At 50.1% G+C, this 142,789-nt stretch overlaps 3 protein-coding genes and 1 non-coding gene across 7 annotated transcripts in view; 1 reads left to right on the top strand and 3 right to left on the bottom strand.

The window, feature by feature from the left end:
- Positions 1-15,229, top strand: part of LOC137347403 (paired mesoderm homeobox protein 2-like) — a 22,522-nt gene extending 7,293 nt beyond the window's left edge. Inside the window, exons 2-4 of the mRNA XM_068011839.1 lie at positions 12,303-12,487; positions 13,483-13,661; positions 14,208-15,229. Coding sequence (XP_067867940.1) covers positions 12,303-12,487; positions 13,483-13,661; positions 14,208-14,343 — 500 coding nt within the window. The 3' untranslated portion in view covers positions 14,344-15,229. The remainder of the gene's footprint in view (positions 1-12,302; positions 12,488-13,482; positions 13,662-14,207) is intronic.
- Positions 15,230-24,183: 8,954 nt separating this feature from the next.
- card9 (caspase recruitment domain family, member 9) lies at positions 24,184-63,965 on the bottom strand. Of its 3 annotated transcripts, XM_068012071.1 has the most exons (13): positions 60,477-60,532; positions 58,592-58,810; positions 55,835-55,972; positions 48,827-49,152; positions 44,901-45,080; positions 40,573-40,680; positions 37,341-37,466; positions 29,726-29,917; positions 29,561-29,602; positions 29,087-29,132; positions 26,496-26,581; positions 25,038-25,120; positions 24,184-24,721 (listed from the first exon to the last, which is right to left on the bottom strand). In XM_068012071.1, the coding sequence occupies exons 2-13, from the start codon at positions 58,779-58,781 to the stop codon at positions 24,592-24,594; spliced, it is 1,647 nt and encodes a 548-aa protein (XP_067868172.1). In that variant the 5' UTR covers positions 58,782-58,810; positions 60,477-60,532; the 3' UTR covers positions 24,184-24,591. The 3 variants fall into 3 exon arrangements, with proteins under 3 accessions (XP_067868172.1, XP_067868169.1, XP_067868170.1); XM_068012068.1 differs by lacking the exon at positions 55,835-55,972 and having other exon boundaries at positions 60,477-63,965; XM_068012069.1 differs by lacking the exons at positions 24,184-24,721; positions 25,038-25,120; positions 26,496-26,581; positions 29,087-29,132 and adding an exon at positions 29,304-29,450 and having other exon boundaries at positions 60,477-63,965.
- A 105-nt stretch (positions 63,966-64,070) lies between these two features.
- Positions 64,071-139,130, bottom strand: snapc4 (small nuclear RNA activating complex, polypeptide 4). 2 transcript variants are annotated; one of them, XM_068012066.1, is made up of 22 exons: positions 138,896-139,130; positions 131,445-131,488; positions 130,451-130,624; positions 127,531-127,656; positions 126,779-126,857; positions 118,673-118,754; positions 115,148-115,252; positions 112,866-112,938; positions 112,099-112,263; positions 106,358-106,505; positions 100,523-100,629; positions 99,575-99,669; positions 98,877-98,971; positions 97,603-97,688; positions 93,494-93,931; positions 87,217-87,430; positions 85,772-85,842; positions 83,909-83,956; positions 82,897-82,924; positions 69,875-71,691; positions 67,277-67,398; positions 64,071-64,469 (listed from the first exon to the last, which is right to left on the bottom strand). In XM_068012066.1, the coding sequence occupies exons 1-21, from the start codon at positions 139,017-139,019 to the stop codon at positions 67,297-67,299; spliced, it is 4,221 nt and encodes a 1,406-aa protein (XP_067868167.1). In that variant the 5' UTR covers positions 139,020-139,130; the 3' UTR covers positions 64,071-64,469; positions 67,277-67,296. The 2 variants fall into 2 exon arrangements, with proteins under 2 accessions (XP_067868167.1, XP_067868168.1); XM_068012067.1 differs by lacking the exons at positions 118,673-118,754; positions 126,779-126,857; positions 127,531-127,656; ... (1 more) ...; positions 131,445-131,488; positions 138,896-139,130 and having other exon boundaries at positions 115,109-115,197.
- Positions 131,875-131,970, bottom strand: LOC137347863 (Z30 small nucleolar RNA). Its single transcript, XR_010969036.1, has one exon. It is a non-coding gene; the product is annotated as a Z30 small nucleolar RNA (small nucleolar RNA).
- Positions 139,131-142,789: the final 3,659 nt, after the last annotated feature.

Here is a 142,789-nt window from a genome sequence, read left to right as displayed (position 1 = left end):
GATATTGGGGGTCAATTAGAAATTTCAAAACTGAGATTGACTCAGTCTGGGCCTGTACGTGACTCTAGTCTAACACCAATGCGGCTGACTCTTAACTGCCCTCAGAAGTGTCTGAGCAACTCACTCAGTTCAGGCAATTAAGGATGGGCAATAAATGCCTTTGGAACAGGAGGAGGCCATTCAGCCCCTCAAGCCTGCTCCACCAGTAAATTAGAACAATTTGTATCTTAACTCTATCAACCCCTCTTGGTTGCATAACCCTTAATACCCCTACTCCCAAAATCCCAGTGCAGCACTGAGGCAGCGCCGCACTGTCCGAGGGTCAGGGCCAAGGCAGCGCCGCACTGTCCGAGGGTCAGGGCCGAGGCAGCGCCGCACTGTCCGAGTGTCAGGGCCGCACTGTCCGAGGGTCAGGGCCGAGGCAGCGCCGCGCTGTCCGAGTGTCAGGGCCGCGCTGTCCGAGGGTCAGCGCCGCACTGTCCGAGGGTCAGGGCCGAGGCAGCGCCGCACTGTCCGAGGGTCAGGGCCGAGGCAGCGCCGCACTGTCCGAGGGTCAGGGCCGCACTGTCCGAGGGTCAGGGCCGAGGCAGCGCCGCGCTGTCCGAGTGTCAGGGCCGCGCTGTCCGAGGGTCAGGGCCGAGGCAGCGCCGCGCTGTCCGAGGGTCAGGGCCGAGGCAGCGCCGCACTGTCCGAGGGTCAGGGCCGAGGCAGCGCCGCACTGTCAGAGGGTCAGCGCCGCACTGTCCAAGGGTCAGGGCCGCACTGTCCGAGGGTCAGGGCCGAGGCAGCGCCGCACTGTCCGAGTGTCAGGGCCGCACTGTCCGAGGGTCAGGGCCGAGGCAGCGCCGCACTGTCCGAGTGTCAGCGCCGCACTGTCCGAGGGTCAGGACCGCAGGTCAGCGCCGAGGCAGCGCCGCACTGTCCAAGGGTCAGGGCCGCACTGTCCGAGGGTCAGGGCCGAGGCAGCGCCGCACTGTCCGAGGGTCAGCGCCGCGGCAGCGCCGCACTGTCCGAGTGTCAGGGCCGCACTGTCCGAGGGTCAGCGCCGAGGCAGCGCCGCGCTGTCCGAGTGTCAGGGCCGCACTGTCCGAGTGTCAGGGCCGAGGCAGCGCCGCACTGTCCGAGTGTCAGGGCCGCACTGTCCGAGTGTCAGGGCCGAGGCAGCGCCGCACTGTCCGAGTGTCAGGGCCGCACTGTCCGAGGGTCAGCGCCGAGGCAGCGCCGCGCTGTCCGAGTGTCAGGGCCGCACTGTCCGAGTGTCAGGGCCGAGGCAGCGCCGCACTGTCCGAGTGTCAGGGCCGCACTGTCCGAGTGTCAGGGCCGAGGCAGCGCCGCACTGTCCGAGTGTCAGGGCCGCACTGTCCGAGTGTCAGGGCCGCACTGTCCGAGTGTCAGCGCCGAGGCAGCGCCGCACTGTCCGAGGGTCAGCGCCGAGGCAGCGCCGCACTGTCCGAGTGTCAGGGCTGCACTGTCCGAGGGTCAGGGCCGCACTCTCCGAGGGTCAGGGCCGCACTGTTGGAGCTGCTGTCTTTCAGACTGGACATGAAACTAAGGTCCCGTCTTCCTTCTCAAGTGGATAATGTAGATCCCACAGCGACCAGACAAAGAGCAGGGGAGTTCTCCCCAGTGTCCTGGACAGTATTTATCCTTCAATCATATTAAAGCAGATGATCTGGTCATTATCTCAATGCAGTTTGTGGGATCTTGCTGTGCACAAATTGGCTGCTGTGATACCTACATTACAACAGTGACTAAACTTCAAAAAGTACTTCAGTGACTAAAATGTTTTAGGACTCCCTGAGAATGTGAAAGGCGCTACAGAAATGCAGTCTTTTAATCTGTAATGACACTATTATTATTACTATGGTTGAAAAACTGGAGGAAAGTTGCAGGACAGGAAATCACTCCATAGCCTCCCTCCTCCCTATTTCTGTAACATCCTGAAGCCCCTCAGAGATATCTGCACTCCTCCAATTCTGGCCCCTTACGAATCCCTAATATCCGTCTCCCCACCATTGACGACCTTGGCCCTAAGCTCTGGAATTCCCTCCCTCAGTGTCTCTGCCTGGTCTCCTTCTCACCTCCTTTATGAAGCTCCTTGAAATCTGCTTCATTGACCACACCTTTGGTCAAATATTTCCGTATGCGGCTCAGTGACGAAGTGGCAGAGAGAAAGAGAATGACACAATCTCCAGGGATGTCCTGAAGGCAATTGGCAGGCGTGTAATCCGTACCCCAGGGAGAGGAGGGGACCCGTACCCCAGCGAGAGTCGGCGCCTTCGGGGAGAGGAGGAGAATCCGTACCCCAGCGAGAGTCGGCGCCTTCGGGAGAGGAGGAGAATCCGTACCCCAGCGAGAGTGGGCGCCTTCGGGAGAGGAGGAGAATCCGTACCCCAGCGAGAGTCGGCGCCTTCGGGGAGAGGAGGGGAATCGTACCCCAGCGAGAGTCGGCGCCTTCGGGGAGAGGAGGGGAATCGTACCCCAGCGAGAGTCGGCGCCTTCGGGGAGAGGAGGGGACCCGTACCCCAGCGAGAGTCGGCGCCTTCGGGGAGAGGAGGGGACCCGTACCCCAGCGAGAGTCGGCACTGTCGGGGAGAGTGAATAATTTATAATGCTCATCAATTGGCGGAATTGAAGAAAATGTTTCGACCTCAAAACAAAAATCTGCAAATCACCTTGTTGGTCACATAAATGACCGATTATGTTTTTTTAAACAAATTGTGCAGAATGGCAGAGATTCCCGTCCAACCTTCCAGAGGAGGTCTCTGTTTGTATGAGTTGGTTTGGAGGCTCCTGGCTGTTTGAGAAACTTTGGGAGGAGGTGTCACAGCAGCCAGAAAGCTGCGGCTTAGGCAGACGCCAGCCCTGAGACTCAACCATATGCTTGAGAGGCCTCACACGTTCCTGCTGACTCGATTCACACGCAGACTATGGCAGCACATGTTCGCTTGGCTCCTGGCTTCATCCCTGTCTCAGCCGGGCTGTGTGGGAGGAGGTTGAATTTATTTTTATTGTTAACCCTCGCACACCTCAGCAGACTGGTGTGTGTGTGTGTTTTCCCCTATCCCCCGCTCCTCCCACCACCCCCATCCCCCGCTCCTCCCACCAGACCCCATCCGGAGTAACTGTGTTCAGTTCAGAGTCTGTGCAACCTGTCCTCGGAATTCAACCCTTTTAGCCCTGGTATCGTTCTGGTGAATCTCTCCAAAGCCAATAACTCCTTCCTGAGGGGTCTGTCCGGAACGGAACACAGTTACTCCCGATGGGGTCTGACCGGAACTGAACACAGTTACTCCCGATGGGGTCTGACCGGAACTGAACACAGTTACTCCGGATGGGGTCTGACCAGAACGGAACACAGTTACTCCCGATGGGGTCTGACCGGAACGGAACACAGTTACTCCCGATGGGGTCTGAACGGAACGGAACACAGTTACTCCAGATGGGGTCTGAACGGAACACAGTTACTCCCGATGGGGTCTGACCAGAACGGAACACAGTTACTCCCAATGGGGTCTGACCAGAACTGAACACAGTTACTCCGGATGGGGTCAGACCAGAACTGAACGCAGTTACTCCGGATGGTGTCTGACCGGAACTGAACACAGTTACTCCGGATGGGGTCAGACCGGAACTGAACACAGTTACTCCCGATGGGGTCTGACCGGAACTGAACACAGTTACTCCGGATGGGGTCTGACCGGAACTGAACACAGTTACTCCCGATGGGGTCTGACCGGAACTGAACACAGTTACTCCGGATGGGGTCTGACCGGAACTGAACACAGTTACTCCGGATGGGGTCTGACCGGAACGGAACACAGTTACTCCGGATGGGGTCTGACCGGAACGGAACACATTTACTCCGGATGGGGTCTGACCGGAACGGAACACATTTACTCCGGATGGGGTCTGACCGGAACGGAACACATTTACTCCGGATGGGGTCTGACCGGAACGGAACACAGTTACTCCCGATGGGGTCTGACCGGAACGGAACACATTTACTCCCGATGGGGTCTGACCGGAACGGAACACAGTTACTCCGGATGGGGTCTGACCGGAGCGGAACACAGTTACTCCGGATGGGGTCTGACCGGAGCGGAACACAGTTACTCCGGATGGGGTCTGACCGGAGCGGAACACAGTTACTCCGGATGAGTCTGACCGGAACGGAACACAGTTACTCCCGATGGGGTCTGACCGGAACGGAACACAGTTACTCCGGATGGGGTCTGACCGGAACGGAACACAGTTACTCCGGATGGGGTCTGACCGGAACGGAACACAGTTACTCCGGATGGGGTCTGACCGGAACGGAACACAGTTACTCCGGATGGGGTCTGACCGGAACTGAACACAGTTACTCCGGATGGGGTCTGACCGGAACGGAACGCAGTTACTCCGGATGGGGTCTGACCGGAACGGAACGCAGTTACTCCCGATGGGGTCTGACCGGAACGGAACGCAGTTACTCCCGATGGGGTCTGACCGGAACTGAACGCAGTTACTCCCGATGGGGTCTGACCGGAACGGAACGCAGTTACTCCGGATGGGGTCTGACCGGAACGGAACGCAGTTACTCCCGATGGGGTCTGACCGGAACGGAACGCAGTTACTCCCGATGGGGTCTGACCGGAACTGAACGCAGTTACTCCCGATGGGGTCTGACCGGAACAGAACGCAGTTACTCCCGATGGGGTCTGACCGGAACAGAACATAGTTACTCCCGATGGGGTCTGACCGGAACTGAACACAGTTACTCCCGATGGGGTCTGACCGGAACGGAACACAGTTACTCCCGATGGGGTCTGACAGGAACTGAACACAGTTACTCCCGAAGGGGTCTGACAGGAACTGAACACAGTTACTCCCGAAGGGGTCTGACCGGAACTGAACACAGTTACTCCGGACGGGGTCTGACCGGAACTGAACACAGTTACTCCGGACGGGGTCTGACCGGAACTGAACACAGTTACTCCCGAAGGGGTCTGACCGGAACGGAACACAGTTACTCCCGATGGGGTCTGACCGGAACGGAACACAGTTACTCCCGATGGGGTCTGACCAGAACGGAACACAGTTACTCCCGATGGGGTCTGACCAGAACGGAACACAGTTACTCCCGATGGGGTCTGACCAGAACGGAACACAGTTACTCCCGATGGGGTCTGTCCAGAACGGAACACAGTTACTCCCGATGGGGTCTGTCCAGAACGGAACACAGTTACTCCCGATGGGGTTTGACCAGAACGGAACACAGTTACTCCCAATGGGCTCTGACCAGAACTGAACGCAGTTACTCCGGATGGTGTCTGACCAGAACGGAACACAGTTACTCCCGATGGGGTCTGACCAGAACGGAACACAGTTACTCCCGATGGGGTCTGACCAGAACGGAACACAGTTACTCCAGACGGGGTCTGACCAGAACTGAACACAGTTACTCCGGATGGAGTCTGACCGGAACGGAACACAGTTACTCCAGACGGGGTCTGACCGGAACTGAACACAGTTACTCCAGACGGGGTCTGACCGGAACGGAACACAGTTACTCCCGATGGGGTCTGAGCAAAGCTTTAAATAAACTATAACATAACTTCCACCCCATTATATTTCAGCCCTCTTGAGATAAAAAGGCCAACATTCTAAAACTCTTTTTAATTACTTTTTTTTCTACCAGTTCAATCATTTTTAGTGATTTTTGAACATGAGCTCCTAAATCTCTGTTCCTCCAGCTCCTAGCTTCCCCGCATTGAGAAACTAGTCTGATCGATCTTTCTTGGGTCTGAAGTGGATGGTCTACGTCGAACTCCAGCTGCAACAGTTTTTGCCCACTCAGTTATCCATCCATTATTTACTGTGCCACATAGCTTGGTGTCATCAGCAAACTTGGAGATATGGCTCTATCTATCATTTCATCTGAATCATTGTTAAGTATAATGAAAAGCTGAGGTCCCGGAATCGAGCCCTGGAGGACAGCACTGGTCACATCCTGCCAATTGGAGCACAACTCATTATCCCTACTCTCTGTCTCCTCGCTATTGACCAGTTGCTAATCCAAGTCCAATAAGTTGCTTCCAATTATATGCTCCCTCATTTTTGTTAAAAGTCTCTTGTGTGGAACCTTGTCGAATGCCTTCTGGAAGTCCATATAAAAACATCCATAGACATTCCCTTATCTACCACAGTAGTGACCTCCTCAAAAAATTCAACTAGGTTTGTTAGACATGACCTACCCTTTACAAATCCATGCTGGTTCTCTCTGATGTTTCGTCTCCTTATTTAAGGAAGGATGTAAATGCATTTGAGATGGTTCAGAGAAGGTTTTGATATCTGGATTGAGAGGGTTGTCTTATGAGGAAAGATTGGACAGACTGGGCTTGTTTTCACTGGAGTTTAGAAGAGTGAGGGGAGACTTGATTTGAAGTTTATAAGATCCTGAACAGTCTTGACAAGGTGGGTGTGGAAAGGATGTTTCCTCTTGTGGGTGAGTCCAGTACTAGGGGGCATTGATTTAAAATTAGGGGGCACCTTTTTAGGATAGAGATGAGGAGAAATTTTTTCTGAGGGTTGTACGACTTTGGAACTCCCTGCCTCAGAAGGTGGTGGAGGCGGGGTCATTGAATATTTTTAAGGTGGGGGTAGATAGATTCTTGTTAGGCAAGGGAATCAAAGATTATCAGGGGGTAGGTAGATGGGAGTGGAATTCGAGTCAGAAACAGATCAGCCATGATCTTATTGCATGGCAGAGCAGGCTCGAGGGGCAGAATGGCCTACATCTGCTCCTAATTCATATATTCGTATGTTTGTCCAAGCACTCAAGTCACTTTGTTTCTAATAACCTGTTCCAGTAACTTCCCCACCACTGATGTTAGAATAATAGGCTTGGAACTTCCTAGTTTACCTGCCCTACCCTTAAATGGTGGAATGGAAATCACGGTTCCCTTTAAAACGTAATTATCTGTGCCACCAGCTTGTTTCGGTGCACAAGCCCCTTAATTTTTTTTTTGCATATCTGTGCATGCGCGGAGGTGGCCTGTGTGGTATCGTCAGGCAGCTATGCAATCACACACCCAGACAGCTTAGCAGGAACATTGACATTGAGGCAGTAGTGTAGTGGTAATGTCAATAGACTAGTAATCCAGAGCACTGACTAATGCTCTGGGGACATGGGTTCGAATCCCACCACACCAGGTGGTGAAATTTGAATTCAATCAATAAATCTGGAATTAAAAGCTGGTCTAATGGTGACCATGAAACCATTGTCGATTGTTGTAAAAACCAATCTGGTTTACCGATGTCCTTTAGGGAAGGAAATCTGCTGTCCTTACCTGGTCTGGCCTACATGTGACTCCAGACCCAAAGCAATATGGTTGACTCTTAAATGCCCTCTGAAATGGCCTAGCAAGCCACTCAGTTCCAGGCCAATTTGGGATGGGCAATAAATGCTGGCCTGGCCAGTGATGCCCACATCCCACGAATGAATTTTAAAAAAGTTGCAATACAGTTGCCAACTCTCCAGGAATTAAAGATTAATTTCCTGGACATTGCTTCCAGCAACCCTGGAGAAAAATTACTCTGGGATGTTAACAAAAAAATCTTTGATTCCTTTTATTTATTAGTTATTAAAATATTGGAGATTGAAGGTGGGGGGGGGGGTAAAAGGCTGTTTAACTGACAGTCAAGAATCATCCAATCGGTTAACAGTCTGTTTGCTTTCTGATTGGCTGGGGAACTCGGGGCACCTTGATGGACATGTCAGGCGACCAATGGCAGGATGGTGGGCGTGCGGGGTAGTTGGCAGCAGGAGGTCATGTGACAATACCTTGATGGATATGTTGGCAAAACCATCACATCTGAATAATCAACTGGACATCATCAAAAGGATGGGAATATCCATTAAGTTCAACTTCTCCCATCCTGGTAGTGATGTGATATGGCAATACCCGTGTCAGCCATGACTCAGCGGGTAGCACCTCTGCCTCCGAGTCAGAAGGTTGTGGGTTCATGACCCATTCCAGGACAAATTAAGGAGTAGAACTTCAAAGATAATAATCTCTGGATTATTACCTGAGTTACATGCAAATTGGCATGGGGCAAATAAGGTTAGAGAAATTAATGCTTGGCTCAAAGACTGGTGTGGTAAGAAGTGGGTTCCGGTTCGTGGGGCACTGGCACCAGTACTGGGGAAAGTGGTGGCTGTACCGTTGGGATGGTTTACACCTGAACCGTGCTGGGGCCAGTGTTCGAGCGAACCGCATAACTAGGGAAGTAGAGAGGGTTTTAAACTGAATAATGGGGGAAAGGGATCAAATTTGGGAAGATATGGTAAATCAAGGAGTAGAGACAAGGCAAAAAAGAAAGGTATTAATATGGGAAATGATAAAAAGACTGTGACAGGAAGGGACAGAGCGTACAAATCTAAGAGTAAATCAACAGATAAGGCTAGAGGTTACAAAAATGATAAAAGGACAAAACTAAAGACTCTGTATCTGAATGCACGTAGCATTCAAAACAAAACAGATGAACTGAGAGTGAAAATAGAAATAAATAAGTATGATCTGATGGCCATTAAAGAGACATTGTTGCAGGACGACATAGATTGGGACCTGAATATTGAAGGGTGCATGACATTTAAGAAGGACAGGAAGCTAGGAAAAGGTAGAGGAGTAGCTCTGTTAATTAATGATGGTATTAGCACAATAGAGAGAGGTTCAGGAGACCAGGATGTAGAAGCAGTTTGGAAAGAGATAAGAAATTATAAAGGCAAGAAGTCACTTGTGGGAGTGGTGTACAGGCCACCTAACATTAACCACACTGTAGGACAGGTTATAAAGGAAGAAATAATGGCAGCTTGTCAGAAAGGTGCAGTGATAATTATGGAGGATTTTAACCTACATATAGACTGGAAAAATCAGATGGGCAGAGATAGCCTAGATGAACAGTACATACCAGACCTGCTGAGTATTTCCAGCATTTCTTGTTTTTATTTGAGGAGTACATGGAATGTTTTCAGGATAATTTCTTGGAACAATACATTCTGGAGCCAACCAGACAGAAGGCTATACGAGATCTGGTATTGTGCAATGAGATAGGATTAATTAATGACCTCATAGTTAAGGCACCCCGAGGTAGCAGCGATCATAATATGATTGAATTTTACATTCAGTTTGAGGGAGAGAAGAGTGGGTCCAAGACTAGTATTTTAAACGTCATCAGGACAATTATGAGGGCATTAAAGCAGAGCTAGTTAAAATGAACTGGCAAATCAAGTGAAGGGATAGGCCAATAGAGATGCAGTGTCAGACATTTAAGGGGATATTTCAGAATACACAGAATAGATACATTTCAACGAGAAAGAAAAATCCCAAGGGTGGGACCCGCCATCTGTGGTTAACGAAAACAGTTAAAGATAGCATCAAACTTAAAGAAAAAGCCTATAATTGCACAACGATGGGAGACCGGTTAGAAGATTGGACAGAATATAAAAACCAGCAAAGATTGACTAAAAGATTGATAAGGAAGGTAAAATAAGAGTATGAGAGAAAGCTAGCTAGAAATATAAAGACAGATAGTAAGAGTTTCGATAGATATTTAAAAAAGAAAAGTTAACAAAGTGAGTGTTGGTCCTATAGAAAGTGAGTCTGGGGAATTAATACTAGATAATAAGGAGATGGCAGATGAATTGAACAGGTATTTTGCATTGGTCTTCACTGTTGAGGATACAAGTAATATCCCAGAATTAGCTGTAAGTCAGGAAATGGAAGGGAGGGAGGAATACAAGAAAATTACAATCACCAGGGAAGTGGTGAACAAATTGTTGGAGCTGTGGGCTGACAAGTCCCTGGGTCCTGATGGACTTCATCCTAGGGTGTTAAAAGAAGTGGCTAATGAAATAGTTGATGCGCTAGTTTTAATTTTCCAAAATTCCCAAGATTTGGGGAAGGTTCCGTTAGATTGGAAAATAGCGACTGTACCTCCTTTATTCACAAAGCGAGGGAGACAGAAAGCAGGAAACTACAGGCCAGTTAGTTTAACATCTGTCTTATGGAAAATGTTAGCAGCTATTATTAAAGATGTTATAGCCGGGCACTTCGAAAAATTCAAGGTAATCAGGCAGAGTCAACATGGTTTTGTGAATGGTTAAACATTATTTCCCAATTTATTGGAGTTCTTTGAGGGAGTTACATGTGCTGTGCATAAAGGGGAACCGGTGAATGTATTGCACTTAGATTTCCAGAAGGCATTTGATAAGGTGCCACATCAAAGGTTATTGCAGAAAATAAAAGCTCATGGTGTTGTGGGTAACATATCGGCATGGATAGAAGATTGGTTAGTTAACAGGAAACAGAGAGTAGGTATAAATGGGTCATTTTCTGCATGGCAAGATGTAACGAGTGGTGTGTCACAGGGATCAGTGCTGGGGCCTCAACTTTTTACAATTTATATAAATGACTTAGATGAAGGGACTGAATGTATTGTTGCTAAATTTGCTGATGACACAAAGATAGGTAGGAAAGTAACTTGTGAAGAGGACATAAGGGGGCTACAAAGGGATACAGATAGGTTAAGTGAGTGGGCAAAGATCTGACAAATGGAGTATAATGTGGGAAAGTGAGAAATTGTCCATTTTGGTAGGAAGAATAAAAAATCATATTATCTAAATGGTGAGAGATTGCAGAGCTCAGATGCAGAGGGATCTGGGTGCCCTAGTGTATGAATCACAAAAGATTAGTATGCAGGTACAGCACGTAATTAGGAAAGCTAATAGAATGTTATTGTTTATCGCAAGGGAATTGAATACAAAAGTAGGGAGGTTATGCTTCAGCTATACAGGGCATTGGTGAGACCACATCTGGAGTACTGTGTACAGTACTGGTCTCCTTATTTAAGGAAGGATGTAAACTCGGAGGCAGTACAGAGAAGATTTACTAGACTAATACCTGGAATGGGCGGGCTGTCTTACGAGGAAGGATTGGACAGGCTAGGCTTGTATCCACTGGAATTTAGAAGAGTAAGAGGCGACTTGATTGAAACATATATGATTCTGAGGGGTCTTGACAGGGTGGATGTGGAAAGGATGTTTACCCATGTGGGAGAATCTAGAACTAGGGGGTCACTGTTTAAAAATAAGGGGTCGCCCATTTAAGACAGAGATGAGGAGAATTTTTTTCTCTGAGGGTTGTGAGTCTTTGGAATTCTCTTCCTCAAAAGGCAGTGGAAGCAGAGTCTTTGAACATTTTTAAGGCAGAGGTAGATAGATTCTTGATAAGCAAGGGGGTGAAAGGTTATCAGGAAGAGGTGGAAATGTGGAGTAATCAGTTCAGCCATGAACTTATGGAATGGCGGAGCAGGCTCGAAGGGCCGAGTGGCCTACTCCTGCTCTTAATTCATATGTTCATAAAATCAAATCTGACACTCCAGTGCAGTACTGAGGGAGCGCTGCACTGTCAGAGGGTCAGTACTGAGGGAGTGCTGCACTGTCGGAGGGTCAGTACTGAGGGAGCGCTGCACTGTCGGAGGGTCAGTACTGAGGGAGCGCTGCACTGTCAGAGGGTCAGTACTGAGGGAGTGCTGCACTGTCAGAGGGTCAGTACTGAGGGAGCGCCGCACTGTCGGAGGGTCAGTACTGAGGGAGCGCCGCACTGTCGGAGGGTCAGTACTGAGGGAGTGCTGCACTGTCGGAGGGTCAGTACTGGATTTTGTTCTCACGTCTCTTTGGCAAAGGGAATCGTGAACAAATTAGTCGGGCTGAAATGAAAACTGCACTGTCTGATTGGATAATCCAGGCCCTATTCCAGTGAGCTCCTGTTGGAAAGTGTATCCCAGCTAATAGAACAAGGCAGCCAAAGATATTTTAATTAGAAAACAAGGCAGAAAGTGCGGTGAGTTAATTGGTTGGCAGATCACTCAATATTTAATTGAAAACATTTTGGCTTATGAAATATTTCACTTAAATTAAAAACTGACAAGGAAGGAACCCTCCAGGAAAGAGAGAGAGAGAGAGACAGGGGAGTGGGGGAGAGAGAGAGAAAGAGATGGGGGTATGGGTCCCACACACACCGACTCTCACTGGGGTACGGGTCCCGCACACACCGACTCTCACTGGGGTACGGGGTCCCGCACACACCGACTCTCACTGGGGTACGGGTCCCGCACACACCGACTCTCACTGGGGTACGGGTCCCACACACACCGACTCTCACTGGGGTACGGGTCCCGCATCATTACTGTTTTTCTGTCATTGCACATTAGAGTTTTGAGATCTGTCTAACTCCCCTCCCTCTCCCCTTCTGCAGCTGTGAGACACAGTCTCAATGCAAACCTTCAGAAACAGAGGAAGAAGCAGAGGAGAAATCGGACCACGTTTAACAGTTTGCAGCTGCAGGCCCTGGAGAGGGTTTTTGAGAGGACGCATTATCCAGACGCATTTGTCCGGGAAGAGGTGGCCAGGAGGGTCAATCTGAGTGAGGCCAGAGTACAGGTCAGGACAAATCACTGCGATACGGGGAATGAACGGCATGCAAACACACAGAGTATTTGATGGGATACCACCGATGTTGACACTCCACAAGCCTCCTCCCACTCTCATTACCACTCCCACCCTCTGTATCCCAATCTTCCCTTTTCCCCTGTGTACATATCAAGCACCCCCTTAAATACATCAATGCACATCGACACTATGCGACCTCAGATTCTGCTCTGCATGAAGAAATTCCTTATTTGATCTGTAAATCGCACCAAGTGGTTTGTGCTTCTCAAACTCAAACCCATTCCCTTCGCCTTCCCCAGTGTCGGCAGGTCACTGATCAGATGTTAGCTGGGCAGAGAGAGAGAGAGAGACGGGAATACTGTCTGCCCAATCCACAGGATATCAAAGGAGCTCATGGATCAATCCGAGGAGTGCTGGTAGAGAAACTGGGAGGTTTCATCAGAGGCAAATCATATTGATGCATTAAAGGAGAGGCTAGATAAACACTAGTGGGAGAAAGGAATAGATGGACCTCCACAATATCTGCACTTCTCTAATTCTGGCCTCCTGCAATTCCCTGATTCCCATCGCTCCACCACTGGCAGCCGTGCCTTCAGCTGCTGAGGCCCTGAGCTCCAGAATTCCTTCCTAAACCTCTCCACCTCTCTCTCTTCCTTTAAGATGTTCTTTAAAACCTCCCTCTTTGACCATGCTTTTGGTCACTTGCCCTAATTTGTGTGACTCGGTGTCAAATTTTGTGCCATAGCGCTCCTGTGAAGCACCTTAAGATGTTTTACCATATTAAAGGCACTATATAAATGCAAGTTGTTGTTTGATATGTTGACAGGGTGAGTTGAAGAGAGATGGGAGGACACACGTGGAGCATAAAACCCAGCACAGAGCAGATGGGCAGAATGGCCTGTTTGTGCTGTAAATACTGTGTAATTCTAAGCACTGTTATTGGGTAACAGAAGGCAAATACATCTCTCTCTCTCTCTCTCTCTCAGGTCTGGTTTCAGAATCGGAGGGCTAAGTTTCGCAGGAATGAACGAGCCATTTTCACTGGAAGAACAGTGTCGCTGCTCAAATCCTACAGCTCGGAAACAGCCGTTGAACAGCCTGTAGCTGCCAGACACACCCCGCTGAATGCAGAATACCACCCATGGTCCACAAACTCCTCCTACAGGTACAGTCAGCCCATAAGGGGAAATCCTTAATGCAAAAGGACAAAGACAAAATTTAAATATCCCCACCCATTGCATTCAATTTCTCTCTAAAATAATTTTAATAAAATCTGATTTGACAACTTGAATCATCATCCCGGTAAACCAGAGTTGACCGACAGAGGCACAAAAGAAAGTGGCTAATTCGCTCACCTCCGAGGCTGAAGGCTGCATTATCAGAGGTTCCATCTTTCGGATGAAATGTTAAACTGAGGCACCATCTTTACTCTGTATCTAACCCCATGCTGTACCTGTCCTGGGAGAGTTTGATGGGACAGTGTAGAGGGAGCTTTACTCTGTATCTAACTTGTACCCCATTGAGAATTTGGGGTACTGTAGTTCAGTACAGACTAGGGATGGATCTGGGACCTTCTGGCCTCCCAGTATCACACATCGGGGGTGGGTGGTGGGGTGTTGTGGGGGAGCCTGGCATTTACTGCAAAGCACTTTTCTTAAATGACTGCCATTATATTTATATAAAGGATCTTCTGTGATTTGTGTTTTGACAGCCCAGTTCCTTCCTACAGCTCGACTGGATCGAGCCCGAGCAGCTCTGGGATGACAATGGCGAACAGCATCGCCAGTCTACGACTCAAGGCCAAGGAATTCAGCCTCCAGCGGAGCCACGCGCCTCCCATAGACTGACCCAGGATTGGCCTGGGACAAAGCCGAGTACTCGGGACAATCTGACCCAGGACAAGGTACATAGGGATCACTGAAACAGTCCAAATCCTGGAACCAGCTTGACTTACTAATGACTCTGGTCACTCCTTTCAGGACTCGTGCATCTCGCTATATCTCCTTGGATACTGTGGCGGTTGTCACGACGACCACCTCAGTGGGTGCAGTGAGCTGTGATGTGATTCTGATCCTTGATGGTGACGGAATGATTGCAAATGTCACTTTCAATGTTCACCAGAGCACACGTCTTTAGTAAAGACTGTGTTGATTCATCGCTGGACCCTTGTTCAGCAGCCTCCCAGCCCCTCCCCCAACTCCACCCCTCTTTCCCCAACCCTCCCCCCCGGACCATAATCTGGTCCCGCCCCACATTAATTTTGAACCTGGAGAGGCAGAGGAGAGGGACATTCACCCACAAGTGTGACCCCTAATGCACTAAGCAAAAAAAGGATGTTGACGCTGGGGTACGGGTCCCACACGCACCGACTCTCACTGGGCTACGGGTCCCACACGCACCGACTCTCACTGGGCTACGGGTCCCACACGCACCGACTCTCACTGGGCTACGGGTCCCACACGCACCGACTCTCACTGGGCTACGGGTCCCACACGCACCGACTCTCACTGGGCTACGGGTCCCACACGCACCGACTCTCACTGGGCTACGGGTCCCACACGCACCGACTCTCACTGGGCTACGGGTCCCACACGCACCGACTCTCACTGGGCTACGGGTCCCACACGCACCGACTCTCACTGGGCTACGGGTCCCACACGCACCGACTCTCACTGGGCTACGGGTCCCACACGCACCGACTCTCACTGGGCTACGGGTCCCACACGCACCGACTCTCACTGGGCTACGGGTCCCACACGCACCGACTCTCACTGGGCTACGGGTCCCACACGCACCGACTCTCACTGGGCTACGGGTCCCACACGCACCGACTCTCACTGGGCTACGGGTCCCACACGCACCGACTCTCACTGGGCTACGGGTCCCACACGCACCGACTCTCACTGGGCTACGGGTCCCACACGCACCGACTCTCACTGGGCTACGGGTCCCACACGCACCGACTCTCACTGGGCTACGGGTCCCACACGCACCGACTCTCACTGGGCTACGGGTCCCACACGCACCGACTCTCACTGGGCTACGGGTCCCACACGCACCGACTCTCACTGGGCTACGGGTCCCACACGCACCGACTCTCACTGGGCTACGGGTCCCACACGCACCGACTCTCACTGGGGTACGGGTCCCACACGCACCGACTCTCACTGGGGTACGGGTCCCACACGCACCGACTCTCACTGGGGTACGGGTCCCACACGCACCGACTCTCACTGGGGTACGGGTCCCACACGCACCGACTCTCACAGACCTCAGAATAGAGACATTCACCCCATCTGCCCAGCCTAGATTTAAACCATGATCCCACTGGTTGTGTCAGGGCCCAAACTATTCCTGAATAAAAATACTCTGTTAGGTTCTGAAAGGAATTGGAACGGAGGTTGCAGGAAAGCTGACACTAATACAAAGCATTATGTCACAATGAGTTTCTGCACGCGAGTTTTAATTGTACAAGAAAAATATTAAATAAATAGAATCAAAATAATGTATTGTAAACCAGTGACAGGGCTCCGACAATCACCTCCTCCTATCACTGACTGCTAACTGTCTATCTGTAATTTTATCCTGTTCTTTATCTGCCAAGACCAACTAGAACAACAACCTGCATTTAGATAGCGCCTTTCAACATCATAAAACACCCAAGGTGCTTCACTGGAACGTTATCAAACAAAGTTTGACACCGAGCCACATAAGAAGATATTAGGACAGGTAACCAAACACATAGTCAAAGAGCAAGGTTCTGAGGAGCATCTTAAAGGAGGAAAGAGAGATAGAGAGGACTCATGGGATTGGGGTAATATATTAGCCTGGGTAGAGGATTGGTTAACAGACAGAAAACAGAGAGTCAGGAGAAAAGGGTCATTTTCAGGTTGGCACCAGGTAACTAATGGGGTACCAGAAGGATCAGAGCTGTTGTCTCCTCTATTTACAATCTATATTAACGACTTAGACGAAGGGACTGAGTGTAATGTGTCCAAGTTTGCTAGCGATACAAAGCTAGGTAAGACAGTAAACTGTGGAGAGACAAAGAGGCTGCAACAGGTTAAGTGAGTGGGCAAGAAGGTGAAAGATGGAGTATAATGTGGGGAAGTGTGAAATTATTCACTTGGGTAGAAAGAATGGAAAAGCAGAAATTTTTATAAGGTGAGAGGGATTTGGGTTTCCTTGTACATGAATCACAGAAAGTTTACATGCAGGGACAGCGAGCAATTAGTAAGGCAAATGGGATGTTTAGTACAAGGGGACTGGAGTACAAGAGTAAGGAAGTCTTACCGCAATTTTGCAGGGCTTTGGTGAGATTCACCTGGAGTAGTGTGTACAGTTTTAGTCTCCCTACCTAAGAAAAGATATACTTGCCCCAGAGAGGGGGCAGTAAAGGTTCACAAGATTGATTTCCTGAAATGAGAGTGTTGTCCTGTGAAGAGAGATTGAGTAGAATGGGCCTGTACTCATTGGAGTTTAGAAAAATGAGAGATGATCTCCTTGAAACATATAAGATTCTGAGAGGGTTTGACAGGGTAGATGCTGAGAGGCTGTTCCCACCCACCCTCCAGGCTGAACAGTGTAGAACTATAGGGCAGTGTCTCAGGATAAGGGGTTGGTTATTTAGGACTGAGACAAGGAAAAATTTCTTCATCAAAGGGTTGTGAATCTTTGGAATTCTATTCTCCAGATCGCTGTGGATACTCAGTCATTGAGTATATTCAAGACTGAGATAGATAGATTTTTGGTGTCTCAGGGAATTGAGGGATACGGAGAGTGGGCAGGAAAGTGGAGTTGAGGCAGAAGATCAGCCATGATCATATTGAATGGCACAGGATCGAGGGGCCGAATGGCCTTCTCCAGCTCCTATTTCTTATGTTCCTAAGAGAGGTTTAGGGAGGGAATTCCAGAGCTGAAGGCACAGGCGACAATGGTGCAGCGATTAAAATCGGGGATGCTCAGGAGGTCAGAATTGGAGGAGTGCAGAGATCTCGGAGAGTTGAAAGGGTTACAGAGGTAAGGAAGGGATGGAAGGATTTGAAATCAAGGATGAGAATCTTTTAGCTGAGAAAATGGATCTCCCCTGAAATCATAAACTCACTGAATCATTCGCTTTTGCCCGCTCTTCCTCAGCCTTCAATGTGGGCCCCTCTTGCTCTCTCTTTGTTTTACTTGGCCACTCTTCCCTTCAAGCAAGATTTTAATAACTTTTGGCCTTTGGTAAAGATTCCCAAGAATCATTATTGAGGGAATAAAATCCAGTACAGAGCCAACTATTAAAATAAAAGACCAATTCCCAGAGGACAAACCGGAGCCAGAAAGAAACCAGACAAATAGGAGCTGGTCTGGACATTTACCCCATTTCCCCCCCGCCACTGCCCCCACTGCATCCTCTGCTCCTTGTGTGTTCCAACTTTCATGGGGACTTTCCCCAAGAAACAATTAAAATCCCAGCATTAACCATCCCATTGGATTAAGTTAGGGATTAATTCTCCTCTTCCTCTCCTCAACCCTCCTCTCTCCATCTCCCCCTTCCCACCCCCACCGTCCTCTCCTTCCTCCTTTTCTACCCCCCTCCTCCTCCTCCAGATAACACTGCTGCTTTTTGAAGGAGCGATGAATTTGCCTCAGTTGCTGTTCCTGGCATCTCTACTCCATGGTAATAAAAGTTTTTTTTCTAATCTCCAGTCTCACAGGGGATTTGATGTTAGTTTGCTTTGTTTTAACGTGCTCACAATCCAACTTAAACAGTCATGTGCCAGCTCCATTTTAAAGAGCTGGATCGTGTTACTAATGGAAACAAGGCACTGGTTCAGATGCTGGAGCAGGAACCCAGGGGCCTGGACGAATAATCTCAAGACCGTGGGTTCAAATGCCATTGTGGGCAGATCGAGAAGTTAAATTTCAGTTTTTAAAAAGCTGGGATCAGTAAAAGTGACCATGAAACTGTCAGATTGTCTTAAAAACCCAACTGGGTCACGACTGTCCTTTAGGGAAGGAAACCTGACGTCCTTACCCGGTCTGGGACTATGTGACTCCAGTCTCACAGCCACATGACTGACTCTTAACTGCCCCCAGCAGTGGTCACTCCGTTTGCATCAAACCAGCAGTTCACAAAGGCAGCTCAACACCACTGGCAACTAGGGGTTGGTGGCAAACGCTGGCCTTGTCAGCGAGCCTCGCATTCCCAAACTTAATTCAAATTAAAAATTTCAACAAAATAAAGCCTGTTCACAACTGTGAACCGGGATGTGTCGGATGATTTTTATCGTCTGATCCTTACGTCCCTGCAGCTGAAAACACTTCATTCTTCATCAGGAAAAAATAAAGCAACTTTGGCACAGTTATAAAGGTCATACCTTACCAGAGGATTGGCAGCTGAAACCAGTTATTTTACCTCCAAATGGGACCAGAATTCTTCACACAAACTCGTTGATGCTCCACAGCAGTGCCTAGTCCCGCAACACCTTGATTTCAAAATTCTCATCCTGAGTTTCTGGAGTGGGACTTGAAACCATTGACCTTCTGAGAGAGGTCAGAGGGCAATCAGTGGGTCACACTGGGGCTCTTTAGCTTCTGTTGGAGCCCCACTGTGATCAGACTCTCAGTCTGACCTTCCCGACTGGCGCACGAGAGGGAGCGCAGCCACGGTGTAGAGCAGGGTGAACCTGTTAACTTTTGCAAGAGTATTTTATGTGACTGAATTTACAGTTGTGTAACGGAGAAATCTCACCCAGAATCAACTGAAAAAACAAAGGGTAAACAAGTCTGTGCGGGGTCCAGATTGACACAGGCACAAGTCTGTGCGGGGTCCAGATTGACACAGGCATGACGGGAGACTACAACTGCGGTGAGGGAGTAAATAGTTCAATAATGGGGAGAGAGATGGACGGAGGGGGAAGAAAGAGAGAGAGAGAGAGAGAGAGAGAGATGGGGGGGGGCGAAGAGAGAGAGACGGGGGGGGAAGAGAGAGAGACGGGGGGGGTGGGAAGAGAGAGAGACGGGGGGGGGAAGAGAGAGAGACGGGGGGGGGGAAGAGAGAGAGACGGGGGGGGGGAAGAGAGAGAGACGGGGGGGGGGAAGAGAGAGAGACGGGGGGGGGGAAGAGAGAGAGACGGGGGGGGGAAGAGAGAGAGACGGGGGGGGGAAGAGAGAGAGACGGGGGGGGGTGGAAGAGAGAGAGACGGGGGGGGGTGGAAGAGAGAGAGACGGGGGGGGGGGGAAGAGAGAGAGACGGGGGGGGGGGGAAGAGAGAGAGACGGGGGGGGGGAAGAGAGAGAGACGGGGGGGGGGAAGAGAGAGAGACGGGGGGGGGGGGAAGAGAGAGAGACGGGGGGGGGGAAGAGAGAGAGACGGGGGGGGGGAAGAGAGAGAGACGGGGGGGGGGGAAGAGAGAGAGACGGGGGGGGGGAAGAGAGAGAGACGGGGGGGGGAAGAGAGAGAGACGGTGGGGGGGGGGAAAGAGAGAGAGACGGGGGGGGGGGGGGAAGAGAGAGAGACGGGGGGGGAAGAGAGAGAGACGGGGGGGGGGAAGAGAGAGAGACGGGGGGGGGGGGAAGAGAGAGAGACGGGGGGGGGGGGAAGAGAGAGAGACGGGGGGGGGGGGGAAAGAGAGAGAGACGGGGGGGGGCGGAGAGAGAGAGACGGGGGGGGCGGAGAGAGAGAGACGGGGGGGGCGGAGAGAGAGAGACGGGGGGGGCGGAGAGAGAGAGACGGGGGGGGCGGAGAGAGAGAGACGGGGGGGGCGGAGAGAGAGAGACGGGGGGGGCGGAGAGAGAGAGACGGGGGGGGCGGAGAGAGAGAGACGGGGGGGGCGGAGAGAGAGAGACGGGGGGGGCGGAGAGAGAGAGACGGGGGGGGCGGAGAGAGAGAGACGGGGGGGGCGGAGAGAGAGAGACGGGGGGGGGGGGGGGGGAGAGAGAGAGAGACGGGGGGGGGGAGAGAGAGAGAGACGGGGGGGGGGAGAGAGAGAGAGACGGGGGGGGGGGAGAGAGAGAGAGACGGGGGGGGGGGGAGAGAGAGAGACGGGGGAGGGGGAAGAGAGAGCGGGGGAGGGGGAAGAGAGAGAGACGGGGGAGGGGGAAGAGAGAGAGACGGGGGAGGGGGAAGAGAGAGAGACGGGGGAGGGGGAAGAGAGAGAGACGGGGGAGGGGGAAGAGAGAGAGACGGGGGGGGAGAGAGAGAGACGGGGGGGGGGAGAGAGAGAGACGGGGGGGGGGAGAGAGAGAGACGGGGGGGGGGGGGAGAGAGAGAGACGGGGGGGGGGGGGGAGAGAGAGAGACGGGGGGGGGGGGGGGAGAGAGAGACGGGGGGGGGGGAGAGAGAGAGACGGGGGGGGGGGGGAGAGAGAGAGACGGGGGGGGGGGGGAGAGAGAGACACGGGGGGGGGGAAGAGAGAGAGACGGGGGGGGGGAAGAGAGAGAGACGGGGGGGAAGAGAGTGAGAGAGACGGGGGGGAAGAGAGTGAGAGAGACGGTGGGGGGGAAGAGAGAGAGACCTTGGGGGGGGAAGAGAGAGAGACCGGGGGGGGGAGAAAAGAGAGAGAGAGACGGGGGGGGGAGAAAAGAGAGAGAGAGACGGGGGGGGGGGGAGAAGAGAGAGAGAGACGGGGGGGGGGGAGAAGAGAGAGAGAAAGAGAGAGACGGGGGGGGAAGAGAGAGAGACGGGGGGGGGGAAGAGAGAGAGACGGGGGGGGGAAGAGAGAGAGACGGGGGGGGGAAGAGAGAGAGACGGGGGGGGAAGAGAGAGAGACGGGGGGGGGAAGAGAGAGAGACGGGGGGGGGGGAAGAGAGAGAGACGGGGGGGGGGAAGAGAGAGAGACGGGGGGGGGGGGAGAGAGAGAGACGGGGGGGGGAAGAGAGAGAGACGGGGGGGGGGGGGGGAAGAGAGAGAGACGGGGGGGGGGGGAAGAGAGAGAGACGGGGGGGGGGAAGAGAGAGAGACGGGGGGGGAAGAGAGAGAGACGGGGGGGGGAAGAGAGAGAGAGACGGGGGGGGAAGAGAGAGAGAGACGGGGGGGGGAAGAGAGAGAGAGACGGGGGGGGGGAAGAGAGAGAGAGACGGGGGGGGGGAAGAGAGAGAGAGACGGGGGGGGGAAGAGAGAGAGAGACGGGGGGGGGAAGAGAGAGAGAGACGGGGGGGGGGAAGAGAGAGAGAGACGGGGGGGGGGAAGAGAGAGAGAGACGGGGGGGGGAAGAGAGAGAGAGACGGGGGGGGGAAGAGAGAGAGAGACGGGGGGGAGAAAAGAGAGAGAGAGACGGGGGGGGGGAGAAGAGAGAGAGAAAGAGAGAGACGGGGGGAAGAGAGAGAGTGAGAGAGAGACGGGGGGGGAAGAGAGAGAGAGAGACGGGGGGGGGGGGAAAGAGAGAGAGACGGGGAGGGGGGGAAAGAGAGAGAGACGGGGAGGGGGGGAAAGAGAGAGAGACGGGGAGGGGGGGAAAGAGAGAGAGACGGGGAGGGGGGGAAAGAGAGAGGGACGGGGAGGGGGGGAAAGAGAGAGGGACGTGGAGGGGGGGGAAAGAGAGAGAGACGGGGAGGGGGGGGAAAGAGAGAGAGACGGGGAGGGGGGGAAAGAGAGAGAGACGGGGAGGGGGGGGAAAGAGAGAGAGACGGGGAGGGGGGGAAAGAGAGAGAGACGGGGAGGGGGGGGAAAGAGAGAGAGACGGGGAGGGGGGGAAAGAGAGAGAGACGGGGAGGGGGGGGAAGAGAGAGAGACGGGGAGGAGGGAAAAACGGAGGGGACAGAGTGAGAAATGGGGGAAGAGAGAGAGGGGAAAAACGGAGGGGGAGAGTGTGCTGGAGAGGGTGACGGGGTTGGGAAGAGAGAGACGGAGGGAGAGGGGAGAGAGAGAGAAAAACAGGGAGAAGTAGAGTGAAAAAAAGACAAAGATTTGCACATAAAACAGATTTCACAACCTCAGGACGTCTCAATGAAGTAGCTTTGAAGTGTAATCACTGATATGGGAAATCCCGCAGAGCCAATTTGTGCACAGGAAGCTCAGCATTTTGCAGGCAGCTGCTGCCAGTTACTGAGTTAATCAGCCTCCTGCTGCTGCTCATTGACAATACTGCCACCTGCTGCTCAGCACCAGCCCTGCAGCTTTTACACACGGGCTTTTGTCCATTGGGAAATATTCCCAATGTCAGCAATGGCTGAGTGAGGGACAACTGTGCCCAAAATAAACCCGACTGCGAAAAAAGGATAAAAAGAGGGAGAGAATGAGGAGGGAGAGAGAGAGAGATGTAGAAAGCGAAACAGAGGAAGACAGAGCAAAGTACAGAACAAACGTGTGAGAGAGACAGACACAATGAAAGAAAGAGGGATAATGAGAGATAGATAGATTGAGAGGAAAGAGATCGAGGTCCTGATATTTAGCAGCAAGAGCACAAATACTCAAATAAAATTCTTTCCTGGCCATTGTGACAGAAATGTTAACCTGTTAATTAATTAAAGTATTTATTGCCAAACTGTAAACACACCCATAGATGGACACTGACCTTTTGTGCATCACAAGATCCCACAAACAGCAATGAGGTAATGACGAGATAATGTGTTTTTAGTGACATTAGTTGAGAGATAAATATTGATCTGGACACCAGGGAGAACTCCCCTGCTCTACTTCAAAACAGGGTCATGCGATCTTTTACATCCAGCTCAGAGGCCAGACAAGGCCTCAATTTAATGTCTCATCTGAAAGACTGGACCTCTGACACTGCAGCACACCCTCAGTACTGAGCCTGCGATAGTGCGGCGCGCCCTCAGTACTGACCCTCCGACAGTGCGGCGCTCCCTCAGTACTGACCCTCCGACAGTGCGGCGCTCCCTCAGTACTGACCCTGCGACAGTGCGGCGCTCCCTCAGTACTGACCCTGCGACAGGGCGGCGCTCCCTCAGTACTGACCCTGCGACAGTGCGGCGCTCCCTCAGTACTGACCCTCCGACAGTGCGGCGCTCCCTCAGTACTGACCCTCCGACAGTGCGGCGCTCCCTCAGTACTGACCCTCCGACAGTGCGGCGCTCCCTCAGTACTGACCCTCCGACAGTGCGGCGCTCCCTCAGTACTGACCCTCCGACAGTGCGGCGCTCCCTCAGTACTGACCCTCCGACAGTGCGGCGCTCCCTCAGTACTGACCCTCCGACAGTGCGGCGCTCCCTCAGTACTGACCCTCCGACAGTGCGGCGCTCCCTCAGTACTGACCCTCCGACAGTGCGGCGCTCCCTCAGTACTGACCCTCCGACAGTGCGGCGCTCCCTCAGTACTGACCCTCCGACAGTGCGGCGCTCCCTCAGTACTGACCCTCCGACAGTGCGGCGCTCCCTCAGTACTGACCCTCCGACAGTGCGGCGCTCCCTCAGTACTGACCCTCCGACAGTGCGGCGCTCCCTCAGTACTGACCCTCCGACAGTGCGGCGCTCCCTCAGTACTGACCCTCCGACAGTGCGGCGCTCCCTCAGTACTGACCCTCCGACAGTGCGGCGCTCCCTCAGTACTGACCCTCCGACAGTGCGGCGCTCCCTCAGTACTGACCCTCCGACAGTGCGGCGCTCCCTCAGTACTGACCCTCCGACAGTGCGGCGCTCCCTCAGTACTGACCCTCCGACAGTGCGGCGCTCCCTCAGTACTGACCCTCCGACAGTGCGGCGCTCCCTCAGTACTGACCCTCCGACAGTGCGGCGCTCCCTCAGTACTGACCCTCCGACAGTGCGGCGCTCCCTCAGTACTGACCCTCCGACAGTGCGGCGCTCCCTCAGTACTGACCCTCCGACAGTGCGGCACTCCCTCATTACTGACCCTCCGACAGTGCAGCACTTCCTCAGTACTGACCCTCCGACAGTGCAGCACTTCCTCAGTACTGACCCTCCGACAGTGCGGCACTCCCTCAGTACTGCCCTGGGAGTGTCAGCCTGGTTTTTGTGCTGATGTCTTTGGAGTGGGATTGAACCCATGACGTTCTGACTCCGAGGTGAGAGAGCTACCCACTGAGCCCCAGCTGATGTCAGGAGGGTGAGTAACACAATGTCCTGTGTCTTTCTTGATGTGATGGTGTGGGGTGTGGAGCAGAGGGTGGCTTCTGGCATCACAGAACAAACAGATCATCTCGTGATCGCACTCTTCCCTTCTGCCTCCGAGAGGTCAGAGTCGGAGTTCTCACTCCCCGTTGTGTTTTCCCAGTTATCCTGCTCCCGATCTCTCTCCTGTTTGTTCAGGCGGATTGCTCGCTTCCTATTCAAACAGTTTTTTAAAGGAGACAAAAAGACATTTTTAGATTCAGCATTTGATGGGGAGCATTTTCATTATTGGTTTTAAAACCCCTCGCGCCCGAATGGACAATCATATAGACAGACAGATAGAGATGGACAGCCGGAGTGACCGCCGGCCGGAGAGACAGACAGGCAGAGACAATGACGGACAGAGGGAGATGGACATAGAAACAGAGATTAAGACAGAGACTGAGAGCTGAACAGGTGGATATGATTCTACAAAATTTCCACATTTTTATTTTCACAGCAGAATATTGAACTGAGGATTTATTAAAAACCTTCTGTAATCTTCAAAGCTTTCCTTCATTCTCCACCTGTTGCCCTTCACCTCCAAGTGCTCCTCGGCTGTGACTGATCGCAACTGTGAAAGAGAGGAACGGGGGACACACACAGGTCAGACACCACAATCCCATGCTGCAGTTTTAGACCCTTCCTGTTCACACTGCACCGTTTCCCCCCACCCCCGCCTCACCCCACACCCCCCACAAAGGCAAAAAGAAATATTGATTGGCATTGGAAGAAATACAAAGCCGATTCACCAGAATGTTACCAGGGCTCCAAGGCTTGCAGTCTCTGGAATATAGAAGGTGATTTGATTGAGGCTTTTAGGATTTTGAAAGTAATTGATAAGGTGGATAAAGAGAAACTTTTGCTGGTGGAGGTGGGGAATCTAGGACAAGGGGACAACCTTAAAATGAGAGCCAGGCCATTCAGGAGAGAAGTTAGGAGACACTTTTTCATACAATGAGTGGTCATACTGTGGAACTCTCGCCCACAAAAAGCACAGGATCCGAGCTCAATTAATAAATTTGAAATCTGAGATTTAGATTTTGCTGGACAAGGATATAAAGGATATTGAAGCAAGATGGGTCAATGGAGTTAGGATACAGATCAGCCATGATCTCACTGAATGGCCAACTCCTGTTTCTATATCCAACTTTCCAGTCACCACTCACTTTCCACACTGGTGAAGACTATTCTGGGCAGTGTGCATCATCAGCAGTGTATACCTTCATTAGCAGTGTATACCATCTACAAGATGCACTGCAGCAACGCATCATGCCTCCTTCGACAGCACCTTCCAAACCCGCGGCTTCTACCAACTAGAGGGACAAAGGCAGCTGCATGGGAACACCACCATCTGCAAGTTCCCCTCCAAGTCACACACCATCCTGACTTGGAACTATATCGCCGTTCCTTCACTGTCGCTGGGTCAATATCCTGGAACTCCCTTCCTAACAGCACTGTGGGTGTACCTACCCCAAATGGACTGCAGCGGTTCAAGAAAGCAACTCACCACCACCTTCTCAAGGGCAATTAGGGATGGGCAATAAATGCTGGCCTGGCCAGCAATGCCCACATCAGAGAACTTTTTCTGGTGGAGGTGGGGAATCTATGATAAGGGGACAACCTTAAAATGAGAAGGGGAGAAGTTATAAATTTATTTAAAAAAAGAAACACAGAAATCTGAATGAAGACAGGGCCATCCAAACTGCGCAGGAGGCCATTCAGCCCCTCGAGCCTGTTACACAGGAACAGGAGGAGGCCACTCAGCCCCTCGAACCTGTTCCATCACTCCATAAGATCACGGCAATCTGTGTCTTAATACCACCTACACAGCTTGTTCCGTATCCCTTTATACCCTTACCCAGCAGGTAATGAATGGATGGGGAGATGTGAAGAGGTAGCATAAGGATATTCTGATGAACAGGATCAGTAAATGCAGGATAACTCACTGTCTTCGTGTCAGCGTGACTGGAACAGGCTGGGAGCTGATCTGTGCTCCTGTTCTTCAAAATCTCTGTGTTCACAGTCCAACATTCTGAAAGGAACAGACTCGTGTTTAGACAATAAGATCGCAATACGATAAGCAGCTCCAGCCCCTAACACCCCACCCCCAAAACCCTTGTACCCTACAGAACCAGAATCTCGCCAGGGGTAGGGGCACCCAAATATACTGTGCTAATGTACCCACAGCGTGTGTGTGCATGCATACTTTAGCCCTTAAGGAGACAGTCCAGAGGATATTCAACTATGTGGGGGACACAACACAGCCAAAGCTGGTTCTACCCTCTCTCCTGTTGGAGTTGCTGGAGAGTGGGCAGGAGCTCCCTATCCCAGGGCAGTGGTGGGTTGGGGGGGTGGGAGGGAAGGGGTGGTGGGGGGGTGGGAGGGAAGGTGGCTAAAGGCACAGAAGCCAATTGTACACTTTCCCCATGGCAGCTCAGCTAACTCGAATCTCCTGATTGAACTGTTCTTTGCTGTGATGCCCCCACAGTGGAACAGCTCCCTGACAATGCTGAGGTTCACACAGGACCGTTGGCAGCAGTGGAACGGAACCCCAGCGAGAGGCAACAGACAAGGGGAGAATCTCACTAACAAATTCATTGTAAGAAGAGACAGACTTGCATTTCTATAGCATCAGCCACATCCTCAGGACATCCGAAAGCATTTTACAGCCAATGAAGTACTTTTGCAATGTAGTCACTGTTTGTTGTAATGTAGGAAAACATAACACAGCAAGATCCCATAAACAACAATGTGATAATGTCCAGATCATCTGTTTTTTAATCATGTTAGTTTAGGGGTAATTATTGGCCCCAGGACATCAGGGAGAACTCCCCACTCTTCCTTGAAATCCTGCGTGGGATCTTTTCCAACCACATAAGAGTGCAGATAGGGCCTCGGTTTAACTCCTCATCCGAAAGACAGCGCCTCCGACAGTGCGGCGCTCCCTCAGTACTGCCCCCGACAGTGCGGCGCTCCCTCAGTACTGCCCCTCCGACAGTGCAGCGCTCCCTCAGTACTGCCCCTCCGACAGTGCAGCGCTCCCTCAGTACTGCCCCTCCGACAGTGCAGCGCTCCCTCAGTGCTGCCCCTCCGACAGTGCAGCGCTCCCTCAGTGCTGCCCCTCCGACAGTGCAGCGCTCCCTCAGTGCTGCCCCTCCGACAGTGCAGCGCTCCCTCAGTGCTGCCCCTCCGACAGTGCAGCGCTCCCTCAGTGCTGCCCCTCCGACAGTGCAGCGCTCCCTCAGTACTGCCCCTCCGACAGTGCAGCGCTCCCTCAGTACTGCCCCTCCGACAGTGCAGCGCTCCCTCAGTACTGCCCCTCCGACAGTGCAGCGCTCCCTCAGTACTGCCCCTCCGACAGTGCAGCGCTCCCTCAGTACTGCCCCCGACAGTGCAGCGCTCCCTCAGTACTGCCCCTCCGACAGTGCAGCGCTCCCTCAGTACTGCCCCCGACAGTGCAGCGCTCCCTCAGTACTGCCCCTCCGACAGTGCAGCGCTCCCTCAGTACTGCCCCCGACAGTGCAGCGCTCCCTCAGTACTGCCCCTCCGACAGTGCAGCGCTCCCTCAGTACTGACCCCGACAGTGCAGCGCTCCCTCAGTACTGCCCCTCCGACAGTGCAGCGCTCCCTCAGTACTGCCCCTCCGACAGTGCAGCGCTCCCTCAGTACTGCCCCTCCGACAGTGCAGCGCTCCCTCAGTACTGCCCCTCCGACAGTGCAGCGCTCCCTCAGTACTGCCCCTCCGACAGTGCAGCGCTCCCTCAGTACTGCCCCTCCGACAGTGCAGCGCTCCCTCAGTACTGCCCCTCCGACAGTGCAGCGCTCCCTCAGTACTGCCCCTCCGACAGTGCAGCGCTCCCTCAGTACTGCCCCTCCGACAGTGCAGCGCTCCCTCAGTACTGCCCCTCCGACAGTGCAGCGCTCCCTCAGTACTGCCCCTCCGACAGTGCAGCGCTCCCTCAGTACTGCCCCTCCGACAGTGCAGCGCTCCCTCAGTACTGCCCCTCCGACAGTGCAGCGCTCCCTCAGTACTGCCCCCGACAGTGCAGCGCTCCCTCAGTACTGCCCCTCCGACAGTGCAGCGCTCCCTCAGTACTGCCCCCGACAGTGCAGCGCTCCCTCAGTACTGCCCCTCCGACAGTGCAGCGCTCCCTCAGTACTGACCCCGACAGTGCAGCACTCCCTCAGTACTGCCCCTCCGACAGTGCAGCGCTCCCTCAGTACTGCCCCCGACAGTGCAGCGCTCCCTCAGTACTGACCCCGACAGTGCAGCGCTCCCTCAGTACTGCCCCTCCGACAGTGCAGCGCTCCCTCAGTACTGCCCCTCCGACAGTGCAGCGCTCCCTCAGTACTGCCCCTCCGACAGTGCAGCGCTCCCTCAGTACTGCACTGGGAGTGTCAGCCTGGGTTCTGTGATCAAGTCTCTGGAGTGGGACTTGAACCCACGACCTCCCGGGAGGTGAGAATGTGACCGACCATCACGCTGACACTGTCCGCATTAAATTGGATTTTAAAATGAAGGATTAATGATACTCACGATCGGCAGATCCCTGATCATCGTCCTGGATTCCTGTAACAGTGATCTGATGAAAGAAAGAGTGTTTCAGTGTTAATTTAGTGCCATCAGCACAATGTCACTCCTGTATAATATCAGACTGGATCCTTACTGTCGGAACAGATATTAGCACTACTGTGAAATGCACAGCCCTGTGTGGTACTGAGGCACACAGAACAGGAAGATCCCAGCCCATTGCTTGCTCTGTGCTCAGAGAGTTAGTCACACATTGCGTGATGGAGATGGTCTCAGTCGTCGGGTTATAGATCAGGGGAAATGGGCCAGGGGACCTGCTCCTGTTCAATAACGGTGACCATCAGTACCTTCGGCTGTCAGCAGGGGAAATCTGGGTGACACAAAGAGAAAAAGACCTCATCATAAGAGAACTCAGCATTGTACTGTCTGTGAATGACGTCTCTGTACATGTCAGTGAAGTAAAATCAGGGAGAGACTCACATCCTGAGAAACTCGGGGGGATATTTCATCCAGATCTGAAGTCTAAAATAAACAAGAAAGGTGGAATGAATTATAAATCGTCAAATCTGCTTTCAAATAGTTCAACCCAAACATAAAGTGAACGCCAACCTCCCAGACTGAATATGCAAGTTAACTGGATGTTACCGAGCTGTGTGCTGCTGGTCTGATCCTCTTGAGTTTAGTTTGAAGACACAGGAATTGTTCTTCTTGCCGGAAGAGTTCAAGCTGCAGCTCGTCGCATCTCTCCCCCTGCTCACGGATCAGCTTCCGATACGCATCGTTCTGCTGCAGCGTCTGTGAGTGCAGCTTGTGGAAATCCTCCCTCGACTTCAGAGCCTGCAGGGACAGGTACAGCACAGGTTTAGATACAGAGTAAAGCTCCCTCTACACTGTCCCCATCAAACACTCCCAGGACAAGTACAGCACTGGGGTTAGATACAGAGTAAAGCTCCCTCTACACTGTCCCCATCAAACACTCTTCAGGACAGGTACAGCATAGGGTTAGATACAGAGTAAAGCTCCCTCTACACTGTCCCCATCAAACACTCCCAGGACAGGTACAGTACGGGGTTAAATTCCTGTGGAATCAGGACGTGGAATGCTGGAGGGAGTTGACTGATCAAAAAAAAAAACGGGGTTACATACAGAGTAAAGCTCCCTCTGCACTGTCCCCATCAAACACTCCCAGGACAGGTACAGCACTGGGATTGGCTGATCAATTTGGAGCACTTCCTGCCAGCAATCAGGGGGAGCAGCTGCACCTGTGTTGCAGCAATTGCAGAGTGGAGACTGGAGACTGCAGCAACTGGAGAGAGAGACTGGAGACTGGAAACTGCAGCAACTGGAGAAAGGTGAATACAGAGTGGAGAGTGGAGACTGCAGCAACTGGGGAGAGAGAGACTGGAAACTGCAGCAACTGGAGAAAGGTGAATACAGAGTGGAGAGTGGAGACTGCAGCAACTGGGGAGAGGAGAGTGGAATAACTGCAAAGAGGTGACTATAGAGTGGAGACAGCTGCATTTGCTGAGGAACTGTTGCACTTTTTCAACGATTAAGAAGACCTGCAAGTCATTTTGGAGAGGTGGGTGTTGGAGCACCAGAGAACTGTTGGTTGTTTGGACTGTTGGGGGAGGGAGAAGGCACCGGAAGATCCAGGGGTGGGGCTGCCAAATTCTATAGGGAGCCCCTGTACTAGCTCTTGTGTTTATCTGCCATCCTGCACAAAAGGGGCTCCCTCCCCACCCCCAACTGTGTGGCTCGGGACGGCTGGAGCTGCCCGGCTGAAGAAAATCCTTACACAACAACAGAAAAGGGAGAGAACCGGGCGGCTCTAACCGACCCGGGCGAAGAACCCTCCCCTAACTGGAAGAGTGGACTGTCGGCTCTGCAGGAAGGTGCTCCAACCACCAATTGAAGTGTGACATCCTTGCAGCTGTTCTCTCTCTTCCATCACTCGGCCACCTATCCTCTCCTCTCCTTGTCCTTTTCAGCCCTATCCTCCTCTATTCCCATCCCCCCCTCCCCCATCATATTGTTTGTGTTTAAGAAAACTGTCGTGTGCTTTGTTTCTTGGGGGTGGGCGTAGCTCTGCGACCCCATGGCAAGCCCCTCTTCGCCGGTGGCGGGGCCTTCCCATTCATATGCTGCTGCGGCTGCTGCAGCTGCACCTGTTGCCCCGTCACCGTTTGCTTTATTAACATCGAAGCATGGGGTCAAGAGCTACGTCCACCCGAACATGACTATCGAGGCATGCGTGAAAGCAATGGCCGAGGTTGTCGGCCCTTCGGCCATTGTTGCAGCCTCTAAAATGTACGGGAAGGCAGTGTTTTTCCTGAAGACCGAGCGGGCGGTGTCCCTGGCTCTGAGCAAGGGGCTCACCGTGGGCGGGACCTTTCTGCCAGTGGACCCCCTGGAGGCCACTGCGCAAAGGCTCATTCTATCCAATGTCCCGCCCTTCATTCCTGGTGAGCTCCTCCTTCCCCACCTGCACCATCTGGGGTAGGTAAAGACGGGGCTCACCCCAGTCCCGCTCGGTCTTCGGGAGAACAGCCTCCGACACGTTTACTCCTTCCGCCGCCAGTTATTCATGCAGCTGGCGCGGGAGGAGGTTACAGAGGGCCACTTTTATGTAGAATTCCAGGGGACGGCCTACCGCGTCTTCTGGACCTTGGACGGGGTGCGGTGCCATGTCTGTAAGGGGGTGGGGCATGTTCGTAAGAACTGCCCCAACCTCCTGGCTGCCAACTCCAACTCGGCGGCCCAGGGTGGCGACGCTGCACCTCCTCCCATCCCCCCTACACCACCACCAGATACCATTCAGTCGGTACCAGAGGCTGTGGTTTTCACGGCCTCCGGCAGGGAGGGGGGTGACCGTCCAAGTGGAAGGAAGGCGCGGAGGAGAAATAAACATCGAGAGGCGCGTCCCCTGGACACCATGACACTACCTGAGCCTGAGCTCAGCCCAAGGCCGGGCTCAGGCCCAGGGTGAATAAAAAAAAGGAGAGTGTGGAGGTGGAGGCCTCTGATGATATGGAGGTCTCTGAGCCTCCGCACACAACTGGGAAAAAGAGGAGAAGACACCCCTCCACACAGAGGTAACAAGGGGCCCTGAGGCGCAGGGCCCATCTGTTGGAGGGGAGCTGTCTCCTGTTTCGGGTCCCCAGGTTTCCCCTACCGCCACCACCAAGGCTGCAAAGTCCAGGCAGGAGGACTCTATTCCTCAGGATGGAGGGGAGGGGAAGGCCCCGGTACTTGAGGCCCCTCCTGAAGGAGTAAGTGGGGCCCTGCTTGTGGTGGGGGAGCCTGGGGACGCCGCCCATTCTGCCACTGCTACTGGGTCGGGTGCCCTGAATGAAGGGGAGGGCGAGGCCCCAGAGGGTCGGGCCTCCCAGCCGGAGTCCACCACCAACCAGGAGACACCCGACCCAGTTATAACTGAGAATGCTGCCCCATCTGCTGGGCCTGTGGGTGCTGGCGGAGCGGGAGATAGCCTCCTCCCTCCGCCTCCAGTCTCGGCTCCGGCTGGTTTCCCGGAGTCCGGAACTTCTGTCTCCCCTGGACCACTCATTGGCCTGGGGACGGAGGTGGAGGGGGGTCCTGAACCGCTGGTGCCTACAGGCTCCAGTTTCACAATAGAACCCAGAGAGGACTCCTCCGCCATCGATCCTGGGGGTGGGATCGTGACGGAAGCGGGACCAGCTGGCGCGGCCGGGACGTCCGCCCCACAGTGTGTGGTGGATGTGTCGGCCGCTGGCGGTGACGACCCGGAGGAGGATGGGGATTCGGTGCGGGGCACGGAGGATGATCTTGATTCCATCACCAGTAAGGTGGTGGAGTCCCTCGTGCCTCCCATCGAATCTCCTCTCATCCCCACGGCGGAACTCCGGGATTTCCTCGTGGCTTGCAGGGGTTGCCCCAATAAAGTTCAGCTGGCCCTCGACCGTTGGTCGAATCTGGCGCTGATCAAACAGTCCGTCCGTGCCGCCCTTAAGATAGCGGGCAAGCGCGCGGACGTGAAACTGGTTGAGAGGCGCCGTTTTAATGTGTTCCTCAATGGGTTGCTGGGGGAGTGGAGGGCCAGGTGCACTTCCACTCCCTCCTCACAGTGAGCTGTTGGTAACGGGTTTTAAGTACCTTTGACATGAAGATAACCATAGCCAGCCTCAACATCAACGGCAGCAGAGGGGCTCACCGCAGATTTCACAATCTCTCAGTCCTTAGGGAAGGGAGATACGCGGTGAGCTTTCTGCAGGAAACCCACACCGTTCCGGGAGACGAAGCCACCTGGCTCCTGGAGTGGCAGGGTGGGGTCTACATGAGTCACCTCACCCCTATTTCTAGTGGGGTGGCTATCTTGTTGGCCCCGACTTTTCAGCCGGAGATCTTGGGGGTCAAGGAGCTAGTGCCGGGCCGCTTGCTCCACCTCGCCGTTCGCCTGGGTAGCGTGCCGCTCCACTTTGTGAACGTGTACGCGCCCAGGCCCGGCGCGTTGCAAGCGCGCTTCTTTGAAGAAGTGTCCGCTCTCTTGAGCTCCATCGATAGCGGTGAGTGCATCATCCTCGGGGGGGATTTTAACTGCACCCTCGAGGTGGGGGATCGCTCCGGTCCCCAGCGCGGCCAAGCGTCGGTGGAGAAGTTGAGGGACTGATCAGCTCCCTTAACTTGGTGGACATCTGGCAGAATCTCCATCCCGACACCAGCGCCTTCACGTGGAGGTCTGGAGGAGGGGGGTCGCGAATCGACCGCCTCTACATTTCGCAGACGTACGTCTCCCGCATCTCGGCGGCCTCCATGCGGCTGGTGCCGTGCTCGGACCACCACCTGGTGTGGGCGGAGCTCACTCCGCTCCGCACGCGGGCGGGGTCCGCATACTGGCACTTTAACAACCGGCTGCTGGAGGACGAGCGATTTCGGGACTCGTTCTGTCGATTCTGGGCCGACTGGAGAAGGAAGCAGGGGGGCTTCCCCTCCTTGAGGCTATGGTGGGATGTGGGCAAGACTCACATCCGCGTCTTCTGTCAGGAGTACGCGAAGGGGTCGACCAAGAGGCGGGAAGCCGAGATCGGGCGCCTTGAGAGGGAGGTGCTCGACTTGGAGTCCCGCCTCGGTCATGCCGTCGTGGACCCGGCCATGTGGCAGGCGTACAAAGAGAAGAAGGGCGCGCTGAGGGACCTGCAGCTCATAGGGTCCCGAGGCGCGTAACTGAGGTCACGGATCCAGATCCTGGAAGATTTGGACCGTGCCTCACCCTTCTTCTACTCGCTGGAAAAATGGCGGGGGGTCCGTAAGCAGCTCGTCGAGCTGCTGGCCGACGACGGATCCTCCATCACGGATCCGGAGGGAATGGGCCTCCTGGTCCGGACTTATTACAGTGCGTTGTTCTCTCCGGATCCGTCCAGCGAGGATGCGCGCAGAGTTTTGTGGGAGGACCAGCCGCAGGTCAGCCCGGAGGGCGCCAAAGGATTGGAGGCTCCGCTCACGTTGGCGGAGCTGACTGGCGCCCTCCACCAGCTCTCGAGGGGCAAATCCCCAGGGCTGGATGGGTTGACCGTGGAGTTCCTCAGGGGGTCCTGGGGGAAAGCCTGGCGACCGGGGAGATGCCCCTCTCGTGGCGCAGGGCGGTCATCGTCCTGCTGCCGAAGAGGGGCGATCTCCGCCTGCTTAAAAACTGGCGTCCGGTCTCCCTCCTCAGCACGGATTATAAGATCTTTGCCCGGGCTATGTCTACCCGCCTGGGCCCCGTGCTGGCCCACATGATCCACCCCGACCAGTCCTACACGGTCCCGGGCCGGTCCATCCAGGACAACATCCACCTGGTCCGGGACCTGATCCATCTTTCCCAGAGGACTGGTCAGTCGGTCGCCTTTCTCTCCCTCGATCAGGAGAAGGCGTTCGACAGGGTGGATCACGATTACCTTTTCGGGACTCTGCGCGCTTTCGGACTCGGGCCGCATTTCGTGGCCCGGGTCCGACTTTTATACACCGCCGCAGAGTGTCTAGTCAAAGTTAACGGGTCCTTGACGGCGCCCCTTCGCTTTGGGAGAGGAGTGCGTCAGGGGTGCCCCATGTCCGACCAATTGTATACCATCTGCGTGGAGCCCTTCCTGTGCCTGCTTCGCAGGAGGTTGACGGGATTGGCTCTGCGCGAGCCGGCCATGCGGGTTGTCCTCTCGGCTTACGCCGACGACGTGCTCCTCGCAATCACAGATCCCGTTGACTTGCGGAGGATGCGCGACTGCCAGCAGACCTTTTCTGCCGCATCCTCCGCGAGGATCAATTGGGAGAAATGTTCCGGACTCCTGGTTGGTCAGTGGCGGGTGGACTCCCTGCCGGAGGAGATGACACCTTTTGCGTGGAGCACCACGCACCTCCTCTATCTGGGAGTCCATCTTAGCCCCGCTGAGGAAGCCTGGCCGGCAAACTGGCAGGAGTTGGAGGCGAAAGTCACCGCTCGGCTGGGGCGCTGGACAGGACTGCTCCGAGTGCTTTCCTACAGGGGCCGAACGTTGGTCATAAACCAACTGGTGGCCTCCATGCTGTGGTACCGGTTGGTCACTTTGGCCCCGCCCCCTGTATTTGCCACCAAGATCCAGAAGAAACTCGTCTATTTCTTCTGGGGCAAGAGGAAACACTGGGTCTCTGCCGCGGTCCTGAGTCTCCCGATCGAGGAGGGCGGTCAGTCGCTGGTGTGCGTCGCACCCAGGCTGCGACTCTCCGCCTTCGGACCCTGCAGAGATACCTGTACGTCGAGCGTCCTCCCAGATGGTGTGCGCTGGCGACGTATTTTTTCCGCCAGTGTCACTGCCTTCAAGATGACACGCAGCTCCCGGTGGAGTCCGTTAGCCGCGCCTCTCTGAGGGAGTTGCCTGTCTTTTACCGGGATCTTTTCCGAGTCTGGAACATGGTCGCCTCCAGTCAGGGCGCTCCCCCGCCGGCGGAGGAGAGCGCCTCGGCTGTCTGGGCGGCCGACTCCGGGGACGGTCCGGCGGGCGGAGGACTAGCCGAAACCCCCGGGACGCCCCTCACTGCGGGTGGCGAGGGGGCTCGGGAGTGCGGAGTGATCCCGGCCGAGCTGACTCCCGCTCGGCCGGAACTGCTCATCGGACCCAGGCCCCGAAACCCTCCTCAGGAGCCGGTCCCGCACAACCTGAGCCGCCTCTCGGAAATGCCCTCCGTGCCATTCCAATCGGCGTGGAGGGGTTTCCTGTACGGGCTGCTCCTGCACACTCTCCACTTCCTCGCCCTCATCAGCCGGCCGGACACGCCCTGGCGGTCCGCGTTGCCATCTGGCGGCGAGGGGAAACCCCGATGGAGGTCTCTCTACGCGGGAGTCTTCCCCCTTTACATCGGGGACCTGGGGTGGAGGAAGCTGCACAGAGCAGTCCCGTGCAATAGGCTTTTAAGTAGGTTCACGGACTCCCAGGCCACCTGTACTTTCTGCGGCCTGGACGAGTCCGTGTTCCACATTTATACGGAGTGTGCGAGGTTGCAGCCCCTATTTGAGTATCTGAAGGGGCTGCTCCTCAAATTCTGGCTGCACTTCAGTCCCACGCTCCTGATCTTTGGGCACCCAGTGCGGAGGGGCTTGGGCCGGGAGGAGGATCTCCTCGTCGGTCTGCTCCTGGGCCTGGTCAAGGTGGCAATTCACAGGTCCAGGTTGCGGGCCATCGGGGGGTCCGTCCTCCCCGATTGCCTGCCCCTCTTCCGCGGTTACGTTCGCGCCCGGGTGTCCCTAGAAAAGGAGCATGCGGTGTCTGCCGGTACGCTTGAGGCCTTCCGCGACCGGTGGGCACCGCAGGGACTGGAGTGCATTGTCGACGCCGAGAATGGCATTTTAATTTGAGTTTTTTGTTTGTTTATCTGGTTTTAATAAAGTTATTTTAAAAATATAAGTGTGTATATAAAGGGGGCCTGAGGAATAAAGGCCCCCTCGACATAAAAAATATATAAAAGGGGCCTGGGGTATAAAGGCCACCTTAAAAAAAAAAACGGGGGTTAGATACAGAGTAAAGCTCCCTCTACACTGTCCCATCAAGCACTCCCAGGACAGATACAGCCTATTCTGATATTGCTGCGTCTGTGAGCAGGAGGGAATGAAGACAGAATCCCACATTTCTCTGCATCAATGTGTCACTGTGCTTGTGACACTGCTGAGCAATTGACAGGAGCACAGCCTGTTGTATCCTCCAGTTACCCTGCTGTCAGTCTCTTGAATGAGATTACAATAGTGAGTTACAGTTCAAAGCTCTCTTCCGGTTACCTGATCTCTTTCTGTCGCCACCTCCTGCATCTGCAGCAGGGTTGCCTCAATACGATCCTTGTACATCTGGGAATCCTTGCGCAGGGTCATACACTGAAGCTCAAACACCTCCTTCTCCTCCAGGTGCTTCACAAGACAAGAGAGAGCAAGACGAGGGTCAGTATTAGGAAGGAGCAGTGACTCTGTGGATTCCCTGGACTGAGCTGGGTCAGTACAACTAGACGTCTGGAATGTGGAGAGTCCCCTCAGCCATAGCTCCGGGATCTGTCCTGTGAGACCCAGGACAGTGAGTCAGGAGGCTGTTCAACCACATGGGGCATCACCTTCCCCTAATGCCACTCCAAAACGCAGGAGGAAAGATGATGGCTGATTATCCCTCTCCCAATCTATTCATGGGAAGCAAACCCCTTTTCTTCCCAACCCAACAACAGTGCAGTCAATGTAGCCATCCCATAACAAATTGCATTTCTGTAACGCTTTCTACATAGAAGCAATTTCCCAAAGCATTCCACAGAGACGGAATCAGACACTGGTAAATGAGATGGACTTTCATGGGGTTTCAAAAGAGGAAAGGAAGGTGGAGAGGTTTAGGGAGGGAATTTCAGAGCTTAGGGCCCAGGCAGCTGAAGGCACGGCCGCCAATGGTAGAGCGATGCGAATCAGAGGAAGCACAAGAAGCGGGGGTTGGAGGAGCCCAGAGATCTTGGAAGGTTGTAGGCCTGGAGGAGATTACAGAGATAGGGAGAGTTGTAGGCCTGGAGGAGATTACAGAGATAGGGAGAGTTGTAGGCCTGGAGGAGATTACTGCGATAGGGAGAGTTGTGGGCCTGGAGGAGATTACTGCGATAGGGAGAGTTGTGGGCCTGGAGGAGATTACTGCGATAGGGAGAGTTGTGGGCCTGGAGGAGATTACTGCGATAGGGAGAGTTGTCGGCCTGTTGGAGATTACAGAGATAGGGATAGTTGTAGGCCTGGAGGAGATTACAGAGATAGGGAGAGTTGTAGGCCTGGAGGAGATTACAGAGATAGGGAGAGTTGTAGGCCTGTTGGAGATTACAGAGATCGGGATAGTTGTAGGCCTGGAGGAGATTACAGAGATAGGGAGAGTTGTAGGCCTGGAGGAGATTACAGAGATAGGGATACTTGTAGGCCTGTTGGAGATTACAGAGATCGGGATAGTTGTAGGCCTGGAGGAGATTACAGAGATAGGGAGAGTTGTAGGCCTGGAGGAGATTACAGAGATAGGGATACTTGTAGACCTGGAGGAGATTACAGAGATAGGGAGAGTTGTAGGCCTGGAGGAGATTACAGAGATAGGGAGAGTTGTCGGCCTGTTGGAGATTACAGAGATAGGGATAGTTGTAGGCCTGGAGGAGATTACAGAGATAGGGAGAGTTGTAGGCCTGGAGGAGATTACAGAGATAGGGAAAGTTGTAGGCCTGGAGGAGATTACTGCGATAGGGAGAGTTGTGGGCCTGGAGGAGATTACTGCGATAGGGAGAGTTGTCGGCCTGTTGGAGATTACAGAGATAGGGATAGTTGTAGGCCTGGAGGAGATTACAGAGATAGGGAGAGTTGTAGGCCTGGAGGAGATTACAGAGATAGGGAGAGTTGTAGGCCTGGAGGAGATTACAGAGATAGGGAGAGTTGTAGGCCTGGAGGAGATTACAGAGATAGGGAGAGTTGTCAGCCTGTTGGAGATTACAGATAGGGATAGTTGTAGGCCTGGAGGAGATTACAGAGATAGGGAGAGTTGTAGGCCTGGAGGCGATTACAGAGATAGGGAGAGTTGTAGGCCTGGAGGAGATTACAGAGATAGGGAGAGTTGTAGGCCTGGAGGCGATTACAGAGATAGGGAGAGTTGTAGGCCTGGAGGCGATTACAGAGATAGGGAGAGTTGTAGGCCTGGAGGAGATTACAGAGATAGGGAGAGTTGTAGGCCTGGAGGCGATTACAGAGATAGGGAGAGTTGTAGGCCTGGAGGAGATTACAGAGATAGGGAGAGTTGTAGGCCTGGAGGAGATTACAGAGATAGGGAGAGTTGTAGGCCTGGGAGGAGATTAAAGAGATAGGGATAGTTGTAGGCCTGGAGGAGATTAAAGAGATAGGGAGGCCAAAGAGGGATTTAAATACAAGGATAAAAATGTTCATTTTGAGATGTTGCTGGATAAGGAGACAGTTTAAGTCAGTGAGCACAAGGGTGATGGGTAGACAGGACTTGAACTAACGTCACTGACAGTGTTTTGGATGAATCTAGTTTCCAGAGGGTGGAAGATGGGAGGTTGGCCAGGAGTGCCTTGGAATAGTCAAGTCTGGAGGGAACAAAGGCACTGATGAGGGTTAAGGTGGAAATAGTGATGGAGAGGATGTGGATTTGGAAGCTCAGATCAGGGTCAAAGGTTGTGAGCAGTGTGCTTGGGCACCAGACAGTGGCCAGGGAGAGAGATTCAGTCAGTGGCTTGGGTACGAATATTGCAGAATAGTCCGAAGACAATGCTTCAAACTTCCCAAGGTTTAACTGGTGGAAATTGTAGCCCAGCAAAGAATGTGTGTGGGACAATCAATCTGTGAACACGGAGGGAGCAGAGGGGACGGATGAGACAGTGGAGATGTGGAGCTGGGTGTCGTCAGTGTAAATGTGGAACCTGACCACTAAGTCCATGGATGTATGGTTCATGCAGCATCTGGCTAGTTTGGCCCAGGCCCGAGATTTAAGCAAAAACCCAGCTGCTCCCACAATGACTATCCATTAGGCTATTGCACTGAGTATGTTCTATTACAGAAATACGTTTTTTATCAAACTGAAGTGTTCAGTGGGGTCTCTGCGTTGGGTGAATGGTCTTCTCAATGGAGAATTAATTTCCAAATACTGGAACCTTCAGTGCTTTAAACTCTGCCCAAAGATTGCATTAACCTGAATGCATGATACAAGTATAGCCCTGCCTCAGGGGGTCAAGAGGTCCAGGGATTTGAGCCTGTAATCTAGGCTGTCATTCCCAGAGCAGTCCTGAGGGAAGGAAACCTGCCATCCTTACCCAGTCTGGGATTATATGTGACTCCAGTCCCACACCAACATGGTTGACTGTTAACTGACAACAGTTGTATCAAATCCACTAATAGCAGTTCAAGATGGCAGCTCACCCTCAGGGCAACTAGAGGTGGGCGGTAAATGCCAGCCTTGCCAGTGATGCTCGCATCCTGAGAATGAATAATGTAAAAGATAATTGTCTACCTTATCCCTTAGCTCTTCGGCGTTCCGAAGTTCTTTGCGTAGATTGTAAATGCTGTTGACAAGTTCTTGGTGCTCCTCAAGGGCTGTTCTCCGATCATCTTCCAGAATCTGAATGTACATTTTATTTTTATCAACTTTGTCAACCTTTAGTTTGTGCGACAATCAAATAAGCGCAGATTAGATCTATGAGTAGCACAGTTTGTTCCTGCCTCTTAGTTACAATGTACAGGTTAAGTGGGTCTATATGGTGTGAATTATATAGCAACTGATTATATGGAGGTACAGTGGAACCTGTATAAATGGACAATCCCAAAAGATGGAGACTTATTGAGAAACTCAAATAACCGACATGGTAAAATATACAACTGGCGCTCTCAAACCACGATGCAACAAATAATTTTTGCAACTTTAAATTCATTAAATTGACAGGTTTCATTCAGTCTGTTGCAATGCTGCTGTCTGGAACTTTCACCAAGTCAGAGTCACTGGCCCTTCCTCTTGCAGCTTGCTTCCTTTATGCCCCCAAATTCCCGTGAGGTCAGTGTTTGTCGGTCAGCCTGAGGCAGCAGTGGGTTTGGTGTGAGTAACAGCCTCTGTGGAATGGAGTGCTCTTTACCCAGTGTGCACAGCGGCAGAGAAATCACTATCTCTAGGGTTGAATTCTCACAAGCTCTTGCCCCATTGTACTGAAATGTTTTATGGTACATACAATGACCATTTTGAAAATTAGGACGACTAAATAGAAAAAGAACAGCTCATGCCAGTCCTCAGGGTATCTGTAATCTGCATCAGAAAACAGGTTGCTGTTTCCTCCAGTAATTTCTCCCAGAGTGAGAGGCTCTCCATCACATATCATTAACTCCAATAATGTCACTGCCACTCTATACTTAAAATAGATTTCAGAGGTTCAGCAGGTAATGATCCCACTCGGTGTGTCTCTGAGAAATAGGAGACCAGGAACGCTCCATTCCTGGTCAGTTTTGAGCTTAACTGGGACAGGAATTGAGATCCCACTAATTACAGGGAGCAGAAATCAACTAGATTCTTCTCCAGTGGCTCCTGCTGTGGACTGAAAACAGCAACATGAAGGTAAATCAGTGCCAGATCAGTGGGAGGCATTCAAGGAAGAGATCATGAGTGTTCAGAGCAAGTAGGTTTCCTTAAAGAAAAAGGGTGGGACTAACAAATCCAGAGCCCCCTGGATGTCAAGGGGCTTAAAGGAGAGGATAAAGGAAAAAAAGGGAAGCTTATGACAGATACCGAGGGATAAATGCAGCAGAAAACCTAGAGGAGTATAAAAAGTCTAGGGGTGAAACTAAAAAGGAAATTAGGAAAGCAAAGAGAGGGCATGAAAAAATATTGGCAAGTAAAACCCAGGGAAACTCAAAGATTTTTTATAAATACATAAAGAGCAAGAGGATAACTGAAGAAAGGGTAGGGCCTATTAGGGACCATAAGGGTAACCAGTGTGTGAAGGCAGAGGACGTGGGTATAGTCCTTAATGAATACTCTGCCTTTTTCACAAAAGAGAGGGACGAGACAGACATTCCAACAGGGAGGAGGAGTGTGAAACATTAAATGAAATTAACATGGAGAGAGAGGAAGTATTAAGGGGTTTAACATCTATGAAAGTGGATAAATCCCCAGGTCCGGATAAAATGTATCCTAGGCTGTTAAGGGAAGCAAGAGAAGAAATAGTGGAGGCTCTGACCATCGTTTTCCAATCCTCTCTGACTACTGACATGGTGTCAGAGGACTGGAGGACAGCTAACATTGTACCATTGTTTAAAAGGGGAGGAAGGGATAGACTGAGTAATTACAGGCCAGTCAGCCTAACCTCGATGGTGGGAAAATTATTGGAAAAGATTCTGAGTACAGGATAAATCTTCATTTAGAAAGACACAGATTAATCAAAGACAGCACGGATTTGTTAAGGGAAGGTCGTGTCTGACTAAAGGTGATTGACATTTTTGAGGGAGTAATAAGGAATGTCAATGAGGGCAGTACATTTGATGTAGTCTATATGGATTTTAGTAAGGTTTTTAAATAAGATCCCACATGGCAGACTGGTGACAAAAGTAAAAGCCCATGGGATCCAAGGCAAAGTGAAAAGTTGGATCCAAAATTAGCTCAGACACAGGAAGCAAAGAGTAATGGTCGATGGGTGCTTTTGTGACTGGAAGACTGTTTTCAGTGGGGGTTCCACAGGGCTCAGTACTCGGTCCCTTGCTTTTTGTGGTATCTTTTAAAGATTTGGATTTTAATGTAGGGAGTAGATTAAGAAGTTTGCAGATGATACAAAAATTGGCCGTGTGGTTGATAATGAAGAAGAAAGCTGTAGACTGCAGAAAAGATATCAATGGACCAGTCAGGTGGGCGGAACAGTGGCAAATGGAGTACAATCCGGAGAAGTGTGAGGTAATGCAATTGGGGAAGCCTAACAAGGCAAAGGAATACACAAGAAATGGTAGGATACTGAGAGAGGGGCGGCACAGTGGCGCATTGGTTAGCACCGCAGCCTCACAGCTCCAGTGACCCGGGTTCAATTCTGGGTACTGCCTGTGTGGAATTTGCAAGTTCTCCCTGTGTCTGCGTGGGTTTCCTCCGGGTGCTCCGGTTTCCTCCCACAAGCCAAAGACTTGCAGGTTGATAGGTAAATTGGCCATTATAAATTGACCCTAGTATAGGTAGGTGGTAGGGGAATATAGGAACATGTGAGGATGTGGTAGGAATATGGGATTAGTGTCGGATTAGTATAAATGGGTGGTTAATGGTCGGCACAGACTCGGTGGGCCGAAGGGCCTGTTTCAGTGCTGTATCTCTAAATCTAAAAAAAATCTAAAGTGTAGAGGAACAGAGGGACCTTGGAGCGCATCAGATCCCTGAACGTGACTGGACAGGTAGCTAAGGTGGTCAAGGCGGCAAATGGGATACCTGCCTTTATTAGCCGAGGCCTAGAATATAAGAGCTGGGAGATTATGCTGGAACTGTATAAAACACTAGTTAGGCCACAGCTGGAGTACTGCGTAGAGTTCTGGTCACCACACTATAGAAAAGATGTGATTGCACTAGAGAGGGTACAGAGGAAATTTATGAGGATGTTGCCTGTACTGGAGAATATTAGTTATGAGGACAGATTGGATAGGCTGGGGTTTTTTTCTCTGGAACAGAGGAGACTGAGGGGAGATTTAATTGAAGTGTATAAAATTATGAAGGGTCTAGACAGAGTGGATAGGAAAGCCCTATTCCCCTTGGTTGAGGGGTCCTTAACGGGGGGGCATAAATTTAGGGTAAGATGGAGGAGGGTTAGAGGAGATTTAAGGGGAAATCTTTTTACTCAGAGGTTGGCGGGGGTAGAGACAGAAACCCTCATAACATTTAAAAAGTACTTGGATATGCATTTGAAATGCCGTAACGTACAAGGCTACGGACTGAGAGCTGGAAAGTGGGATTAGGCTGGATGGTTCCTTGTGGCTGGTGCAGACACGATGGGCCGAATGGCCTCCATCCATTTCTGTAAATTTCTGTGATTCTATAAGTGGATCTTGGGCAAGAGCAGGACTGGGTTTAACTGCAATGGCCTCTGCATTTCACAGTCACTTTCTAGACTCACACAACAACTATTTGCATTTATGTAGCCCCTTAGAAAAAGCAAAAGGTTCCAAGGTGCAGAAACAGGGGTGTAATCACACAACATTCAACACCATGCCACATAAGGAGATAATAAGGCAGGCGGCCAAAAGGTTGGTCAAGGAGGTCAGTTTTAAGGAGCGTCTTAGAGGAGAAGAGAGAATTGGAGAGGTTTTGGGAGGGAATTCCAGAGCTTAGGGCCCAGACAGCTGAAGGCATAGCCACCAATGAAGAAGTGATTAAAACTGGGGATGCACAGGAGGCCGGAATTGGAGGAGCGCAGAGATCCTGGAGGGTTGTGGGGTTTGAGGAGATTACAGAGATAGGGAGGGGTCGAGGCCATGGAAGGATTTGAAAACAGGGATGAGAATGTTAAAATCAAGATGTTGCTGGACTGGGAGTCAGTGTCAGTCAGCGAGCACAGGGGGTGGTGGGTGAACGAGACTTGGTGCGAGTTAGGACATGGGCAGCAGAGTTTCGGATGATCTCAAGTTTATGGAGGTAGAAGGTGGGGGGAGGGGAGGCATCAGCCAGGGGTCTGGAGGTAACAAAGGGATAAATGGAGGTAATGAGAAGGCTGTGTTAGGAAAGGTTACTAAGTGTTGCTCCTGCACATGGAAGTATATGTCACAGATCAGCACAGAGTCAGGGGAACAGTAATGCAAGATAAATCCTTTCTCACCCCAGGTGACAATTACCTTCATTGGAGAGATCAGCTCCTGAATTTTTGCCTTGAGCAAATCATTTTCCCGCTGGATCTCCCAGATCAGCTCCTGCTTTGGTCTTTGCTCCATGGCATGTTTGAGTTTCATGGTGTGTGTACGTTCCACCTTACAGCCCTCCTCCGCAAGCATTAGACTGTGCTTCAACTTCTCAATCTGTAGCAATGTTTACAATTCTCAGTTCATAGTTCACACAATGGTCAGGTCCATTGGGATTGTGTACAGTGGGAGCGAATGGGAAGGGTCTGATCCATTGGGATTGTGTACAATGGGAGCGAATAGTAAAGGTTTGATCCATTGGGATTGTGTACAGTGGGAGTGAATGGGAAGGGTCTGATCCATTGGGATTGTGTACAGTGGGAGCGAATAGGAAGGGTCTGATCCATTGGGATTGTGTACAGTGGGAGCGAATGGGATGGGTATGATCCATTGGGATTGTGTACAATGGGAGCGAATAGTAAAGGTTTGATCCATTGGGATTGTGTACAGTGGGAGTGAATGGGAAGGGTCTGATCCATTGGGATTGTGTACAGTGGGAGCGAATAGGAAGGGTCTGATCCATTGGGATTGTGTACAGTGGGAGCGAATGGGAAGGGTCTGATCCATTGGGATTGTGTAGTGGGAGCGAATGGGAAGGGTCTGATCCATTGGGATTGTGTACAGTGGGAGCGAATGGGAAGGGTCTGATCCATTGGGATTGTGTATAATGGGAGCGAATGGTAAAGGTTTGATCCATTGGGATTGTGTACAATGGGAGTGAATGGGAAGGGTCTGATCCATTGGGATTGTGTACAGTGGGAGCGAATGGGAAGGGTCTGATCCATTGGGATTGTGTACAATGGGAGCGAATGGTAAAGGTTTGATCCATTGGGATTGTGTACAATGGGAGTGAATGGGAAGGGTCTGATCCATTGGGATTGTGTACAGTGGGAGCGAATGGGAAGGGTCTGATCCATTGGGATTGTGTACAGTGGGAGCGAATGGGAAGGGTCTGATCCATTGGGATTGTGTACAGTGGGAGCGAATGGGAAGGGTCTGATCCATTGGGATTGTGTACAGTGGGAGCGAATGGGAAGGGTCTGATCCATTGGGATTGTGTACAGTGGGAGCGAATAGGAAGGGTCTGATCCATTGGGATTGTGTACAGTGGGAGCGAATAGGAAGGGTCTGATCCATTGGGATTGTGTACAGTGGGAGCGAATGGGAAGGGTCTGATCCATTGGGATTGTGTACAGTGGGAGCGAATGGGAAGGGTCTGATCCATTGGGATTGTGTAGTGGGAGCGAATGGGAAGGGTCTGATCCATTGGGATTGTGTACAGTGGGAGCGAATGGGAAGGGTCTGATCCATTGGGATTGTGTACAGTGGGAGCGAATGGGAAGGGTCTGATCCATTGGGATTGTGTACAGTGGGAGTGAATGGGAAGGGTCTGATCCATTGGGATTGTGTACAGTGGGAGTGAATGGGAAGGGTCTGATCCATTGGGATTGTGTACAGTGGGAGCGAATGGTAAAGGTCTGATCCATTGGGATTGTGCACAGTGGGAGCGAATGGGAAGGGTCTGATCCATTGGGATTGTGTACAGTGGGAGCGAATGGTAAAGGTTTGATCCATTGGGATTGTGTACAGTGGGAGTGAATGGGAAGGGTCTGATCCATTGGGATTGTGTACAATGGGAGTGAATGGGAAGGGTCTGATCCATTGGGATTGTGTACAGTGGGAGCGAATGGGAAGGGTCTGATCCATTGGGATTGTGTACAATGGGAGTGAATGGGAAGGGTCTGATCCATTGGGATTGTGTACAGTGGGAGTGAATGGGAAGGGTCTGATCCATTGGGATTGTGTACAGTGGGAGCGAATGGTAAAGGTTTGATCCATTGGGATTGTGTACAGTGGGAGTGAATGGGAAGGGTCTGATCCATTGGGATTGTGTACAGTGAGAGCGAATGGGAAGGGTCTGATCCATTGGGATTGTGTACAGTGGGAGCGAATGGGAAGGGTCTGATCCATTGGGATTGTGTAGAATGGGAGTGAATGGGAAGGGTCTGATCCATTGGGATTGTGTACAGTGGGAGCGAATGGGAAGGGTCTGATCCATTGGGATTGTGTACAATGGGAGTGAATGGGAAGGGTTTGATCCATTGGGATTGTGTACAATGGAAGTGAATGGGAAGGGTTTGATCCATTGGGATTGTGTACAATGGGAGTGAATGGGAAGGGTCTGATCCATTGGGATTGTGTAGAATGGGAGTGAATGGGAAGGGTCTGATCCATTGGGATTGTGTACAGTGGGAGCGAATGGGAAGGGTCAGATCCATTGGGATTGTGTACAGTGGGAGCGAATGGGAAGGGTCTGATCCATTGGGATTGTGTACAATGGGAGTGAATGGGAAGGGTTTGATCCATTGGGATTGTGTACAATGGAAGTGAATGGGAAGGGTTTGATCCATTGGGATTGTGTACAATGGGAGTGAATGGGAAGGGTTTGATCCATTGGGATTGTGTACAGTGGGAGCGAATGGGAAGGGTCTGATCCATTGGGATTGTGTACAATGGGAGTGAATGGGAAGGGGTTTGATCCATTGGGATTGTGTACAATGGGAGTGAATGGGAAGGGGTTTGATCCATTGGGATTGTGTACAGTGGGAGCGAATGGGAAGGGTTTGATCCATTGGGATTGTGTACAATGGAAGTGAATGGGAAGGGTTTGATCCATTGGGATTGTGTACAGTGGGAGCGAATGGGAAGGGTCTGATCCATTGGGATTGTGTACAATGGGAGTGAATGGGAAGGGTATGATCCATTGGGATTGTGTACAGTGGGAGCGAATGGGAAGGGTTTGATCCATTGGGATTGTGTACAATGGGAGTGAATGGGAAGGGTCTGATCCATTGGGATTGTGTACAATGGGAGTGAATGGGAACGGTCTGATCCATTGGGATTGTGTACAATGGGAGCGAATGGGAAGGGTTTGATCCATTGGGATTGTGTACAATGGGAGTGAATGGGAAGGGTCTGATCCATTGGGATTGTGTACAGTGGGAGTGAATGGGAAGGGGTTTGATCCATTGGGATTGTGTACAGTGGGAGTGAATGGGAAGGGGTTTGATCCATTGGGATTGTGTACAATGGGAGTGAATGGGAAGGGTCTGATCCATTGGGATTGTGTACAGTGGGAGTGAATGGGAAGGGTCTGATCCATTGGGATTGTGTACAGTGGGAGTGAATGGGAAGGGGTTTGATCCATTGGGATTGTGTACAATGGGAGTGAATGGGAAGGGGTTTGATCCATTGGGATTGTGTATAATGGGAGTGAATGGGAATTTGAGGACCCAAGTCCAAGGTTCACAAATACAAAGTAAAATACTGCGGGTGCTGGAAATCTGAAATAAAAACTGAAAGTGTTGGAAATACTCAGCAGGTCTGGCAGCATCTGTGAAGAGAGAAGCAGAGTTAACATTTCTGGTCAATAACCTTTCAACAGACCTGAAACATTAACTCGGTTTCTCTCTTCACAGATGCTGCCAGACCTGCTGAGTATTTCCAGCACTTTCTGCTATATTTCAAAGTTCATGAGGCTGTATCAAGATTAGGGATTAGAAAGTTAGAAAATGTTCTTCCGAGCACAGAATAATCTACACATGCATGACAGTCCCAGAGAAGAGGAGATGATTAAAGATCAAACACTTTACAAGGATCTTGATCGATGTTTGTTGAGGCGACAGGTTGTGGATCCGAGTTTATATGCAACAGAGAAAGCAGCAAGAATCTGATGTTCTTAAAGTAAATGAACAGGTATGAGGTGGGTACGGCAGGGGTGGGGGTGCGGAATCCATGGGAACACTGGAAGGAGGGGAATTAATGGGAAGTACTCACACTCTCTCATTCAAGCTGCAACCCACCTCCAGCTGCAGATCCCTGTTCTTCATCAGTGCTGCGTTCTTCTGCTCACTTTGCATTGCAAAGTCCTTCGCCCACTTGTAATTCTCCTCCTTGCAGCTCTTCAGCTCCTCACTGTAAATGTTTCGTTCTTCCCTCATCTTCCAGGAATGTTCCTGGTGTTTCTGCAGCTCATTGACTTTGACCTGTAACTGCTTGATGTGGTCGTCCTTCTTCGCCAGCTCGATGGTCAGCTTTTGAACCTGCCTGTTGCTCTGGATCACTGCCTGTTGCTGCTTCTGTACCTCGGCCATCAGGAGCTGGGTCAGGCTCGATTCTCCTCCAGCATCTGAGCAAACACACACAGTCTATCATTAATCTGCCAACCAACGCAACTGTCTGGAAGATCAACCATCTTCCCTTCTGTTTTTGCAGGTCCTCAGTGGGACCCGAGACCAGACTGAGGAGAGCGATTTCAGATCTCTCTGCAACCTTCCTCAAAATTCACTTGCTTTGCTTGTGAATATATAGAATGAGTGTAATGGGATATTCCTCTACAGGAGGCAGCACATTAATCTCAACTGACATCAATGCAAATCAAAAGAACTCGTGACTTCCACGACCTCAGGACATCCCAAAGTACCTTTCAGCCAATAAAATACTTTTTTGAAGTGTAGTCACTGTTATAATCTAGGAAACACAGCAGCCAAGTTGTGCACAGCAGGATCCCACAATCAGCAATGAATTAAATGCGGCTGGTTGTCGGATAAATATTCGCCAGGAAACCAGGGGCGACTCCCCTTTTCTTCATTATGGATTAAGGATTGTTTAACGGGCAGAAAACAGAGAGTAGGAATAAACGGGTCATTCTTGCATTGACAGGCTGTGACTAGTGGGGTACCGCAGGGATCAGTGCTTGGGCCCCAGCTGTTCACAATATATATCAATGATTTGGATGTGGGGACCAAATGTAATATTTCCAAGTTCGCAGAAGACACAAAACTAGGTGGGAATGTGTGTTGTGAGGAAGATGCAAAGCGGCTTCAAGGGGATTTGGACAGACTTAGTGAGTGGGCAAGAACATGGCAGATGGAATATAATGTGGAAAAATGAGAGGTTATCCATTTTGGTAGGAGGAACAGATGTGCAGAGTATTTCTTAAATGGTAAGAAATCAGAAAGTGTAGATTTACAAAGGGACCTGGGTGTCCCTGTCAATAAGTCACTGAAAGCTAACATACAGGTGCAACAAGCAATTACATATGACCATACGAATTAGAAGCAGGAGTAGGCCACTCGGCCCTTCGAGCCTACTCCGCCATTCAACAAGTCCATGGCTGATCTGATTGCGACCTCAACTCCACATTCCCGCCGACCCTCAATAACCTTCAACCCCCTTACTTATCAAGAATCTATCTACCGCTGTCTTAAAAATATTCAAAGACTCTGTTTCCACTGCCTTTTGAGGAAGAGAATTCCAAAGACTCACGACCCTCTGAAAGAAAAAATTTCTCTTCATCTCTGTCTGAAATGGGCGACCCCTTATTTTTAAACAGTGACCCCTAGTTCGAGATTCTCCCACAAGGGGAAACATCCTTTCCACATCCACCCTGTCAAGACCCCTCAGGATCTTTTATGTTTCAATCAAGTTGCCTCTTACTCTTTTAAATTCCAGTGGATACAAGACTAGCCTATCCAATCTTTCCTCATAAGACAGCCCGCCCATTCCAGGTATGTCTAGTAAAATTTCTCTGTACTGCCTCCAACGCAATTACATCCTTCCTCAAATAAGGAGACCAGTACTGTACACAGTACTCTAGGTGTGGTCTCATCAATGTCCTGTATTGTTGAAGCATAACCTCCCTACTTTTATATTCAATTCCCTTCGTGATAAACGATGACACTCTATTAGCTTTCCTAATTACGTGCTGTACCTGCATAATAACCTTTTGCGAATTCGAAAGGCTAATGGTATGTCAGCCTTTATTGCAAGAGGATTTGAGTACAGGAGTAGTGAAGTCTTGCTTCAATTGTATAGAACTTTGGTTAGACCGCACCTGGAGGACTGTGTGCAGTTTTGGTCCCCTTACCTTAGGAAGGATATTATTGTCATAGAGGGAGGGCAACGAAGATTCACCAGACTTGTTCCCGGGATGGTGGGACTGCCCTATGAAGAGAGATTGGGGAAACTGGGCCTGTATTCTCTAGAGTTTTGAAGAATGAGAGGTGATCTCATTGAAACCTACAAAACACTTGAAGGAATAGACAGGGTAGATGCAGCTAAGATGTTTCCCCTGGTTGGGGAGTCCAGAACCAGGGGACACAATTTCCAAACAAGGGGGAAGTCACTTAGGACAGAGATGAGAAGAAATTTCTTTACTCAGAGGGTTGTGAATCTTTGGAATTCTCTACCCCAGAGGGCTGTGGAAGCTCAGTCATTGGGTATGTTTAAAGCAGAGATTGACAGATTTCCAAATACAAATGACATAAAGGGATATGAGGATAGTGTGGGAAAAAGGCATGATCGAATTGAATGGCGGAGCAAGCTTGATGGGCTGAATGGCCTACTCCTGCTCCTATGTTCCAATAGTGCCATGGAATCTTCTCCAACAGTGCGGCGCTCACTCAGTACTGACCCTCCAACAGAGCAGCGCTCCCTCAGTACTGACCCTTCAACAGTGCGGCGCTCCCTCAGTACTGACCCTTCAACAGTGCGGCGCTCCCTCGGTACTGACCCTTCAACAGTGCGGCACTCCCTCGGTACTGACCCTCTGACTGTGTGGCGCTCCCTCGGTACTGACCCTCCGACAGTGCGGCGCTCCCTCGGTACTGACCCTCCGACAGTGCGGCGCTCCCTCGGTACTGACCCTCCGACAGTGCGGCGCTCCCTCGGTACTGACCCTCCGACAGTGCGGCGCTCCCTCGGTACTGACCCTCCGACAGTGCGGCGCTCCCTCGGTACTGACCCTCCGACAGTGCGGCGCTCCCTCGGTACTGACCCTCCGACAGTGCGGCGCTCCCTCGGTACTGACCCTCCGACAGTGCGGCGCTCCCTCAGTACTGACCCTCCGACAGTGCGGCGCTCCCTCAGTACTGACCCTCCGACAGTGCGGCGCTCCCTCAGTACTGACCCTCCGACAGTGCGGCGCTCCCTCAGTACTGACCCTCCGACAGTGCGGCGCTCCCTCAGTACTGACCCTCCGACAGTGCGGCGCTCCCTCAGTACTGACCCTCCGACAGTGCGGCGCTCCCTCAGTACTGACCCTCCGACAGAGAGGCGCTCCCTCAGTACTGACCCTCCGACAGTGCGGCGCTCCCTCAGTACTGACCCTCCGACAGTGCGGCGCTCCCTCAGTACTGACCCTCCGACAGTGCGGCGCTCCCTCAGTACTGACCCTCCGACAGTGCGGCGCTCCCTCAGTACTGACCCTCCGACAGTGCGGCGCTCCCTCAGTACTGACCCTCCGACAGTGCGGCGCTCCCTCAGTACTGACCCTCCGACAGTGCGGCGCTCCCTCAGTACTGACCCTCCGACAGTGCGGCGCTCCCTCAGTACTGACCCTCCGACAGTGCGGCGCTCCCTCAGTACTGACCCTCCGACAGTGCGGCGCTCCCTCAGTACTGACCCTCCGACAGTGCGGTGCTCCCTCAGTACTGACCCTCCGACAGTGCGGCGCTCCCTCAGTACTGACCCTCCGACAGTGCGGCGCTCCCTCAGTACTGACCCTCCGACAGTGCGGCGCTCCCTCAGTACTGACCCTCCGACAGTGCGGCGCTCCCTCAGTACTGACCCTCCGACAGTGCGGCGCTCCCTCAGTACTGACCCTCCGACAGTGCGGCGCTCCCTCAGTACTGACCCTCCGACAGTGCGGCGCTCCCTCAGTACTGACCCTCCGACAGTGCGGCGCTCCCTCAGTACTGACCCTCCGACAGTGCGGCGCTCCCTCAGTACTGACCCTCCGACAGTGCGGCGCTCCCTCAGTACTGACCCTCCGACAGTGCGGCGCTCCCTCAGTACTGACCCTCCGACAGTGCGGCGCTCCCTCAGTACTGACCCTCCGACAGTGCGGCGCTCCCTCAGTACTGACCCTCCGACAGTGCGGCGCTCCCTCAGTACTGACCCTCCGACAGTGCGGCGCTCCCTCAGTACTGACCCTCCGACAGTGCGGCGCTCCCTCAGTACTGACCCTCCGACAGTGCGGCGCTCCCTCAGTACTGACCCTCCGACAGTGCGGCGCTCCCTCAGTACTGACCCTCCGACAGTGCGGCGCTCCCTCAGTACTGACCCTCCGACAGTGCGGCGCTCCCTCAGTACTGACCCTCCGACAGTGCGGCGCCATCTCAGTACTGACCCTCCGACAGTGCGGCGCTCCCTCAGTACTGACCCTCCGACAGTGCGGCGCTCCCTCGGTACTGACCCTCCGACAGTGCGGCGCTCCCTCAGTACTGACCCGCCGACTGTGCGGCGCACCCTCGGTACTGACCCTCCGACAGTGCGGCGCTCCCTCAGTACTGACCCTCCGACAGTGCGGCGCTCCCTCAGTACTGACCCTCCGACAGTGCGGCGCTCCCTCAGTACTGACCCTCCGACAGTGCGGCGCTCCCTCAGTACTGACCCTCCGACAGTGCGGCGCTCCCTCAGTACTGACCCTCCGACAGTGCAGCGCTCCCTCAGTACTGACCCTCCGACAGTGCAGCGCTCCCTCAGTACTGACCCTCCGACAGTGCGGGGCTCCCTCAGTACTGACCCTCCGACAGTGCAGCGCTCACTCAGTACTGACCCTCCGACAGTGCGGCACTCCCTCAGTACTGACCCTCCGACAGTGCGGCGCTCCCTCAGTACTGACCCTCCGACAGTGCAGCGCTCCCTCAGTACTGACCCTCCGACAGTGCAGCGCTCCCTCAGTACTGACCCTCCGACAGTGCGGCACTCCCTCAGTACTGACCCTTCAACAGTGCGGCGCTCCCTCAGTACTGACCCTTCAACAGTGCAGCGCTCCCTCAGTACTGACCCTCCGACAGTGCAGCACTCCCTCAGTACTGACCCTCCAACAGTGCAGCACTCCCTCAGTACTGACCCTCCGACAGTGCAGCACTCCCTCAGTACTGACCCTCCGACAGTGCAGCACTCCCTCAGTACTGACCCTCCGACAGTGCAGCACTCCCTCAGTACTGACCCTCCGACAGTGCAGCACTCCCTCAGTACTGACCCTCCGACAGTGCAGCACTCCCTCAGTACTGACCCTCCGACAGTGCAGCACTCCCTCAGTACTGACCCTCCGACAGTGCAGCACTCCCTCAGTACTGACCCTCCGACAGTGCAGCGCTCCCTCAGTACTGACCCTTCAACAGTGCAGCACTCCCTCAGTACTGACCCTTCAACAGTGCAGCACTCCCTCAGTACTGACCCTCCGACAGTGCGGTGCTCCCTCAGTACTGTCAATAGGAGCCTCGCCTTGGACTCTGGGCTCATGTCTCTGGTGTGGGCGTTAAACCGATGAGCCTTAGAGTCAAGTGAGTGCTACCCACAGTGCTACGCCTGACTGAATAATCCCACTTTCCAGCCGCTAGCCGTTGGCAGCGATCGGAGATACGAGTCCTGTCTGGCTTAAATTTATTTCCATCCGTATCCCGGGTTTTGCCCAGGTGCACGATTCACCCCCACCTCAGCTCACTGAAACAGAACAGCCTGTTCTCAGCTCTTACAGACTGAGGCAGTTCAGTGGAATGGTGTCATTCCCTCGCCTCCAGCCATCCTCTTTCTTTCTCCACCTCCAGTCCTGACTGGCCACCATAGTCCAAGGAAACCAAATGGACAGACAGCCAAGAATTGGCTCTCGGGGGTTCCTTCCCCAGTTGGGGTGATGGTGGGGGGGGGGTAGGGGGAGGGCGGATGTGGGGAATGGGTACAGGTGTGATGCCCCCCATGGTCGATTCACCAGAGGGGAACTGCTCCCTGAATCACATAATAATGAACAGCAAATCACAGACCGCCGTTCACTGCCACATAAGCTGGCAAAAGCATCCCTTGGCTTTCCGTGCACCGACAATATCCTTGCTTTTATATTAGTGCCTTTAAGATGGTAAAACATTCCAAGGTATTTTACAGGGGCGTTATCAAACAAAATTTGACACCGAGTCAGATAAGGAGATATTAGGGCAGATGAACAAAAGATTGGTCAACGAGGTCGGTTTTAAGAAGCATCTTAAAGGAGGAGAGAGAGGTGGAGAGGTTTACGGAGGGAATTCCAGAGCTTAGGGCCCAGGCAGCTGAAGGCACGGCCACCAATGGTGGAGTGATTAAAATCGGGGAGGAGCAAGAAGCTAGAATTGGAGGAGGTTACAGAGATCTCGGAGGGTTGTGGGGCTGGAGGAGGTTACAGAGATCTCGGAGGGTTGTGGGGCTGGAGGAGGTTACAGAGATCTCGGAGGGTTGTGGGGCTGGAGGAGGTTACAGAGATCTCGGAGGGTTGTGGGGCTGGAGGAGGTTACAGAGATCTCGGAGGGTTGTGGGGCTGGAGGAGGTTACAGAGATCTCGGAGGGTTGTGGGGCTGGAGGAGGTTACAGAGATCTCTGTGGGTGGTGGGGCTGGAGGAGGTTACAGAGATCTCTGAGGGTTGTGGGGCTGGAGGAGTTTACAGAGATCTCTGAGGGTTGTGGGGCTGGAGGAGTTTACAGAGATCTCTGAGGGTTGTGGGGCTGGAGGAGGTTACAGAGATCTCTGAGGGTTGTGGGGCTGGAGGAGTTTACAGAGATCTCGGACGGTTATGGGGCTGGAGGAGGTTACCGAGATAGGGAGGGGGCGAGGCCATGGAGGGATTTGAAAACAAGATTAAAATTTTATAATTGAGGTGTTGCCGGACTGGGAGTCAGTGTAGGTCAGCGAGCACAGAGGGTGATGGGTGAACAGGACTTGGTGCGAGTTAGGACATGGGCAGCAGAGTTTTGGATGAGCTGATGTTTACGGAGGATGTGAAATGGGGACACCTGTCAGGAGAGTTAGATAACTAGACGAGAAGGTTCTATCTTACCAAGGATGACGGAGAATGTGCGAGTGGGGTCCTGTCCTGTTATCCTCCTGTAAAGCTCAGGATAGTACAGCTCCAAGCTCTCCAGGAAAGCAATGTAACCCTTGCTGCCCGTTCGCTGGAGAATGTCAAGCAGCATGCCTGCAAATGCAACCAGGATAACAATCAGTATTCACATGCAGTGCTCGCTCTGCACCTCAACCTTGATGTCGAAGACAGTGCAGTGCTCCCTCTGTACTGACCCTCCGACAGTGCAGCGCTCCCTCTGGACTGACCCTCCGACAGTGCAGCGCTCCCTCCGTACCTACCCACCGACAGTGCAGCGCTCCCTCGGTACTGACCCTCCGACAGTGCTGCGCTCCCTCGGTACTGACCCTCCGACAGTGCTGCGCTCCCTCGGTACTGACCCTCCGACAGATTTTTTTTATTCATTCATGGGATGTGGGTGTTGCTGGCCAGGCCAGCATTTATTGCCCATTCCTAATAGCCCTTGAGAAGTTGGTGGTGAGCTGCCTTCTTGAACCGCTGCAGTCCATGTGGGGTCGGTACACCCACAGTGCTGTTAGGAAGGGAGTTCCAGGAATTTGACCCAGCGACAGTGAAGGAACGGCGATATAGTTCCAAGTCAGGATGGTGTGTGACTTGGAGGGGAACTTGCAGGTGGTGGTGTTCCCATGTATTTGCTGCCCTTGTCCTTCTAGTTGGTAGAGGTCGCGGGTTTGGAAGGTGCTGTCTAAGGAGCCTTGGTGCATTGCTGCAGTGCATCTTGTAGATGGTACACACTGCTGCCACTGTGCATCGGTGGTGGAGGGAGTGAATGTTTGTAGATGGGGTGCCAATCAAGTGGGCTGCTTTGTCCTGGATGGTGTCGAGCTTCTTGAGTGTTGTTGGAGCTGCACCCATCCAGGCAAGTGGAGAGTATTCCATCACACTCCTGACTTGTCCTTTGAAGATGGTGGACAGGCTTTGGGGAGTCAGGAGGTGAGTTACTCGGCACAGGATTCCTAGCCTCTGATATAAAAGCAAAATACTGCGGATGCTGGAAATCTGAAACAAAAACAAGAAATGCTGGATTCACTCAGCAGGTCTGGCAGCATCTGTGGAAAGAGAAGCAGAGTTAACGTTTCGGGTCAGTGACCCTTCTTCGGAACCCTGACCTGCTCTTGTAGCCACGGTATTTATATGGCTACTCCAGTTCAGTTTCTGGTCAATGGTAACCTCTAGGATGTTGATAGTGGGGGAATTCAGCGATGGTAATGCCGTTGAATGTCAAGGGGAGATGGTTAGATTCTCTCTTGTTGGAGATGGTCATTGCCTGGCACTTGTGTGGACTGAATGTTACTTGCCACTTATCAGCCCAAGCCTGGATATTGTCCAGGTCTTGCTGCATTTCTACATGGACTGCTTCAGTATTTGAGGAGTCACGAATGGTGCTGAACATTGTGCAATCATCAGCGAACATCCCCACTTCTGACCTTATGATTGAAGGAAGGTCATTGATGAAGCAGCTGAAGATGGTTGGGCCTAGGACACTACCCTGAGGAACTCCTGCAGTGATGTCCTGGAGCTCAGATGATTGACCTCCAACAACCACAACCATCTTCCTTTGCGCTAGGTGTGACTCAACCAGCGGAGGGCTTTCCCCCCGATTCCCATTGACTCCGGTTTTGCTAGGGCTCCTTGATGTCAAGGGCAGTCACTCTCACCTCACCTCTTGAGTTCAGCCCTTTTGTCCATGTTTGAACCAAGGCTGTAATGAGGTCAGGAGCTGAGTGGCCCTTGCGGAAGCCAAACTGAGCGTCACTCTCTCAGTACTGACTCTCTAACAGTGCAGCATTCCCTCAGTACTGACCCTCCAACAGTGCAGCACTCCCTCAGTACTGACCCTCTGACAGTGCAGCACTCCCTCAGTACTGACCCACCAACAATGCAGCACTCCCTCTGGTTTGTGGGACAGGCTCTTATAGAAACTGAATTTTACACAACATCCGGTCTTCACTGGGCCAATGTGCCTGTGCTGGCTCTTTGAAAGAACTGTTTAATTTAATTTCACACTCGAGCTTCCCGAAAGCCTCTAAATGAACCCTCTTCAAGTACATGTCCAATTGCCTTTTGAAAATTTCTCTGGAATCTGCTTCTACCACCCTTTCAGGTTGTGTGTTACAGATCATAACAACCCTGTGTGTGAAGACATTTCTCCCATTTCCATTCTGATTCTTTTGCCAATTATTTAAAATCTACGATCTCTGGTTACTGACCTACTTGCAGAGGAAACAGTTTCTCCTTACTTGTTCTATCAAAACCCTTCTTAATTTTGAACACCTCAATATTTGAACCATCTCCCCTTAACCTGCTCTAAGGAGAATAATCCCAGCTTCTCCAGCCTCTCCCTGTAACTGAAATCCCTCATCCCTGTCAACATTCTAGTAAATCTCCTCCGCACCCTCTCCAAGTCCTTGATATTCTTCCTAAAGTGTGGAGCGCGGAATTGGACACAATTCTCCAGCCAGGGCCTAACCAGTGATTTGTAAAGCTTCCGTATCAGTTCTTTGTCATCAAATTTATTGCTCCTTTTACAGAGCTGAGTATCCCGCAGGCTTCCTAAACTTCTTTACCAACTTGTCCTACCAACTTCAAGGATTTGTGAATATGCAGCCCCAAGTTGCTCTGTTCCTGCAGCTTCCATCAAAATACAACCATTTCGATTATTCTGCCTCTCAAAGTTCCTTCTCCTATACTCGTTCCTCTCGGAGCACCCACCTACTTTCCGTCGTCGTGTGACAAGATTTGGGTCATTGAAGATCTGCTCCTCATCATCATGAGTGAGGACTCTGCATTGTCGAAGGTAGGGAGTGATCGTGCACGGCTCGATCACTGAAGTTAGTTTCGCTCGGTAATTATCCAGGTTATTCCACAATTCATCAGCGTCTGTATCACTCTGATCTGACATTGTGGCTGCAGTCCCTGGGAACAGATTCTCTGTAAACACAGTAAGAGCAAAGTAACTCCAAAATAAAAATGGTGCTGGCAAAACTTTACTGTAAAAGCTGCTCCACAATCCCACAACCGAGCGTCCTGTCTTACAGCATCTCCACCGATATTAATCCAGCTCCTTCACACTGACATTCAGAGTCCGCACCCCAGTGAGAGTCAGCCCCTGTGGGACCAGTATCCCAGTGAGAGTCAGCCTGCGAGGAATCCACACCCCAGTGACAGTCAGCCAGCGAGGAACGCACACCCCAGTGAGAGTCAGCTCGCGAGGAACCCACACCCCAGTGAGAGTCAGCCAGCGAGGAACGCACACCCCAGTGAGAGTCAGCCCGCGAGGAACGCACACCCCAGTGAGAGTCAGCCCGCGAGGAACCCACACCCCAGTGAGAGTCAGCCCGCGAGGAACCCGCACCCCAGTGAGTGTTAGCCCGTGAGGAACCCACACCCCAGTGAGAGTCAGCAGGTGTGGCACCCGCACCCCAGTGACAGTCAGCCCGCGAGGAACCCGCACCCCAGTGAGAGTCAGCCTGCGAGGAACCCGCACCCCAGTGAGAGTCAGCCTGCGAGGAACCCGCACCCCAGTGAGAGTCAGCCCCTGTGGGACCAGTATCCCAGTGAGAGTCAGCCCGCGAGGAACCCGCACCCCAGTGAGAGTCAGCCTGCGAGGAACCCGCACCCCAGTGAGAGTCAGCCCACGAGGAACCCACACCCCAGTGAGAGTCAGCCCGCGAGGAACCCACACCCCAGTGAGAGTCAGCCCGCGAGGAACCCACACCCCAGTGAGAGTCAGCCTGCGAGGAACCCACACCCCAGTGAGAGTCAGCCCCTGTGGGACCAGTATCCCAGTGAGAGTCAGCCCACGAGGAACCCACACCCCAGTGAGAGTCAGCCCACGAGGAACCCACACCCCAGTGAGAGTCAGCCCGCGAGGAACCCACACCCCAGTGAGAGTCAGCCCGCGAGGAACCCACACCCCAGTGAGAGTCAGCCTGCGAGGAACCCACACCCCAGTGAGAGTCAGCCTGCGAGGAACCCACACCCCAGTGAGAGTCAGCCTGCGAGGAACCCACACCCCAGTGAGAGTCAGCCTGCGAGGAACCCACACCCCAGTGAGAGTCAGCCTGCGAGGAACCCACACCCCAGTGAGAGTCAGCCTGCGAGGAACCCACACCCCAGTGAGAGTCAGCCCACGAGGAACCCACACCTCAGTGAGAGTCAGCCTGCGAGGAACCCACACCCCAGTGAGAGTCAGCCCACGTGGCACCCGCAACCCAGTGAGAGTCAGTGTGTGGGGAAACTATACTCTACATATTCGAAGGTCCAAAAGCTTCAGCAATGTAGGGAGGCCAAATTGATTTTGCCATGACCTCTCGACTCATCTCCCTCCCCACAACAAACCCCCGCACGACCCACACCTCTCGGAAAAGAGCTGGCGTAACATGCTCTTCAGTGAGGTTTACGATGCTGTCTGTGTTCTATTTTTTGCTTTGGATCATAAATGATTACTTTTCAAAAAATAAAACACACTCGCTCTCTTCACCACCCCCCGCACTTCGGGTCAGTGTCTTGGAACCTGGGCTCGGCAGCAATCTCTCACACTTCAAGCTAGCTTACAGAGGGAGAGGTTTTAGCAATAACTACAGAAGATGCTTACCTTCTCTGCAGATTCCCCCTTTGCTTCGAACAGAGAGACTGAGCGGCAGCAAACTCCTGAAAGAGGAAGCTTCAATGAATTGAGAGCTGGAACAATGTGGGTGGGGACACCTCAGAGTTGTGACACCACTTATCACCATTTACTGTCACTTGACTGCGTTCCAATCATACAGAAGAGGAGGAGGCCATTCGGCCCTTCGTACCTGTGCTGTCTCTCTGAAAGCGCTATCCTTATAAAATAATCATTTCAACATAAATGAGGGTATAATAGTGTTGAGCTTATGTTACTGGACTAGTAATCCCAGGTATTAAAGTGAATTAAAATCCTGAATATCTGGAAATAAAAAGCAGCCTCGAGTAAAACTGACCACACAGCTCATCAGATTGTCATAATCTTGCGAGCATGCTACATTTATATGTATGGCAGGTCTCAAATTACTCTGATACTGTATCTCATTTATAATGGAATTTGCATTTTGAACAAATTCAGATTGACTGCTGCCAACTTATCATGAGGGATCCTGTTCCACAGCTTATCCACTCACTCATTGAAATATTGTTTCTGCAAATTAGTTTTGAATTTCCGTCCCCCACAAGCGCAGGACCTTCAACTGTCTGAACAAGGTGAGACAGGTAAAACCTGTCCTGGGAGTGTTTGATGGGACAGTGTAGAGGGAGCTCTACTCTATCTAACCCCGTGCTGTACCTGTCCTGGGAGTGTTTGATGGGGACAGTGTCGAGGGAGCTTTACTCTGTATCTAACCCCCGTGCTGTACCTGTCCTGGGATGTTTGATGAGGACAGTGTCGAGGGAGCTTTACTCTGTATCTAACCCCCGTGCTGTACCTGTCCTGGGAGTGTTTGATGAGGACAGTGTAGAAGGAGCTTTACTCTGTATCTAACCCCGTGCTGTACCTGTCCTGGGAGTGTTTGATGGGGACACTGTTGAGGGAGCTTTACTCTGTATCTAACCCCCGTGCTGTACCTGTCCTGGGAGTGTTTCATGAGGACAGTGTAGAGGGAGCTTTACTCTGTATCTAACCCCGTGCTGTACCTGTCCTGGGAGTGTTTGATGAGGACAGTGTAGAGGGAGCTTTGAAACAAAAACAAGAAATGCTGGAATCACTCAGCAGGTCTGGCAGCATCTGTGGAAAGAGAAGCAGAGTTAACGTTTCGGGTCAGTGACCCTTCTTCGGAACTGACAAATATTAGAAAAGTCACAGATTATAAACAAGTGAGGTGGAGGTTGGGCAAGAGATAACAAAGGAGAAGGTGCAGATCGGACCAGGACACATAGCTGACCAAAAGGTCACGGAGCAAAGGCAAACAATATGTTAATGGTGTGTTGAAAGACAAAGCATTAGTACAGATTAGGTGTGAATATACTGAATATTGATCAGCAAGTGCAAACCTGAAGAAAAACAACCTGAAAAAAACAGTGGGTAAGCAAACTGAACAAACTAAGATGAAATGAAATAAATGCAAAAAAAGATTGTAAAAAATGTAAAAAGGAATGTAAAAAAAAAGGGAAGAAAAAATAACTAAAAATGAAAGTAAAATGGGGGGCTGTCATGCTCTGAAATTATTGAACTCAATGTTCAGTCCGGCAGGCTGTAGTGTGCCTAATCGGTAGATGAGATGCTGTTCCTCGAGCTTGCGTTGATGTTCACTGGAACACTGAAAACAAGAAATGCTTTACTCTGTATCTAACCCCCGTGCTGTACCTGTCCTGGGAGTGTTTGATGGGGACAGTGTAGAGGGAGCTTTACTCTGTATCTAACCCCCGTGCTGTACCTGTCCTGGGAGTGTTTGATGGGGACAGTGTAGAGGGAGCTTTACTCTGTATCTAACCGACTGCCCCTTTGCAATGTTTGTTATACTTTTTTTGCAGTCATAAGCTATTGAGGGTGGTTGTTAAGATCGCAGATAATGAGGACATCACTTCTAGTTCTCCATTTCCAGATTATTTTTCTAGATTTAACCACATGGTATGTTTCATCTTAACCCTTTGATCACTGAATTCATTAGCTTTTTAAAAGATGTATCTGATGCAAATGTGAGCTTGCTACAAACAGTCAGGATATTGAGCTGTTGCAAAGGCAGCGGTCGGAGGCTAGGAAGGAGAAAGAGAAATCTGGAATAGATTGCATCAAATAAAACACCCACCGCGTGGGAGGTAGGGGATGTGCCTTGACTGTAGTGCTCAGACCTCCTGCCAGGTATGATACGCTGCTGACACACTGACACACACACACATGAGAACGCTCATTTGCTGGGGTGTTGGAGGATAGGCTACATCAAAGGAACTCGGGGAGGAGGTGCAAAATGACTTCATTCCTGGGTGTTCCAGAATTATTTTTTTGAAAATTCATTCTCAGGACATGAGCACCACAGGCAAAGCTGGCCTTTACAGTCCATCCCTAATTGTACTCGAGAAAGTAGTGGTGAGCCACCTTTTTGAACCACTGCATGTGGTGATCCATAGCACTGTTAGGTACTCCAGGATTTTGACCCAGTGATGAAGGAATGATGATATATTTCCAAGTCAGTTTGATGGGTGACGTGAAGGGAAACTTGGGAGGAAGTGGTATTCTCATGCACTTGCTGCCCTTGTCTTACTCGGTAATAGAACACACAGGTTTGAGAGTTACTGCCACTGTGTGCTGGTGGCAGAGGGAGTGAATGTTGAAGGTGGTGGATGGGGTGCCAATCAAGCGGGCTGCTTTATTGTGGATGATGTCGAGCTTCTTGAGTGTTGTTGGAGCTGCACCCATCCAAGCAAGTGCAGAGTATTCCATCACACTCCTGACTTGTAGATGGTGGACAGGCTTTGGGGAGTCAGGAGGTGAGTTACTCGCCGCAGAATTCCCAGCCTCTAACCTGCTCTTGTAGCCATGGCATTTTTGCAGCTGGTTCAGTTGGATTGCTGCAAATGGGCCTCCAAACAGGAGGGTCAGTTTCTCATTAGAGGAAGTGGTAGATTCAGTGAAATTATCTCTTTCGCGCTACTTAAAGAGGAACTTATTCTGACAGCCAAGTTAGTGGTCAGGGTCCTAGAAATATCCTGAGCCCTGGAGGCTGCCTGGGAGGGTGGGGAAGGGATGAGATTGGGCTAATGGTAGAAAAGGAAAACAAAAGCTAGAGTTCCTGGTCATGAACAGTCCTCAACATCCTGCTGAAAAGTGTATGCAGCTGGAATTCAAACAGGGTTGAGCTGCCCTGTGACTCTGTCAAATAACAGGCTGCATTCACTGTCTGAACCTGCACATAAAGAATGTCTTCCTTGGTTGGATGCTGGAGGGGCAGCTGGCACTCGCACTGTAGGAACAGGAAGGAGGGACGCAGAGCACCATTGATTCTCAGCAGCGAAGTGTTAGAGCTACTCTCCCTTCCCAAGGATCGTGGCCTCCTGAAAACTCCACTCCTGGAAGACGATCACAGTCCTGCTCTTCAAATGTGATACCACTGTAAGTGGGGTCTGGTGCCCTGTGTTAATTCCTCTCACTCAGGGTTTCCAAGGAGACAGTATCCGTCTGCCTTTTGATCTCTCACTTCGGCCCTCTCTGGGTCACCGCAGAGTCAACACAAACCATATGTAATTTAAAAAAGAATTTTATTAAAATATCTGCTGTATTCAGCCACAGATATCACACAAAAAGGTACAATTAAAGAGAGTGTCCAGGGAGCTGCAGGATTCTGTAGGGAGTCACAGTGTGACGTGACTGTAAACACCAAGTTTACTGCACTTAAAACTAGATCACAGAAACAATGTCAGCTGCAGAAAGTCATCTGTCCCCATTATTAAGTCATCAGTTTGAACGTTAAAAGTAACCACTATTTGATCCCGACCCTCCATGTGTTTGCATAGTACGTGTGCCAATCAATGCTGACTTAGCTGTTGGGGAAGAGGTCTTTCATAATGTCCCTCACTTTCTGCCTCCGTCTCCAAGCACACACTCTGAAGTGAAGGAATCAGGAACCAGGGAGCACCACTCCTGAAATTAAAGAACATCCTCATTACATTTTGGCAGAGTCAGAAAGCTACAGCATAAGGTTATTACACATGCACATATGTGCAAGTACACGCAGACACAGAGACACATGCAGACAGAGTCAGACTGCAACAGATCTTCCAACGGCACACTAGGGCAATTAGGGATAAGCAACAAGTGCTGGCCTAGCCAGCGATGCCCACATCCCATGAATGAATAAATAAAGAAAAACTTCTTCAACCTCTGCCTTCGCTAAGAGCTGTCAGCCCATGCTGACTCCACTATCAACACTTCACTTCTGGAGTTGGTCTTGCTGCCTCCTCCCATCACTAATGGATTGATTATATTCCCTATTACTGAAGCTACCTTCAAAACCTCTCAGTATCTCAAAAGGCCCAGCCCAACTGAGACACAGTTACTGCTCTTCTACACTTCACGCTAACCCCTTCACAGGAAAAGCAAAACTGCCCAATCACCAATCCGCTTCATCCCAACCTGTTGTAACCTGCTCAGTTCTACCAGCAGATCTGCCCCTCCGATGACAGTGCCACATGCCCATCCTCCTCCTGCCACTATTTCCCAACACTGGAAGCCCTTCCTTCCTTCCCCCTACAATCTGCAGTTTTTGTTTTAAGCCCCAGTATACCTCATCTTCCCTCAATACTCCTTTCAGCTCTGGCAGCCAGTTATACTGTGGGCCTCGGGCAAACCACAGCTTTCAGCCCTGGTACAGCTGAAGGGTTTGACAGCAGCAGAAATGGCCAGTAACCTGAATCTGTGACTAACGTCCCTGGTGTCAGGCAATCCCAAAGGGACTTGGGTTGAGTGGGAGGAGAATGGGGTGACAGCAGAAACCAGTCAAGGACGATGTGTTCACCCATTCTGCTCATATCAACGGTTTCACTAATTCAAAGGAATTCTGAGAATGGTGATTGTGAAGCAACTGAAACGGGCCAGTAACGCAAAAAGAACGCTTGGATTAATTACATATAGAGTTACAGCACAGAAACAGGCCAATCACCCAACTGGTCAGTGCTGCCATTTCTGCTCCACATGAGCCTCCTCCCAACTCCTCTTCATTTACCGTACCCTTCTATTCCTTTCTCCCTCGTGTTTATCCAGCGTCCCCTTAAATGTATCTATATTATACTCCCTGTGGTAGCGAGTTCCACATTCTTACCATTCTCTGGGTTAAGAGGTTTCTCCGGAATTCCTGATTGGATTTATTATTAGTGGCTGTCTTATATTTATGGCCACTAGTTCTGGTCTCCCTCAACTGGAAGCAACTTTTCTACATCTCCCCTATTGAACCTGTTCATACTTTTCAGATCAGGAGTGTGATGGAATACTCTCCACTTGCCTGAATGGGTGCAGCTCCAACAACACTCAAGAAGCTCGACACCATCCAGGACAAAGCAGCCCGCTTGATTGGCACCCCATCCACCACCGACACACAGTGACAGCAGTGTGTACCATCTGCAAGATGCACTGCAGCAACTCACCAAGGCTCCTTAGACAGCACCTTCCAAACCCGCAACCTCTACCACCTAGAAGGCCAAGGACAGCACATGCATGGGAACACCACCACTTGCAAGTCCCCCTCCAAGCCACACACCATCCCGACTTGGAACTATATCGCCATTCCTTCACTGTGACTGGATCAAATTCCTGGAACTTCCTAACAGCACTGTGGGTGTACCCACACCCCAAGGACTGCAGCGGTTCAAGGCAGCTCACCACCACCTTCTCAAGGGCAATTAGGGATGGGCAATAAATGCTGGCCTAGCCAGTGACACCCACATCCCATGAACGAATAATAAAAAGGTCACCCTTCAGGCCTTCTCTCTTCTAGACTGTTAAGTCTTTCTTGATGGCTCCTCTGTACTAATATCTTCCTTGTAATTCTCTATTGCACCTTCCCCAAAGCCTCGATATCCTTTTTGTAATATGGAGACCTGAACTGTGCAGGGTGTGGTCTATCTCTAATGATGAATTATGTGTCAAAATTTGACAATTTTGGTTGTGCTTGTTATCCTGTAGCACCTACTGACCACCATGTAGATAACGGACAAGGAGACAACTGGGCTCTGCTGTGATGTTTCCATGTTCAAACAGCCCACCAACGCTCAGGCTCAGATTCGCTGCACCCCTATAATGGAGGCTAACTCACGCTGCCTCACCACTACAGATTCTTAGCTTCTTGTCATTAAGCATGTGAATATTGGCCTGCTGAACTCTGTCCTCTCAGATGGACATAAAAGATCCCAAAGACACTGTTTTTAAGAGGAGCAGGGGAGTTCTCCTTGCTGTCTTGGGGACAACATTTATCCTTCAAACAACATCACTTAAACAGAGATTAACTGGTCAATCTCATTGCTGTTTGTGGGAGCTGTGCGCAAATTGGTTGCCACGTTTCCCTACATCACAATGACTCCATTTACAAAGTATCTCAATGGCTGTAAAGTGCTTTGGGATGGCTTGAGGTGGTGAAAGACACGACAGAAATGCAAGTGCTTTGTTTACTCTTTGCTTGTTCCTCAATGTCTCCTTGTGCGGTTGGAGTTTATATCACCTTCTACCCACTGGACTGAACTCGTATTTCAGGCCTAAAGTTTGATAAGAGAGCTTCACTGAGCAAAAACAAGGCACCAGCCTCGCACCAAACACCAGCACTTATTTTAAGACACTGACTTAATATAACATTATTTCCCAATCACACCACGCAGCCACAGAAATATTGCAACATCAGAAAGCAGTTTCACACTCAGTCACTAGAAATTTCTGCTGACACCCTGGTCCTGGTTCAATACCTTAGTGCATCCTCTGCTTTTCAGAGTTTCTTCCTCAGACGAAGGCTCCGTCTGGTTAATACTTCCGTCTCACTCTTGGGGGCAGTGGGTTGTTCTGGGGCAGTCTGATCCCCAATTGTTTCCTTATAGATTTAAAAAAGCAAAAAGAGTTAAAGTACACAGAGAAACAAGCAGTATGCCCAAGAGCCCGTTCTTCAAGTGAGCCTTGATGGCAGCTTTTCAACTGTGAGGGCATCATAGCCAAATCTGATCCTGTCCTCAGTGCTGACTTTCCGACAGGACACACTGGGTGGTGGTCAGAAGGAGGAACCACTGGCTGATTTAGCTCTTCACGCCCAATCCAGTAGCACAGAAGGGCAATATGGCCCCAAATTGGCTGAAATCAAGCAACTCAGCACAGACCTGGAGGCTTTGTGGCCTGTGTGTTTGGCTCAATGTCATATCAAACAGTTCAACCACCCATTGCAGTCATCTGGAACAGAAATGGGCATCCTTTCAGTAAAGGATCTGAATGTAAGTAGTGTTGGTGGAAAACAGCAACAGGAAGAGGCCATTCAGCCGCAGCCTGTTCTGCCATTCTATTAGATTATGCCTAATCTGTATCTCAACACTCACCCACCTTGGTTCCATATCCCTTAATATCCTTATCTAACAAAAAAATCTATCCATCTCAGTTTTGAAATTTTCAAATGACACCCAGCCTCTACAGCTTTTATGGGGGAAAGAGTTTTTTTTAAGATTTCCACTCCCCTTTGTGTGAAGAAGTGCTTCCTGACATTACCACTGAACGGCCTGTCTCTAATGTTAAGGTTCTGCCCCCTTGTTCTGGACTCGCCCCACCAGAGGAAATAGTTTCTCTCCATTGACCTGATCGAATCCTACTATTGTAAACACCTCAACTACCTGCTCAGGACAACTAGGGATAGGCAATAAATGCCAGCCTTGAAAACGATGCCCACACACTGAATAAAAAAAAAAATCCCTTAATCTTTTATCCTCAAGGGAACACAAATCTATTCCATGCAACCTGTCCTCGTAATCTAACCCTTTAGTCCAATTAAACACAGTCAGACTAGATAGAGTGAAGCTCCCTCTGGACTGTCCAAATCTCTATGATACACTCATTTGCTCATTTCAGATTTAAAAAAATATATACTCACTTCAGGCTTCTCAGCTCCACGAACACAGCTGAAACTCAGCGTCAGATGTGTCAAGCAGCAAAGATTAATGGGCAGTTTTATAATGTGGTCTCAGAACCACCAAGAATTGGTTTGAGGATGCCCCAAACCTAGTTGCACCTCAGAGTACTTGGGGGGTGGGGGGAAGCAGGTGAGATAGAAAAAGGGGGAAGAGAGAGAGAGCAGCAATTGCTAAACGTCTCAACTGGTTAGTTTCCACCCTTCTCATTCGAAGCCCGTGTCTCCTCCTTCCCGTGCTCTCACTCTCCCCAATTGCAACACGGAACTGGCACTTTCCTTTTGCAGCTACAATGAAGGTCGCAGAGACTGAATCAGTCAGGACAATGCCAGCCTCCACCCACTCTGCTCTGGGCTTTGCTCATCAGACTGAATGTTTATTCAATACATAACTGGCATTTTTTTTTTACCCCATTTCCTTTTCTTAATAAAAAGCCAACAATGACAAAGAAATGGGCAAGGACATCCTGTATTCGAATTGCCAGTAATCGAGGCAGGCAGTCTGTCTTACTGTCTGGGTAAATTTAACTCTTTACTGAGTCAATGTTTCCTCAATTCCAAGGCACTGCTTGTTAAGGTGAAGTGCCCACATTACAACCCCCTCCACGAACCACTTCATTTTTGCACAGGGTGAGTCTGGTGCAAGCATCAACTCTCCTGTGCCAAGCACAGGTACAATGGTGTAGTGGCTGTGTTATTGGTCTGGAAATCTAGAGAGAGTTCAAATCTCATCTTGGCCATTTGAAACAAACTGGAAAAGTGACCCTGAAGCTGTCAGATTGTCGAAAAAAAAACTGGTGCACTAATATCCTCCAGGGAAGGAAATCTGCCGTCCTCACCTGGTCTGGGCCTATAGGTAACTCCAGTCCCAAACCAACGTGGTTGACTCTTAAATGCCCTCTGAAGTGACCCCTTAGCTGTATCAAACCTGCTACCAGTAGTTCAAGAAGCCAGCTCGCCACCTTCTCAGAGAGCCAGGGATGGGCAATAAATGCCAGCCTAGCCCGCAGCACCCACAGAGAATGAATCAATTGTTCTGCAGGTGCACCAGTGAGCAAATATTTGCCACATAGCCACATGGATCAGAATTCCCAGCTTGATCGCCAGTCTGTGCCGAGTTAGTTGCTCTATGGGGCAGTAAATGGTCTCTGTGCCCTGGAGAGGTTGTGGGGGGGTGGGGATGGGTGAGGGAATGGGGGTTGTGCGGTGAGTAAGGGAACTAATTTCCTCACTGTGGTGGAATAATACATGTGTGCGTGAACTCAAGGGGAGTACCAGAACTCGCCAGCGAGACAATGAAACGTGGAGATGTGGCTGAGGGACTCAGCATCTTTCTGAGAGAGAGAAGGAAACAAAGAAAGGACAGCAGAGTACAGGCACGCGTCTGCTTTCTGTTACTCACCAGGCTTCCCGGCAAGTTACAGCCAAATGACAGATCAGCAAAGGAGACTTCAAAGGGTTGGTTTAACTCTCTATTGGCCACTTCATCCACAGCAAACTGTGCTGGAGGTTCTTCAATACTGTTGTCGCTCTCTTCATCTGTGTCTGTGTCCTCACTTCCTTCCTCAGAGTCGTGGTCGAGGGCTCCCGTCGATGGGCCAACTGTGGTCCGGGTTCCCTGGGGTGGCATTGTAGCTAGAAATGCTGGCAGCGTGAAGGCCGAGAGGAATCGGGCCTTCAGGAGCTGGTAGGCAGGGTTGTTCTGCAGACGATCAGCCACCAGGCTCCTGGCTGCTTCCAGTCCCTTTTTGGGGTCAGTCTTGTCAGTCCCCTCGGGCAACACAAAGCCGGACAAGCTCTGCTCCAGGACCTTCTTGTGCAGCAGCAGATTTGAGAAGGCTCTCAGGGTGGAGGAAGAGGGTGGTAGGTATGGCAGGCTGGTGGGCATGCCTGGCACCCAGACCCCACCGTTGCCTTGGAGCCAGTCTTTCATTACTGCTTCTTGCTCATCAGACAAAAGCTTAAAGTCGACGGAGGCTTTGTCCAGCTGCGACCTTGTTGCGGGCGGCTCAGTTCCCTCATGCTGTGCCAAGCTGCTGGGACTGGCATCTGAACACCCAGCTTCAGGAAGCCCCACACTCGGCCGTGAACCCCCGTCCTGGTTAACGTGTGCAGAGACATTGGAATCAATTGAGTTTGCCGCTGTCTGCTGGACATGTCCGAGCGCAAGGAGACCTGCGGTCAGTGTTGAAGCTGGGGGCACGGTTGTTCGTGTTTGGTGAATTACTGGTGAGGGGGAGGCCAGTGGCTGTGCTGGCGCTGGTTTAGCACCAGAGGTGGTTTGCTTTGGAATGACAACATGACTATCGGCTGCTACCTGACTGCCTGCAGGGGGGCAACCGGCTGCGGCTTGAACTGCAGTGGTCACCGTCTCGGTGTTGCACGATGGCACTGTGGAACTAACTACGACGTCAACTTGGTGAGAGGAGCAGGGAGCAGCCTGGCTGGCTGTGGCAATGGGGGCCGGGGACTGGATGCTTGGGTTGGGCAAAGCTGTGAGCGAGCCTGGAGGGACATAGAGCAAACCCTGGGGGGTTAACACTGCCATGATGGGCACATTGGAGTTGGCGAGCATCAGCGGTACCACCACATTGTTGGGCTGCACTGTGGGTGGAGCCGCTGGCGCTGGAGCGATTGGCTGCAGCCGACGCTGGGCATTGGTAGTGTCAGGCTTAAGAGGAGCAGTAATCGTGGTGGAGGGCACTGACAGCTGGAGATTTCTCATCACTTTGCCTGCAGCTGGTGGCTGGATCGGGCTGGTCTGTGGTGCTGCTCCTGGTCCGTCTGATGCTGGGTGCTGGCCCGATGTCAGCGCCTGAGTGGGCACACTGGGCACCGACTCGCCACGCACGGCTCGCCTGACCGAAGAGCGGCTCCCAGGCTTCGCTCGCCTCCTCGACACCCTGATTTGAAGAGGCGAAGCCGGGCGGGTTAGCTCAGCCACCTGCAGCACAGGACCCACGGACGCTTTGCTGGGCGAAGCTGCTGGCTGAGCTAGTACCACCACCGGTTGGGACATCGTGGCGGAAGCAGATGATGTAGCGCTTCGCTTTTCAGCCAGTAACTCGAGGACGGTCTTTGGTTTCTGTCTCGGAGGTGCGGGGCCCAGCTTAAACCGAGTGATTTCCATGGTCTGTCCATTGCCCACACTGATGGTGCTGTCCTTCACCTGCTGCAGGTAAGAGCCTTGCCTCAACTTCTCGCCAACCTGCTCGTTTTCTGGCAAGAGAGACAAAAAAAAAAGACAATTGAGATGGACAGTGACTGAGGAGGAAACAAGAAAGGGGAAATGATTTAGTTTGTGAGAAGCTAAAACCACAATTAAACTTTCATACAGCACAGAAGGAGGCCATTCATCCCATCGAGCCTGTGCCGGCTCTTTGAAAGAGCTATCCAATTAGTCCCACATCCCCTGCTGTTTCCCCATAGCCCTGAAAGCTTTTCCTTTTCAAGTATATATCCAATTCCCTTTATAAAGTTACTACTGAATCTGCTTTCACCGCCCTTTCAGGCAGTGCATTCCAGATCACAACAACTCACTGTGTAAATTAATTTTTTCTCATCTCCCCTTTGATACTTCCACCAATTACGTAAAATCTGTATCCTCTGGTCACTGACCCTCCTGCCAGTGGCAACAGTTTCTCCTGATTTACTCTATCAAAACCCTCATAATATTGAGCACCTGTCAAATCTCACAAAGTGAAATTAGGAAACACTTCTACATGCAAAATGTGGTGGAATTTTGGAACTCTTCTCTGCAAACAGCTTTTGATGCTTGATCAATTGTTAATTTTAAATACGAGATTGATAGATTTGTTATCTATAGATATATGATATAAATATATATTGATATGGATCAAAGGTGGGTATAGGGAGTTATACAGGGCTAAATGGCCTCCTCCTGTTCCTATGCTTATGTTGCTAACTTCTCTGCTCAGAGGAGAACAATCCTAGTTTCTCCACATAACTGAAGCCCCTCATCTCCATACCATTCTAGTAAATTTCCTCTGCACTTACCCTTACCCCGGCTTGGGTGCCATGTGCCAATCTTTGTTGGTGACCTTCGTCTGACCAGACAACCAGGAAAGTCCTGGGTTTGCAAGATCTCTCGGTTGCATGTGGGGCAAGGGTGTGACAAATGATTGCAACTCCCTATGGCTAGGGAGGAAGAAAGCATCTAGTCACCTCAGGGTCCTGCGACTCATTACTTTTCATAAGATGTCAGCCAGGGCTAAGGGAGGCACACTTCCATCTCTGAGAAGGTCATGGGTTCAAGCCCCATGCCAGAGACTTGAGCACATAATCCAGGCTGATACTCCCAGTACAGTACTGAGGGAGCGCCGCGCTGTCGGAGGGTCAGTACTGAGGGAGCGCCGCGCTGTCGGAGGGTCAGTACTGAGGGAGCGCCGCGCTGTCGGAGGGTCAGTACTGAGGGAGCGCCGCGCTGTCGGAGGGTCAGTACTGAGGGAGCGCCGCGCTGTCGGAGGGTCAGTACTGAGGGAGCGCCGCGCTGTCGGAGGGTCAGTACTGAGGGAGCGCCGCGCTGTCGGAGGGTCAGTACTGAGGGAGCGCCGCGCTGTCGGAGGGTCAGTACTGAGGGAGCGCCGCGCTGTCGGAGGGTCAGTACTGAGGGAGCGCCGCGCTGTCGGAGGGTCAGTACTGAGGGAGCGCCGCGCTGTCGGAGGGTCAGTACTGAGGGAGCGCCGCGCTGTCGGAGGGTCAGTACTGAGGGAGCGCCGCGCTGTCGGAGGGTCAGTACTGAGGGAGCGCCGCGCTGTCGGAGGGTCAGTACTGAGGGAGCGCCGCGCTGTCGGAGGGTCAGTACTGAGGGAGCGCCGCGCAGTCGGAGGGTCAGTACTGAGGGAGCGCCGCGCAGTCGGAGGGTCAGTACTGAGGGAGCGCCGCGCAGTCGGAGGGTCAGTACTGAGGGAGCGCCGCGCAGTCGGAGGGTCAGTACTGAGGGAGCGCCGCGCAGTCGGAGGGTCAGTACTGAGGGAGCGCCGCGCAGTCGGAGGGTCAGTACTGAGGGAGCGCCGCGCTGTCGGAGGGTCAGTACTGAGGGAGCGCCGCGCTGTCGGAGGGTCAGTACTGAGGGAGCGCCGCGCTGTCGGAGGGTCAGTACTGAGGGAGCGCCGCGCTGTCGGAGGGTCAGTACTGAGGGAGCGCCGCGCTGTCGGAGGGTCAGTACTGAGGGAGCGCCGCGCTGTCGGAGGGTCAGTACTGAGGGAGCGCCGCGCTGTCGGAGGGTCAGTACTGAGGGAGCGCCGCGCTGTCGGAGGGTCAGTACTGAGGGAGCGCCGCGCTGTCGGAGGGTCAGTACTGAGGGAGCGCCGCGCTGTCGGAGGGTCAGTACTGAGGGAGCGCCGCGCTGTCGGAGGGTCAGTACTGAGGGAGCGCCGCGCTGTCGGAGGGTCAGTACTGAGGGAGCGCCGCGCTGTCGGAGGGTCAGTACTGAGGGAGCGCCGCGCTGTCGGAGGGTCAGTACTGAGGGAGCGCCGCGCTGTCGGAGGGTCAGTACTGAGGGAGCGCCGCGCTGTCGGAGGGTCAGTACTGAGGGAGCGCCGCGCTGTCGGAGGGTCAGTACTGAGGGAGCGCCGCGCTGTCGGAGGGTCAGTACTGAGGGAGCGCCGCGCTGTCGGAGGGTCAGTACTGAGGGAGCGCCGCGCTGTCGGAGGGTCAGTACTGAGGGAGCGCCGCGCTGTCGGAGGGTCAGTACTGAGGGAGCGCCGCGCTGTCGGAGGGTCAGTACTGAGGGAGCGCCGCGCTGTCGGAGGGTCAGTAATGAGGGAGCGCCGCGCTGTCGGAGGGTCAGTACTGAGGGAGCGCCGCGCTGTCGGAGGGTCAGTACTGAGGGAGCGCCGCGCTGTCGGAGGGTCAGTACTGAGGGAGCGCCGCGCTGTCGGAGGGTCAGTACTGAGGGAGCGCCGCGCTGTCGGAGGGTCAGTACTGAGGGAGCGCCGCGCTGTCGGAGGGTCAGTACTGAGGGAGCGCCGCGCTGTCGGAGGGTCAGTACTGAGGGAGCGCCGCGCTGTCGGAGGGTCAGTACTGAGGGAGCGCCGCGCTGTCGGAGGGTCAGTACTGAGGGAGCGCCGCGCTGTCGGAGGGTCAGTACTGAGGGAGCGCCGCGCTGTCGGAGGGTCAGTACTGAGGGAGCGCCGCGCTGTCGGAGGGTCAGTACTGAGGGAGCGCCGCGCTGTCGGAGGGTCAGTACTGAGGGAGCGCCGCGCTGTCGGAGGGTCAGTACTGAGGGAGCGCCGCGCTGTCGGAGGGTCAGTACTGAGGGAGCGCCGCGCTGTCGGAGGGTCAGTACTGAGGGAGCGCCGCGCTGTCGGAGGGTCAGTACTGAGGGAGCGCCGCGCTGTCGGAGGGTCAGTACTGAGGGAGCGCCGCACTGTCGGTGGGTCAGTACTGAGGGAGCGCCGCACTGTCGGTGGGTCAGTACTGAGGGAGCGCCGCACTGTCGGTGGGTCAGTACTGAGGGAGCGCCGCACTGTCGGTGGGTCAGTACTGAGGGAGCGCCGCACTGTCGGAGGGTCAGTACTGAGGGAGCGCCGCACTGTCGGATGAGACACGAGTCCTGTTTGCCCTCTTGGGTGAATGAAAAAGATCCTATGGCCTGACTTTGATTAACAGCAACAATCAACATCACTGAAAAATCAGGTCATTATCACATTGCTGTCAGAGTACTTGGTGTGTGCAAATCATCTGCTGTGTTTCCTACATTACAACAGTGACTACACTTCAAAAGTACATCAGTGGCTGCAAACATCCTGAAACATCCTCTCCCTTCACCACCGACGCACAGTGGCAGCAGTGTGCATCATGTACAAGATGCACTGCAGCAATTCACCGAGATTCCTCTGACAGCACCTTCCAAACCCATGACCTCTTCCACCTAGAAGGACAAGGGAGCAGACACATGGGAACACCACCACCTGCAAGTTCCCCTCCAAGTCACACACCATCCTGACTTGGAACTATATCGCCGTTCCTTCATTGTCACTGGGTCAAAATCCTGGAACTCCCTTCCTAACAGCACTGTGGGTGTACCTACCCCACATGGACTGCAGCAGTTCCAGAAGGCAGCTCACCACCACCTTCTCAAGGGCAGTTAGGGATGGACAGTAAATGTTGGCCCAGCCAGTGACACAGCCCGTGAATAAATTAAAAAAAAAAGTACTTTGGAACATCTGGAGATCATGAAGGACGCTACAGAAATGCAAGTCTTTTATGAACAGAAATGATGGGTGGGGGGAAAAAAAAAAACAAACAATCTGGTCCATGAACCTTGCCCCATATTCACGATGTCAGAAGAACCATGACATTTCCAACTCCCCCACCCTCATCCCCTGGGACAGGCAACACAGAAAATCCCATGGCCAATAAAGGGAAAACACTCTGGAAAATTCCTTTCTGACCCTCTCAGGTGATCAGTGAATGCTATGAAGTGCATGCTTGTGGACACTGACTAAGGAGTTCTTCTTTGGCCTCCTTGTCTCGGGAGACAATGGGTAAGCGCCTGGAGGTGGTCAGTGGTTTGTGAAGCAGCACCTGGAGTGGCTATAAAGGCCAATTCTAGAGTGACAGACTCTTCCACAGATGCTACAGATAAAATTGGTTGTCGGGGCTGTTGCACAGTTGGCTCTCTCCTTGCGCTTCTGTCTTTTTTCCTGCCAACTGCAAAGTCTCTTCAACTCATCACACTTTAGCCCCGCCTTTATGATCTGGTGATCGCTGGCAACTGACTCCCACGACTTGTGATCAATGTCACAGGACCTCAGGTCGCATTTGCAGACATCTTTAAAGCGGAGACATGGACGGCCGGTGGGTCTGATACCAGTGGCGAGCTCGCTGTACAATGCGTCCTTAGGGATCCTGCCATCTTCCAAGCGGCTCACATGGCCAAGCCATCTCGAGTGCTGCTGGCTCAGTAGGGTGTATATGCTGGGGATGTTGGCCGCCTCGAGGACTTCTGTGTTGGAGATATGGTCCTGCCACCTGATGCCAAGGATTCTCCAGAGGCAGCGAAGATGGAATGAATTGAGACATCGCTCTTGGCTGACATACGTTGTCCAGGCCTCGCTGTCATAGAGCAAGGTACTGAGGACACAAGCTTGATACACTCGGACCTTTGTGTTCCATGTCAGTGTGCCATTTTCCCACACTCTCTTGGCCAGTCTGGACATAGCAGTGGAAGCCTTTCCCATGCGCTTGTTGATTTCTGCATCGAGAGACAGGTTACTGGTGATAGTTGAGCCTAGGTAGGTGAACACGAACCACTTCCAGAGCGTGGTCGCCAATATTGATGGATGGAGCATTTCTGACGTCCTGTCCCATGATGTTCGTTTTCTTGAGGCTGATGGTTAGGCCAAATTCTTTGCAGGCAGCCGCAATCCTGTCGATGGGTCTCTGCAGACACTCTTCAGTGTGAGATGTTAATGCAGCATCGTCAGCAAAGAGAAGTTCCCTGATGAGGATTTTCTGTACTTTAGTCTTCGCTCTGAAACGGGCAAGGTTGAACAACCTGCCACCTGATCTTGTGTGGAGGAAACTTCCTTTTTCTGAAGACTTGAACGCATGCGAGCGCAGCAGGGAGATGATCCCAAACAGTGTAGGTGCGAGAACACAGCCCTGTTTCACGCCACTCAGGATAGGAAAGGGGTCTGATGAGGCGCTGTTATGCTGAATTGTGCCTTTCATATTGTCATGGAATGAGGTGATGATACTTAGTATCTTTGGTGGACATTCAATCTTTTCTAGTAGTCTGAAGAGACCACGTCTGCTGATGAGGTCAAAGGCTTTGGTGAGATCAATGAAAGCAACGTAGAGGGGCATCTGTTGTTCACGGCATTTCTCCTGTAGCTGACGAAGGGAGAACAGCATGTCAATGGTGGATCTCTCTGCTCGAAAGCCACACTGTGCCTCAGGATCAACACGCCCAGCCAGCTTCTGGAGCCTGTTTAAAAAGACTCGAGCAAAGGCTTTCCCCACTATGCTGAGCAGGGAGATTCCACGGTAGTTGTTGCAGTCACTGCGGTCACCCTTGTTCTTATAGAGGGTGATGATATTGGCATCGCGCATGTTTTTTATTTTATTTTTTTAAATTTAGAGAGACAGCACTGACAGACCCTTCGGCCCACCGAGTCTGTGCGACCAACAACCACCCATTTATACTAATCCCACATTAATCCCATATTCCTACCACATCCCCACCTTCCCTCAATTCTTCTACTACCTACCTACACTTGGGGCAATTTACAATGGCCAATTTACCTATCTACCTGCAAGTCTTTGGCTGTGGGAGGAAACTGGAGCACCCGGCGGAAAGCCACGCGGTCACAGGGAGAACTTGCAAACTCCACACAGGCAGTACCCAGAATTGAACCCGGGTCGCTGGAGCTGTGAGGCTGCGGTGCTAACCACTGCGCCGCATATCCTGTGGTACTGCCCCCTCGTCCCAGCACAGGCAAAGCAGTTTGTAGAGTGCTGAAAGTATAGCAGACTTGGCACTGTTGAATATTTCAGGGGTAATGCCATCCTTCCCAGGGCTTTTCCGCTGGCTAGAGAATCGCCGAGTTGCGATTTTGTTGGCTGTACGTCCAGCTCATCCATGACCGGCAGAGACTGGGCTGCATTGAGGGCAGTCTCAGCGACAACATTTTCCCTGGAGTACAGTTCTAGGTAGTGCTCCACCCAGCGGTCCATTTGCTTGCGTTGGTCAGTGATCGTTTCCCCGATTTAGACTTGAGGGGGGCGATCTTCTTGATGGTTGGCCCAAAACCTCTCTTAATGCCATCATACATTCCTCTGATGTTTCCGGTGTCGGAGGCCAGCTTAATATGACTGCATAGGTGTTGCCAGTAGTCATTTGCGCAGCGCCTGACTGTTCTTTGTGTAGTGCTTCTGGCTGCTTTAAGTGCTACGGATGTTAACTCGCTGGGGGCTTTCTTGTAGTTCAGCAGTGCAATGCGCTTAGTGGCTATGACAGGTTCCAGCTCTTCAAAGTGAGATTGAAACCAGTCTGCATTCCGCTTCACATGTTTGCCATAGGTGGTCATTGCTGAGTCATAGTCTCTGATGTGGGCCCACTTGGTCTCTGCATCCCCTGTAAGAGTGTTTTGAAGGGCTTTTTCAAGTGAATTTAGAAATTTTTGTAACAGCTGTGGATGAGAAATTCTGCTAGTGTTGATGCCCGGGCGGCCCTTCTGCTTGGAGTGATGCAGCTTCTTTGGTTTGAGTCTAACCTTGCTGCACACCAGGGAGTGGTCGGTGTGGCAGTCCGCACAGTGGAAGCTGCGTGTGATTTGAACGCTGTTTAAAGAGGCTCGCCTTGTGACGATGAGGTCCAGCTGCTGCCAACGACGTGATCTTGGGTGCCTCCAAGACACCTGGTGACAGGGTTTAGTGTGAAAGAACGAGTTGGTGATGCAGAGGTTATGATAGGTACACAACTCAAGCAGTCTCTGTCCATTCTCATTCATCCTTCCAATGCCATAGCGCCCAAGGCAGGAGGGCCATGAGTCATGGTCAGCCCCAACCCTGGCATTAAAGTCCCCCAGCAGGAACAGGTGTTCGGTATTGGGGATGCTACTAATGATATTATGGAGTTCCTCGTAGAACTGATCTTTAGCTTCAGGTGGGGAGCAGAGTGTTGGAGCATAGATGCTGAGTAGGTGTACTGGACCAGAGGCGGTGAGCAGTCGGATGGATAGTAAGCGTTGAGCCATTTGAAGGCGGCAGTATCATGCTGAGCAAAGAGTTTCTGATGGCGAAGCCCACTCCATGATGTCTTGGTCCTTCATGGATCCCTACCCGGCCAGAAGAAGGTGTCGTCTTGCTCTCTTAGAGATCCGCTCGCAGGGAGGCGTGTCTCCCGAAGTGCTGCAATGTCCACATTGAGTCTACTGAGCTTGTTGTTAATGACGGCTGTCTTCCGAGAATCGTTGATTTGTGTAAGGTCTTCCGACAGGCCAGGACACCTAGTTCCGACGTTTCAGCTTGCAAAACGAAGAGCTGGTACCTTTCCTTTTTTTAATCGTGCTGTTTGGTGCGGTGTTACAGTCCACTTGTCGGGCAATGACCCTGAGCTCCAAGCACCCATTGAAGCAGGTAGACTGTGGCGGGACAGAACCTTACTGACCGGGGGCTGCCCGGTTTGAGGCGGGTGGTAGCTGTCCAGTGAGATGCGATGACCTCTCTCACCGACAAAGGCAACCCGTGGCGCCCAATCTCTACGCCAATTGAGCTGGACTTACAACCCATAACTGCTGCCTTCCGTGTTGTTTCGGTCGCTGTGAGGCGACTATGGAGTGACCTCTCCATGGCACATGCCTGGGCGGATGTATGGAGGTTGTGAGTTGCCCAAGCGTCAAAACCCCCCTCTCGGCCTTTCTGGTGGGGTCCAAAGGAGTGCAGAGCATGACGTTTGGCACCAGTATGGCTGCAGGAACTGCCGGAAACATGCAAAGGTGACACATGACCACCTTCGGGGTTCTGCTCCAGATTTTCTGTTAGGGTTTACTCCCTTAGCCTTGGTCTCTCCCGAGACGCCCACAAGGCAGTGGGGGAGAGGGTGCGGTGGGAAGGGGTGGAGGGGGTGCTGGTGCAGAGGAAGGGGGGTGCGAGGGGAAGAGCTGGGAGGGGAGAGCGGGGGGGGGGGGTGGGTAGGTGGGAAGGGGGTGCAGGTAATAAAAAAAGATGTTCCAGGATGGCCTCCTCTTGAACAGCTTGTAATTTCTGAGGCCTCCGACTATTCGGGTTTGTTCTCTTCTGTTAGTCTCTTTTATTGTCCAAGTAAAGTCGTTTTGACAAGTTAAACCAGCTAGGTTTTATTAGAGTGCTTTTATGTGTGAGGTTATGTGTGAAGTTGAGGAGCCACCGAAACCCTAACTAAGGAGTGTGTTGGGCTTATCTGTGTTAATCTTTGTGTTTAAACAGCCTGGCAGTAATTACAGCCTTGAGAGTTCTCAAACATCCCTCTGTGGGAGACCCCTTGTAAATATTAATATGTTTCCCAGGGAAGGATCACTACCCAACTATTGTGTCAAAAAAGCGTCAACACGTCTAAAAGGAAAACAGTGGACTCATTGCAGGACAGGTTTTGCTAGCAAGAGGAAAAACATGGAAAGCTGATGACTTTGAGGACTTGATGCCTGGGTCACTGGGTGGGGTGGGGGAGAGAAGAGATAGCAGGAGCATCCATGAGCCCACAGCCCAGTGACAGCTGCACCATTGGGAACAAAGCAATGCTCCTGGTTGGAGCCAGGTGTCCTGGTTTAGTTGGGGGAAGAAGTGAAAAACAAGGATAAATAAAAGCAAAATACTGCAGATGCTTGAAATCTGAAATAAAACCAAAAAGTGCTAGAAAATACTCAACAGGTCTGGCAACATCTGTGCAGAGAGAAGGAAAGTTAACGTTTCAGGTCCGTGACCTTTCATCAGAACTGGCAAAGGTTAGAAATGTAATAGGTTTTAAGCAAATAAAGTGGGGTTGAGGCAAGAGAACAAATGAGAAGGCGTTGATAGGACATAGGGTCACAGAGAATAACGGACAGGAGGTCATGGGGCAAAGGCAAAGTGTGTTAATGGTGTGGTGAAATACAAAGCGTTAGTGCAGAGAGGGTGTTAAATGACAGAATGATGAAAGCCCTAACAAAAAGCAAAACATGAAAAATAAAGTGGGCAGGCACATGATAAAAAAAGTGTAATGATGAAACAAAATATGAAATAAAAATAAAAAATGCAAAGTAGAACTAAATAAAAGGTAAAACTTAAAAAAATAAAGGGGCCCGTCATGCTCTGAAATTATTGAACTCAATGTTCAGTCCGGCAGGCTGTAGTGTGCCTAATCGGTAAATGAGATGCTGTTCCTTGAGCTCGCGTTGATGTTCATTGGAACGCTGCAGCAATCCCAGGTAGAGGCCTGCTACCCGACCTGAACCAGATGACCTGTGTCGGGTTCAGGTCAGGCAGAGTCCAGGTCGGGTAGGGCCAGACACAGAGGCTAAGTGCTCTGCTGGTAAGTACTGAAATTTTTTTTTAAAAAACCTACCGACTCCCACAGCTATCTCGACTACACTTCTTCACACCCTGCCTCCTGTAAGGATTCCATTCCATTCTCCCAGTTACTCCATCTCCAATGCAACTGCTCTGATGATGCAACCTTCCACAACGCTTCTGATGTCCTCCTTTTCCTTAACTAGGGATTCCACCCCACTGTGGTTGACAAGGCCCTCAACCGTGTCCGGCCCATTTCACGCACCTCTACCCTCACTCCTTCCCCTCCCTCCCAGAACTGCGACAGGGTTCCCCTTGTCCTCACTTTCCACCCCACCAGCCGCCACATCCAAAGGATCGTCCTCCGCCATTTCCAGCATGATGCCACTACCAAACGCTTCTTCCCCTCCCGTCAGCATTCCAAAGGGATCATTCCCTCCGCAACACCAATCCACTCCTCCATTACCCCGACACCTCGTCCCCTTCCCATGCAATCACAGGAGATGTAATACCTGCTCTTTTATCTCCTCTCTCCTCACTATCCAAGGCCCCAAACACTCCTTTCAGGTGAAGCAGCAATTTACTTGTACTTCTTTCAATTTAGTATACTGTATTCGCTGCTCACAATGCAGTCTCCTCCACATTGGGGAGACCAAATGCAGATTGAGTGACCGCTTTGCGGAACACCTCCGCTCAGTCCAAAAAGATGACCCCGAGCTTCCGGTTGCTTGCCATTTCAACACATCCCCCTGCTCTCATGCCCACATCTCTGTCCTGGGATTGCTGCAATGTTCCAATGAACCTCAATGCGAGCTCGAGGAAGGGCATCTCATTTACCGATTAGGCACACTACAGCCTACCGGACTGAACATTAAGTACAATAATTTCAGAGCATGACTGGCCCCCTTTTTTTTTTTAGTTTTACTTTGTATTTTTAATTTTTAATGTATTTTAGTTTATTTCATCACTTCACTTTTTATTTTAAACCATGTGCCTGCCTACTTTATTTTTCATGTTTTGCTTGTGGACAGGGCTTTCATTCTGTCATTTAACACCCTCTCTGCACTAAGGCTTTGTATTTCACCACACCATTAATATACTCTCTGCCTTTGCCCCATGACCTCCTTGTCAGTTATTCTCTGCGACCCTCTGTCCTATCAACACCTTCCCATTTGTCTTCTTTTGCCCCACCCCCACTTTATTTGCTTAAAACCTATTACATTTCTAACCTTTGCCAGTTTTGATGAAAGGTCACGGACCTGAAACGTTAACTTTACTTCTCTCTCCACAGATGCTGCCAGACCTGCTGTGTATTTCCAGCACTTTTTGGTGAAAAACAAGGATACTGCTATGAAAAACCCACAGGTATATAGGGTGAAGAGTAGGCATAAGCTCATAGATGCAGGATGTCTAAAAATTATACTGTACCTGACAAACTTTGAGCTTCCTTATTCATCTACAAGAGACAGAAAACACAGAGAATGGATTGATTAAAAGACTTTCCCAAACACAGTACTGCAACCCAACAAGTAGAACTCCTTCAGTGCACAGGGAAGGTGAAAAATTCACAAAATTACAGTTAAAAGAAAGAAAAACTCAACTGAAATGCACAAAACTACAGAAAATCACATTCTTGGGTCATCCAGTAGATGAGAACTGGCGGGCTATTCAACTGTGTGAGGCATGCCAGCCAAGCCATTCATGGCCTTGCCGGAAGTGCATTTGTTTTGTTTTAGTTTTAGAGATACAGCACTGAAACAGGCCCTTCGGCCCACCGAGTCTGTGCCAACCGTCAACCACCCCTCTATACTAATCCTACACTAATTCCATATTCCTACCACATCCCCACCTGTCCCTATATTTCCCTACCACCTACCTATACTAGGGGCAATTTATAATGGCCAATTTACCTAACAACCTGCAAGTCTTTGGCATGTGGGAGGAAACCGGAGCACCCGGAGGAAACCCACGCAGACACGGAGAACTTGCAAACTCCACACAGGCAGTACCCAGAATTGAACCCGGGTCACTGGAGCTGTGAGGCTGCGGTGCTAACCACTGCGCCACTGTGCAGCATGGATTACTGAATAGCACCCGGGTGAGAGAGGGAGGGAGCTCTGGTTTATTTTATTCTTCTTCACGCAAACCCTGGGACCCAGAAGCCAACTGCGATCCCATCACAGGCCTAGCTGGGACTATCCTGGTCTAAGCAGCTCAGCTAAACTCCTGAATCACTGGGGAAGCAGCTATACATTACTGAACACAGTCTGGATCTTAATCAGGACCTTACACTTGCCCCCAAAACCTCTGTCCCACTTCACATCTGCCCCTCACCCCATATGTGCCCAAGAATCAAATGTCCTTCTACCAACACCAAGCTTGAACAGTGCCTCCTAGCCAAGGTGCTGTAATCCAGTCTAGTAACCTCAAGTCTGAATACCTCGTCTTTTATGATCTGCATGCAGCCGTCTTTGTCAATCCGGAACACCTGCAATCAAAACAAGGGCAGAGTTAGTACTTGGGTCCTTCATGCTGAAGGTGCTAAATCTGGCTGGCCATTCATAGCCATATTGCATAGCACACTTGAATAGCCTTGTGCATCACAGCCAAACCTGCTTGTTGAACGTTCATATACATTCACTTCCAGCAGGGTTCATCCTATGGTCAGAGCACAAGCCCAGGTGAATCTTTTTGTACTTAGGAAAATGAAGTGCCACAATTTATTACAGTACAGCGACAATTCAACCCAAGCTTTCTTTGTCGAATCTGCCTTTACCAATGGAATCACGGGGGAAACCTGCTTCAACCAGCAAGAATGAGCTGAGCTTGAGACTCAGTGTTACAAACGTCCGCAAACAAAGTAAGAAGCAGTACAACACAGGTTAGATACAAATTAAAGCTCCCTCTACACTGACTGTTCTGTTAATGATCCTCAGCGGCAAAGTGCACACACTACTGAACCAGTGTAACAGTTTTGCTTTTCCCTTGGCTTGAGTGTGAATGTCAGTTTGGTGCCAGTTCTTAGCTGTTTGCCTGCAGGGACCAGAAGAAAAATGGAACCGTCCCAAACTCATAACTGTAGACATGTGGCAAGAACACAAGAAATAGGAGCAGGAGTAGACCATCTGGCCCATTGAGCCCGCTCCATCATTCAATATGATCATGACCGATCTTGGGCTTCAATTCCACTTTCCTGCCCACTCCCCATATCCCTTGACTCCCTGCGAGACCAAAAATCTCTCTATTCCAGCCTTAAATGTATTCAATGATGGAGCATCCACAACCCTCTGGGGTAGAGAATTCCAAAGATTCACAACCCTTTGAGTGAAGAAATTTCTTCTCATCTCAGTCCTGAATGATCGGCTCCTTAACCCGAGACTGTGTCCCAGTGTTCTCGATTCCCTGACCAGTGGGAACATCTCTCAGTTTCTATCTTATCAAACCCTTTCAGAATCTTAGTTTAGTTTAGTGATACAGCACTGAAACAGGCCCTTCGGCCCACCGAGTCTGTGCCGACCATCAACCACCCATTTATACTAATCCTACACTAATTCCATATTCCTACCACATCCCCACCTGTCCCTATATTTCCCTACCACCTACCTATACTAGGGGCAATTGCTAATGGCCAATTTACCTATCAACCTGCAAGTCTTTGGCATGTGGGAGGAAACCGGAGCACCCGGAGGAAACCCATGCGGACACAGGGAGAACTTGCAAACTCTACACAGGCAGCACCCAGTACTGAACCCGGGTCGCTGGAGCTGTGAGGCTCCGGTGCTAACCACTGCGCCACTGTATGTCTCAATTAGATCACCTCTCATTCTTCTAAACTCCAGAGAAAATAAGCCCAATTTTTACCCAGCCTCTTATCATAGGGCAATCCCCTCATCCCAGGGACCAATTTAGTAAATGTTTACTGCACTGCCTCCAGTGCAAGTATATCCTTTCTTAAATGTGGAGACCACGACTGCCCACACTATTCCAGGTGAGAACTTACCAAAGCCCTGTACAATTTTAGTAAGACTTCTTTATTCCTGTACTCCAATCCCCTTGCAATAAAGGCCAACATGCCATTTGCCTTCCTAATAGCCTGCTGCACCTGCATGTTAACTTTGTGCATTCCTTGTACGAGTACCTCCAAGTCTCTCTGAACAAGAGAGTGGATGCCTCCACATAGTCTCTCTTGCACACCTGGTTTCAAACCCTAGCCCCAGGAATTTAACATTTACTGCCTGACGCACTGCACTGCCCAGCGCAGGTGTGTTTTTTTAAACATCTTAATACCAAATAAAAACCTTACCTGTATCAAGAGTGTAAAAACAGGCGTACTGCTTAAACCGGTCGCCTCCAGTCTCTCACATAGAAGATCAACTGGATGGAGAAGGAGGAAAAAACTTCAGGCAGTGGCATTAAATCATAGTAGATCCAAAGCGCTTCCAGCAGATGTACTGCTTCCCATTTAGCTCTCTCAATTTCAACTCATCATATTCTCCCGAGTTCACTGCCTTCCCTAAATCTCTCCCTGATGTAAACTTCCCACCCATATTCACGGCCACCTCCTCGAACTGCTCAAGCAGAAAGACCCATCTATTGCCACACATTTATGGCCTTCTTCTCCGCTGGAAATTAGGTTCTGTTCCAAAATCATCTCACTATACGAAAACAAAGCTGACAGAGGAGACAGCAACAACTACAGGGGCATCTCACTCCTTAGCATCACAGGAAGGCCTTTGCTAGGGTCACACTTAAAAGACTCCATTTTCTTGCTGACTGAGTGTACCCGGAAGCACAGTGCAGTTTCCGTGCCGGCAGATCTACTGTGGATATGATCTTCTCCATATGCCAGCTACAGGAGAAGTGTAGGGAGCAGTCTGACCTGGTGATGACTTATTTTAGTGTTAGCTCCTGTGTGAAGCAGGAGAGAGTATCCACTAAGAACAGAATCAGACCTCCACCTCTACCCAGTCAAGTGTCAGAAAAACCAAACCAACACCATGCATTTATATAGTGCTTTAATGTTCTGAAACGTTCCAAGGTGTTTCACAGGAGTAATGGGCAAACAAAAATCTGATACTGAGCCACATAAGGGGATATTAGGACTGGTGAGCAAAATCTTGGCCAAAGGTAGGTTGCAAGGACCATTGAGAGCACACACGAAAGACAGCGAGAGCAAGAAGGATTTAGGGAGGGCATGGCAAAGCTTTCAGCCTTGGTGGCTGAAGGCACGGACACCAACGGGTGGAGAGATTAAAAATCGGGGATGTGCCAGAGGCCAGAATTGGAGGGGTGCAGATCTCGGATGGTTGTAGGCCTGGAGGAGGTTGAAGAGATAGTGAGTGGCAAGGCCAGGGAGTGACCTGAAAACACGGAATGAGAATTTTTTAAAATTGAGGTGTTATCGTCCAGAAGTCGCTGTAGGTCAGTGAGCACAGGGGTGACAGAACTCTGAGAGTTAGGATACGGGTAGCAAGGGTTTGGAGGAGCTCATGTTTATGTGGGGTGGAAGATGGGAGGGCGACTAGAAGAGCACTGGAATACTCAGATCTACAGCAAATGAAGGACACAGCCCATAAATGCTCTGTAGGCTCACACTTCAAGAATGTCAGTTGGATGGGGTACAGGAGGATGTCGTGTGTCTGCGGAACTCTCGGTTCAAGTTGCTAGAGGGGAGGAGAAGGACAAATGTCTCAACACACAGCAGTGAGATCCTCATGCCAAGATCCATTGTTGAGTTGTGTGTCTCACCTTCCCTCCGATTGAGTATCTTCGCTGCAGTCCAGCGACACATCTGGGCGATCAGCTTCTTTTCCAGGTCTGCTGCGCGTACCTGGCGTATCGATTTCTTGGGCTCCCTTCGGGCTCGTGGAGGCTTCAGTGGGACTTCATCCACCGCCAGGCACGGAGCGATTTCAGGGGGCGCGCCAGGATCTGGTGCTTCACTTTGTGCAGCCGGTTCCTTCTGCACAAAAGGAAAAAAAGCAACGGGTTAACAGAAATGAATGAGGATCTTGTTTAAAATTCAGCTTTCTCCAGCTTCTCTCCACACCACCTGCTGCTCACAGGCTCCCTGGCCATCCTGCTCCCCAAAAAGGGGCAGGTGTAGACCAGCTTTCCCTGAAAGGCACCCTCACCTGGCTGCAGATCTTGGTCACACAATAATATAGCACAGAAGGCTGTCATTCGGCCCATCGTGCCTGTGCCAACTTTTTGAAAGAGCTATCCAATTAGTTCCACTCTGCTCTTTCCCTATAGCCCTGTAATTTTTTTTTCTATTCAATTCATTTTTGAAAGTTACAACTGAATGTTTCCACCAGGTGAGGTGAGACTGACTGCCCTTGACATCAAGGCAGCACTTGACCAAGTGTGGCATTAAGGAGCCCTAGTAAAATTGAAGTCAGTGGGAATTGGGCGGAAAACTCTCCACTGGTTGGAGTCACACCTCACACAAAGGAAGATGGTTGTGGTGTTTGGAGACCAATTGTCTCAGCCCCAAGACATCACTGCAGGAGTTCCTCAGGGTAGTTTCCTCATCCCAACTATCTTCAGTTGCTTCATCAATGACCTTCCCTCCAACATTAGGTCAGAAGTGGGCATGTTCACTGATGATGGTATGATGTTCAGCATCATTCGCGACTCCACAGGTACTGAAGCAGTGTGTGCCCACTTGCAGCAAGACCTGGACAACGTTCAGGCCTGGCTGATAAGTGGCAAGTGTTAATCAAATAGCATTATGATCGCTGAATTCCCCACCATCAACATCCTGTGCATTACATCGATCAGAAACTGAAGTGGACCAGCCATATAATCACTGTGGCTACAACAGCAGGTCAGAGGCTGGGAATTCTGCAGCAAGTAACTCACCTCCTGACTCCCCAAAGCCTGTCCACCATTTACAAGGCACAAAGTAAGATGTTAATTGTGTGTCAATTTGTTAATGAAATGCAGGTGGAGGGTGTTAATTGGGATCTTACTGGAGCATAGAACAGTACAGCACAGTACAGGCCCTTCGGCCCACGATGTTGTGCCGAACCTTTAACCTACTCCAAGATCAAACTAACTACCTACCCTTCATTCTACTATCATCCATGTACCTATCCAAGAGTCGCTTAAATGCCCCTAATGTATCTGCTTCTACTACCACCGCTGGCAGCGCATTCCACGCACCCACCACTCTCTGTGTAAAGAACCTACCTCTGACATCTCCCCGAAACCTTCCTCCAATCACCTTAAAATTATGCCCCCTGGTGACAGCCCTTTCCACCCTGGGAAAAAGTCTCTGACTATCCACTCTATCTATGCCTATCATCTTGTACCCCTCTATCAAGTCACCTCTCATCCTTCTACGCTCCAATGAGAAAAGCCCTAGCTCCCTCAATCTTTCTTCGTAGGACACGCCCTCCAGTCCAGGCAGCATCCTGGTAAATCTCCTCTGCACCCTCTCTAAAGCTTCCACATCCTTCCTTTAATGAGGCGACCAGAACTGAACACAATATTCCAAGTGTGGTCGAACCAGGGCCTTATATAACTGCAGCATAACCTCGTGGCTCTTAAACTCAATCCCCCTGTTAATGAAAGCCAACACACCATACGCCTTCTAAACAACCCTATCAACTTGGGTGGCAACTTTGAGCGATCTATGGACATGGACCCCAAGATCCCTCTGTTCCTCCACACTACCAAGAATCCTGTCTTTAAGCCTGTATTCTGCATTCAAATCGACCTTCCAAAATGAATCACTTCACACTTTTCCAGGTTGAACTCCATCTGCCACTTCTCAGCCCAGCTCTGCATCCCGTCAATGTCCCGTTGCAACCGACGACAGCCTTCCACACTATCCACAACTCCAGCAACCTTCGTGTCATCGGCAAACTTGCTAACCCAGCCTTCCACTTCCTCATCCAAGTCACTTATAAAAATCACAAAGAACAGAGGTCCCAGAACAGATCCTTGTGGAACACCACTGGTGACCGAGCTCCATGCTGAATACTTTCCATCTACTACCACCCTCTGTCTTCTATGGGCCAGCCAATTTTGTATCCAGACAGCCAACTTTCCCTGAATCCCATGCCTCCTTATTTTCTGAATGAGCCTACCATGGGGAACCTTATCAAACACCTTGCTAAAATCCATATACACCACATCCACTGCTCTTCCTTCATCAATGTGTTTTGTCACATCTTCAAAGAATTCAATAAGGCTTGTGAGGCATGACCTGCCCCTCACAAAGCCATGCTGACTGTCTCTAATCAAACCATGCTTTTCCAAATAATCATAAATCCTGTCTCTCAGAATCCTCTCCAATAATTTGCCCACTACCGACGTAAGACTGACTGGTCTATAATTCCCAGGGTTATCCCTATTCCCTTTCTTGAACAAGGGAATAACATTTGCCACCCTCCAATCATCCGGTACTACTCCAGTGGACAGTTAAGACGCAAAGATCATCGCCAAAGGCGCAGCAATCTCTTCCCTCGCTTCCCGTAATATCCTTGGGTATATCCCTTCTGGCCCCAGGGACTTATCTGTCCTCATATCATTCAAAATTTCCAGCACATCCTCCCTCTTAACCTCAACCTGTTAAAGCATATCAGCCTGTTCCACGCTGTCCTCACAAACAACCAGGTCCCTCTCACTAGTGAATACTGAAGCAAAGTATTCATTTAGGACCTCCCCTACCTCCTCCGACTCCAGGCACAAGTTCCCTCCACTATCCCTGATCGGCCCTACCCTCACTCTGGCCATCCTCTTGTTCCTCACATAAGTGTAGAACGCCTTGGGATTTTCCTTAATCCTACCCGCCAAGACTTTTTCATGTCCCCTTCTAGCTCTCCTAAGTCCGTTCTTCAGTTCCTTCCTGGCTACCTTGTAACCCTCTAGAGCCCTGTCTGATCCATGCTTCCTCAACCTTAAGTAAGCTTCCTTCTTCCTCTTGACTAGCTGTTCCACATCTCTTGTCATCCAAGGTTCCTTCACCCTACCATCCCTTCCCTGCCTCATCGGGACAAACCTATCCAGCAGTCGCAGCAAGTGCTCCCTGAACAACCTCCACGTTTCTGTCGTGCATTTCCCTGAGAACATCTGTTCCCAATTTATGTCCCCAGTTCCTGCCTAATAGCATTGTAATTCCCCCTCCCCCAATTAAATATTTTCCCATCCCGTCTGCTCCTGTCCCTCTCCATGACGATAGTAAAGGTCAGGGAGTTGTGATCACTATCACCGAAATGCTCTCCCACTGAGAGATCTGCCATCTGGCCTGGTTCGTTGCCAAGCACCAAGTCCAACATAGTCTCCCCTCTAGTCGGCCTATCTACATATTGAGTCAGGAAACCTTCCTGGACACACCTGACAAAAACTGCTCCATCCAAACTATTTGCACTAAGGAGGTTCCAATCAATATTAGGGAAGTTGAAGTCACCCATGACAACAACCCTGTTACTTCTGCACCTTTCCAAAATCTGCCTCCCAATCTGTTCCTCCATGTCTCTGTTGCTATTGGGGGGTCTATAGAAAACTCCCAACAAAGTGACTGCTCCTTTCCTGTTTCTGACTTCCACCCATAATGACTCAGTAGACAAACCCTCCTCGACGACCTCCCTTTCTACAGCTGTGATACTATCCCTGATTAACAATGCCACTCCCCCACCTCTTTTACCTCCCTCCCTATTCCTTTTGAAACATCTAAACCCCGGTACATCCAACATCCATTCCTGCCCCTGTGATATTCACGTTTCCGTAATGGCCACAACATCGTAGCTCCAAGTACTGATCCATGCTCTAAGTTCATCACCCTTATTCCTGACACTTCTTGCGTTAAAATAGACACACATCAACCCATCATACTGGCTGCAACTTTGCCTTGTCAACGGTCTAACCTTCCTCACAGACTCTCTGCACTCGGTATCTGCCTGTTCAACAGCTACCCCATCCACTGATCCGTGGCTCCGGTTCCCATCCCCCTGTCAAACTAGTTTAAACCCTCCCGTAGAGCTCTAGCAAACCTCCCGCCCAGGATATTGGTGCCCCTCCAGTTCAGAAGCAACCCGTCCTTCTTGTACAGGTCCCACCTTCCCCAGAAGGTATCCCAATGATCCACATATCTGAATCCCTCCCTCCGACACCAGTTCTGTAGCCACGTATTCAGCTGCACTCGCTCCCTGTTTCTAGCCTCACTAGCACGTGGCACCGGTAACAATCCTGAGATTACTACTCTGCTCGTCCTGCCTTTCAGCTTCCAACCTAACTCCCTATATTCGCTTTTCAGGTCCTCATCCCTTTTCCTTGCTATGTCATTGGTACCGATATGTACCACGACCTCTGGCTGCTCCCCCTCCCCCTTAAGAATCCTGTGGACTCGATCAGAGACATCCCTGACCCTGGCACCCGGGAGGCAACATACCATCCGTGAGTCTCGTTCGCAACCACAGAATCTCCTGTCTGTTCCTCTAACCGTTGAATCTCCTATCACTATCGCTCTCCTATTCTCCCCCCTTCCCTTCTGAGCCACTGAGCCAGGCTCAATGCCAGAGACCTGGCCACTGTGGCTTTCCTCTGGTACTTATAATTCGACACCTACTGAGACTTGTGAAAGTTTTTGAGCGAGGAGCTAATGTTTGTAATCATTTTACAATAAATGTGAAACTGAGGAAAGACAGGCTCCAGGATCATCCTTCCAAAACAAGCATTCTGGAAATGTATTGAATTCTCTTCACTTACTTGGATGAGTGCAGCTCCAATACTCAAGAAGCTTGATGCCATGCAAGGCAAAACAGCCCGCTGTATTGGCATCCCATCCACCACCTTCAACATTCGCTCCCTCCACCACTGACGCACAGTGGCAGCAGTGTGTACCATCTACAAGATGCACTGCAGCAACTCACCAATGCTCCTTTGACAGCACCTTCCAAATCCACGAACTCTACCACCTAGAAGGACAAGGGCAGCAAATGCATGGGAACACCACCACCTGCAAGCTCCCCTCCAGGTCACTCGCTATCCTGACTTGGAACTATATATCACTGTTGCTGGGTCAAAAACCTTGAACTCCTTCCCCAACAGCACCATGGGTGCAATTACGCCATACAGACTGCAGCGGCTCAAGAAGGCGGCACACCACCACCTTCTCATGAGCAATTAGGCCTTGCCAGCAACGCTCATATCCCAAGAACAAAAAAAAAACCCTCCTCGGCAGCGCATTCCAGATCATCATAACTCACTGTGTAAAAAAGGTATTTCCTCAGGTCACCTCTGATTCGTTTGCTAATCACCTGGATTCTGTCCTCTGGTTAGCAATCCTCCTGCTGGAGATTCTTTACAGGTAGGTAATGGTTATTTCAATGGATTAATAATCCAGAGCATGTGACTTCAAACTGCACCAGGGACAGTTTGAAATTTGGGATCAGGTAAAAGTGACCATGAAACTGTCGGATTGTCATTAAAAACCCATCTGGTTCACCAATTCCCTTTGGGGAAGTAAGCCGACCGTCCTTACCCAGTCTGGGCCTGAATGCGATTCCAGACCCACACTAACTGCCCTCTGAAGAGGCTGAAGGCAGCTACTCAGTTATATCAAAGCCACCCAGATTTTAACAACTGAATTCAAATGCTCAGACTGCAACTGTGGAATATGAACTCATGCTCACTGAGTTATACTCAGTGAGGACAGTAATACAACCACTACACTGCCATACTCTCCCGTTCACCAGGTTGAATGCCCCACACAGAGAAAAGCCCCCAAGTGAGCTTTTAACACAAAGATGATATTTTTGGGAGGAAAGAAGGGGAGAAAGAGGAGACTTGACCCAGAAAACCAGCATATTAACTTCACCTCTCCCAAAACATTAGTTTTTAAGAAAAACTAATATTTCCCTCCAGGCAACCTGTAACATTTAAAGTAAGTGATCAAAAGGATGCATTCTCACTGAGCTCAAAAGAAATGCACAGTACACGTAAAGTGCTTAAAACATTTTGATTTTTTAAAAAAAGTTTGGAAGGTGATCCAATTCCTTCCATTGAAGATGCTCACCTCTCTCAGACTCTTGTCCGGTTCACTTGCATTTGGAACAGCACTGGCTGGGTGGGAGAAGCTTTTCCAGATCTTGCTAGATCTGGGTCTCCCGAGAAGGTTCTGACCTTCGCTCTTCACACTTGCCGTGTTGCCGCCTCGGCAGTTTTCTGATTTCTCAGGTGCCGCCGGCTCTTTTTCAACAACTGGGACCCATCGGTCCACATCCAGCACGATGGACTCGGCCAGATTCCTGTAGCTCATCCTCCGTTTCTTCCGTTCCAGCTCCTGGGCTTCTTCTGGATTTTCCTCTTCCTCCTGCTCATCCTCTGTCTCCTCCATGAATTTGACATCCTCCGAGGAGAATTCTGAGGACTCTGAGCTGCTTTCCCGTCTCTTCCTTGTAATGCGTCGGCATCTCCTTTTTTGCCGGGGCTTAGCCTGGGCCCTTTCCTTGGCCTGAAAATAAATGAACTCATTTTTTTTTAAATCCAGAATTTGAAAAGGTAGGTCAAACTCAAGACGTCCCAAAGCACTTTACAGCCAATGAGGTACTTTTGACATTTAGTTACTGTTGTATCTCCAGGAGAGGGCGATTCTGATCAACCTAACTATTCAGGAATTCATTCTGTTTCAACACTAGGGACTCTCATCAAATCTTACTGCTGACCAGCACACATACAAATGCATATTTAAAATATTAGCCATCTGTGGCAACTGCTTAGCTGGTGACAGTTTTGTGTAGAGTCAGTTCTTTTACTTGCAGTCACTACTGAGCTAGCTGATTTCAGCTGGGATAATGTGGATGTCACTACAGAGCGATCAAACACAGAAACCGTGACTCTTCCCTCACCCCTCCTCACCCAGGGATCAACTGTAATTCAACAATCCTCACCTGGTCTGACATCAGCCAACTCAGCATAGGCCAGAATTGAATCGGAGACCCTCTGAGCTGTATGGGTTAATATAACACTAGATGACTCCTTTACCCACAGGGGTATGATGGAGGTCTCATTAGTGCCCACAAAGGATGATTCAGGATATGATTGACCATTACTTAGAGTTATAGAGTCGTACAGCATAGAAACAGGCCCTTTGGCCCACCGCGTCCATGCCGACCATAATGCCGATCTGTACTAATCCCACCTGCCTGCATTAATTCCATATCCCTCTATGCCTTGCTCATTCAAGTACCTGTCCAGATGCCTCTTAAATGTTGCTACTGTTCCTGCCTCCACCACCTCCTCAGGCAGCTCATTCCAGATACCCACTATTCTTTGTGTGAAAAATTTACCCCTTGGATTCCCTTTAAACCTCCTCCCTCTCACCTTAAATCTATGCCCTCTAGTTTTAGTCACCTACCATGGGAAACAGACTCTGGCTATCTACCCTATCTATGCCTCTCATAATTTTATATACCTCTATCATGTCCCCCTCTCAGCCTCCTTCACTCCAGGAAAAACAGACCCAGCCTATCCAATCTCTCTTTATAACTCAAGCCCTCCAAACCAGGCAGCATCCTTGTGAATCTTTTCTGCACCCTCTCTAGCTTAATCACATCTTTCCTGTATGCGGCGACCAGAACTGCACACAGTACTCCAAATGCAGCCTAACCAACATTATGTACAACTGTAACATGACGTACCAACTCTTGTACTCAATGCCTCGGCCGATGAAGGCAAGCATGCCATACGCCTTCTTCACCACCCTGTCTACCTGTGTTGCCACTTTCAGGGAATTATGTACTTGCACCCCAAGGTCTCTCTGCTCAAGAACACTCCCCAAGGCCCTGCCATTCACTGTATTTGTCCTGCCCTGGTTTAACTTCCCAAAATGCATCACTTCACACTTGTCTGCATTAAATTCCATTTGCCAATCCCTTGCCCACTTTCCCAGTTGATCTATATCCTGCTGTAACCTTAGACAACCTTCTTCACTGTCCACTATACCACCAATTTTAGTGTCATCTGCAAACTTACTAATCGTGCCCCCGACATTCACATCCAAGTCATTAACATATATGACAACAGAGGGCCCAGCACTGATCCCTGCAGCACACCACTGGTCACCGGCCTCCAATCTGAAAAACAACCCTCCACTACCACCCTCTGCCTCCTTTCACTAAGCCAATATTGTATCCAATTTACTAGTTCACCCTGGATCTCATGTGTTCGAACCTTCCAGACCAGCCTACCATGCGGGACCTTGTCAAAGACCTTGCTAAAGTCCATGTAGACAACGTCCATCGTCCTGCCCTCGTCAATCTTCTTGGTCACCTCCTCAAAAAACTCAATCAAATTCGTGAGATATGATTTCCCACGCACAAAGCCATGCTGACTATCGCTAATCAGACCTTGCCTTTCCAAATGCATATAAATCCTGTCTCTCAGAATCCCTTCCAATAACTTTCCCACCACTGATGTAAGGCTCACCGGCCTGTAGTTCCCTGGCTTATCCCTGCTGCCCTTCTTAAATAAAGGCACAACATTAGCTATCCTCCAGTCTTCCGGTACCTCACCCGTGGCTAACGATGATACAAAAATCTCTGCCAGGGCCCCAGCAATCTCCTCCCTTGCTTCCCATAGCATCCTAGGATACACTTGGTCAGGCCCTGGGGATTTATCCACCTTAATGCGCTTCAACACCTCCTCCTTTGTAATGTTGATATGCTCCAGGATATCGGTGTTCCCTCCCTTGAACTCACTAGCTTCCATGACCTTCTCCATGGTGAATACAGACGAGAAGTATTTATTTAAGACCTCTCCCATTTCCCGTGGCTCCACACATAGATTGCCACACTGATCCTTACGGGGACCTACTCTCTCCCTAGCTACCCTTTTACTCTTAATATACTTATAGAATCTTATAGGATTCTCCTTTATCTTATCTGCCAGTGAAATCTCATGGCCCCTTTTCACCCTCCTAATTTCCTTCTTAAGTGTAGTCCTACATCCCCTATACTCCTCGAGGGACTCGCTTGATCCCAGCTGCCTATACCTGATCCCAGGTCTTTGTCCTGACCAGACCCTCAATATCCCTCGTCAACCAAGGTTCCCTAAACTTGCAAGCCTTGCCCTTCAATCTAACAGGAACTGCCGGCCCTGAACTCTTCCTATCTCACTTTTAAAAGCCTCCCACTTGCCAGACGTCCCTTTACCTGAAAACAGCCTCTCCCAATAAACTTTTGAGAGTTCCTGTCTGATGCCATCGAAATTAGCCTTCCCCCAATTTAGGACTTCAACTGGAGGACCAGTCCTATCCTTTTCCATAACTATCTTGAAGCTAATAGAGTTATGGTCACTGGTCCCAAAGTGCTCCCCCACTGACACATCAACCACCTGCCCATCCTCATTTCCTAACAGGAGGTCGAGTGTAGCCCCTTCTCTAGGGCCATCCACATACTGCTTCAGAAAACTATCCTGGACACACTTAAATTCTTCCCCATCTGATCCCTTAGCACTAAGGCAGTCCCAGTCAATATTAGGGAAGTTAAAATCACCTACTATTACAACCCTATAATTCCTACACCTATCTGTGATTTCCCTACATATATGCTCCTCCATTTCCCTCTGACTATTCGGGGGCCTATAGTATAATCCCAAAGTGATCACCCCTTTCTTATTTCTAAATTCTACCCATATGGCCTCGCTGGACATTCCCCCCGGGATATCCTCTCCAAGTACTGCCGTGAGGTCCTCCCTAATCAATAGTGCAACTCCCCCTCCTCTCTTACCTCCACCTCTGACACGCCGGAAGCATCGGTACCCCGGAACATTGAGCTGCCAATCCTGCCCATCCCGCAACCACGTTTCCATAATAGCTATAATATCACAATCCCATGTACCGATCCATGCTCTGAGTTCATCTGCCTCATCTGTAAGGCTTCTTGCATTAAAGTAAATGCAGTTTAGCCTACCAGACCTTCCACGCTCCCTGTCCTTGGAACAGGAACTTCCATTAATTTGAGACACCCAACAACTGAGGAGGAACACCCAAACTTTCATTAATTATGCAGCAATTTCATTACAACAGGAACATTCTAGTGCAGTACATGGAGACTCAAAGGATTTCACTATAAGCTGGCTTTCATTGCATTAACGGTAAAGAGACCCCAGTGTGTAGACTCATACCTTAATGCCTGATATTATTTTCCATTTGCTGAGACACTGAGTTTCCGTTCGGCCCGCCATCTCTGCAGCTATCTTGGACCACTTACCTGTAAAAAAAAAATGAAAATGTATTCAAAACAGAGTATGGGTAGAGTAACAGTATTTAGTAAACTAGCATTCACCATATGGAACAGAGACGCACATTGCCTGTACCACCACCTAGTGGGCCCTCAGGAGATTTTCCTGCTCCACAGTTTGAGCAATCAGGGCAGTCACAGAGTCATAAACCATCTCCAGTTCTAAGTTACTGAGCTAGAGTGACAGTGGGAGACTGTTCACATGAGGGGAATAGGGGAACACAGGGGCATGTTTCCCACGTGCAGTAGGCTGGCCAACTGTCTCCTATTGAGTGAGACACCACACTGAAACTGGTTACCCCAGCGAAGTCATTGTTACCACTATTCAAAGCCCTCCCCGACCGTACCAAATTCCTCTGGCCATCCTGTCTCCTCCGCCGATTCCTACTGCCCTATCAAATGGCCATTCTTTCAGGTCACTTGTTCTCTGCACCACACCTCCCCTCCCCACTTTCAGAAAACCCTCATCTTCAACCTTGCTCGAATGCATTCCGCACACTCAGCATCCACCATTCTCCCTTCACCTGCGTCAATGAACCCTCCTGTTCACAAGGGCCAGCAGCGGAAGTATGGCTGTGTGCGTTTTCTGCACCCCCAAGAATGTTCAGCAACTAAACCCAAGCTGTTCAGAACACAGCCTGCTCCTAGCTCACAAAATTGGAGGAGAGAGGTATGGAGCATTCGAATGTGGGAAGGGAATGTTAGTTTAGCCCCTGGGACCTGGGATTAGGGAAGAAACAAAAGACAGCAACTGTGTGTAGAGTTTAGTGGGAGCAACTCAGACGACTTGTGAAATTTTACTTAACGTATTTGGTCTTCATTTTCAATGTTCGATGTTAGAAATTGTTTATTTACTGCTTTAACTGTGGGCAGTTAAGCCAGTAATAGGCAAACTTCTGCAGGTTAGAATACAGGATAGAATACTCAATTCAGAAGACATGGGTCAATTAAGGACTGCCAGAAATTCATTAAAAAAAGTCATGCCTGATAAATTAAAGGGTTAGTTGAGGATATAATGGAGTGTATTGTTAAAGGAAAGGCAGAATTGGCACCGTACACGTTAACTGGTACCTCAGTGAATCACTACTTCAGGAGATGGGATGGGAAGAGGAAGCAAAGTGACCTTTCAGGAGTGTATAAGTGCGCCTCATCTCTTACCAACTCCATGCTTTTCAATCAGTGCTCTGAAATCTCTCTCTTCCTCTGGTAACCATTTCCCTCTCCTCACATTACGGTTCAAAGTGTTCAGGAACCTGTGAAAGATTGAATACAGTCACTATCTAACCCACAAGGCCCTGCCCCCAGCAATTTACAATCATCCTTGATTTAAAATTTTTTGCCCACAACTGGTTAAAAAGACAATCTGTCTCCTCGCCCTGGCCCGAACAGGACAGTTTGTCTCAGCCACAGCAGATCCTCTACCACCAAATACAGGGCCAGCTTCCTTGCCTCAAGATAAAACCACCACCAATGGCAATTGGTGAAAGGGACAGCCAATCAAGTGACCAAACCTCAGGCTCAAGAGAGCTGGGCTGAGGCTTGATCCCGGCCTGTGCAGATATCATTGATTAGCACCGACTGGCAGAGGGGATGCAATTGGCTTCAGTGCCTCTGGACATTTATAGGGTGGTGGGTGGACGGGGGGATAAGAGTGGGAGATGACAGGAAGTGTCAATGCTCTGCACCACTCCCAATCCCCATCCGGTAGACTCTGCTGGAATGTCAATGTTGGGTGGGGAGGAATGGACTGTCAAATGATGTGCTGAGACCCACAGGATAGTAATCAGAATCTGTGACCTGGGATGATTTCCCCCTCCCTTGCCTCCTGCTGCCCTGCAAAAATAAAAACCACACACCTGCCTCTGCACTGAGCATCAATCCTTCCAGGGACGTCTTCCTGGATCTTGAACCAGTCCCGAGTTCCATATTTCGCCACTGCCTTCAGAAGCAGCTGGAAAACAAATCATCTTAAAGACCTTCACTGCATCAGCCCCTTAATCCTCAACTCCAGTGAAAGACGGCCCAAACCTGAAGTCTCTCTTCATCACACTACCCTTCACCCAATGTAATCATCTAGAGAATCCAAGATGTGCCTTTCCTATTGTTTTTATACCCTTCATTTAATGGTGTCCAAAGCTGATCAATATTACCTTGCTGCTTTTGGATTATATAGCTTCAAATACAAAGTGAAGGATTCCCTTTGTCTTTTCATCCACATGGATTAAGGTGTGGAGATATTAAAGGAAAGATCCAGCTGATGGCAGCAAAAGCAACTGCATCACCCAGTCCCATAGACCTGAAATTACCAGATACCAGTGATCAGCATTCACGGACTTTGGTGGGAAGAGGGAACAGATTGAAGCAGGAAGGGCTACTCCTCCCCATTGCCATCCTCAATGTAGCTTTCAGGTTAGCACAGGGCTGGGTTCAGTTGCGAGGCACTACATAAGAACATACAAAACAGGAGCAGTAGGCAATATGGCTTCTCGAGCCTGCTCTGCCATTCAATACGATCACAGCTGATCCGATATTGGAAGGAAGCTGCTGTAATCATGCCTTTGGGAAGGAAGAGAGGTGGGGAAAAAATAAGCAGAGGTGGGGGTGGTCCCAAGGTTAATAGAAGAGGATGAGTCAGTACAGCCTGCTGTCACATTCTACCACAACTCAATCACAAGGTGCTGCTGCCTGGTGATCCATGGCCTCTGCCTTGTTTTGGTACCTGGTTTTTGGGCAGGGGGTGGCAGGGGAAAAGGGCAGGGGAAAAAAAAAAAGAGAGAAATGGCCAACAGCCAGAAATAACCTACCTCATCTTCTGCTGGTGTCCAAGGCCCCCTCTTCAGTGTGGGATCCAGCGTCTTTGACCAGCGGTACAACAGCTGGCTACCATTTCGCCCCTCCATAAAATATGCAACTGCAATGACAAACCATATGAGTCTTAAATTTCTGGATCTTATCCATATGCACCATTCATATCAAGATCCTCTAATCTGCGCTAGGGAATAGTTCCCATCAAAAGGCTGAAGTTATTTGGGTACATGCTCCTTTTGGTGCACAATGGGATACATAGTTTACTTGCCCCATTTCCCCTGATGACACTGATGCGTGCTGGAGGTCATTCTCAATGGGTCACAGTCCTGGAACTCCCTCCTTTATAGCACTGTGGGAGTATGTACATCCAAACTGCAGAAGTTCAAGGTGGCAGCTCATTACCTACCACCTTCTCAAAGGGCAGTTGGGGATGGCAGTAAATGCTGGCCTTGCCAGCAATGCCCACATCCAAGAATTCATAAATAAATCAAAGGCACCCACTGTGTCCACACTTCAGGTGAAAGCCCAATGAATATTGGCAGTCTATCTGACCTTGAGAAATGTTATAGCTCACCCTGATTCAGGTCTACCAGAGGTTTGTGGCTAGCGATCAGGACCAGGAACTGCAGCTGACTTTCCTCTCCATAGCCCAGTTCATTTGCAGTCTCTCCTAAGTGGTGCACCAGTAGAGATAAACTAACTTATCACAGGCCGGGGATTGAACTGGGGACCTTGCAGGTCTTTAGGTGCCAGTAGCAGCCAGCGGGCAGGATATTTACCCACTGAGCTATCAAGGGAAAATCCTAATGCACAGAATCCTCAGTTGGCCAGCAAGCACCTTAGGAATGGAAACTCTGGATGATATTGCCTCCCAGACCAAAGGACACAGAGCCCTGAGGACACACTGGACCGAAGAGCACAGAGTCCCGAGGCCACACTGGTTGAGGGCATATGATTCAGAACCTGGGATCTTTCACGTCTGAACAACTCAGATCAGATCACTGGGGCCCATAGGCCAACCTTTTTGCCAAAAGACGTGAGCAGGTGGCCCACAGACTGTGTGTCTGGCACAGTGGGAATGCAGCGATGGAGCTGACCCTCAAATAACAAACCATTTGGTTGCAGCTCACGGTCATCCAGCAGGCAAGAAGTTTCCTTGGCAGCAGATCCAAAAGGAACCAAAAACATAGCTCGTGTATATGCTGACTTACCAACTGAAGTTCTGCTGAATGCTCAGGGGTTGCGAACGTGCAGGGAGTGCAGATAGCTTTCAGGGCACTGGGTGGAAATGCAAGCATTCCTGCTCCCGATCACCATCCAGTGCATGGGTGCCAGAAGCAGGATCAGGTTTGGCCTATGATAGTCTCCGTGGTTGGATTTCCTACCAATACTGGCTATCTGGACTCACATTCAAGTTTGAGGGGAAAATTTCTATTTGTTCTTCGGTTGTAAGTGTCACTGGCAAGGCCAGCTTTTATTGCCCATCCCCAATTGCCCTTGAGAAGGTGGTGGTGAGCTGCCTTCTTGAACCGCTGCAGTCCATGTGGTGTAGGTAGACCCACAGTGCTTTAGTTTGTAGCAGTTTGCTGCAACCGAGTGCCTTGCTAGCCTATTTCAGAGGACAGTTAAAAGTTAACTGTATTGCTGTGGATCTGGAGTCAAATAGAGGCCAGACCAGGCAAGGATGGCATATTTCCTTCCCTGAACGACATTAACAAACCAGAAGGGCTTTTTAATGACAATCCAGTAGTTTCACGATTATTAACGAGACTAACATTTTAGTCCAGAGTTATTAACTAATTGGATTTAAATTCCCCCAGCAGAGGTGGTGGGATTTGAACTAATGTCCCTGGAGCATTAGCCTGGGCCTCTGGATTATTAGTCCATAGAATCATTGAAAATAGGAGCAGGAGTAGGCCATTCGGCCCTTCGAGCCTGCTCCACCATTCATTATGATCATGGCTGATCCTCCAACTCAGTAGCCTATTCCGGCTTTCGCTCCATACCCTTTGACCCCTTTAGACCCAAGAGCTATATCTAACTCCTTCTTGAAAACATACAATGTTTGGGCCTCAACTGCTTTCTGTGGTAGTGAATTCCACAGGTTCACCACTCTCTGGGTGAAGACATTTCTCCTCATCTCAGTCCTGCAAGGTTTACCATGTATCCTTAGACTATGACCCCTGGTTCTGGACTCCCCCACCACCGGGAACATCCTTCCTGCATCTACCCCGTTAGAATTTTATAGGTTTCTATGAGATCCCCCCTCAATCTTCTGAACTCCAGCGAATATAATCCTAACCGATTCAATCTCTCCTCAAACGTCAGTCCCACCATCCCAGGAATCAGTCTGGTAAACCTTTGCTGCACTCCCTCTATAGCAAGAACATCCTTCCTCAGATACGGAGACCATGCACACAATATTACAGGTGTGGCCTCACCAAGGCTCTGTATAATTGCAGCAAGACATCCCTGCTCCTGTACTCGAATCCTCTCGCTATGAAAGCCAACATACCATTTGCCTTTTTTAATCGCCTGTTGCGCCTGCATGCTTACCTTCAGCGACCGGTGTACGAGAACACCCAGGTCTCGCTGCATATTCCCCCCTCTCAGTTTATAGCCATTCAGATAATAATCTGCCTTCTTGTTTTTGCTACCAAAGTGGATAACCTCACATTAATGATTTAGATGAGGGAACTAAATGTAATATCTCCAAATTTGCAGATGACACAAAACTGGGTGGGAGGGTGAGTTATGAGGAGGATGCAGAGAGGCTTCAGGGTCATTTGGACAAGTTGAGTGAGTGTGCTAATGCTTGGCAGATGTAGTATGTTGTGGATAACCTCACGTTTATCGATAAATGTGAGGTTATCCACAACATACTGCGTCTGCCATGCATTAGCCCACTCACTCAACTTGTCCAAATGACCCTGAAGCCTCTCTGCATCCTCCTCATAACTCACCCTCCCACCCAGTTTTGTGTCATCTGCAAATTTGGAGATATTACATTTAGTTCCTCATCTAAATCATTAATGTATATTGTGAATAGCTGGGGTCCTAGCACCGATCCCTGCGGTACCCCACTAGTCACTGCCTGCCATTCGGAAAAAGACCCATTTATCCCTACTCTTTGTTTTCTGTCCGCCAACCAATTTTCTATCCATCGCAATACACTACCCCCAATCCCGTGCACTTTAATTTCTTATGTTAATCTCTTATGTGGGACTTTGTCGAAAGCCTTCTGAAAGTCCAAATAAACCACATCCACTGGCTCCCTCTCATCAACTCTACTAGTTACATCCTCGAAGAATTCTAGTAGATTTGTCAAGCATGATTTCCCTTTCGTAAATCCATGCTGACTCTGCCCGATTCTACCACTGTTCTCCAAGTACTCTGCTATAAAATCTTTGATAATGGACTCTAGAATTTTCCCCATTACCGACGTCAGGCTGACTGGTCTATAATTCCCTGCTTTCTCTCTACCTCCCTTTTTAAATAGTGGGGTTACATTAGCTACCCTCCAATCTGTAGGAACTGTTCCAGAGTCTATAGAATCTTGGAAGATGACTACCAATGCAGTCACTATTTCTCGGGCCACTTCCTTAAGTACTCTGGGATGCATACCATCAGGCCCTGGGGATTTATCAGCCTTCAATCCCATCAATTTCCCCAACACCATTTCTCTACTAATACTGATTTCTTTCAGTTCCTCTCTCTCACTAAGCCCTGTGTTCCCCAACATTTCTGGTATGATATTTGTGTCCTCCTTTGTGAAGACAGAGCCAATGTATGCATTTAGCTGGTCAGCCATTTCTTTATTCCCCAAAATAAATTCCCCTGTTCCAGACTGTAAGGGACCTACATTTGTTTTCACCAATCTTTTTCTCTTCACATACCTATAGAAACTTTTACAGTCAGTTTTTATGTCCCCCGCAAGCTTGCTCTCGTACTCTATTTTCCCCTTCTTAATCAATCCCTTGGTCCTCCTTTGCTGAATTCTAAACTGCTCCCAATCCTCAGGTCTGTTGTTTTTCCTGGCAAATTTATATGCCTCTTACTTGGATCTAATGCTATCTCTAATTTCCCTTGTAAGCCATGGTTTGACTACCTTTCCCATTTTACTTTTGCGCCATACACGGATAAACAATTGTTGCAGTCCATTCATGTGCTCTTTAAATGTTTGCCATTGCCCATCCACCGTCATCCCTTTAAGTAACGTTTCCCAATCCGTCATGGTCAACTCACGCCTCATACCTTCGTAGTTTCCTTTACTGAGATTCAGGGCCTTTGTCTCAGAATCAACTACGTCACTCTCCATCTTCATGAAGAATTCTATCATATTATGGCCGCTTGTCCCCAAGGGGTCTCGCACCAGGAGACTGTCAATTATTCCTCTTTCATTACACGATACCCAGTCTAGGATGGCCTGTTCTCTAGTTTAGTTTAGTTTAGTTTAGTTTAGTTTAGTTTAGAGATACAGCACTGAAACAGGCCCTTCGGCCCACCGAGTCTGTGCCGACCATCAACCACCCGTTTTTACACTAATCCTACACTAATCCCATATTCCTATCACATCCCCACCTATCCCTCTATATATTTCCCTACCACCTACCTATACTAAGGGCAATTTCTAATGGCCAATTTACCCATCAACCTGCAAGTCTTTGGCATGTGGGAGGAAACCGGAGCACCCGGAGGAAACCCACGCAGACACAGGGAGAACTTACAAACTCCACACAGGCAGTACCCGGAATTGAACCCGGGTCGCTGGAGCTGTGAGGCTGCGGTGCTAACCACTGCGCCGCCCTATTGGTTCTAGTTGTATCTAGTTGGTTCCTCAACGTATTGGTCCAGAAAACCATCCCATATACACTCCAAGAATTCCTCCTCTACGGTATTGTGGCTAGTTTGATTTTCAGTAACATTACCACTATGTTATCGTGTACTCTAACATGCGTACGATTCTGGTCGCCACACTACCAGAATGATATGGAGGCTTTGGAGAGGGTACAGAAGAGGTTTACCAGGATGTTGCCTGGTCTGAAGGGTATTATGTATGAGGAGAAGTTAGATAAACCCAGACTGTTTTCATGGAACGACGGAGGTGGAGGGGCGACATGATAGAGGTTTGCAAAGTTATGAGTGGCATGGACAGAGTGGATCGTCAGAAGCTTTTTCCCAGGGTGGAAGAGTCAGTTACTAGGGGACATAGGTTTAAGGTGCAAGGGGCAAAGTTTAGAGGGGAAGTGCGTGACAAGTTTTTTTTACACAGAGGATGGTGAGTGCCTGGACCTTGCTGCCAGGGGAGGTGGTGGAAGCAGGTACGATAGCAACATTTAAGAGGCATCTTGACAAATACATGAATAGGATGGGAATAGAGGGATACGGACCCTGGAAGTGCAGAAGGTTTTAGTTTAGACAGGCATCATGATCAGCGCAGGCTTGGAGGGCCGAATGGCCTGTTCCTGTGCTGTACTGTTCTTTGTTCTTTGAGACAGGGGACTGTGCCTTTGGGTTAGAAGTAGGGGAGGGGTGGGGCCAGGACCCTCACTGCGGGGCTATGGAATACTTTCCGCTTTCTACAATTAGCATCATATATGTCTAGTGGAGGCAACATGCAAAGCAGAGTTCTCACTATACTGCCCTGTCAATTAACCGACATAAGGATCACCTTACACCGAGAGCTTCACTCTTTCTCCCAGCAGCACCCCAGTCACGTTCTTGGATACAAGCCTATCTGCGCACCCTACTTCACACTTTAGCCTTTAAAGCTGAGCAGACAGCTGTTCATCCGCAGACTCGGGGAAGTCGGACTCAAAAGGAGTACTCACTCTTAGTGTACGGAATGAAGCTTCCAACTCTCATTTTGTGCACCAGTTCAGTCAGCATTTGGTCCTCTTCCTCTGTCCATTCTTTCTTCCTCAGTTCCTTATTAAGCTCCTGGTATTTCTGAAGGCACATGAAAGCAGTACGGTTCGTCTGTAGCAGGAACAGGAGAGCGAGAAGGACAAAAAGTCAACTTTAACAGATTTTTAAAAGTCGCTTTTAAAACCGTGGCTGGGTTTGTTTATTCTGTGGTTACTTCATTTATTCACACAACCTCCCGAATGCCAGCTGAGACTCCAACTTTTGCCTCACAGTCACAAGGTACTGGGTTCAAGACCCACTTCAGGACTGGAATACAATCCGGGCTGACACGCCGGTGCAGTACTGTGGGAGTGCAGGACTGCCGGCAGTCTTCTGGATGGGATGTTAAACTGAGGCCCCGTCTGCCTTAGTTGGATATAAAAGATCCCACTGCCACTATTGGGAGCAGAGCACAGACCTTCAGTGTCCAAAATCCCACTCTGCCCCCACTAAACACAGTTTTAATGGTCATTCACTAGTTGTTTATGTTGGATCTTGCTGCCTGCATAACTGCAACCACCCTTCAAAATAATTCCTTAAAGCACTCTGGGATGTTTTAAGAAGTTGTGAGAAGGCATTATGGAAATACAAGTCTTTCTTTCCATCCTTCCCTGGGTAACACAATTAAATAGCTTAAAAAAAATAAGAGGAAAGTTGTTTTTTTTTAAAAAAAAGACCTCAGGTGATAAAATGAGTACTACTAGTTTCTTTTTAAATTAGTGTAATTTAGATTGTGGTGGGTAGTGTTTGGAGTAGAACAAGGTCCCTGGTGTAATTAGTATGTTTTTTTTAAAAGGGAGTAACTAATTAATCTAAAAGTAAGTCATGGCAGGAGAGCTCGCACCCGTGATCTGCTCCTCCTGCGCTATGTGGGAAATCAGGGATGTTTCCAGTGTGTGCAGGAAGTGTATCCAGCTGCATCTACTGGCTATCTGCATTACAGAGCTGGAGCTGCGGGTGGATTCACTGAGGAGCATCCGTGATGTTGAGGACGTCGTGGATAGCACGTTTAGTGAGGTGGTCACGCCGCAGGTAATGGCTGCACAGGCAGAAAAGGGATGGGTGACCACCAGGTGGAGTAATAGGCACAGGCAAGTAGTGCAGGAGTCCCCTGTGGCCATCCCCCTCTCAAACAGATATACCGCTTTGGATACTGTTGGGGGGGGAAATGGCCTCCCAGGGGAAAGCAGCAACAGCCAAGTTCGTGGCAACACGGATGGCTCTGCTGCACAACAGGGAAGGAAAAAGAGTGGAAGAGCTACAGTGATAGGGGATTCTATCATAAGGGGTATAGATAGGTGTTTCTGTGGCCACAAACGTGACTCCAGAATGGTATGTTGCCTTTCTGGTGCTAGGGTCAAGGATGTCACGAGTGGCTGCAGGATATTCTGAAGGGGGAGGGTGAACAGTCAGAGGTTGTGATATACACTGGTACCAACGACATAGGTAAAAACAGGGATGAGGTCCTGCAACAAGAATTTAGGGAGCTAGGTAGATTAAAAAGCAGGACCTCTGGAATATTCCCGGTGCCACGTTCTAGTGAGTATAGGAATAGGAGGATAGAGCAGATGAATGCGTGGCTGAAGAGATGGTGCAGGATGGAGAGCTTTAGTTTCCTGGATCACTGGGTCCGTTTCTGGCAAAGGTGGGACCTGGACAAGTTGGATGGGTTGCACCTGAACCGGAATGGGACCAACATCCTTGCTGGGAGGTTTGCTAGTGCTTTGGGGGGGCGGGGGGTTTAAAACTAATTTGGCAGGGAAAAATGCAAGGCTAGATTGCATTTATTTTAATACAAGGAGTCTTACCACTCTAGTAAGGCAGATGAATTGAGGGCATTGATTAGCACATGGCATTATGATATTATTGCTATCACAGACACATGGCTGAGGGAGGGGCAGGACTGGCAGCACAATATTCCAGGGTATAGAATCTTCAGGCGTGACAGGGGAGGGGGTAAAAGAGGAGGTGGCATTGCACTATTGATCAAGGAGTCAATTACTGCAGTAAAGAGGGATGATATCTTAGAAGGTTCCTCAAATGAGGCCGTATGGGTAGAACTTAAAAACAAAAAGGGGGTCATCACTTGGCTGGAAGTGTACTACAGGCCTCCAAACAGTAAGGGAGAGATAGAGGAACAGATATGTAGGCAAATCTCAGAGAGGTGTAAAAATAATAGGGTAATAATAGTAGGGGATTTCAACTTCCCCAATATCAACTAGGATAGTCTTAGTGTAAAAGGTTTAAAGGGGGTGGAATTCTTAAAACAGGAGAGCTTTTTGAGCCAGTGCATAGAAAGTCCTACAAGAGAAGGGGCAGTACTGGACCGAATCCTAGGGAATGAAGCTGGACAAGTGGTAGATGTGTCAGTGGGGCAGCATTTTGGGGATAGTGACCATAACTCTAAGATTTAAAGTAGTTATAGAAAAGGACAAAGACGGGCCGGAAATGAAGCGACTGAATTGGGGGAAGGCAGATTTCAATATGATAAAGCAGAATCTGGCCAAAGTGGACTGGGAGCAGCTACTTGTCGGAAAGTCTACATCAGATCAGTGAGAATCATTCACAGAGGAAATAGTGAGGGTTCAGAGCCAACATGTACCCGTTTAAGGTGAAGGGTAGGACCAACAAGTCCAGGGAACCCTGGATGTCAAGGGATTGGATCAGGAAAGAAAAGGAGGCTTATGGCAGATTCAGAGTGCTGAAAACAGCGGAGGCACTAGAGGAGTATAGAAAGTGTGGGGGGGGGGGGGGGGGGGCGGGTACTAAAAAAGTAATTAGGAGAGCGAAGAGGGGACATGACAAACAAGATAAAGGAAAATCCTAAGGTGTTTTATAAGTATATTAAGAGCAAGAGGATAAACAGGGAAAGGGTGGGGCTCATTAGGGACCAAAGTGGCAATCGATGTGTGGAGCCGGAGGACATAGGTGAGGTTTTAAATGGTTACTTTTCATCTGTGTTCACTATGGAGAAGGACGATGTAGGTTTAGAGATCAGGGAGGGGGATTGTGATATACTTGAACATATTAGCATTGAAAGGGAGGAGGTATTAGCTGTTTTAGCAGGCTTAAAAGTGGATAAATCCCCAGGCCCAGATGAGATGTATCCCAGGCTGTTATGTGAGGCAAGGGAGGAAATAGCAGGGGCTCTGACACAAATTTTCAAATCCTTTCTGGCCACAGGTGAGGTACCAGAGGACTGGAGGACAGCGAATGTGGTGCCATTATTCAAGAAGGGTAGCAGTGATAAACCAGGTAATTACAGGCTGGTGAGTCGAACGTCAGTGGTTGGGAAAATATTGGAAAAAATACCGAGGGACAGGATTAATCTCCAATTGGAGAGGCAGGGATTAATCAGGGATAGTTAGCATGTCTTTGTCAGGGGGAGATCGAGTCTAACTAACTTGATTGAATTTTGAGGCGGTGACTCGATGTGTAGATGAGGGTAAAGCAGTTGATGTAGTCTACATGGACTTCAGTAAGGCTTTTGATAAGGTCCCGCATGGGAGATTGGTTAAGAAGGTAATAGCCCATGGCATCCAGGGTAATTTGGCAAACTGGATCCAAAATTGGCTTAGAGGCAGGAGGCAGAGGGTGAAGGACGAGGGCTGTTTTTGCGAGTGGAAGCCTGTGACCAGTGGTGTACCGCAGGGATCGGTGCTGGGATCCTTGCTGTTTGTCGTGTACATTAATGATTTGGACATGAATATAGGACGTATGTTAAGTAAGTTCGCAGATGATACGAAAATTGGTGGTGTCGTAAATAGTGAGGAGGAAATCCTTAGATTACAGGATGATATAGATGGGCTGGTAAGATGGGCAGAGCAGTGGCAAATGGAATTTAACCCTGAGAAGTGTGAGGTGATGCATTTTGGGAGGTCTAACGAGTCAAGGGAATAAACAACGGATGGTAGGACCCTAGGAAGTACAGAAGGTCAGAGGGATCTTGGTGTTCTTGTCCATAGATCACTGAAGGCAGAAGCACAGATAGATAAGGTGGTTAGGAAGACATATGGGATACTTGCCTTTATCAGACGAGGCATAGAATATAAGAGCAGGGAGGTTATGATGGAGCTGTATAAAACACTAGTTAGGCCACAGCTGGAATACTGTGTACAGTTCTGGGCACCACACTATAGGAAGGATGTGATTGCACTGGAGAGGGTGCAGAGGAGATTCACCAGGATGTTGCCTGGGCTGAAGCATTTCATCTATGAAGAGAGACTGGATAGGCTAGGGTTTTTTTTGTTTTACTTAGAGCAGAGAAGGCTGTGGGGGGGGGTGGAGATGATTGAGGTATACAAAATTATGAGGGGCATTGATAGGTTAGATAGGAAGAAACATTTTCCCTTAGTGAAGGTGTCAAAAACCAGGCGGCATAGATTTAAGGTAAGGAGCAGGAGGTTTAGAGGGGATTTGAGGAAAACAATTTTCACCCAGAGGGTGGTTGGAATCTGGAACGCACTGCCTGAAGAGGCGGTAGAGGCAGGGACCCTTACAACATTTAAGTATTTAGATGAGCACTTGAAACGTCATAGCATACAAGGTTATGGGCCAAGTGCTGGAAAATGGGATTAGAATAGTTAGATGCTTGATGGCCGGCATGCACAGGATGGGCCGAAAGGCCTGTTTCTGTGCGTACAACTCTAACATTCTATTCCAGCTGAGAGGGTGATCTTTAAATGGCTGCTTGATGTATAGACAGTCCTTCTCCCTTTCATTCGAAGGTTCAGAACCCATTGCAATTCCCAGGCAATTTCAGACGACCCAGTATTCAAACCCATACATTTATATCCTGGATCAATGGGTCTGACCCTGGGCAAGACATAGGGATTGCCAGAGCGTCAGAAGCTCAGGGTAAATTTTATGCATCCACTGGAGCCAGTGGGAAATCACAGCAGGTACACTGGTCAGCCGGCCTTAGGGTCAAAGTCCAGTCTGCTCATTGTTGCACTCCATTACGTAAAGCCCTGCCAGTGAGTGTAGTAGGACCAGATAGATCTTCATACTTAGGCAGACGAGTGAAGGAAGGTACGGACACACACAGTGCCAATGAAAATTCAAATACTGATGAAATATGAAACAATTTGCAAAGTGGGAATACACTAATTCTATTAAATGAAGTGTGAAATTAATCCATTTGACAACAGAAAGAGAGTTAAGAGCTATCCACAGTTACAGAACACTTCACCTCCAGAATGACAAGCTTAATAAAAAACCACAAACAAATCGAAGACCAAACTACTCTCCCACTGCAGCCAACATCTTCCATTCACTCCGACCAGATAGGATAGCCCCAGGTTTGAACCCTGACCTGGGGCAAGTTGACCAATTCACCTGGTGTGACAGCAGGCATGCTACACTTGACCTCAGTGACTCTGTGCTAGAGGTATTAAGGGCTTTGGAAACAAGGTGGGTGGATAGAGTCAAGATACAGATCAACCATGATCTAACTGAATGGCCAACTCCTGTTCCTAAAATCCACCAGAATTCAACGGTGGCAACTGCTGCGCATCGCCTCCTGGGGAACAGGATGAGGCTCGGTTGCGAGGCCTCCTGCTTTTGAATTGCCCCAACAATGCAGTCAGTAGACTCGCACATGGAGAAGTGACCATTTGTCTGGTGTGGGACACTGACCCGGCAGGAGAGAAAATCACCTCTGTACCTGCAGCTTGCTTGCAATCCACTCCCAGTCCACACAGCCGTTCTGCTCTGCAAACTCAATCAGCTTCTCCATCTCTTCATTGCTCCACTGTGCTTTGCTGATACTCGGGTGCTCAGAGTTCTGCCAGAGGTTTTTAATATCTTCAGCCTTGCGACTCCCATCAAACTGCAAGTACAAACAAGCATTCCGTCACCATCATATAAAAGATCAGTGCTGCACACGAGGGGCCAGACTATGTTTTGGGGGGGGAGGGGCAAGTATGCTGGAGGGGTGGACAGATTTTAAAACTATATATTTGATGCTTCTCAATGAGACTTTAAAAGCATCGAGAGCTTCCTCCCATGCACCATTAAGAAGAGTAAGTAGGCAAGTGGATTCCCATTTTGTCTCAGACCAGAAGGTGCCAGCTTCAATCCCTGGTCTGGACCAAGTTGATTTCAGCACAATTGGCCTAAAGAAGAAGGAAAAATAGCCAGGGTACCCCTCCCTTAAGGGATGCCCAGTGCCCCCTACTTGATCAGCAATTGTGTGGGCATCAAAGACAGGATTGAGTGCTTAACTAACTCCTAAAATGAAAGTACCCAGTCAGCACTTGCTGTCCAGTCTGAAGACTGAACGGTACCAAGGGTTGCCAGTACCTGTGAAACTTCTCTAGCTAACATGACATTCAGTAGAGGTCCGGAGAATGGGGAGGTACAGAGGAGGGAGGAAAATAATGGGGAAAGGAGAAACTCTAAACCAAACAGATTAATCCTAAACATACTTACGTCAATATTGGCAATCTTTATCCAGTCATGATCATCAAACCTATTTCCCAACAACTGGCGCTGCGTCATCTGGCTATAAGAAAGTTAAGGAGTAACACTCTTTTATACAAGAAACACTCACACTCAGCCAGCTGCAAGTATTCATTGTCACTTTCATGTTTCAAATCTGTGAAACATTTAGCTCACTAGTTGTTGATAACTGTACACTCAGCAAGTTTAATTAAATACAATAGCAGAAAGAGAGCAAAAAAGGAGGCCTTGTTTAACTTACTGAAGCCAAAATATCTGGTAGTTCTTCAAAACACAGCACAGAATAATGAGCCTACCGCATCATAATTCAGCTAAAGTACAGTTCTTCATTTTCAGCAGATAGCTCCACTGTGGTACCAGCCAGTATGGCAATATACTTATACACAGGAGGGAAATTTCTCATGCTGCTTGGCAGTTGCTGCCAAGTTTAAAGCATGTGTCGGAGGACCCCCTGACGCAGGCTTTACCAACACACTCACCTCGTGGGTTTGAACCCTGCATGTCCTAATTTGGTCACTGGGTGGTCTGTGCTCAGACTCAAACCTCATTACCCCACCTGTGGGTAACATGCGTCGTGATCCCAAAGCAGCCACTATGACTAAAGCTGGCTGCTGAACATAGTGAAGGCAGGTCCTGAAACCCCATGACCCGAAGCTGACACCCCTTTTGTTTGTTTTTAAATTCGTACACAAATGGTACATTCACTATGAGAATACAACAGTCATTTAAAGCTTTTTGCATAATTATGTATCTTACATCTGCACACAAATTCAAAGTTTCCATTATTAATCCCTATGCCACAACTGCCTTTGTAACCAGAAGAACAGAAGGAGACCATTCAACCCCTCAAGCCTGTTTGGTCTTCCTAGCAGATCAAGGCTGATCTGTAATTGAACTCCATCTACCAGACATTGCTGCATTTCTCCAGGCAGCCTCCTCAACCAACAAAAACCTACCCTTCTCACACTTAATAACTGACCCCCAGCATCCACAGCCTTGCATTTCCACTGGCAGGAAACTGATGTTACAGATTAACTCAGATAAATTATATGTGTGGAAGCAGATGGGAACTTACCTGAGGCACTCAGAAGCATTAAACATGAATACACATGTAACACTGCTCTCCGAATGTCAATTAAAAAGGCACACTCTAGAACATCGTCTCCCACCTCTGATAAATCAAATACTGTGCTGCTCCTCACTGGGAGGATTCAGTCCCATTCCACTCAAAAAGCTGCACCAGATTCCCTCATAAATGAAGGCAAAAAGTGACAAAGCCCAGCTTGTTCTCTGTGGCACCCTCCACTGACCGATTTAAAATGACACTGGTGCTCAGTATAAAGCACAGCACTTAAAGATAGATAGTAGAGCAAGAAAATAAATGTTCATTTTTTTTAATCTTGAAGAACACACAAGGAAACATGTTTCAAAATGAACTGCACAAACAGAAATTAACATCTTCCGGAAGGGAGAAGGGAATATACAGAGCTTGGCATTCTGCCATCAGCTGCCTGGTCGAGTGACTCAGGTGGATGTTACAGATCCCAGGGCACTATTGAAGAGCAGGGAGTTCTCCCAGGTTCCTGGGCAACACACTGCCTCCAACCAATACCAGCACTGATCATTCGTCTTGCAGAGGTGTTCAAAAAATAGCACCTTTACCTTTCAGAAGTCGTTCGTTTCTATGAAAAGTAACATGCCTAATGCTAGAAATCTGAAACTAAGGAACAGAAAATGCTGGGAAAGTACAGAAAGCTGATAAATAGATCGGAAAGTGGGACCAACACCTTAGCCTCATGCCTTAAATCAGATGTCGATGGGCCTGTTGGTTATTTCAGCTGAAGAGAATGAACGCGCATATAACGCACTTCTCCTCACAAACACAAGTACAGTGACAGTGAATGAGAATCTCTCTTATAGATCGACAAAAGCAATGCCCTACAAATAGGACAATATAAAAATTGACTGTCCAGATCGGTGGTGTAGGTAGAAACCCTCAACTAATTAAAAAAGATACCGGGACCTGCACCTGAAGTGCTGTAACCTGCAAGACCAGGTGCTGGAAGGTGGGATTGGAATGGGTGGCTAGTTTTTTCAGCTGGCGCAGACACGATGGGCTGAATGGCCTCTTTCTGTGCCGTAACTTTGCTATGGTTCTAAAATGAAGATTGTGGATCGGTTGATGAGGAGACAAATTATGCTCAATTAGATACTCTTCTAAAAAATGCCTCTTGGCAGGAAGGTTATCTCACTTGATCTTGTCCATTTCTCCCTCAGTTTCACCAATCTGCTTCATCAAGACTTCTTTCTCAGTTTCCTTGCGGGACAGTTCCATCTTCTTGTTGAGGTATTCAAGCCTAGAAACGTAAGGGGAAAATTACAGAGTTTAAATCATACAAACATACAAATTAGGAGTAGGGGTAGGCCACCCGGCCCTTCGAGCCTGCTCCACCATTCAATATGTTCATGGCTGAACTGATTACTCCACATTTCCACCTACCCCCGATAACCTTTCACCCCCTTGCTTATCAAGAATCTATCTACCTCTGCCTTAAAAATATTCAAAGACTCTGCTTCCACTGCCTTTTCAGGAACAGAATTCCAAAGACTCACAACTCTCAGAGAAAAAAATTTCTCCTCATCTCTGTCTTAAATGGGAGACCCCTTATTTTTAAACAGTGACCCCTAGTTCTAGATTCTCTCACAAGGGGAAACATCCTTTCCACATCCACCCTGTCAAGACCCCTCAGGATCATATATGTTTCAATTAAGTCACCTCTTATTCTTCTAAATTCCAGCAGATACAAGCCGAGCCAGTCCAATCCTTCCTCGTAAGACAGCCCGCCCATTCCAGGTATTAGTCTAGTAAATCTTCTCTGTACTGCCTCCAACACGTTTACATCCTTCCTTAAATAAGGAGACCAGTACTGTACACAGTACTCCAGATGTGGTCTCACCAATGCCATGTGTAGCTGAAGCATAACCTCCCTACTTTTGTATTCAATTCCCCTCGCGATAAACGATAACATTCTATTAGCTTTCCTAATTACGTGCTGTACCTGCATACTAATCTTTTGTGATTCATGCACTAGGACACCCAGATCCCTCTGCATCTCAGAGCTCTGCAATCTCTCACCATTTAGATAATATGCTTCTTTTTTAATTCTTCCTGCCAAAGTGGACAATTTCCCACTTTCCCACATTATACTCCATTTGTCAGATCTTTGCCCACTCATTTAACCTATCTATGTCCCTTTGTAGACCCCCTATGTCCTCTTCAAAGTTACTTTCCTACCTATCTTTGTGTCATCAGCAAATTTAGCAACCATACCTTCCGTCCCTTCATCTAAGTCATTTATATAAATTGTAAAAAGTTGAGACCCCAGCACAGATCCCTGCGGCACACCACACGTTACATCTTGCCAACCAGAAAATGGCCCATTTATGCCTACTCTCTGTTTCCTGTTAGCTAGCCAATCTTCTATCCATTCCAATTTAAGTTGCCCCCTACACCATGAGCTTTTATTTTCTGCAATACCCTTTGATGTGGCACCTTATCAAATGCCTTTTGGAAATCTTAGTGCAATACATTCACCGGTTCCCCTTTATCCACAGCACATGTAACTCCCTCAAAGAACTCCAATAAATTGGGTAATCCTGGCCGATGCTCAGATCAGCCTGGGCTTCAGCTGTTGACTGACCCGCGACCCCCACTGGCGACTAAACAAATGTCAAGTGAGGATCAGAATCAGGCTCAAGACTCAACTGCGATGCCTCAAAGGGTTCAATGGCCCACTAACACTTACATCTGGGCTTGGGTGAGGTGCTGTGATCCCAACCCAGCAATGAAGCAGCATCTTCCAGGGGTGGGGGGCTGGCAATGGGAAATTAATGGGGCGAGAAAAAGTGTAATACGAAACTTATGAAAACAGTGGACTAGAAAAGACCAGCAGGTCCATCAGGCCTGTTCCACATTCACAATGGCTGGGACAGCCCTACCAGACACTCTTTCCGCCCTCCACCCTAAATACAGGCCAGACTAAAAGCCCTGGAAAAATACAGGCCATAAAGGAAGGGGGCAGAAAAAAAAAATCTGAAAAATTCCTTTCCAATCCCCTCAGGCAAAACAAAACCAGTCCAGGAGATCACATGGACTACTTGTTCTGTACAGACATTTGTCTTCTTTATGATGGAATAGAGGCCTGCTCAGGTCGCGAAAAAGGAATCTGACCCAAACCCAACCGAACTACAGTGGATCTGAGCCCGACCCAGCCCGAGCCTGACCCGACCTGAACAAAACCCGCCCTGACTCGACCCGACCATCCGTTTACTTACCTTCCTGACACCGAAGCTGCAGTGCATGCGTGATGACGTCATAGTGACGTTACTCGCTCACTGCGCAGACTCAGTTTCGTCCTAGACTCCCAGCTCAGGTAAGTTTTTTTAATTTCAATACTTGCCAGCAAAGCACTTACCATGTGTGTCCGGCCCAACCCGACCTGGACTCAGCCCGACCCAAGCCCAAAAGCCGTACCCAGAAGATGGGCCTGGCCCGACCTGAACCTGACACATGTCGTCGGGTCCCGTCGGGTTCGGGTCGGGTAGCAGGCCTCTATGATGGAATCTCTTCCCCAGTCAGGAACTGGTCCAGCTCCCTATGGAAGGCAGAGTGTCGGCACCCATTGCACCAGCTGCAACACATTCCCGAGACTCGCTACTCTTCAGGAACAGAGGAACTGCCCAACATCTAGTGCATTCCTACTCCTGAGGAGCTTAAATGCATGTCTCCTGGTCCTCCCCAATCTGTCCAACTGAAATACTCTAGCCGTGGGTGTGCAGCTCAGCCCCTTCATTATTTTAGATCCCACTCCAAGTCTAGGCTGTTTTACAGTAAACAGACAAAGCTCTTCATGCCTGAGTAACTAAGGTTTGTTAAAATGGGAATCATTCCTGTGGCTGTCCCCCAAACCTTTACCAAGGGCATTGTACCAGTCAACTTAGGGGACATCAACAATAGCAACTTGTATTTATATAGCACCTTCAATGTAGTAAAACATCCCGAGGCACTTCAAGGACCTTAATGAAACAGAGATAGGGAGGGGCGAGGCCATGGAGGGACTTGAAAACGAGGATGAGAATTTTAAAGTTGAGGAGATGCCAGACCGGGTGTCAATGTAGGTTAGTGAGCACAGATGGTAAGGAGTGAACAGGACTGGGTGCAGGTTAGGATACAGGGCAGCAGAGTTTTGAAGGACGTCAGGTTTACAAAGGGTGGATGGTGAGAGGCTGGCCAGGAGATACCTGCCAGTCACTGTACGAGTTAACATGAGTAAAGGGAGAGCATCAAGTAACTGGTCAGGAGAGGGAGGGAGTGAGAGGATAGGTATAACTTTGCATTGAGACACTGGTGAAAACAGTACATAACCGCACACATCTCCACATTCTCTCACAAACCAGGTGAGCACAGGACCTCAGATTACACCTGTGCTTTACTGACTAACAGATCATCATGAACATATGAATTAGGAGCAGGAATAGGTCACTTAGCCCCTCAAACCTGCTCTACTATTCAATAAGACCATGGCTGATCTGATTGTAACCTCAATTCCACATTCCCGCCTACCCTCGGTAACCTTTCACCCCCTTGCTTATCAAGAATCTATCTATCTCTGCCTTAAAAATATTCCAAGACTCTGCTTCCACCACCTTTTGAGGAAGGGAGTTCCAAAGACTCATGATCCTCATCTCCGCACATGGTAAATAAAAGGGGGGTTTACCTCAAGAGTTTGGGCTGCAGCAGCCGCTGTGTTGCGTCACTTGCAATAGAGAGCTTTAGTTTTTCTTTGTCTTTCTGCTTCCCTGTGAAAAGGCAAATATCAGACATCTCATCCATAAGGTAACACTGTCTTTTATGACTTACCATTGCGTCCTTTGAACCCCAGGTCTGCCTGGAGCTCCATCAGTGATACGCCTGTACCCCTCTTCTCCTTCAGCAGTCACTGGGAGACACAATGAACTGATTAAACCAGACATCCCCACGCAATCTGTCCCCCACCCCCAGGGAGACAGACATTGCAGCCATCGCCCATGGCTCGAGCAAAGGACAGCGCGGAGGAGACCATGCCTGCAGCTTTCCACTTCTGATCCATCAGACACTCAAGAATCACTATCCTACCCCTTCCAGAACAAGGAGAGTGCTCTGTCAACTCGTTAAAATAAAAAGCCGCGACCCGTAAAAGCGACCATGAAGCTGTTGATTTGTCGCAAAAACCCAGGTGGCTCACTAATATCCCTTGAGGGCAGGAAATCTGCCGTCTTTACTTGGTCTGGGCCTATATGTGACTTCAGCCCCACACCAATATGCCCGACTCTGATGTGTCCCAGCAAATTACTCAGTGGCAAACAGAAGGCTCACCACCTTCTCAGGGCGACTAGGGATGGCAATAAGTGCCGGCTGTGCCAGTGATGCCCATAGAGAATTTTTTTTTTTTTAAAAAGCATTTAATTTACTAACCTGTGTCAGTTGTTTGTTGGAATACATTCACACTGAAACATCCTAACCAGCTACATATAGTGAGATGCAAAGGCGTGCGTGGGCCACCACATCTGGGAGCGGGGCCAGTAACAGAGGCTTCTCCCACCAGATACCAGCTAAGTTAGCATGGACCTGACACTTTCCTGGTGCCTGTTCAGTGCCACAGTGAGATAAGCAATAGGACACTAGAGGGGGAATTAGAGTAACTTGGCAGGATGTAGGCTGGTTCCCTGATAAGGAAGGAACTGTGCAGCAGCTCAGGAGAGGGAAAATAAACCTGTCGCAATTGTCCAATAGGTTTGAGGTTATTTCTACTTTGTGGATGAGCGAGGGCAGCAGGGTGGACGAGCAAACTGACCATGGCACCATGGTACAGGAAGCCATTCAAGCAGGAGGGGTAAATAGGAATGTAGTCGTTTTCTATGGGCATATAAATAGTAAAACGGTGGCAAAAGGAGGAGTGGGGCTGATTAGGGCCCAAAAAGGGGATTTACACAGGGAGGCAGAGGGCATAGCTGAGGTATTAAATGAATACTTTGCATCTGTCTTTACCAAGGATGAAGATGCAACCCAGGCAATGTTGAAAGTGGAGATAAGTCAGACACTAAAGGGGTTTAAAATTGATAAAGAGGAAGTATTAGATAGGCTGCCTGTAACTAAAGTGGATAAAACACCAGGACCAGATGAGATGTATCCAAGGATACTGAGGGAAGTGAGGGTGGAAATCGCAGAGACACTGGCCATAATTTTCCAGTCTTCCTTAGACTTGGGGGTGGTGCCAGAGGACTGGAGAATTGTGAACGTTACACCCTTGTTCAAAAAAGGGTGTAAAGATAAGCTCAGCAACTACAGGCTAGTCAGTTTAACTTCGGCGGTGGAGAAACTTCTAGAAAAGATAATTCGGGACAAAATTAATAGTCACTTGGACAAATGCGAGTTAATTAAGGAAAGTCAGCATGGATTTCTTACGGGAAAATCACGTTTAACTAACTTGCTGGTGTTTTTTGAGGAGGTAACAGAGAGGGTTGATGAGGGCAATGCTGTTGATGTGGTGTACATGGTCTTTCAAAAGACATTTGATGCAATGACACACAACAGACTTGTGAGCAAACTTGTAGCTCATGGAATAAAAGGGATGGTAGCAACATGGATACGAAATTGGCTGAGTGATAGGAAACAAAGAGTAGTGGTTAATAGATGTTTTTCGGGCTGGAGGAAGATTTGTAGTGGAGTTCCCCAGGGATCAGTGCTGGGACCCTTGCTTTTCCTGAAATATATTAATGACCTAAACCTTGGTGTACAGGGCACAATTTCAAAGTTTGCAGATGATATGAAACTTGGAAGCATTGTGAACTGTGAGGAGGATAGTGTAGAACTTGAAAAGGACATAGACAAGTTGGTGGAATGGGCAGACTGGTGGCAGATGAAGTTCAATGCAGAGAAATGTGAAGTGATTCATTTTGATAGGAAGAACATGGAGAGACAATATAAAATAAAGGGTACAATTCTAAAGGGGGTACATGTGGCAGAGGGACCTGGGTGTATATGTGTATAAGTCATTGAAGGTGGCAGGACCGGTTGAGAGAGCAGTTAATAAGGCATACAATGTCCTGGGCTTTATTAATAGGGGCATAGAGTACAAGAGCAAGGAGGTTATGTTCAGCTTGTATAAGACACTAGTTCGGCCTCAGCGGGAGTATTGCGTCCATACCTGGGTGCCGCACTTGAGGAAAGACGTGAGAGCTTTGGAGAGAGTACAGAAAAGATTCACGAGAATGGTTCCGGGGATGAGGAATTTCAGTTATGAAGATAGATTGGAGAAGTTAGGACTGTTTTCCTTGGAGAAGAGAAGGCTGAGAGGTGATTTGATAGAGGTATTCAAAATCACGAGTGGTCTAAACAGAGTAGATCGAGAGAAACTGTTCTCACTCGAGAAAGGATCGAGAACAAGGAGGCACCAATTTAAAGTATTTGGAAAAGAAGCAAAAGTGACATGAGGAAAAACTTTTTCACGCAGCAAATGGTTAAGGTCTGGAATGCACTACCTGAGAACATGGTGAAGGCAGGTTCAATTGAAACATTCAAAAGGGAATTAGACTGTTATATGAAAAGGAAGAATGTGCAGGGTTATGGGGAGAAGGCGGGGGAATGGAACCGAGGGAATTGTTTTTTCAGAGAGCCAGTGCGGATACGATGGGCCGAATGGCCTCCTCCTGCACTAACGATTCTGTGGTAGTAGAGAGCCGTATAGTGAGGGGAATAGACACCGTTCTCTGCAGCCAAGAACGAGAGTCCAGAAGGCTGTGTTGCCTGCCCGGTGCTAGGGTTCAGGACATCTGCTCAGGGCTGGAGAAGAACTTGCAGTGGGAGAGGTAGGATCCAGTCATCGTGGTCCACGTGGGTACCAATGACATAGGTTGGACTAGGAAAGAGATTCTGCATAGAGAGTATGAGCAGCTAGGAGACAAATTAAAAAGCAGAACCTCAAAAGGTAATAATCTCTGGATTATTCACCTGAGCCACAAGCAAATTGGAGTAGGGTAAATAAGATTACAGAGTTAAATGCATGGCTCAAAGATTGGTGTGGTAGAAATGGGTTTCGAATCATGGGGCACTGGCACCAGTACTGGGGAAAGTGAGAGCTTTACTGTTGGAACGGTCTTCACCTGAACCATGCTGGGATCATTGTTCTGGCAAGTCGTATAACTAGGGTGGTAGAGAGGGGCTTTAAGTTAAATAGTGGAGACAAGATGTGATAATTTACAGAGAGAGAAGGCAAGAGAGCAAGGTAACAATAAGGGAATTGATAATCGGAGTGTGGCAGGCAGGGAAGATTGGGGGAGGCAAAACTGGTAACAGGAAGTAGAAAAGTAGTAAGTGAAATTAGAAGACATACGAAGCAAAGACAAGCATCAAATAGGATCAAAATGCAGAATAATGTTAAAAAGACAAAATTAAGGGCACTCTATCTGAATGCACACAGCACTCGCAACAAGGTAGATGATTTGAAGTCACAAACGGAGGTAAATGGATATGATTTATTTGCCATTACAGAGATGTGGTTACAGGGTGACCAAGACTGGGAACTGAATATTCAAGCATATTTTTCATTTAGGAAGGATCGGCAAAAAGGAAGAGGTTGGATAGCATTCTTAATAAAGGGATGAGATCAGTACATTTGTGAGAAATATTAGACTGAAGGATCAAGACGTAGAATCAGCTTGGGTGGAACTAAGAAACAGCAAGGGGCAGCACACATTGGTGGGAATTGTTTATAGGCCACCAAACAGTAGTGGTAGTGTTGGGCACGGTATATATTAGGAAATTAGAGGTGCATGTAACATGGGTAATACAGTAATAATGGGCTACTCCAATTTACATTTAGACTGGGTAAACCTAATCAGTACTAATGCTGTGGAGGATGAATTCCTGAGTGTGTATGACATGGGTTCCTGGAGCAGTACATTTTTTTTTTTAATATATTCATTTTCGTGGGATATGGGCGTCGCCGGCGATATCAGCATTTGTTGTCCATCCCTAGTTGCCCTTGAAAAGGTGGTGGCAAGCTGTCCTCTTGACCCGCTGCTGTCCTTTGTGTACTGGTTGTACAACTGAGTGACTTGCTAGGCCACTTCAGAGGGCAGTTAAGGGTCAACCACATTGCTGGAGGTCTAGAGTCACATATAGGCCAGACCAGGTAAGGACAGCAGATTTCCCTTCCTAAAAGGACATTAGTGAACCAGTTGGGTTTTAACAACAATCGATGGCAGTTTCATGGTCACCATTGCCGAGACTAGCTTTCAATTCCAGATTTTTATTAATTAATTGAATTTAAATTCCACCAGCTGCCATGGTGGGATTTAAACCTGTGTGTCGAGTATTAGCTTGGGTCTCTAGATTACTAGTCCAGTGACATTACCACATCACCACCATCTCCCCGATAAGTTGAAGAACCAACCAGGGATCGAGCTATTTTAGATTCAGATTATGCAATGAGAAAGGGCTAAGTAATAAACTTGCTGTAAAGGAGCCTTTGGGAAATAGTGACCGTAATATGATAAAATTTTACATTAAGTTTTAAAGTGATAGAGTTCATTCTGAAACTAGGGTTTTAAATCTGAACAAAGGAAACTATGAAGGTATGAGGGGCAAGTTGGCTTTGGTGGATTGGGAAAACACACAAAGATTTGACAGTAGACAGGCAATGGCTAGTATTTAAAGAAGTATTACATGGTCTACAACAAATATACATTCCTCGAAGACACAAAAACACAACAGGAAAGATGAATCGGGCAGCACAGCGGCGCAGTGGTTAGCACCGCAGCCTCACAACTCCAGGGACCCGGGTTCGATTCTGGGTACTGCCTGTGCGGAGTTTGCAAGTTCTCCCTGTGTCTGCGTGGGTTTTCGCCGGGTGCTCCGGTTTCCTCCCACATCCAAAAGATTTGCAGGTGATAGGTAAATTGGCCGTTGTAAATTGCCCCTAGTGTAGGGAGGTGATAGGGAATATGGGATTACTGTAGGGTTAGTATAAATGGGTGGCTGTTGGTCGGCACAGACTCGGTGGGCCGAAGGGCCTGTTTCAGTGCTGTATCTCTAAATAAAAAATAAATAAAATCAACAGTGGCTAACAAAATAAGTTAAAGATTGCATTTGATCAAAGGCTTATGAAAGGTTGTCAGAAAAAGTGGTAAACCCAAGGACTGGGAGCAATTTAGAATCCAGCAAAGGAGGATCAAGAAACTAATAAAGGGATAAGAGAACATGAATGCAAGCTAGCAAGAAACAAAGGCGGACTGTAAAAGCTTCTTTAGGTATGTGAAAAGGAAAAGATCAGCAAGGACAAATGTGGGTCCATTACAGGCGGAGACAGGAGAATTTATAATGGAGAAACTAAACAATTATTTTGTCTCTGTCTTCACGGGAGAAGATACAGAAAATCTCCCAGAAATACTAGGGAACCAAAGGACCTGTGAAAATGAGGAACTGAAAGAAATTATTAATAAACAGGTAGTACTCGAAAAATTAACTGGATTGTAGGTTGATAAATCCCCTGAACCAGATGAACAACATCCCAGAGTGTTGAGGAGGTGGCTATAGATATAGTGGCTGCATTGGTGGGTATCTTTCAAAATTCTGTAGATTCTAGAAAAGTCCCTGCAGATTGCAAAGTAGCAAATGTAACCCCACTATTTAAGAAGGGGGGGGGGGAGAGAAGGGGGAGGGCAAGAGAGCCTGAGGGAGGGTGAGAGAGCCAGAGAGAAAGCCAGAGAAAACAGGGAACTACAGACCTGTTTGCCATTAGTAGTAGGGAAAATGTTAGAATCTATTATGAAGGATGTGATAACTAGACACAGGAAATAAGTCAGAGTCAACACAGATTTGTGAAAGGGAACTCATGTTTGACACTGATGTTACTTGCAGCATAGACAAAGGAGAACCAGTGGATGTGGTGCATTTGGATCTTCAGAAGGCTTTTGATAAGGTCCCAAACAGGAGGTTAGTAAACAAAATTACAGCATATGGGTTGGGGGTAATATCCTTCGATGGATTGCGAATTGGTTAACAGACAGAAAGCAGAGAATAGGAATAAACGGGTCATTCCCAGAATGACAGGCTGTTACTAGTGGGGTACCGCAAGGATTAGCGCTGGGGCCACAGCTGTTCACAATCTATATATATGATTTGGATGTGGGGACCAAATGTAATATTTCCAAATTTGCTGATGAAACATAACTAGGTGGGAATGTAAGTCATGAGGAGGATGCGAGGAGGCTTCAAGGAGACCTGGACAGGCTAACTGAATGATTTTTAGATTTTTTAGATTTAGAGATACAGCACTGAAACAGGCCCTTCGGCCCACCGAGTCTGTGCCGAACATTAACCACCCATTTATACTAATCCTACACTAATCCCATATTCCTATCACATCCTCATCTGTCCCTATATTTCCCTACCACCTACCTATACTAGGGGTAATTGCTAATGGCCAATTTACCTATCAACCTGCAAGTCTTTTGGCTGTGGGAGGAAACCGGAGCACCCGGAGGAAACCCACGCAGACACAGGCAGAACTTGCAAACTCCACACAGGCAGTACCCAGAATTGAACCCGGGTCGCTGGAGCTGTGAGGCTGCGGTGCTAACCACTGCGCCACTGTGCCACCCGAATGGGCAAGAACACGGCAGATAGAATGTGAAGTTATCCACTTTGGTAGAAAAGAAACTGGAAGACAGTGTATTTCTTAAATGATGAGAGGTTGGGAAGTGCTGATGTCCAAAGGGACCTGGGTGTCCTTGTTCATGAGTCACTAAAAGCTAGTATGCAGGTGCAGCAAGCAATTAAGAAGGAAAATGGTAAGTTGGCCTTTATCGCAAGGGGTTTTGAGTACAGGAGTAAAGATGCTGCAATTGTATAAAGCCTTGGTGAGACTGCACCTGAAGTACTATGTACAGTTTTGGTCTCCTCACCTAAAGGAAGGATATACTTGCCATTGAGCGAGCACAACGGAGGTTCACCAGACTAATCCCTGGGATGACGGGATTGTTTTATGAGGGGAGATTGAGGAGACTGGGCCTGTATTCTCTAGAGTTTCAAAGAATGAGAGGTGATCTCATTGAAACTTACAAAATTCTTACAGGGCGTGACAGGGTGGATGGAGATAGGATGTTTCCCCTGGCTGGTGAGTCTGGAACCAGGGGACAGAGTCTCAGAATAAGGGGTAGGCCACTTAAGACTGAAATGAGGAGGAATTTCTTCACTCAGAGTGCTGAATCTTTGGAATTCTCTATCCCAGAGGACAGTGGAAGCTCAATCATTGAATATGTTCAAGACAGAAATCGATAGATATCTGAATACTAATGACATCAAGGGATATGGGGATAGTGCGGGAAAGTGGCATTGGGGTAAATGATCTGCCATGACCTAACTGAATGGTAGAGCAGGCTCGACGGGCTAAATGACCTACTCCTGCTCCCATGTTCTTATATCAAAGGCATCACCTGAGAGAAGAACCTTCTCTCACTTTTGCCTCACTTTCCAATCCACAACAATTTGCATTTATATAGTGCCTTTAACATAGTAAAAATGCTCCAAGGTCCATCATAGGAGCATGTTCACATGAAATGTGACACCGAGCCACGTAAGGAGCAATTGGAACAAGTGACAAAGCTTGGTCAAAGGGGTAGGTTTTAAGGATCATTTTAAAAGGAGGAGAGAGAGATAGAGAGGTATAGGGAGGGAATTCCAGAGTTTAGGACCCAGACAGCTAAGGCATGGCTGCCTATGGTGGAGCGATGAGATTCGCGGGACGCTCAAGAGGTCAGAATTAGGAGTCACTAATACTTACAGCTTGTTGTTAAAAACTCGTCAAAGGATTTGATGCCTTGTGTAGCCTTTTCCTTTGTGTCCTGGTTTGCTGGTGGACCCTGATCACAGAGACAGAGAGAGGGAGAGAGGGATGTGTAAGCAGTGATTTAAACATTTATTTACAGGAAACCAGCTGCTGTAATCTGACACAGAGCAAGGTTATTATTTGTTTGAGTGATGCGGATGTCAGCGATATTAAGCCTCGCTCAGGACCCATCCAGAGTTTTGATAGCAAGTGTTTGATAACCAAGTGGCATGCTAGTCTGTCTCAGAGGACGCTGAATCAACCAGGTAGAGTGGGAATGGAGTCACATGTAGGCTAGTCCAGGTCGGGGTGGCAGGTTCCATTTCCTCTAGGATGTTAAGTGAACCAGTTGGGTTCCAGGAACATAGGAAATAGGAGCTGGAGGCCATTCAGCCCCTCGAACCTGTTCTGCCATTCAGTAAGACCTTGGCTGATCTTCTACCTCAGCTGCATCGTCCTGCCCTGTCACTGTACATGACAAACTTGACAGCCAGCTTTCTGGTTCCAGAACCAAATTACCAATTCAGAGAAAGGAACTGCTTCTCAACTTTCCTTAAAAAAAGGTTAAACAGGGAATCTACAAATGATCACTTCACTCCAGATGGGAGAGGAGAAAGATCTTTTCCTATCCAATTAATGGCTGATACAGCACTAGAAACAAATTTATACATTAACAAAGTTTAATTGTTAACTTCAAAAATACTCACAAGGCCAGTGACTTTATCCTTGAAATATGGTTTCAGGAAGTGCCCCAGGTACATGGTGGCAGGCTGGTTCCTTGTTGATTTTGTTTTCTCCATCCCATGTCCAGCCAGGTCCGACATGATTCCAGTCTGCGGGAGAGAATAAGGACACAGTGTATTCACTGCCAGAGCAGGGAAATCACCTGAATATGGTCACCACACCTCAGGAAGGTGATAAAAAGGGTGTAAGGAGAGGCCCAGCAACTCCAGGCCAGTCAGCTTAACCTCAGGAATGGAAAGCTTTTAGAAACAATAACCCGGGACAAAATTAACAGTCACTTGGACAAATGTGGATTAATTAAAGAAAGCCAAAGCTGATTTGTTCAGGACAAATCCTCTTTAACTTGATCTGAGTTTTTTGATGTGGTAATGTGATTGATGTGGTGCACAAAAAGAATTTGATAAAAAGTGCCACACAACAGACATGTCAGCAAAGTTAAAGCCTGTGGAATAAAAGGGACAGTGGTAGCCTGGATATGAAGTTGGCTGAGTGACAGGAAACAGTCATGGTGAATGGTTGTTTTTTTTGGATTGGAGGATGGTATACAGTGGGGTTTCCTGGGGATCAGTGTTAAGACCACTGCTTTTCTTAATCTACATTAATGACCTAGACTTGGGTCAAACTTTGCAGATGACACAAAACTTGGCAGTATTGTGAACAGTGAGGAGGATTGTGATAGACAGGTTGGTGGAATGGGCAGACATGTGACAGATGAAATTTAGTGCAGAGAAGCATGAAGTGATATATTTTGGTAGGAAGAACAAGAAGAGGCAATAAAAAAATAAAGGGTACAATTCTAAAGGGGGTGCAGGAACAGAGGGACTGGTGGGTGGCGGGGGGTGGTAAATGTTCATTAATTATTGAAGGTGGCAGGCAGGTTGAGAAACTGCTAATAATGCTACGGCCTCAGTTGAGACCGTTAACTTTAAAATAAGAGATATGACCTTCCCAGACCGATTAAAGAATTACACGACAAAATTTCAAGTTTTAAGACTTTTACTATAAACAACTAAACTAAAAAATCAACATTAACTAAACAGTACTTGGTAGGTAGCTAACACACTAAATTACAGAGAATGGCATTTCCCATTAACGTATCAAAACACTTGACAAGCCCACACCACATTAATACGTTAGTGTGCTCATCGAGTCAGTAGCTTAGCAGTTAAAAGTCCCGAACTCCACCCAGTTACAACGGGTTGGATCGCCCAATCCTTAACAAAGCCAATGTCCTCTTCGCTTACTTCATCCGAGCACACTTGACCTGTCTTCTGTTAATAAGGCAAACTCTGGTGACCATGTTGGTCTTTTCTCCTCCGCAAACCGCGACCTTCAAACCGGATTCAAATCTTAGCAGCCTTTCGCTGCACGAGTGTTCTGACAGCAGTTGTTTTCTCTCTTCTGAAGATGTGCAACTCCTGTAGGTTCCTTTGAGTCTTCCTTACAGCCCATCAGACTTAGAAAAGCCTGTTGAATTTATCCCAAATGAAAAGCCAATAGTCATTTGCCTTTTTCAGTAGTCAGTGTCCATAAGTCTGGCCATCTCAAAACCACCTGGGCCGCCTTTTGTTTCCAGATGTTAGCAATTGCAACTCGAATTTGCATTTGAGAGTCCCTGGCTCCCTGTTTATGATCTGAGAGTCTGGGAGAGCGAAACCCATTGTCCATTAGGTATTACGACCTTGTACTCAGCTTTCAAAAGAGTCTTTGATCTGGGTTCCTTGTTTGCATGGTAACCATGTTTCTTGGCAGACTTGGTGAGGTCACATGTCTCCTCCGACTCCATTTTACACTGCATTAAAAATCACAGCTTTTAAAACATGATCCACTACAAAGTCCAGTGTTCAGAACAATAAGGCGTATGGGATCCTGGGCTTTATAAACAGAGGCATAGAGCAGTAAAGCAAGGAGGTTATGGTGAACCCTTATTGTGAGTATTGGGTCCAATTCTGGGCACCACACTTTAGGAAGGATGTGAAGGTATTAGAGGGTGCAGAAAAGATTTGAGAATGGTTCCAGGTAGAGGGACTTCAGTTACGTGGACAGATTAGAGAAGTTGCGGCTGTTCTCTTTATAGAAGGTTGAAAGAAGGTTTGATAGAGGTGTTCAAATTCATGAGGGATCTGGACAGAACAGATAGGGAGAAAGAAAGATTGAGAACCAGAGGACATCGATTTAAGGTGAATGGCAAAAGGATCAAAGGTATGGATACCAAAGGGCTGAATGGCCTCCTTCTGTGCTGTAATCACTCTATGCCTCTATTGGTCTTGCAGGGGTGCAGCACAGATTCACCAGAATGACACTGGAGCTAAATGGGTTAAATTATGAGGACCAGTTGCATAATCTAGGCTCGTATTCTGAAGCACAGATTAAGAGGTGATCTAATCCAGGTGTCTAAAGGAATTAATACGGTTGCAAGAGAAAAAACATTTCCTCTGTTGGTCCCGGGGGGGGTGAGGGGAATCCAGAACAAGGGGGCAGAACCTTAAAATTAGAGCCAGACTGTTCAGGGGTGACATCAAGAAGCACTTCTTCACACCGGGCTCCATCACTCCAAGACAGGTAAATTTAGCAGAGTGACAAGGGAATGCAGATATCAGTGCTTCCCCTTTCATAGTCCCTGTGGTGAGATTAATTACAGGTAGCCCAGGAGCAGGCATTTCATGCAGATTCCCATTTAAAAAAACATAGGAACATAGGAGCAGGAGTAGGCCATTCAGCCCGTCCAGCCTGCTCCGCCATTCAATTAGATCATGGCTGATCATCTACCTCAACACCACTTTCCCATGCTATCAGTTAGGTAGTCACTGGCAGCTCTAATATAAAGGGGCTGGACTAATGCAGCAAATCTACTCCCAAGACACCCCCAAATCACACATTCACCTGTTGCTCCTTATTGTGGGTGAGCAGCAGCTCGAGGTCCTGCAGCTTCTCCACAACCACCTCCTGGTACACCAGGTTCATCTGCAGGCAGGTCTCGGGGTCATCGGGGAGGTCATCTCCCTCATCATCCATATTGTTGTCCGGGAGCTGAGGCGCCATCTCTTCGGCGACAGCCTGTGCCAGAACACAAACCAAAAGTTACTCCTTCCACCTCCCCCTCTCTGCATCTATGTTTTCTTAAATGAAGGCCAGAGGGCTGCCTATGAATTATGTCTGTGTGGACACGGCACAAGAGATTAGCAGAAATTAGAGTATGGAATTGGAGGTAATCTCATGATGTGGGTTGTAACAAGACACGCATATATATAAATATAGTGTCTTGTACAATCTCAGGATGTCCCAAAACACTTTATAGCCAATGTATTTTTGAAGTCTAGTAGGAGACAGAGCAGGGATAAAGGGAATGCTCTCTGATTGGAGGAACGTGAACAGTAATGTTCCCCAGGGACCTGTACAGTAGCCTCAGCATTTTACCATATATATTAATGAATGGAACTAGGAACAAAGAGTTGTATATCCTACTGTGCAGATGACACAAGATTCGGAGGCACATTAAGTTGTGCCAATCACTATCCAGTGAACTTTGCTGGAAAGTGCATGTGGGGCAGAAAATTCTTTTCTAACTAACCCAGATAGGAGGGAAGAAAAAAAAAGTGAAAAAGGAGAGCGATACTTTTGCTCTTCCAACATCTAGTTAAAGAGCACTGTGACCAGAGATCCGAGTCAGTGGATAACCCACCCACCCTGTTATAATCGTGTGAAGACTAAAGGAGATTGAAGAGCTGAACATTAGGTGCTACAATTGGGATTTAACATCTGGCCCCAGAGTACAGTTGCCTGGAACTTGATCTGAGCCAGCTTGCCCCTGTACAAGTTGATGTAGTAAGCTCTAGAGGTACAGCATGGGAGCTGAGTGATGCAAATTCATCCTTACCAGAGAACTACACTCGCCTTCCTCATCTTCCTCATCATCATAGCCTGTCAAGGTAAAAAGAAATTGCTATGTTAGTTGCTCCAAGCCAGTTCAGGAGGAAGATTCTCTTTTATACTGGACGTCAGAGAGACATTCCCAAAATGCATTAAGAGGGATTACAAAATGCTAAGCAACTCAAGGGATTCTGGTGTTCAATAAAACTCAGCAGCACCCCTAATCAAAACATACCTGGTAAACTTCCATACTTGGTCAACTTACATCCCAGTTAAATCAGCACTGAAACTAGTGAGACAGGCCCCAGAACAGTTCACACCTCAGGGAGATCTGGCGAATTCAGATCTATACTGTTTGTTTTGTTTGTCTAAGGTGGTTATGGATCAGTAAAGTGCACAGTGTAAACCTGTCCTCTGTTTATCTGCAGGGATCACGTTGGCTCAGAGAGAAGATTAAGTGCTCATCTCCTGGTCAAAGACAACCAAGAAGGGTTTGGCAATACCAGGTCAGGAAACCACAACTCATCACAGCCTTCAATCCCCATTCACATTACATTTTCAGTGATCAGCAGTGAAATGGATCACATTCCCACCTCCAATAGTGTCCATTCCAAACGCTCCCAGGACAGGTACAGTACAGGGTTAGATACAAAGTAAAGCTCCCTCTACACTGTCCCATCAAACAGTCCCAGGACAGGTACAGCACGGGGTTAGATACAAAGTAAAGCTCCCTCTACACTGTCCCCATCAAACACTCCCGCCCCACTTCCCCCCAAAAATGGGTTAGGTACAGAGTAAAAGATAAGAAAAAAGAAAAAAAAAACAGGGGTTAGATACAGAGTAAAGCTCCCTCTACACTGCTCCAATTTCTGTGCCAACTGTCTTTGTGACCTCTCAGAGAAATTGTCCAACTTATGGGTTGCTGGACCTTCCATACAGCCTAAGCTCAGGTGACGAGAGAAACCCCCCAAAAAAAACGGGGGTTAGATACAGAGTAAAGCTCCCTCTACACTGTCCCATCAAGCACTCCCAGGACAGGTACAGCACTGGGATTGGCTGCTCTCTGATTTGGGAGCCTGAGTGCATCAACGAGGTGCAGCTGACTGTGGCTGTGTGACTGCTGCAAGAGGGAGACTCAAACTGAAACAAAAGTTTTTTCCAAATTTCAACAAAGGAAGGAAGGCAGAGAACTGGAAGCTCTTTTGTGAGTTTGTTTTATCCTGAAGTCTTTTTCATTGATTGTTGGGGGCGGAGAAAGAAGAGACCTGAAGACCTTGGGTGGGGCTGTATTGTTCAATAGGGAGCTCCTGTGTTTAACATCTTTGGATAGGGAGCTCCCTCCCCACCCCAACTACTAAGCCTGGGACAGCTGGAGCTGCCCAGGTGAAGAGACTTCTCTTATCTAATCAAAGGAGGCGTGTGCCTTGGCAGCTTACAGCTGACCCAGGTGAAGACATCACCCCACCCTCCCAACTGGAAGACCAGCTACAAGACTTCTTTAAAATACCAACAAAGACTGATTCCTCCTGGCCTTCCTCTCCCTCAGCCTCTTCCCCTGTGCTACATCCTTTAAGTGTTGCTTTTTTGATTTATTGTATTTGCTCTTTTCTTTTTTCTCTCAACAAAGTGCTTGTAACTCTTCCACCCCATGACTTCTCAGTCCTCTCCGGTGGCGGAGCCCTCCTATGCTGCAGCAGCTGCGACAGCTGCTCCTGTGGCCCTGTCACCATTTAAAATCTTATCAAAGCATAGGGTGAAGAGATACACCCATCCTAATATAACTATTGAGGCTTGTGTTAAGGCAATGGCCATGGTTGTCGGCCCCTCGGCCATTGTTGCAGCCTCAAAGATGTATGGGAAGGCTGTGTTCTTCCTGAAGACTAGGCGGGCTGTGTCCCTCGCCCTAAGTACAGGGCTCACAGTGGGTGGGATTTTCCTGCCAGTGGACCCTCTGGGGGCCACTGCGCATCGGGTAATCTTGTCGAACGTCCCACCCTTCATTCCTAACGAGCCCCTCCTCCCCCACCTACACCATCCGGGGGAGGTGAGGTCAGGGATCACCCCAGTCCCGCTCGGTCTTCGGGAGCACAGCCTCCGACATGTGTACTCCTTCCGCCGCCAGCTATTCATGCAGCTGGCGCGGGAGGAGGTCTTGGAGGGCCACTTCGGTATAGAGTTTCAGGGGACGGCCTACCACGTCTTCTGGGCCTCGGATGGGGCGCGGTGCCACGTCTGCAAGGGGGTGGGGCATGTTCGTAAGAACTGCCCCAACCTCCCGGCCGCCAGCTCCACCTCGGCAGCCCAGAGTGGTTCCACAGCACCTCCTCCCACTCCCCCCACACATCCAATAGATGAGTCGGCGGGGAGGGGAGCGTCCGAGCGGAAGGAAGACGCGGGGAAAAAAGAAACATCATGAGGCGCGTCCCCTGGACACTTTGACTCAACCCGAGCCTGAGCTCAGCCCAAAGCCCATTCCCATGGAATCCACCTGTCCCAGGGCTGGGCTCAGGCCCAGGGTGACTAAAAAGCAAAAAAAGGGTGCGGAGGCGGAGGCCTCTGATGACATGCAGGTCTCTGAGCCTCCGCGCCCTAGTGGGAAAAAGAGGAGAAGGCACCCCTCCACAGAAATAACACAGGGCCCTGAGGTGCAGGGCCCATCTGTTGGAGGGGAGCTGCCTCCTGTTTCTGGTCCTCAGGTTCCCCCTACCGCCACCACCAAGGCTACAAAGTCCGAGCAGGAGCTCCCTATTCCTCAGGATGGAGGGGAGGGGAAGGCCCCGGTACATGAGGCCCTTCCTGAAGGAGTAAGTGGAGCCCTGCTTGTGGTGGGGGAGCCTGGGGACGCCGCCCATTCCGCCACTGCTACTGGGTCGGGTGCCCTGAATGAAGGGGAGGGCGATGCCCCAGAGGGCTGGATTTCCGGAGTCAGGATCTTATGTCTCCCCTGGACCACTCATTGGCCTGGGGACGGAGGTGGAAGGGGGTCCTGGGCTGCTGGCGCCCACAGGCTCCAGTTTTACAATAGAACCCAGAGAGGACTCCTCCGCCATCGATCCTGGGGGTGGGATCGTGACGGAGGCGGGACCAGCTGGCGCGGCCGGGACGTCCGCCCCACAGTGTGTGGTGGATGTGTCGGCCGCTGGCGGTGACGACCCGGAGGAGGATGGGGATTCGGTGTGGGGCACAGAGGATGATCTTGATTCCATCGCCAGTGAGGTGGTGGAGTCCCTCGTGCCTCCCACCGAATCTCCTCTCATCCCCACGGCGGAACTCCGGGATTTCCTCGCGGCTTGAGGCGATAAAGTTCAGCTGGCCCTCGGCCGTTGGTCGAATCTGGCGCTGATCATACAGTCTGTCCGTGCCGCCCTGAAGAAAGTGGGCAAGCGCACGGGCGTGAAACTGGTTGAGAGGCGCCGGTTTAATGTGTTCCTCAATTCGTTGCCGGGGGAGTGGAAGGCCAGGTGCACTTCCACTCCCTCCTCACAGTGAGCTGTTGATGACGGGTTTTAAGTACCTTTGACATGAAGATAACCATAGCCAGCCTCAACATCAACGGTAGCAGGGGGGCTCACCGCAGATTTCACAATCTCTCAGTCCTCAGGGAAGGGAGATACGCGGTGAGCTTTCTGCAGGAAACCCACACCGTTCCGGGAGACAAAGCCACCTGGCTCCTGGAGTGGCAGGGTGGGGTCTACATGAGTCACCTCACCCCTATTTCTAGTCGGGTGGCTATCTTGCTGGCCCCGACTTTTCAGCCGGAGATCTTGGGGGTCAAGGAGCTAGTGCCGGGCCGCTTGCTCCACCTCGCCGTTCGCCTGGGTAGCGTGCAGCTCCACTTTGTGAACGTGTACGCGCCCAGGCCCAGCGCGCTGCAAGCGCGCTTCTTTGAAGAAGTGTCCGCTCTCTTGAGCTCCATCGATAGCGGCGAGTGCATCATCCTTGGGGGGATTTTAACTGCACCCTCGAGGTGGGGGATCGCTCCGGTCCCCAGCGCGGCCAAGCGTCGGTGGAGAAGTTGAGGGGACTGATCAGCTCCCTTAACTTGGTGGACGTCTGGCGGAATCTCCATCCCGACTCCAGCGCCTTCACGTGGAGGTCTGGAGCAGGAGGGTCCCGAATCGACCGCCTCTACTTTTCGCAGGCGTACGTCTCCCGCGCCGCCGCGGCCTCCATGCGGCTGGTGCCGTGCTCGGACCACCACCTGGTGTGGGCAGAGTTCACCCCGCTCCGCATGCGGGCGGGGTCCGCGTACTTGCACTTTAACAACCGGCTGCTGGAGGATGAGCGATTTCGGGACTCGTTCTGTCAATTCTGGGCCGACTGGAGAAGGAAGCAGGGGGGCTTCCCCTCCTTGAGGCTATGGTGGGATGTGGGCAAGACTCACATCTGCGTCTTCTGTCAGGAGTACGCGGGGTGGTTGACCAAGAGGCGGGAGGCCGAGATCGGGCGCCTTGAGAGAGGGGTGCTCGACTTGGAGTCCCGCCTCGGTCATGCCATTGCAGACCCGGCCCTGTGGCAGGCGTACAAAGAGAAGGGCGCGCTGAGGGACCTGCAGCTCATAGGGTCCCGAGGCACGTACGTGAGGTCGCGGATCCAGATCCTGGAAGATTTGGACCGCGCCTCACCCTTCTTCTACTCGCTGGAAAAATGGCGGGGGGTCCGTAAGCAGCTCATCGAGCTGCTGGCCGACGACGGATCCTCCATCACGGATCCAGAGGGAATGGGCCTCCTGGTCCGTACTTATTACAGTGCGTTGTTCTCTCCGGATCCGTCCAGCGAGGATGCGCGCAGAGTTTTGTGGGAGGACCTGCCGCAGGTCAGCCCGGAGGGCGCCGAAGGATTGGAGGCTCCGCTCACGTTGGCGGAGATGACTGGCGCCCTCCACCAGCTCTCAAGGGGCAAATCCCCAGGGCTGGATGGGTTGACCGTGGAGTTCCTCAGGGCGTTCTGGGACGTCCTGGGGGACGATTACGCGCGGGTCCTGGGGGAAAGCCTGGCGACCGGGGAGATGCCCCTCTCGTGGCTCAGGGCGGTCATCGTCCTGCTGCCGAAGGGCCATCTCGGCCTGCTTAAAAACTGGCGTCCGGTCTCCCTCCTCAGCGCGGATTATAAGATCTTTGCCTGGGCTATGTCTACCCGCCTGGGCTCAGTGCTGGCCCACATGATCCACCCCGACCAGTCCTACACGGTCCCGGGCCGGTCCATCCAAGATAACATCCACCTGGTCCGGGACCTGATCCATCTTTACCAGAGGACTGGTCAGTCGGTCGCCTTTCTCTCCCTCGATCAGGAGAAGGCATTCGACAGGGTGGATCACGAATACCTTTTCGGGACTCTGCGCGCTTTCGGACTCGGGCCGCATTTCGTGGCCCGTGTCCGACTTTTATACGCCGCCACAGAGTGTCCAGTCAAAGTTAACGGGTCCTTGACGGCGCCCCTTCGCTTTGGGAGAGGAGTGCGTCAGGGATGCCCCATGTCCGGCCAATTGTATACCATCTGCGTGGAGCCCTTCCTGTGCCTGCTTCGCAGGAGATTGACGGGATTGGCTCTGCGCAAGCCGGCCATGCGGGTCGTCCTCTCGGCTTACGCCGACGACGTGCTCCTCGCAATCACAGATCCCGTTGACTTGCAGAGGATGCGCGACTGCCAGCAGACCTTTTCTGCCGCGTCCTCCGTGAGGATTAATTGGGAGAAATGTTCTGGACTCCTGGTTGGTCAGTGGCAGGTGGACTCCCTGCCGGAGGAGATGACACTTTTTGCGTGGAGCACCACGCACCTCCTCTATCTGGGAGTCCATCTTAGCCCCGCTGAGGAAGCCTGGCCGGCAAATTGGCAGGAGTTGGAGGCGAAAGTCACCGCTCGGCTGGGGCGCTGGACAGGACTTCTCAGAGTGCTTTCCTACAGGGGCCGAACGTTGGTCATAAACCAACTGGTGGCCTCCATGTTGTGGTACCGGTTGGTCACTTTGGCCCCGGCCCCTGTATTTGCCACCAAGATCCAGAAGGAACTCGTCGATTTCTTCTGGGGCAAGAGGAAACACTGGGTCTCTGCCGTGGTCCTGAGTCTCCCGATTGAGGAGGGCGGTCAGTCGCTGGTGTGCGTCCGCACCCAGGCTGCGACTCTCCGCCTTCGGACCCTGCAGAGATACCCGTACATCGAACGTCCTCCCAGATGGTGTGCGCTGGCGACGTATTTTTTCCGCCAGTGTCACTGCCTTCAAGACGACACGCAGCTCCCGGTGGAGTCCGTTAGCCGCGCCTCTCTGAGGGAGTTGCCTGTCTTTTACCGGGATCTATTCAGAGTCTGGAACATGGTCGCCTCCAGTCAGGGCGCTCCCCCGCCGGTGGAGGAGAGCGCCTCGGCTGTCCGGGTGGCCAACTCCGGGGACGGTCCGGCGGGCGGAGGAGTAGCCGAAACCCCCGGGACGCCCCTCACTGCAGGTGGCGAGGGGGCTCGGGAGTGCGGAGCGATCCCGGCTGAGCTGAACCCCGCTCGGCCGGAATCGCTCATCGGACCCAGGCCCCGAAACCCTCCTCGGGAGCCGGTCCCACACAACCCGAGCCGCCTCTCGGAAATGCCCTCCGTGCCATTCCAATCGGCGCGGACGGGTTTCCTGTACGGGCTGCTCCTGCACACTCTCCACTTCCTCGCCCTCGTCAGCCGGCCGGACACGCCCTGGCGGTCCGCGTTGCAATCTGGCGGCGAGGGGAAAACCCGATGGAGGTCTCTCTACGCGGGAGTCTTCCCCCTTTACATCGGGGACCTGGGGTGGAGGGTGTTGCACAGAGCAATCCCGTGCAATAGACTTTTAAGTAGGTTCATGGACTCCCAGGCCGCCTGTACTTTCTGCGGCCTGGACGAGTCCGTGTTCCACATTTATATGGAGTGTGCGAGGTTGCAGCTCCTCTTTGAGTATCTGAAGGGGCTGCTCCTCAAGTTCTGGCTGCACTTCAGTCCCACGCTCCTGATCTTTGGGCACCCGGTGCGGAGGGGCTCGGGCCGGGGGGAGGATCTCCTCGTCGGTCTGCTCCTGGGCCTGGCCAAGGTGGCAATTCACAGGTCCAGGTTGCGGGCCGTCGGGGGGTCCGTCCTCCCCGATTGCCTGCCCCTCTTCCGCGGTTACGTTCGCGCCCGGGTGTTCCTGGAAAAGGAGCATGAGGTGTCCGCCGGTACACTTGAGGCCTTCCGCGACCGGTGGGCACCGCAGGGACTGGAGTGCATCGTCGACGCTGAGAATGGCATTTTAATTTGAGTTTTTTGTTTATTTATCTGGTTTTAATAAAGTTATTTTAAAATTATGTATATAAAAGGGGGCCTGAGGAATAAAGCCCCCCTCGACATAGATTATATAAAAGGGGCCTGGGGTAAAGCTCCCTCTACACTGGGTTACGTTCCCCCACTACACTGAGGCCATTCCCCCTCTCTCCCCTCCCCCCGACCTGGCCCTCACTCTCTCACCACTCTCGGCGCCCACCAACTCGGTTTCGGCCGCCGTCCCCAAGCGCTGCTCCAGCTCCAGGATCTCCCGGCGGATCCGATCCCTCTCCGCCTGCAGCGTCTCACTGCAGTCCGGGGCCTCCATCGGTGCGAGGCCGGAGGGGAGAGTCAGTGAATTAGAGTCCGAACGTCGAAGATGCGCGGTCTAAGGCGCTTCGACCGCCATTTTGTGGGCCTGGTCTCCCAGGTGGCACAAACTTCCAGTTCCGGGTCGGCCGTGGCCCCGCCCCATCTCCATCCAGGCCCCGCCCCTTCCCCATCCCCGGCCCCGCCCCCTCTCCATCCAAGTGCCGCCCCTTCTCCATCTTCGGCCCCGCCCCATCTCCATCCAGGCCCCGCCCCTTCTCCATTCACGGCCCCGCCCCCTCTCCATCCAAGCCCCGCCCCTTCTCCATCTTCGGCCCCGCCCCCTCTCCATCCAAGTCCCGCCCCTTCTCCATCTTCGGCCCCGCCCCATCTCCATCCAGGCCCCGCCCCTTCTCCATCCACGGCCCCGCCCCTCTCCAACCAAGCCCCGCCCCTTCTCCATCTTCGGCCCCGCCCCCTCTCCATCCGTCCCGCCTCTTCTCCATCCACGGCCCCGCCCCCTCTCCATCCAAGCCCCGCCCCTTCTCCATCTTCGGCCCCGCCCCCTCTCCATCCAAGCCCCGCCCTCTCTCCATCCAAGCCCCGCCCTCTCTCCATCCAAGTCCCGCCCCTTCTCTATCTTCGGCCCCGCCCCCTCTCCATCCCGGCCCCGCCCCCGCCTGCATCCCCGTTTGCTGCCGCAGTCCTGGCCCGGCTTGGCTGCTCCATGGGCGGTTGGTCAGGTTGCAGCAGCACAGGGACAGAGAGAGAGAGAGAGACAGAGAGAGAGCAAGAACCCAGAAATAAAAAGCAGAAAATGCTGGAAATACTCAGCAGGTCTGACAGAGTCTGTGGAGAGAGAAGCAGAGTTAATGTTTCAGGTCATTGACCTTTCCTGGGATACTGGAACCCAGAGCTAATCACCAGGCAACAGCAGTTCAGATCCCAGCACCGGCAGTTTGAGAATCTAAATTCAATTTTTAAAAATCTGGAAATAAAAAGCTGGGATCTGTAAAAGTGAAACTTTCGGATTGTGGTAAAAGAACAAGAACAAAGAAAATTACAGCACAGGAACAGGCCCTTCGGCCCTCCAAGCCTGCGGCGATCCAGATCCTCTCTCTAAACCTGTCGCCTATTTTCTAAGGGACTGTATCTCTTTGCTTCCTGCCCATTCATGTATCTGTCTAGATACATCTTAAAAGACGCTATCGTGCCCGCGTCTACCACCTCCGCTGGCAACGCGTTCCAGGCACCCACCACCCTCTGCGTAAAGAACTTTCCACGCATATCCCCCCTAAACTTTTCCCCTCTCACTTTGAACTCATGACCCCTAGTAATTGAATCCCCCACTCTGGGAAAAAGCTTCTTGCTATCCACCCTGTCTATACCTCTCATTATTTTGTACACCTCAATCAGGTCCCCCCTCAACCTCCGTCTTTCTAATGAAAATAATCCCAATCTACTCAACCTCTCTTCATAGCTAGCGCCCTCCATACCAGGCAACATCCTGGTGAACCTCCTCTGCACCCTCTCCAAAGCATCTACATCCTTTTGGTAATGTGGCGACCAGAACTGCACGCAGTATTCCAAATGTGGCCAAACCAAAGTCTTATACAACTGTAACGTAACCTGCCAACTCTTGTACTCAATACCCGGCATATGTCCCGGCATATCCCCCACTCTTCCATTACCAGCAAGCCAGGGAATCAACTCTGATTCAAAGAAGAGTGCAGGCGGGCGTCCCTCAAAATGAGGTGTCAACCTTGTGAAGTGACAACACAGGACTACTTGCATGCCAAACTGCATAAGCAGCATGCGATAGCTGGAGCTAAGCGATCCCACAACCAACGGATCAGATCCAAGTTCTGGAGGAGGTGACTGCACAAATATCCCCATCCTCAATGATGGGGGAGACCAGTACATCAGTACAAAAGATAAGGCTGAAGCATTTGCAACAATCTTCAGCCAGAAGTGCCGAGTGGATGATCCCTCTCGGCCTCCTGAAGTTTACAGCATCACAGATGCCAGTCTTCAGCCAAATCGTTCACTCCGCGTGATATCAAGAAACGACTGAAGGCACTGGATACTGTAAAGGCTATTGACCTGTACAAAAAAGCCCAACTTTTCATTCTTTCATGGGATGTGGGTGTTGCTGGCAAGGCCAGAGTTTATTGCCCATTCCTACTTGCCCTTGAACTGAGTGTCTTGCTCGGCCATTTCAGAGGGCAGTTAAAAGTCAAGGTCTGGAGTCACATGTAGGCCAGACTGGGTAAGGGTGGCAGATTTCCTTCCCTAAAGGACATTAGTGAATCAGATGGATTTTTATGATAATCAGTGATAGTTTCATGGTATATAAAAACAAGAAATGCTGGAAATACTCAGCAGGTCTGGCAGCATCTATGGAGGGAGAAGCAGAGTTAATGTTTCAGGTCAGTGACCCTGCTTCAGAACTGGCATAGTTTCATGGTGACTAGCTTCCAATTCCAGAAAATTCCACCAGCTGCTAAATGCATGACCCCACAGCATTAGCCTGGATCTCTGGATTACTAGTCCAGTGATATTCTCACTACGCCACTATCTTCCGCATGTCACACATGTCCTTGCGGGAAGGAAACCTGCTGTTCTTGTAATAATTTCGATAGCATGGGTTCAGATCCCACCACTGCCACCATATAATGAGTTTTTTATGTTGTCTGATGCAACATAAATGAGATGCATGGAGTCCAGTTGGTTGAAGATCTCAAAACAGGTTTATTACAACAACCTATTTACAGATATAAAAGCAAAATACTGCGGATGCTGGAAATCTGAAATAAAAACAAGAAATGCTGGAACCACTCAGCAGGTCTGGCAGCATCTGTGGAAAGAGAAGCAGAATTAACGTTTCAGGTCAGTGACCCTTCTTCGGAACCTATTTACAGAACCTGCCTCTAGGTGTTACAGTTGCAGAGTGACTCAGGCCTTGAGTCACATGACTACTGGCACTGTGCTCATCAGCATACGATGATCATAAAGGGACATCACTCGTAAAGGTAATCATATAACAATCCTTACCCAGCCTGATTCGACTGAGGCCACTATATGCTGGGGTTTTATCTGACCCTGTTTGTGAAGGGTGGGTCTGGCCACAGTGCTCTGGAACGGTCCATTCAGTTGGAACATGCCATACCACCTGTCCCTCGTGGAAACGTTTGGACAGAGAAACACCTTTGACCACAAGCCCATCAGGCAGGGGTCTGCAAGTAACATCCTTGAGACCCTGCTGGAATAGGAAATGGTGGATCCTGTCAGATGGTTCCCTGAGCAGACTGTCAAAGGTGCAGTGGGGCTGATTAGGGCGCCAGAAGGGGATTTACTCATGGAGACAGGGGCATGGCTGAGGTACTAAATGAATACTTTGCATCTGTCTTTACCAAGTGTTGGATCCCATTAGTTGTGTAAAGAGAGACGAAGTCCGACTGTAGCTTGAAGAAACTTTATTGCAGTACTTAATTTTTACATCTTCAGAAAACTTAACAATGAACTGAACTAAAACTAAAAGCAACACATACACTGAACTAACACTAAACTAACTGAACTGAACTGAACTAACTCTTCACGCCAAATCAAGCCTTATTATAGTTATTCTTACAAATCAGTGACACCCCCTTTATGTTCCCAATTGGTTTACAAACTCTGCAGTTTCTTGGTGTTAGGGTCTGATTGGGGCACTGCCTTGTCATCCTCTCCTCAAGCAGTTCCTTATTCCCCTATCTCTTCGGACCGTTAGGCTGAGCCACCCTCGGACAA

Source organism: Heterodontus francisci, chromosome 32 (assembly GCF_036365525.1).
Source record: "Heterodontus francisci isolate sHetFra1 chromosome 32, sHetFra1.hap1, whole genome shotgun sequence".
Classification (NCBI taxonomy): Eukaryota; Metazoa; Chordata; class Chondrichthyes; order Heterodontiformes; family Heterodontidae; genus Heterodontus; species Heterodontus francisci.
The sequence above is the reverse complement of the archived record's forward strand: the minus strand, read 5'-3'. Positions and strand labels throughout refer to the sequence as shown.

Excerpts from the sequence above, each read along its gene's own strand:
- card9 (XM_068012068.1), bottom strand. The coding sequence starts at position 60,615 with ATGGTGATAAGTGGTGTCACAACTCTGAGGTGTCCCCACCCACATTGT. Across the intron at positions 58,811-60,476 it reads AGGGGGAATCTGCAGAGAAG|AGAATCTGTTCCCAGGGACT; the intron begins GTAAGCATCTTC and ends CTGTGTTTACAG. Across the intron at positions 26,582-29,086 it reads TGATCAGGGATCTGCCGATC|AATGTTGGACTGTGAACACA; the intron begins GTGAGTATCATT and ends TGTTCCTTTCAG.
- snapc4 (XM_068012066.1), bottom strand. The coding sequence starts at position 139,019 with ATGGAGGCCCCGGACTGCAGTGAGACGCTGCAGGCGGAGAGGGATCGG. Across the intron at positions 112,264-112,865 it reads TAAAGATTGCCAATATTGAC|TTTGATGGGAGTCGCAAGGC; the intron begins GTAAGTATGTTT and ends TTGTACTTGCAG. Across the intron at positions 87,431-93,493 it reads CGGACAAGAGTCTGAGAGAG|AAGGAACCGGCTGCACAAAG; the intron begins GTGAGCATCTTC and ends CCTTTTGTGCAG.